We start from the raw sequence: 144,179 nt of genomic DNA, 5'->3' as shown, positions 1-144,179 counted from the left end.
ATGCTTGGATGCCTTTGGTCCTCTTCACCAGGGCAGCACTCGCGGTAGAGTGGGCCTGCAAACGGAGGCTGCAGGCAGCATCAGTAAGTCCAGAGTGGGCAAGTCCAAGGTGGGCTTTATCTCTGGGGGGCCGGGGGACCCGCTGGTACTGTTGGCCCACTTCAGCTTGGGATAGGAATTGCAGGTGTAGTGGAGCTTTGCGTAGGTGTGATCTTGCACTTCCAGAATCTGTCTTCTTTCAGATGCAGGGAAGCAGCTGCGCGGTGGTCCCTGGTTCTTTGTTGAAGGCAGGCAGGCCTCCCAGGCTTTGGAGGCAAAGCAGCTCCAGGACGAGACTACTGTTGGCACACTCTGGAACAGCAGACCAGCTGGCCGGGCTGGCGCTGGGCCAGTTGCTTCTTCCACAGTATGTGCTTTTGCGCCTCTTCATTGTCCTTCATAGGTCGGCAGGAATCTGTGGACCATGTTGGCACCGAAGGCCCACTTCGGCTCGGCTAGGCGGCTCGGGTGCAGTGGTGCTTTCCGGTGTTGGGTTTCTGCGGTCTTGGAGCTTCACAGCTCAGTCTTTGGTACCTGCAAAACGCAGGGGAACAGCTCTGCTGCTTCACAGCTATTCCTCAGTTATTGGAGAAGTGCTGGCAGTCCTCCCAGGCTTTAAAGAATCAGCAGCTTGCAGGGCGAGACGACTGGTGCAATTGTCGAGAATAGCGAACAGTTCAACAGGGCGGGTGCCAAGTCAGTTGCTTCTTTTGCGGCTCTTCAGCCCTCTTTTGGTCAGCAGGATCTGATTTCCTGGTGTCAGGGGTCCCCTAAGAACGGAATTTAGGGGTGTTAGGGAAGTATAGGGTAATTGCGAATCTTGTACTTACTCCTGGGTTCACTACTCCCTCTATATGACCACTTACTTTGGGAACTGGGCATAACCCTGTCCCTGAGATCATGCATTTGTCATCACCAAGATGGTCAATTTTGAAAAGTTGTATGCACTTCAGGTAGCCCAATTCAGGAGTCAAAGAGCTACGGAGGATACTAAAGGTATTGCCGACTGGGAGAATGTTGGACCCGGCCTCGGGGCGTGGTCCTTAACCCTGTGGATTGTGCCCGTTCCCCGCCCCGGCCTTCACGGGCCACCCTTCTGAACTGCACCGAGGCCCTTCATCCTGAGCTGCACGAGGTCTCATACCCCTCGTGGCTCCGCCATCTTGTTGGCACCCACGTGACTCTGTGCACCAGCCAGCGCGACCCCGCTCAACCCGGCCTCGCCCCCAGCGAAGCCCCGACATCGAGGCACCACGAACTGGCCAGGGGGTGCCGCAGGAACCATTCATCGCCCCCGGCGGAGGACAGTATCGATGGGACCCCCAACTGTCCTCCCCTCTCGAGGTGTGATCGCCCTGCAACTCCCTTGGGCCTGGCGCCTCTCCTGCTGGGCGTCTGGCCACCTCCACCCGGCCTCTCCGCCCCCACCGGGCGCCTGGGTCCGGACATCAAAGGGCTCCAGACCTATATCTGGGGCGACCCCGCCACAGATCGGCAGTTGTATCCCGGAGTCGAGAGCCCTGCTGATTGAATCGCGGCTGACCCTACGGGGAAGAACTCTTGTCGGAACCATCACGAGCCCTGCTGACTGCGTCGCGGCTCTTTCTTGAACACTTTGAAGCCACCTGGAACATCGGAGCCCTGCTGACGCTGTCGCGGCCCAACCTCGCTGAAACCTCCCTCGGAGCCCTGCTGACGACGTCGCGGCTCGAGCTGAGCAGAAACCATCTTGAGAGCCCTGCTGATTGGATCGCGGCTCTCCACGAACTGTACGCCAGAGCCCTGCTGACGCCGTCGCGGCTCGACCCCTCCGAGATCCGGAGGTCCTCCAGCTTGAGGATAAGAACTGGGCCCCAGGTACCCTCGTACCGCACTCCTGCCAAAGACTGTCCCGCTACCCCTACCCTTCCAAAGAGACACTGAGACTTTTGGTGGATCCCTCGATCCCTTCGTGTAAATATTGATCTCGTAACCTTTTTATTGCTGATAAAGAATTGCTTGTCTTGAGACAACCTCCTTGAGTCCGGTGTGGTGGTGTTACTGTGCTAGTACGTGATAGGAGAAGGATCTCTCAGGAGACTTCTCGGCAGCGCTCGGCTACTTCGTACAGTGTGAGGGCCCCCCTTGGTGGTCTCGCCGACTCCTCGGGGTCCGCCTTCCAACAGAGAATATTTGCACAGTTTTGGGTAAGAGATCTGGTACTGGGACCTCCTTAACAGGAACCCAGTGCACTTTTGTCGAAATCACATCAAATACCAGGCAAGAAGTGGGGGTGATCATGTCAAAAAGGGCACTTTCCTACAAGCGCTTCACACTCTTTTGTGCTGCTTGCTCTAGAGATAATTGGGTCACTCCATTAATGAGGATTTTGGGCATATTGGACAGGATAAACGCTTCAAGTATATGTAAAACTGATTCAAGTATGCTCAGTCTCTGTTCTGTATCCAACTTTCTTTATGCTTCGTGGCTGACAAGGTCCAAAATACTATTTTCTTAATCCATTGCAAAGTATTAATTGTTTGAATGTATTATAATTCCACCCTTTTTAAGTGATTTTATCTTTAATATTTTTTGACTTTTTTAATGTATTTTAATGAGCTCATATTTATGTTCAAATGGTTTATCTTGATGGATTAGCTTATCCGATCGAACAAGAAAGAAAAGATTAATTCCAGTACTTTTGAGAATTTTTAGGTCAGCCTTGACCGTGCAGTTGCTTGAAAGGACCTATTGTTGCTAATGCTTTGAAATATAGATAGATTGGGCTTTGGCCCCGGCCTAGAGGAGTTCAACGTCCTCACTACATGCGTTTGTTGGGTTTTCATTCTGCCTTTCAGGAATTGCTTTCTTTGGAATGCAAGAGGAACTCATTTACATCTGAAAATTACACTCAATCATAACGTTTGTCACTTTTAATTCTTTATCTCCATTGGGCATTCTGTACAAAAAGCAATACTTTTTTTCCCGAGCGTTGCAAAGATAGTTGAACTGGCTTTAATATGATGAACAGAATGGGTGCATTTGACCAGTGGTCGAAGTGCGTAAAAAAAAAAAAAGGTATGGGAACTGTTACCTTGAGAACAGTGGGGATGGGGCCAGGCAGTGCTAAAAAGAACAAAATATTCTCTATTTTATTGGTCTTCTAATCTACAGGCAATGCAAAATAAAATACAATGCACACGTCTTTAATGAAAAATAAATGCAACTTAAGTTTATCCGTGCTGTAAGTATTTCTCTGATAGAAAAGCTTGGTCTGTTTAATGCGATCACTCCAGATCACTCCAGATGTCTTTGGGTGTTGCGGCCACGGATTTTATTCCTGGTCGGTGTACTATGGAAATAGTGACGTGTATTAGTTGTGCTAAATGGTCCAAGCCTGTGACACAAAGCACCGTGAACACAAGTGTGTTACACACAGTATAATTAGGCTGTCGCACAATGTGCAAAACTGTTATTTAAATGCTTATGCTGCGTTAAAAAGTTTGTTTTTAGCAAGAGAATGACTGTACTTGTGTAAATCTTTTTATATGTTTCCATTAAAAGGACAAATTCCAGATTCTATCAATTCAAATCTTTACTGGCCCCCACGCTACCTTTGCATTTGCCGATTATCCCATTGCACCCCATTACATTTCTTTTAGGTAGCAGGCACGCTGGAGTGAAGGTTTCTTTCTTCAGCTTCCACTCACTTCAAAGTAGAGGAGAACCTTTTCTCCCCTTTCAACCAGTGGGAATAGAAAGGCGGGGCCGGTATCGGCCCCGCCGCGGATATGGCGGGGCACCGACCCCCTCCCCCCCCCCCCCCTCGCCTGTCGGCCCGGTGCGTTTACCGCGTCAGTGTGACACGGTGGGCGCGCCTCGGCCGGGATTGGGTGGCGGCAGGGTACCCTTGGCCCGGAAGCAATTAAAGTGCTTCCGGGTCAAGGGGGCGGCGGGGGGCAGGCCAGTTAGAACTGGCCTGCCCCCAGTGTTAGCATAAAAGGTCGGGGAGCGCGAGACGCGGTCTCTTGGTCCCGCGCTCGCACGCATTCGGATGCAGCCCCTGGGAGGCTGCTAACTATTTGTTTGCTTTTTGTTTCCCTGCAGGTTCGGGGATTCATCGGTTCGTTTCCAGTCGATGTGGAGGAACAGTTTATGCAGCGCCAGTGGCTGACTTCTACGTAGAGTCGTGGGCGAGGCGTTCTCTGGGCAGCGCGAGTACAGCGGAAGCGGGCCTGTGGTCTGTCTACCTGTTCGCGACGGGAGTTGGATGGGAGAGGCTCCGTTGGTTTGGCGCTCGTGCCCGTAAGGTATTATTTGGAAGTGGGGGGCCCGAGTTTCACAGAGTGTGGACCGGAGCGCGTAATTACTATTGTGTGTTTTCATGCTACTGGGACCAGGAGCTAAAGCGGAATGGTAAGTCTTGTGCCTCGGGTTATCGAGGCTCTCACAGGACAAGGGTTTGAGTCCCGCAAACACTGTCAGAGTGTCATAAGTTGGCAAAATTTTGACCTGCGTTTGGAAGCTAAGCAGAGGGGGTTTGTTTGACGGCGCAGTGGAGAGGTTTTTGTAGGTGAAGCAGACAGAGCAGTTTGCTCATTTGACTTGGCTGCGCAAGGCTGAATAGAACAGTTTTTCCCTAATTTATATTGGGTATTGGGACTTGGCTCATCGTTTTGTTGGCCTACATGGAGGGATTACGGTGTTTTCGGTATTAATTAATTGTTTCAACGTTGGCTTGGCACGTCTTGTCCAATCGTGTGTTTTGGCCATGTTTGGTGATTTGCCCTAGTAGAGAGATTAGGCATTTTTAGTTTACGGTTGTTCTGTGGCTTTGGCCATCTAGCAACGTTGTCGGTTAAACTGGTCCTACTGTGATTTGAAAACAGACATGTGAGCCGGGTGTTTCGCACGCATACACACTGTCGTCTTTGTGACGCGCTGAGACTTTCCTTTCAGGTGTTTGTTTCCATGGGTCACGGGGAGCTGCTGGGGGATGCCTTGCAGCAGAGTCATGGCATGAGCCACTAGTGGCACGTCAATACTAGGTGCCTCCATCTTAACTTTTGTAACCGTGGAAGTGTCGAAAGGTTCTCAGATCCTTATGCGCTGAATGCATGTAACGTGTGGAGAAAATGGATTAAGAGGCGCTGCGCATCCATTCTATGACGACAGTTTACAGTAATAAGCATTTTGTTTTTATTGTGAAGTCAGCTCTCAAGTGCGCAACATGTTCACGCTTTGTATTTATTTTGTGCATATACTGGAATGGAGCAATACATCTGAAATTCCTATAGTCCTTGCATTTCAGGGTCTCCTAGAAAGGGTTAGAACACAGTGATTTAACGGTGCGTGCTAGTGTATTAGAGAGAATTTTGAGGCCAACGCGGTAGGCAGCTTGAGCGTGGGTTGTTCAGTGGTAAAGTCACTGTCCCATTGATTCTGGTTCAGGTAGTTCTCTTCGCATGTCCTGGAGCAACAATGTAAGGCTGGTATTTAATTTCATGATGGTAAAATTGGTGCTTCGTGTTTGCCATCCGTGTTGGTGTCGGGGTTACGAGGCATAAGTGGGTCACTGGGGACAATATCACATACAGACAATGTGCCGAGGGGTTTTTCGAACTTCACCTTAGCGTAGCGCAGCTCGCCGTGTGTGGGCCACCATTTAAACTGCATGGCAAGGTGGCAACAATAATAGGCTATGCCCTGCAAAGGACAGAGCATGCAAAGTTGGGGGCGCAAAATGGTAATCATTTTCATCAGCGGCAGCGTTCGACTTTAATCTGGCTTACAGTTAAAAGACAACAGAGCATGCACTAGGCGACAAAGCCCCGTATATATGAATTGCTTCCGGAAAGGGGAGAGGAGGTGGTGTGATGGCTAGAGTTGCCGAGTTTGGGGGTTTTCAAATCCGGGATCGCGCCTCGGGGTAGCGTACATATCTTGTGCGTATTGACAAATCTCCCCATGCGTAACGGGGGCTCTTGCATTACGAGAGTTCGTCAATGAGTCCTTGTGTAATGTAACGGGTGCTCATGTAAAGCTTCCCAATACCTGCGGGGCAATTTTTGCGCTTTAACACATTTGAACTTGAATCCTATCCTTCCATGCCTTACACAAGTTCGCATAGGCTGGAGAAACGGTCAGGGGTTATGTTCCCTTGCGGAGCACAATTATGTTAGTCGGATGTTGAAATGCTGTCGTGCTAACAACCCGCCTCTTTTACATCAACTGTGGCAGAGTGTACCATGTTGTGCTATGTTAGGCAACAGGCGCTAGCATAGGCGGTCTTCATTTAAAGCGAGGGCGATGCTCCTCGAGTATTGCTCATGCTGGCACTCTCCTTTGGGTGAGTCCGATGTTAACATAAGGGATGCGGCCAGTGCTATACAGGGCACTCCCAAGTGTAGTCCCTGTGGTAGGGCAGGTGTTGTGCGGCTAAGGGCCTTTACATTTAATGTCCGATTTCCATAGGGGACGTTTTCTGAGTCCGACTAACAATTGCGGGCGATGCCCATGGCGGAGGTTCCTGGATTGTGTAGGTCTCACCTACAGGTGAGCACAGTTGAGGATGGCGGCTGATGTTGACCGCCGTTTGTTAGTTTACAACATCACCAGGCTTCGGGTCACTGGGGAACACATATGGGTGATATATGCTAGTCAGTAATCAGTCAGCATTTGCTTTTGGGGGCTAATCCAGGCAGTTTGGAGATTCATTAGATGGCGGGAGCTAATGCCTTGGCCTGCAGGTCAAATCCATTAGGTAACATTGTAATAAGCAGCGTTAAGGGGATTAGCTATAGATAAGGGAAAATAAAGTGGGCAGGAATAGGAAATGTAGAATAGGAGTCGGTGTTTTGTTCCTGCAAAGCGGGTCAATATTGCCTAGGACGGCGTCCTAGGGGGGGAGGTACCAGGTCTATTGAGGAATATCGTTAAGAATACAAGAGGTGTGGGCCATGGCATGTAAGCCAAGTACACATGGTGGGCCTGTACCACCAGCATTGCCACCCGCCGGGGTGGCCCACCTTTTTGTTAACACGGTGTGTCAGACATATCATTGTAGGATCTGCTCAAACAGTTGGTAATTTGCCAGGTTGGAGCAAGCCTTCGCTCCGTTACATATGAAGTACCTTTATGGTAGGTGACTGGGTTGCACAGTGTGCTACAATTTTTTAGTTGGCAATTGAGGCTCAGCATGTTAACAAATGTCTTTAAATGATTATGGGGTGCGGCCCACTAGGCACTGGCGGGAGGTCAGGGTCATTTAGGTAAATCTGAACAGGTATAGGTCTTGTCGTCACATCGGCAAGGGTATCCATATGTGCAGTGGGGGGGGGGTGCGTAGGAAGGAGGGGTAAGGAAGCCCTAGGCGCTATGTGCAGGGGAAGTAGCTGCAGGAGGGCGTTCTGTCACACGGCGCCTCTGCGCCGGTCCAATTATACATGTAGGGACTGGAGTCCGATGTCTGCTCAGTGTCTGTACACTGGAGTCCAGGGAACACATTTGTGAACAATGATGTATGGTATCACACGGGATCCCTGCATTTATGGGCTTGTGCACTTGTTATTTGTACGTCGTATGGCAGCACATGGTACCGTATATACGGCGTCATTATAGGCCTGGGGTGTGTCAGGTTGTATATATGCACCATTGCCCGGGCACTCACACAGTGTAATGTAGGTGTGGGGTCACACATTATTGGGGTACAATGGACTGGTAACATAAGCAGGTTCTTCTTGGGTGGTGTGGCGCTGGACCCACTCTCTGGGGCTGGTTCACATCTGGGGTGCTTGGGGGGGCCTATGTTGTCAGACCCACTCAGTATCAACGCACTGCCCTGGCAGTGTCACACCGATAGAGGTGAGAGGTATCGGCAGTATCAACGCATCCTTTTTTGGCGTACAAATGATGGGTCCTGCGGGCTGAAGAATAGTCGCGAGACACGTTTAAAGCCTGTGGGGTGTAGGGATAAAAGGAGGAGAGGAGTACAGTCTCGCTGAGTAGCAAGGCAGTAAAACATTGTTGTTGGGCACCTCTCGGCGTAAGGCACTAATCATTTGTCTTTGATTTTCGTTTATGTATACCTGGATCCACGCCTGGTGCCTGGAAGCGCTACGTACCGCTATGACTACAAAAGGCGGACAATCAAGGGGACCGGTGGATCCGGAACGTGAGGGGCAAGCGGCGCTGTCAAGTTGGATGGGTGATCAACCCAGTGGTTCAAGTGGTGCTAGCCTGGATGGCGCTTCATATGCTTCATAATGGACTGTATAGCTGTCATTCGTTTGTGATTGCCATTCGTGGTAAGTCGGTAGTATGTCTGTCTGGCAGGTGTGTATCTGCAGATCTGCTGATGCATTCTAGTGAGAGGGTATGGTTGTCACCCATTTAATTTTGCCACACGAGTTCTGACGGCAGTGGGCTGCTTTGTAAGTAGATACCTTTACCAATGGTAAAAAACACAAGTATCAGGGGCAGAGGCGACACATAACTCCTGTGTCATGGAACGGTTAACTGCCATTACTGCGCATGTGCACGCAGGCGCCTTTCGATGCGGACATGGAGTAGTGTTTGGATGCTCCGTGTAGGGGGATAGGCAGGCACGGGGCCTATCCCAGAACATTGTGCTTGGATGCAGATAGTTCACGGTTTAGGGGTCCTAAATGGCAGGTTCACTCCCCATGATGAATCCAGCACCGTTGCATTATTGTCCTGCTAATGGGAGTGCCCGGGTGTGGAATTATTCCTCAACGCACCTTGTAATTACATTAGTCACTGGGCGGGTTGGGAGGCTCCTGAGTAGGGGCAGCAGCCAACACCGAACCTAGCTTAGAGCATGTTGGTTCAGTTTCAGTGGTTCATGAGGCCCAGGGGGATGCTCATGGGAATTATCTGGGACCCTGTGGGGCACTATTCTTGGTTGTATCACAAATTGTACAATTACATCGGGAATGAGTACCGGGTTATGTGAGTGGCTGGTCAACCCTGTCAGTTTAGAGCATGGTGCTGATAATGCTAGGGGTTTGGGTTGCAACGTGGTACATCACGATGCGTCAATCAAGACCATTTTGTGGCTCCTTGACAGTATGTCAATTCTGTCAGATTCAGTCAGCTCTGGGATTTGTGTTGCCTTACACTAGGTAGGGGGTTGCGTACCCTACCCCTGGGTAGAACGGGGGGAATACTTTGCATGGGATTGGGAATGTGACATGACTATGCCGAGGTACACTTCGGCATGGAGTGCAGAGATTCCAGTAGGGAGAAGGCTAGCTAGCGTTTTTACACCTGCAGACTAGACAGACAGAGCTGAGAACAGGGTGGTTTTCAAGTATATGTCCTTGGCCTCGGTCAGTTTCGGGGTTTTCTTTAGGACTGATCTTCTGAAGAGATACAGTCCTTCGCCGCAATAGCTCCTATAGTTAGTGGGGGAATGACTTGATAGCACTATGTAGAAGGGTCTTGCGGGAGGAGGTAATCTTCGAGGTTGGCCGGTGAGCACAGGAGTAACAGGGCTGCAGCATAGTCTGGTCACATGGGGTGTCAGGGCGAATTGTGCATTATAGAAGTCGTGGTTCACTCGACTAGGTTAGGTGATGGAATAGTGTGGAAAAATTTTCATAGGTGTGGTCAGGGAATTGAGGCAGGGGCATGACCTTTCTGAGTTGTAGGATTGGGGGGGGCCAGATAGTCGGTCAACTATGCTGGCCTGTGGCGGTAAGGTCATGACTGGTGAGCAGTTAATTTATGGTCCTTAAGGGGCGGCGCCATTCACGGATGGGGTCGCCCAGGAGGAGGGACAAGGGGTCTCTCCTAGAACTCCAGGGGCGGTACATCCGGTTGGATGGATGGGTGCGGGGAAAGAGGGGAGTCACGCTTTCTTTGGGCTGGTTGGCCACCCCGCACTGGTATGGACGTCATTAAATGGCGCAGAGTGCAAGACCCCACAAATTGGAATGGAGTTCAGGGAACGTATGGGGTAACCGGGGGGGGGGGAAAGTACCCTCTCGGTAAGCGGGCCCTCTGCGCATGCGCAACTCCTACGGGAGGGCGTGGTTAATTGATAAGGATCTGACACCGGTTAGCGACCTTGCCGTAGGCCCAAATAGGATACGCAGAAAATAATTAATGTATGATTATGTCCAGATGTTAGATTCGGATAGGAAAACTATGTATTAGTGATAGTTTAAAGTTAGCCATCTGATATCTGTGCATATGAATTGTAATCAAATGTTGTGTTATGTTTCTGTGTATAATTGTGTAAATATTGTTTATTTCAAAATTTTAATTTTGTTTTCATATTTTTAATAAATACGGCCGGGGGTTGTACGACCCCCGCCTCCAAAAAGTAATTACCTTCTCATGTCCCTCATTAGAAATGTGTTTTACGCGCAGGGGGAGGGGGAAATTCGGTAGTCCCAGACCATATTCTACCATTAAGAAACTGTTTTGACCAAAATGGTAAAGCTCGGGAACGCCGTTCCCCTGCCCACTTCGTTACCTGCATTTAAAACATGTAAAGCGCATTTGTGACTGCGTGTGTCTATATGCATTGGCATGCTAACGCTTTACCTCCTGGCTTTCCCAAGTTTTTTAAAATGTTGAAACCCGTACCCGTCGTACCTTACGTTTCTTTGAAAGATTTACCTTTTTCTTTTAACATGTATGAGCTTTTGAACATTTACAAAGTGTAAGAAAGTGAGCACTGCTCAGCGGTGCCGAAATGACCTGGAAATAGCACCCTGTACACCCTCTAGCCAGGCGTGGCCAGGGGCTATATAATAAGGGGATAAGACCGCACAGAATCTCTAGCCTGTACACGGTCTGTAGCTCCATTATTTAGTTCATGACACGGGCCCAGCACACCCACATGAGGGAGCGTTACACTAGCAACAAGGATGGGCCTCTTTGATTCCAACATCTACGCCTGACTAATTTAGCTGCCGATTGTGGCGATCAGCCTTGTGACACTACCGGCCTCACCTGCTCCTGACCCCCGGCCTGCGTGTCTGTGCTGCAGAACCTTCCGTCCCCGTCATTGGTGCAGGCCCCGCTGACACCACTCCAGCTCCGCCTGTGCAGGGAGTCATCGACCGCTTGGTTGGATACATCCCAGCGGACATCACTGGCCCTGCACACCACCTGACTGCTGCTGACAAAAGTGCTCCGAAGTGGTACCCCTCCTATCTCCTGGTCTCTTCACGCTTGACCAAGCACCATGCCTGCTCCAGCCCCCAGCGGATAGCACAGCCTGCCGCTTGCTCCACCCCTGCCCCGTGGCTGAAGTCCTTCTGCTTGCAGAGTCTAGTGCCCTTCCCTGTGTTGCACACAAACAAGCATTGGCTGCTACACAACGTTTGTCGATGGGCCTCACTTCCCTACAGTCAACTAACATTTGTCCATACAAGACTTCTCCCCTCCTCCTTAGCTGTGCCAACTGTGCTTTCAAGACACCGCCGCCATAGCTGATGCCAACAACGTGGCGCCTCCAGCCCAGGCCACACCTCAACACATGCCTGTTGGCACGCTACCCCCCTTCAGCGAACTTGTGGACCCAGCCACTGAGTTGCCTCGCTGGAAGACCTGGATCGGAAGCTTGGACATCTACTTTGTGGGGACTCATGAGACCGAAGGCACCGTCAAGAGATTTCGCCTGCTCCTCGGGTGAAGAGATCTACAAGCTGAGCACCTGCCTAACACAGGTACTGCAACCGACTATGACGCAGCGGTGAGAGCATTTAATGCGCACTTCGACCCCTCAACTTCACCCAGATTATGAACGCTTCAAGCTCTGCCAAGCCTGCCAACATGAAGGGGAGTCTATGGACACGTTCTACACAAGACTACGAGAATTACCCTGTACCTGCTCAGTGGATGACCAACCCAAGGAAGAGTGGGTGCGAGTTACACAAGACTGCAGGAACAAAACACTGAGAGGCCTCATCCTACGGCAACCCAACATCACCGTGGATGATATCCTCATCATGGTCCAGTCCCACGGCCTGTCCACCGTCAGGGTCACGGAAATGGACATAGCCATTAAGCAGCAGCCCTAAAGGAGCCCATCTGTAAGGCAGAATGAGCAGATGCAGTTTGTGCATGGGGCAGGTCAAGCAAGCCCAGAACATCAGTGAACTCCCCCTCTCGGCGGGGTCCTGCTTTGGGTACTAGGGGCAAGAATAATACCCACCCCCAATGAATGCCAAGCACAAGGATGAGCTTGCTCGAAGTGCAGCACTATCGAACCCGATAAGACAATTGTTCCTGGAAGATCCTAAATCCCAGGGCGCTACCAAAATGTCACCTCGGCACCTAATAGAAGACTCATCTCCAGACAATGAGGAGGAAATGTTCCTCATCTCAATCGCAGGTTATCTCCAGTGGAACAGATGACCACAGCCCACACGCACAGTTGATGTTGCAGGATCCAGCATCAAAGCCCTCCTCAACACTGGGGCCTCCGTAAATGTAATGGGGGTCCAGCAGTATTTGCGCCTCCAGCTGAGAATGCCTCTGTCTCCAACAAATACCCAAAACTTTACATACAGAAGCCAGACACCTCTATCCCTAAAAGGGTGGATGACTGTGCACATAAAAGCAGGTGGCCAGGAGATCACAATCTCCTTCCATGTCTTCAACAAGGAATCTGACACCCTTGTTGTAAGTGTTACCTCTGCGGACTTAGGTCTAGGGGTCTTTGTATACACTGTAAAGGCCTTCAAGACATAGGAGATTCTAAGCCAGTTCCCTCATCTATTCTCAGGGCTTGGGTGCCTGAAAGCTCCTCCAATAAAGCTAGACATTTGCAAGTCCATCAAGGCGATAGCCCTCCGGCACCGACGCGTTGCGTTTCACCTAAGACCACTTGTGGAGCAAGAACTCTACAAACTCAAAGCAAGGAGTGATTGAAAGAGTATCTGGTCTGACACCCTGGGTATCCCCCCCATGGTGATCGCTGAGAAACCGAAGCAACCGGGCAAGATAAGACTATGCATCGACATGCATCTCCCCAATCAAGCCAGATGCCAGAGGTAATAACGCCAACGATGGACGACATCATTGCAGACTTAAATGGTTCAAGATGATTCTCCATGCTAAACCTCAGGTACCATCAATTGATGCTAGCGGAAGAGAGTCACTATAGCACCACTTTCCCAATGCACCTAGGACAATGCTGCTACAAGATGCTGAACTTTAGGATCTCATTCAGCAGCGGAGTCTTCCAAGATGCGATTTGGGAGACCCTGTCCAGCTTACAAGGTGTCATGAACATAAGCAAGGACATCCTGATCCACTCTACAACCGCTGAAGAACATCACCGGCACCTCCGAGTGGCCTTGAAACGGCTATCCGACCATGGAGTCACCCTCCATACAGATAAGTGCTCTTTCTTTCAGAACTCAATCAAGTTCTTCGGCTATGTCTTTAACCAGGAAGGGGTCAAGGTGGATCCCCGCAAGTCCCATGCCATTAAACAAGCACAGGCTCCAACTACAGTGTCGGAGGTACGCAGCTTCATGGGAATGGCCACATACTATGGCTGGTTAATCCCGTACCTGGCGACCGTTGCCAATCCACTGCGATCCTTTACCAAGAAAGATGCTCCTTGCAAGTGGGGCAGCAGCAAAGATGCATTCCAGAATGTAAATGAAGCCCTGCTGAGCAAGACAGCCATGGCTTACTTTGACTCTAAGGAGCAGACTGAACTGTTGGTAGATGCCTATCCCGTATGCCTGGGAGCCGTGCATACCCAAGAAGTGGAGAGTAGCGAGTGGTCACCACTTGCATTCGCCAGCAAAGTTCTTACAACGACGGAAGCTTGATACTCCCAAATAGAGCGAGAAGCACTAGCCATTAATTGGGTGTGTGGTCACTTTAGTTTCTGCACTAGCGGACGGCCGTTCTGCATAGTCACCCATCACCGTCCACTCGGCCCCTTATTCTACGGCACATCGCCACACCCTCCCCCGCTGATCGAGCGATGGGCTATTCAGCTGCAACACATGGAAGTAGTCTATCGACAAGGAGCCAAGAACCCTGCCGACTAACAATCCCGTCACCCACCATCGCCCGTGGATGACATCAATAACAAAGTGGAACCCACAGAGGTGTTTGTGAGCATGGTGTACTGAGGGGCAGGCCCCCAGGTTCTCAGCATCCCAGAGATTAGCACGGCGACCAAAGCAGACTCGTCATGGTGAAGATGATGTATGCTCTCCTACGAGGCTCGTGGCAAAACTTCCTACGAGATGCCAACAACTGGCATGGCCCTGAGAAAGAACGCCTGGGGAAGATGTGGAGGATATGTGATGAATTAAGCACCACAGCTGAAGGCCTCATGTTATGGGGTGCATGTATCATAATCCCTGAAAGTCTCCAACTTTGTGTGACAACCCTAGCCCACAGAGGCCATCAACGGACTGTTCGGATGAAATCCCGGATGCGAGAGACAGAGTCTGGTTCACAAGCCTGGAAGCAACCGTAGAAAATTACATGAGTCAATGCCTGTCATGCCAGCTCACAAGTCTCCAAGAGGCCCCGGTGCCAATCATCACGGAAGACCGGTGCACAATCTCATGGTTACAAATAAGCGTTGAATTTGGGGAGTTTCCCGTATTGACGAATGACTGCAGTGATTGTCGACAGCTACTCCATGTATCCCATTGCCGAAGTGGTGGATTCAACAGCCTTCACCAATGTTGCCCCGGTGCTGGAGAAGACGTTTGCCCTGTTTGGTCTCCCACAGGAAGTGAAAACGGACAATGGGCCCCATTCCAGGGGGCGGAGTTCAAGGACTTACTCACAACCTTAGGCATAAAGCACCGCCACATCACTCCACAATGGCCACAAATCAATGGTGAGGCAGAGCACTTTATGTGCACATTGAATAAAACCCTCAGGATCGCCGTAGTGGAAGACTCCAATCCAGAAATCAGCCTACACCAATTTCTGCAAGACTACCGAAGGACACTCCACTGCACCATCCAGTGGCCCCAGATGTTGAATGGACACTGATGAGATGCCATCCCTGTGTCCCACCAATGGGTGCCGGTCTTGTATGAATCAACAAGGGCTCAGGCCAGGCTCACCCGAACTAAGGAGCACGTGAACCTGAAGAGACATGCTAAGTCCTGCCAGGAGATCTCGTGCTAATAAAGGACTGGAGACCAGGGTGGAAGTTCCGGACACCTTTTTAGCGGGGTACATTGACCGTCACCAGCGTGGCTGGCACCGTGGTCACTGCCAGAAATGGCCACGAGGAACATGTCATGGTTCTGGAAGGTGGATGTCCTCAACCAGCATGACCTCCAATCCAAGTACAAGGAGGTCGCTTGGGAGTACCCATGCTCACAATCTGACCTTGGAGATGTTCTCTCAGCCTACCTCACTGCTGGACTGCTGAGTGCAAGAGAAGGCACAGAGGTGAGCCCCCAGCCCGAGCAGGGATCTGGAGGCTTAGATAGCTGCTCCCACCATATGCGCTACAACCTGAGGCCAACTCCACCACCAAGCCAAGGACTCTGAGACTTTGCCTGTCAAGCACAAGCGCCTAGGTCGTGGCCAAGTGGAGGAGGAATGCAATGACCTACGCACCACCGCGTGGGCCCGAGATGACGCAGAAATAGCACCCTGTACATTGTCTGGTAAGGCATGGTCCGCCATTATATAATAAAGGGGCCAAGACTGCATGGGGTCTTTAGTCCGTAGCCTGTACACTGCCTATGTCTCCGTTATTTAGATAAAAACATCCCATACCATGCAAATGATGAAAGGCTGCGATATCCTTTGGTGGGAGGGAAAGGCCAACAGGTTACACTTTGATCTCTTGATAGTGCCCACTTCTGACACACACAGCCATGCAAGGAAAGAAGCAAAGGGAGCTTTTGTAATTTAATCGGTCTTGTATTTGTAAAAGTTAAAGCTATTGGTATTATAAATGACAGTGCTTGTTTTTTTTTGTTTGAAGTGGAGTGATTAAAGAAAAAGTGGATGCTTTAAAGTATGTAAGATGAAGCGTGAAGAAGTGTCTGTAGGCGAAGGACAGACGCCAATAAGCAGATTTTAGAAAAGGAATATTATGTAGGCGGTGTGAGAGGAATTTTGTATGTGTGCATCTGGGTATGTGTAAGCAGGAAGCGCCAAGGGAGTCAAATTGTATGTAGGCCAGTTGTGGGAAAGAAGGGAAGTGGTGTGGTGACTTGGTGGGAGGGTGGTGAGGAGGAATGGAACAAAGGAGAAAGAGAAGATAAAATAAATGAAAAAAAAAACCTGAAGGTAATGAATGAAGAGTTGGGTCGCTCGCGGCATGGACAGAAAAATGTGAGTGTTTGCAATGTTGACAACACAAAATGTGCATCCGTTGAAATATGACGTGTGCTAATTTTACCCCTGATCCTAAGGCTTACTCGTAAGCATTGAAACACCATGGCATGCAGCAGTGTCCCACACACCACCTGTCCAACTCTTTCTCTGCAGGCCGGGGTGGTGTACAGCAGCCGGGTGGACTGAAGAATGCGCAGGTACAAGGGAATGGAGGGAGAGGGAGCATTGCTAAAAACAAAGCCGACTTATAAGCAGATGGTATTGATGTTACGGTTATTATCCCGGTCCTGTGGGTAGTTGGCTATTTTGTCACACTTTGTGAGCGAACAGTAGGAGAAGCCCTTAAAGACTGTATCACATTTGCATGGAGCAGGTGCCCTCCTAGCACGACTGATATAGAAATGTTACAAATTCTAGACGTGCAATGCGGTTGGGGAATGTGAGTGGCTGTCATTCTTTAAGATGAGGAGCGGAGTGCCGTGCTGTTTAAAAAAGCCTACAATAAAAAGATAATAAATTGGAGAGCCGCGCATAAGAAAAGAAAGGCGGCATGGCCATGGTGCGGAGTGGGGAGGGAGCGTTTTAAAAAAAATTAAGCACTTATACTTGATTGTGTGCCATGCTCAGCCAGGAAAACGTGGACTCCTCTTTGTGGAAGCGGGAGAGCAAGTTGTGCCTGCAACAGCAGCTAGCAGAAAGTCATTAACAAAATAGTACCCACAAACTCCAAATTAAACATGCGGCGTAACAACATGTTACGGGCATTCCTTATGGGAGGATACAACAGGAGAAAAGGACGTCGTCCTAAACAAATTAACCAATGAAACCAAAAAATATTTGGAAAAGACAATTAAAGGAACCAATAGAATACAGGGGTGGAGCTGAAAGCCCATATTCTGAATACATCATGTCAAGAAGAGACAGCGCAAGCATTGCCTAGGAGAGACCTAAAAATCTTATCCTCCTCTAAATGCATTCCAAGGAGTGGATGCTTAATTTGACACTATGAATCAAGAGAGTGGCAGCATAGTGTTCCAAGGTTGGTCCGACCATCCTACTGAAAGTGGGGGATTACCGGGAGGGAGAGAGGACTAAAGATCTCCTAGCCCAATGGGTGTGGTGTCCCTGAGGTATATGTTTTTCACAATTTGTTGGCGAAAAGTAGGCCGAAGGAGGTCGTAAAAATTAAAACGGACCGATTGCCCATTCTAATGGTCTGGTACATTTTTTTTATTGCCACTCCTAAAGTTTTTAACTTTGATTTATTCACAAAATATATAAACAAGCGAACAGATCGATTGGGGTGGCACATGGTCAGATTTATCAGTAGGAGCAAAATGTTACATTATTTGAATAAAGTACAATATATAACTGGAAAGAGATATACAGTATCCATAGGGTAAGCAATGATGGATTGATGACACATATACCAGTATGACAAATAGGATTTACGGTGAAAGGTTTGTTATTGTATTAAGATTGCCAATGCAAACTGAAGATAACTTCTTGTATTGCTCATGTGCCAAAGTTGGTTGTTATATAATAGGTAGAAAATACCTGCAGAGAGCTGATAAAGAGCGGAGGTGCTAGGGTAATCAAAGCGACTTATGGAGAAGGTCAATACCAATCCAAAGGTTTGAAGAAATATTAGTGCGTTCCAGTTTTTAACTGAAGCAGCTCTAGATTCTGATGACTTTTTATACAAAACATCTGATGATCATTGCAGATTCAAAATACTAGCCAACCAGCATAATTCTTTGGGTATTACACCAATATTTACAGTAGCAGCAGCACTTTGAAGCGAATTAGGGTATACTGAGGGAGGTGAGATTGTTTTCTGTGATATTGTTTTATTAGGTATCTGTCACGTCATAGAAAACTGATAACGGTGTGGAGCAAAGTACAGGAAAGTGTGCCCAGGAAAGGGGAACCATCTTTACAACGCTGTCTTAACCACACATGCCTTTACCGCAATGCCTTTTCCATGCACGCCTTTACCACAAAAGGTAGGTATATTTAAGATAAGTGTACATGTGTGCGTATATATATATATATAATGTGTGTGTATGTATATATATATATATTCACAGAAAAAAACCATAGGTTTCAGGCACGTTATAGTTAGGAATTAGCATTTAAAAAACCTCAGAAATTCACTGAAAAAACCATAGGTTTCAGGGGTGTTATAGTTAGCTGGACTTTTCACTTGTACAAAACCATTGAAATTCCCCCGTTATAGTTAGTTCAGCTAACTATAACTCGGGCGCCCGCAATGCACTGCTGATGACGTCACATATTACATCACTCATGACATGGTCAGTGACATCACTCATGACATCACTGATGACATCTCTGATGACATCATCCAGTGAATGTGTGTTTTTCTGAAAATTAAATATGTTTTATATATGTATATCTCAAGGTCGATGGAAGAATAAATGGGTATATAAGTGTCTAAATGGATGATTTGTTTTTGAAAAATTGATTGTGTAACTGACTGATTAAGTGTATCATAGTGAATACATGGCTTAGTGAGTAATGTTTAAATATGTAAATATCTGTATCAGTCTCTCACTTTGTGTATAAGTGGCTGCATGGGTTGATGAGTAGCTACATGGGTGTCTATATAGGTTATTAGTTGGTTTTTTGAGTATCAGTCTGAGTGTCTGCATGGTTCGGTGGGGGGTATTACGTAGTGCATAGGTGCATGAATGAGTGACTCACTGTTTGTATGTGTTGAACACAGCATGTGTGCAGGACTGTATGGGTGGATGAGTGTGTGTATGGGTGTGTTAGTGAGTGAATGACTGTCTCAATAGTGTCTTTATGAGTAACTACATATGTTTTAAACTAGTATATGTGACTATTAGTGTATATATGTGAGTATATGTGAGAGTGAGAGATTGAAAGAGTTCCTGTATGAATAAGTATGTGTTTCTATAAGTGATTGTTTAAAAGACTAAGTATGTGTAAGTTTCCGTAGAAGTAAGTATGGTGGTGTGTGTATAACTGTATATGCAAGTAAATGTATGTTTGATTCTTTATTAGCATGAGTGACTATGTGTGTGAGTAACTCTATGGATGAGTGGCATTGTGTAACAGGATGTATAGGTGTATGAGTACATATGATGAGTGAGTACATGTATGAGTGACTGTATAGGACTGTTGGTGAATGAGTGGATGTGTATGTGGATCTTAGAATTACTGAAGAGGTTGTTGTAACTGGTATTGGTATGTCCATTGTTTTGAAAATTTTAGTCTCTATTTTTGAATGTGTGTATCAAAGGTTATATTAGGGTGAGAGGAGGTCTGCCACTCTATCACAAGGATGATGTCATCAGTGATGTCATCAGTGATGTCATTTGAGATGTCATCAGTGATGTCATGAGTGATGTCACTGACCATGTCATGAGTGATGTAATATGTGACGTCATCAGCAGTGCATTGCGGGCGCCCGAGTTATAGTTAGCTGAACTAACTATAACGGGGGAATTTCAATGGTTTTGTACAAGTGAAAAGTCCAGCTAACTATAACACCCCTGAAACCTATGGTTTTTTCAGTGAATTTCTGAGGTTTTTTAAATGCTAATTCCGAACTATAACGTGCCTGAAACCTATGGTTTTTTTCTGTGAATTTCAAAGGTTTTTTAAATGCTAATTTCTAACTATGCCTACAGAGATAGGACATGTGAAGAAAGAAGAAAAAATGCACAGAAAGAAACAAAAGAAGTGCAGAAAGAAGCAACAGAAGTCCTCAAATACGAAGATAAGTGCAGGAAGAAGGATAACGTGCAGAAAGAACAAAAAGAAGAGCAGAAAGAAGCCTTGTTGCAAAATCATCCTGTACCCTCAACTTTTTCAGACGGATACTGGTGGTAACTGAGCCTGACTAACCAGTCCTAGAGCCAGTGCTATGTTAAAAGACACTTAGAATACAGTGAAACCACCTACATACACTAGGGAACATTATGCGTTGGGGTCCCCCTGTGATTAGCATGACCTCCTCTGTAAGCCCCTAGTATATAAGAGGGCATGGGGATTAAAACTACCTCTTATAACTGGCCACAGGGCGTTTTTGCACACGTTAACTCAGGCCCCGTCCCCTCCCTTCACCACTGTGTAAACACGCCCTGTGTCCATTTTTAGTTGGGAGATTAAGTTCATTTGAATCCTGAGGGTCCCTAGGGTCCAACTAGCCCACTAGGTACCTCCAGTAAGTGCCACAGAGCTGCGTTGCAGAGAGGTGTAAAAAGTGGCACGGCCTGGACCACCTCTCTGCAATGCAGCTCAGTGGCGCTTACTGGAAGCACTTGGTGGGCTAGTTAGCCCCCAGGGGCCCTCAGTATTGAAGGGAAATTATATCCCCAATTTAAAACGTGCCATAGTGCGTGTTTGCACACGTCACCTCAGGCCCCGTCCCCTCCCTTCACCACTGTGTAAACGCGCCCTGTGGCTGTTCTAAGTTGAGAGATTAAGTCCCCTTGAATCCTAAGGGTCCCTAGGGTCAAACTAGACCACTAGGTACCTCCAGTAAGCGCCACAGAGCTGCGTTGCAGAGAGGTGTAAAAAGGGGCTTGGCCTCAGAACACCTGGCTGCAGCGCAGCTCCCTGGCGCATACTGGAGATACCTGTTGGGGGCGCGTTTGCAGAGTGCTGCACGGAGGGGGCATGGCCTCCGGCACGATGCCAGTCTTTTATTTATTTTAGTTTTTTAAGAAGGGGGGCTGTTTGGTTCCCCTTCTTATTCTAATTTATTGGCCCTGATGACCCCATCCCCCAGGGCCAGTCTCCTAATTATATTTTTTTGACCCCAATCCCCAGGGCCGGCCACTGTTTTTTATTATTTTTAAAAAATATATATTTATAGACACACCTAGGACATGCTGGACAAACCGTACGTACCTATCACCATGACGATTTGCGTGATATTCATTAAAAGGCGACTATGCATGCAATGAATCCACGTGGAATGTATTTACACCACTAGTGAAGCTCTGACATGTCTGATGCCCTACCGTGCCTAATCCCGGTAGACACCCTTGTCGTTTATTTATACAAACATGGGTAGCTATTGACGGGCACATTTAATACACATGCACACCAAGCCATTCAAAGGGGATTAGACAAAAATTCGACCAAAACTATGCAAGAAACCCCCCTCATGGTTAATAAAACACACATCCACTGCCGGATGTGTAATACTTTTTATTTTACTCTCTGGAAAGGGGACGAACATCACTTGAGAGTCACAGCGCGCTCCTGACAGAGCCCAATGCTGTGTTACACCCACCATTGCCTGCCGTGTGCCACACACCTCTGTGTTGTATTCCACTAGCTAATGCATATGCTATGACACTCTCTAGCCCATGTGCACTGTAACACCACCCCGTGAATATGTCATGCCACACTTGTCTTCGCACGGGTTATATTGCCCCATCTAACGTGCCTTTCTCGATGCCTATGTTATAACGCACAGTGCTATGCCATACATATTACAATCTGGGATCCATATCTTTGTCACAGTGCATATGCAACCTTACACTCCCCAGCACATATTTTATATTACAACTTTAGAGACTAGTTAGGTTACACAACACTGCCCTGTGCATATTACACTCCAAGGCGCATATCGCATAGCACGCGCTAGTGCCTGTGCTATCTCGCACTCTCCAATGAATCTGTCATTGCGCACAATGTATTGCATATTATATTTCACGCCCGGTTCATCTTATATCACACTTTTTGGTGCATAGTTTATACCATACACTATATCTAGTTTTCATTTTCAATCGTGCTCTCAGGACTATGTTCTATATAACACTGTGTTCACCTACCCTTTTCACGGGCATTACATTTTGCGATAGGGGGTGGAGGGTCAGGGGGTGTTTCTGCCAAGTGAGCCCGGAGTCACAGTCACAAACGTCCTCTTCTTCCTGAATAAAAGTGAGATTATGCTGCATACTTGTTAATATTTTAAGTAGTTCGCACAGACACAATGTTTTAAAAACAATAAAGTTCCTAATACCCGCCTTCTCTGAACAGTTAGCTTGCTGCCCCATCCCCTTCCTCCCTATCCTCTGTTGTGTGAATCCATGGACTAGCCTCCTCCCTCCTGCCATGCATGGTCTGATGTGCTGCCACTGCCCTCAGTATGATGTACCAGTCCCCTCCTCCTGCCCTCCATTGCCCAATTCTATGCCCCATCATTGACCTCCTGCTTAAACTCTGTGCTTAGCTTGCTGCCCCTATTCTCCTTCCCCCTGCCCTCCGATGTCTTTGTGCATGCCCCTGCTCCATCCTTTTTGCCCACCATGTCCCATGGACCTGCCACTCCTATCTACTCTGAGTGTTCTGTTGAGCTGCCACTCCCCTCCCACCTGCCTAGCATTGTCAGATGACTGTAACCTGTCCCTGCCACCTCCACCCTGCCTGTCCACATGCCATGCCCCTATCCTCTTCCTCCTGTCCTACATGGTCCATTGTACTGCCACACCCTTCTGCCCTCCCTGGTCTGTTGTGCTGCAGCTGCTCCTCCTGCCTGCCCCGTGTGGTCTGTTGTGAGGTCCCTTCCCCTGAACTTTCTTGTCTGTGCACAGGTCCTGACCCTCCCTTCTATCCTCCATCGTCCTTTGTGCATGCCCCTCCACCCTCCTTCTTGCCCATCATAGCCATTGTGCTGCCACTAACCCTCCCACTTGCCATGCATGGTCTTCTGTGCTGCCATGGCCCCTCCCACCTTCCCTGTGTGGTCAGTTAGCTGCCCCTGACCCCCTCCCACCTTCCCTCCATGGTCTGTGTGTATGCCATCACAGTCTCACTGTTGCTCTTCATGGTGTGTCTTGCTTCTAGTGCCCATCCTGCCTGACCTCCATGGCTATCTTGCTGCTCCTGCCCTGCCCCCTTGCCCCCAGCCCTACTCCCTCCCTCCTGGCTTGTCTGTTCCATTGTAATGCCCCTGATCCGTCCCTCCTGCCCTTTATGGTCTGTTATGCTGCAGCTTTCTCTCCTGTCTGTCCATTATGGTCAGCTAGCTACCATTGCCTCTTGCCCCTCTGTTCTCTGTTGTCCATGTGCATGGTCCTGTCCCCTCCCTCTTGCTTTCTATGGATTGTTGTGCTGCACTCCCGTCCTGCATGCCCTGTGTGGTGTATTGTGCTGCTGCAAACCCTGATGCCTGCCCTGCAGGGTCAGTTTGGTGCACCTCTCCATGTCCCTCCTGTCCTCTGTTATCCAAGTCCATGTCCCTATCCCATTTCCTTCCATGATCCAATGTACCATACTTGCGAACATTTTGAACTTGGTAAGAGGGAGATTTTGAAAAAAAACTTGGGTATTGATTTTCCCCTTTGAGTTACATTGAAAAAGAGGATATTGTAGACAGGCGACAGATCAAATAAAGCCCATTTGAGCTTAAAAACATTGGACGTTTCCTGGCTGAATCGGGTCTGTTGGCATGTATGGTTGTACTACCATTGCCTCTTCCTTCTGCCCACAATGGTCTATTACATTGCCACAGGCTTGAAGGAGGGTAGATTTTGTATCACAGGGGGCCCCTGGCCCGTTCTGTCCACACCTGAAGTATGAGACCCTTGTCCTTGCCCTGCCAGCTGCATTTGTAGGCCGTATTAAATTGACCAGCGGGTCCTGTGTTGCTATATAATTATCCTGAGACATCCTTACCACTCAGCCAGTATAAAACCCCTGTGTAGGCCCTTCTGTTCAATATGTAGGCCTCTTTGTTAAATTGACCATAGCTCTGCAATTTTAGTGTATAGCAGTCTGAAGGCAGGTCTGCGAGGCCTTCTGCTCCAAACCAGTAGCCCCCACCCTACCCGAGTGCTCCGTGCTCGGTATCAAAGTTCAACATCCCCCTGAAGCTGTCGACATACAGTAGGCTGCAGCCTGGATTGGTACTTGCTTCCTGGGCAGGTTTCCCGCTTTTAAGGAAGTGGCAACCGCAGAGCGTCAAGTTAGGAGAACTAAGGAGATTTTATACATGAATATATTGAATTCCCGTACAATACCCATTGTTTTCTGCTTGCTCTATGGAACTTACGATAAGCGATTGGCCTGAGAGACTGACCTTTTCACCCAGTCCATTGTCAGCATTAAGTGGGTAAATGACGAAATGTCTGGTAAAATCTGCAGACGAAGCTTTTGGGTAGCATACGTAGGTAGATGTAGCGTGCAAAGGAGCCCACAAAATGATATAAAAAGGGAGCACCCACAGATATCGACGGACTACCTCGCCGTCTGTATGTAGGTTAACAGGCAGTGCAGGTTTTCCCCAAGAGCTGGGAGCTCTTGTCTTCCTTTGCTTAAAATGTCTTGCTCTGCTTTGCTTGAAGTATCTTATTCTATTTTACCTATATGAAATGTCATGTTATGTTTAACCATTGTTCTCTTTACTTTTGCATTTAAAAGATTTTGTATTGTAATTGCAGGAATGCTTGCTCTAAGAGTAAACGTGAGTGTTCCTAGGTAACATTTTCCTTGGTGTAACTTGTTTCTCATGATGCATTTATAGATGTGTTTTCTCTCTCTCTCTGTCAGTACATTAATTGAGATACAGAGAATATCATGACAGCTGTATGATTATCTGGATTCTGTATTTTGTACTTTATGTCTCTATTCTGCGGTTTCTTTGAAGTTGCATCTTCTCATTAAACTGCCATTGTATTCTGCCTCCAATTCCATGTCTCATATGTCTGTTTTCTTCATTTTTGGAGCAAGCGTTCCTAGGCACCCCGGCTCAAATTAAGGTGCCCCTTTTGTCCCTGACTCACTCTCCTGCTCATTTCTGTGGTGGCTCCCGGGGATCTGGGGACCGCCCCTAGCTTCCTTGACCCGTAATAGATCTTGCCTCCAACAGCCTCTCTTGCAAGTCCTGTATTGTTGGTTTGTTGCCCCTGCCCCCCTTTCCACTGCCCTCCATAGTCTGTTGTGCTTCCACGGCCCTTCCTGCCTGCTCAGTGTGGTTAAATTGTTGCCTTTGCACCCTCCTACCTGCCTTCAATTTTCAGACTCCGTGCCCCTGGCCTCTGCCTCTCAACAGTATCCTATTGAACAACTAGATTGCTAACATTCTATATTTATTACAAAAGTGTGGAACGCCTGACATCATCTTGATGTAATCAAAACTGTAATACCTAGAGCATTTCCTTTAGAAATTACATATATGAGAGGGTCTTATTGGCATCAAAATTATGGTTAGTGCTCTAAAAGGCTAAAATAAGGACATATTTTCTGAGTTTTCAAATAGCGACAAAGCACTTTTAAATTATTTGTTATCTTTATGTTTTTTTATCCAGTTGACCACTTGATTAAATGTTGCACTTAGGGGAGATGATGTGGTGTTACCTCCAGAACTGCAGACTTTGCAACTGGGGAACCAGGTTGAAGTTTCTGCTTCAGCTCGACATTCTGTGATTCTGGTCAAATCACTTAGTCTCCCCATGTCTACAACCAAAATGAATGTGTTCTTGTGTGATGTAACCAATGCTCATGTAAAGCACTCCAATACCTGACAAGTCTGCACTATATAACACTGCAAAAACACAAAATAATAAGTGTTTTGCACACTTCTGTCATTGGGCTATATTTGGGCTACATCTGGGTGATTTTGGGCTACATTTGGGCTCTTTTGTCTCCGGTGGCCATCTTGGGAGATTTATTTGTTATGAAGTTTCCTAATTTCCTCATGTACTGCAGTCTCCTCAGTAGGAAATGCTTTCAGTTTTTTACTTTGATTCCATCATGAAGGTATTCAGATATGCCACACATTTGCCATAAATTCTGAATGTTAGCACTCTAGTTGCTCATTAGATCACTGTAGTAAAACTACTGCACCATGGAAGTCTGCTCCTGGTATTAAAAGTGCATGTTTCAGTCTGCATGTCAGAATTTTTTAATGAAATAGAAGAGGATTTGAGAAGTCACTCAAAATGTGCCCTCATTTTCTTTCTTCAGCATTAATCATAATTTCTATGGCAAAATGAACCTCCTCATTGTGTTCCTTTTTAAATTAAATGTTTTAAGTGTTACCAGTTTATTCCAATCAAGATGGCTTCAGGTGTGCCATACTTTTGTCATAATGAAGACAGTAAGCGCTCTAGTTGTTTTTAAGAACATTCTGGGACATTCTGTCATTGGGCTATACTTGGGCTACATCTGGGTGATATTTGGGCTACATTTGGGCTCTTTTGTCTCTGGTGGCCATCTTGGGAGACTTATTTGTTATGAAGTTTCCTAATTTCCTCATTTACTGCAGTCTCCTCAGTAGGAAATACTTTCAGTTTTTTACTTTGATTCCATCAAGAAGGCATTCAGATGTGTCACACATTTGCCATAAATTCAGAATGTTAGCACTCTTTTTGCTCATTAGATCACTGTAGTAAAGCTACTGCTCACCAGGGAAAACTGCTGCTGGTATTGAAAGTGCATGTTTCAGTCTGCATGTCAGAATTTTTTAATGAAATAGAAGAGGATTTGAGAAGTCACTCAAAATGTGCCCTAATTTTTCTTTCTGCAGCACTAATCATACTTTTTATTGAAAAATGAACCCCCTCATTTTGTTCCTTTTTAAATTAAATGTTTTAAGAGTTACCACTTTAATCCAAGCAAGATGGCTTCAGGTGTGCCATACGTTTATCATAAGTAGGACTGTTAGCGCTCTAGTAGTTCTTTGGAACACTCTGGGAAGCTGCAGTAGAACACAAAGGAATCAACTGACAGTCTCTGCCCTTGTTGGATGTACATGTTTTACTGAGAATGTCAGACTTCATTCTCACATGACTGAGAAAGATAATGTGAATTTACAGAAAATAAGCTCTCAGTTTAGCCTATAGATCACCTTCCAAACCTCTGTGGTAAAAGGATGAGAAAATATTTTTCTCTCAATCATGATATCCCAGCAGAAGGCTTTTTCACATGGTGAAATCACCTTAGAACATACCACAATTCCTAAAATGAGTATGGTACCATCAACAAATGATTTATAATGTAACTAAAGTCTTAAAACCTTCTATTAACTGCAATGCTTTTTAATGAGGTGCTATCATGTATATTGGTCCCAAGATGGCTGCCAACACTTCTTGGATGAAGTGCTGACAGCCAATCAGATCTCAGGCTGAGATGTGTGGTTAGGCTCCGCCCACATATATATATGCTTTTAAATGCTATTTTCTCAGGATCTACTGAACAGATTTACACCAAACCTACAAAAGGCACTTCCTTGACCTGAGGACTACATCTCTGCCAAATTTCAAGTAATTCTGTTCAACCGTTCGGGCTGTAGCTGTGTCTAAAGGTCCTATGGAAAAATGCATGGGAAAAACGCGTTTTGGGACCCCCCTTTTATCTCAGCCCCCGCTTGACGAATCCCCCCGAGACTTTCAGGGTAGGAGCGGAGCGTAGCGCCCCACCTATTTTGAAAAATGCGCGAGGATTCGTCAACCGGCGCCAAAGTTATTCAAAATAGAATGTTGCGGATTTCCTATGGAAACGTGGTCCTAACTATAACTACCTACTGGCGACCGCCAGTAGGTAATATATATATATATATATCCTCCAAACGGCTCACTTTTCGGCAGTCAGTGCTCTGAGATGGTGCGCCGTAATTACATTTGCAGCGGTATTCCTTACGGAAAAATTTCACACGCACTCACGGGTAGATAATTGTGTTGCTCTCGTTTTATTTTGCCGGTAATATTGCTGCTAAATAAAACGAGAGCAACACAATTATCTACCCGTGAGTGCGTGTGAAATTTTTCCGTAAGGAATACCGCTGCAAATATATATATATAAATATATATATAAAACAACAAATTACTGAGATGTCCACAATCGCAACAATTCACAATAAATCTTCTTGGTTGATTCTTTTAAGTTGTGTTTATTCTTTCTTTAACTTAATTCTCCATGTCAATACATTGTAAGTGATCAGACAGAAGCCAACACATGTTTTGCGCTCCACTGCGCTTCTTCAGGGCTGTCACAAACATAGAATACAATAAATTAGAATCTAAGCAAAATCTTAACAGAATCAATCTATTAAACAACAACACACTCCTGAACTAACGAACACGGTTTTTCTACACATGCTGTAAGGCTGCATAGAGTACACTGACATCCTCATTACCACTACACGTCTAAACATATTTCAATTGTGATCCCATCACATAATTTCTGATCAACCTTCACGTCCCCATATTAGCATCTGATGTGTCATGATTCACTTTAGTAAAAAAGCTTTACTCATTTTCGTAAAAACAGAAAACCTGTAGTTTAAAGAAGTCTAAGTTTATCTAATATTATATACGCAACTTTTAATGACCTTCCTAAGGCCCACTAGGTAATATATTCTATAGTATGGTGTTCAATAATAAGTCTGGATCTATTAATTTACCTCCAATTTTGAGTTTTGATAAGTTTATTCCATCACTCCCATTTATGAAATTATTCTCATCTTCCGTTTATTACTATCTGTGGTAAAAGAAAGCACAAAGTTGCCTTGATTTACCTAATTGAAATCGTCTCACCTCCTAACTTTCTTTTAAGGCATGTAGAGTTTCTTCTTTTATATCAATTCCAAGTTAATGTCCTTGTGCATGGTCTATATTCCAGAACCCCCTTGATACGGGTCTAAACATAAAAAAAAGAACAGTCACTAGTTTAAGAATATGCATAATGACTCCAAATTCAGAGTGTAAACTTGCTCTCCACCCCGTTACACTACAAACATACTGGCTCTTTCAGTGTCTCTTAAGGAGTAAAGCCCCCTTCAGACTGACTCCCATTCCAACCTCCCAGGATACGCTATCAATCTAACAGTCTCAATGCTTACCGGCTGCAGGCAGCGAGCCTCTCGACCCTTCTCCTTCACTTCCGGACGCGCACTGGGCCCATCACATCCTTTCTCCTTATATTCTTTTGTTGTACTTAATCACCCACACCTGTGTGCCGCCAGTGTTAACAATTTTCTACTCGAGGCTCATTACCCCAAGATACTCTATACGGCATTGGTTCCCTTTCAAATTCTATTTTGATCTATTGCAATACAGCACACCGACTAAAAACAAAATAAACCACAAATACAAAGCACCGTTTAAACTTCACGGTGAAAAATAAAAATATATTTATACTGTGTCAGGAGTAGAACTCACGACCTTCACAATGGTCATCCCTCTCTTATCATTCAGTGTTGCCGTCCAACCTTAAGAATTGTTATGAAAGTGAACTGATATCCACCACAATCACATTTTCTTTGAAAGAATCATTGTTGCAATGCACTTCCGTGCACTGTTAAACTTCAAAGTGAAAAATAAGAAATAAAAAATAAAAATATATTTATACTGTGTCTATATCAGGATTGGAACTCATTTTGTTTCAAATCTGTTTTTATTGACCTTTAGGTTACATGTACATGAAAGGCAATATACCCGCAGCACCGTCTACGCATGGTATCACGGGATAACAATGTAAACATACTGTTATTACATGAAAGGTGATCATTGCAAGCATACATAGCGTGCCTGGTGCACCAGGGTGTACTTGAGTGCAGTATTCTGCTAATTTCATACATGAGATAGATCACAGTTCGGTGACAGCATGGTTTCATTAGTCCAACGAGTAAAGTCTTTCAGCTGGTTCAGTGTGGACTGCACAACAGGCGTAGTACAATCAAAACAGTTAAAAACACAACAACCATAACACAGACCGGTGCTAGTACCAGCATCCCCACCCCCCACCCCTCCCCTGATCTCCCAGCAACCTGCCACTGCACTTCAGCCTAGTTGTTACTCTCCTATACCGGTATCAATTGCATTCTCCCTTGGCATCAGCTCTAATGTTCATATACATGGAACAGTGCAGCCGCACCCAGACATGGCCTATGGCACCTGCTCTGGATACTCCTCTCTCCCCACTGCTTGTCCTCCTGAGTCTCCTTCCTCAGTTTGCTGAAGTGCCTTTAGTAGTCCCTCCCACTGAACAGCTATGGGCTCCTTCCTCAATCCAAGTGTCTCTTCCCGCCGGATAGCAGTTCCCTATGACCTGGCCCATGCGGTGAGTGAGCGTCTCCATGCTTGCGTCTGAGATGGGTACTGCGCCTTCCACCTCTTGGTGAGAAGTCGCTTGGTGACCACTAACCCCAGATCAAGGAACCAGGCTGTTACTTTTGTGGCTGGGGTTCTACGGAACTGGTGCAGCAAGTAAACCGTCCAGTCAAAGGGTAGGTCTCGGTCTGTGCTGGCGCGCAGTAACTCGCTGATTGTGCACCAATACGTGTGCAGATCAGGATTGGAACTCATGACCTCCTCAACAGTCATCACTCTCTTATCATTCAGTGCTACTGTACATCCTTGAGAATCGTTATGAAAGTGAACTATATCAACCTCAATCCCATTTACTATGAAACAATCATTGTTGCAATGCACTTCAATGCACTAATTCTCGTATAAATTCAGTTTCCAAAGCATTGATTTATTATACATTTAAAGTATAGTTCCTTATAGAGAATTCTTTGTAAACTTGGTTATTACTTTTACAATCATTCTCGACTGGATTGAAACCAGTGACCCTAACCTTGAGTTACCTCTCTCTTAACAGTGTGTCCTGCAGTTCACTTGTGATCACATCAATACTTCCAGTCTGTATAGTTCCTTTCATTTATTAATCAGGCTATTGCTCCTAATTGTAACAGTACACCCAGGTCCCTACTCAAAAGTTAGTCATTATTATAGTCCAATCTTATGAGAAAAAGGCTTGAGAGCTAATAATTGCTGTGATCTTCTCTAAAATGTTTTAGTTTATTTCACTTATTCATTCGTAGCATCCCTAATCTTACTACGAATGATACTCCACAGGTCACTGTGTTGTACCATGTTACGGGGGGAGATAAAGACATGTTACGTAGCGACTAATGTAATTCTACTTTCTCATATCTAGTTTACCTGTTGGTTTTCCCAAAAGCTTGGTGTAACCATATTCCCTCTTACTTACTGCTCACATCATCTAGTCTTAAATTACTGTGTAAAGTTCCCTATCAATGTTCAAACCGTGTTGAACAGTTTGTAATTTATTATTTGAAAAGGTATCTCTCGTGCGTAATTAATTTCAAGGTCACCCCCTCTTCTGTCTAGGGTAACCTGTTCAAGCCCTATAAAACGGATTCCTCCTATGTCTGTCAATTTGTGTGTATCCTTAAAGTGCACAGCCATGGGGATTTCAAATCACATTTTTTGGTAGCACGGAGATGTTCCATCCATCTGGTTTTCAATTTCCGCACAGATGAACCTACGTAGATCTTCCCACATATACATGGCATTGCATAGACACAATTATTCGTGTTACAATTGATGAATGAGCCAATTTTATAAGCCTTATAATGTTTGCTATCATAGAAAACCTGTGTCTTATCTACTACATGTTTACAGCCTATACAATTGTTGCATTTATAAGAACCTGATGGGTAACATGCCTCCTGTCATAATCGCTGTTCTGCTCCCATCACTTGGAACTTCATAATGCACAGTGTCACTAGGACTCAACAAGCTCCTGAGTGAAGGTGCTTTTTTTATATAACATAGTGGGTTTCCTACGCACTATTTTGGCAACATCTTTATCCAAAGTTAACACATCCCACTGTCTACATAGAGTGTTAAACACTCTATTTCCCTCACTATAGGTAGCAATGTATCGTACTGTATCATCTTCACCACTTTTCACCTTACTCGTGTTAACTTTGGGTAAAGATGTTGCCAAAATAGTGCGTAGGAAACTCACTATGGTATATAAAAAAGCACCTACACTCAACACAAGAAAACTCCCAAACTATAGTAAATTTTAATCAATAAAATGACACCAAAATGACAAAATCCAATTAGTAGAACCGGAGGTATCGATTTTTAAAAATCTAAGGTTTAAAATAGTCCTAATAGGGGGTTAAGCAGCAACTACAGTGATCTGTTGGGATGGACTGGGACAAAATCAAAAGTTAAGGGTGACTGTGATGGAGCATGGCTAGGAGACACAGAGACTGTGTTCATCCCAGTTTTACCTTTTGACTTAGTCTCTGGAATGGAAGTACGAAATCCTTAGTAGAGCATGGCAGTAGATGTGGCCAAAGAGGGCTCCTTTTCTGTGAAGTCATGCTGGATTGGACTTGTTGCTGTAAGAAGGTGTGACCTAGATCTGTCAGTGACAGCGGAGACTACCTTTAAAGCTCAGGAAGGGGCTAGGTGCAGCCCCAGGCCATCCTGCTCAAGGGAGCAAAACACCTCTCTTGACCCAAGTTTTTTGTCCACTGACTAGGAGCAGTCCACAAGCTTATACTTTAGGAATAACTGCTTCAGCAAAATGTGTGTGCCAGTTACCAATGTAGGGCAGAAGTGTAATAGATGGCTCAGATATTCTGTTTCATACATGCACAAGCTACAGCGTTGCAGCCCCCTACATTTAAACTTCCAATGTGCTCAAAATTCCCATAGTGGTAAAGCCAGTAATCTCATATAAAGTATTTTTTTCAGAGCAGACCTGCCAAAGGGGGCCTTCAGGTAAGGCTCAAGTGATACTTATGTGATGGAAGTATAGTGTAGTTGATTCGTCAAGGCAAGGAAGAAGATGAATTCTGGAGGTAAAAATGTGTATGGTTCATTACTGTTTTTTTCCATTAACTCTAACCAAATATGTACAATTCCTCATTAGCAATGTCAGCTCAGAATATAGAAAAGTTTGAGGGACCACATTATGAAACAGCGAAATGTAACTTTTAGCCAAGCCACACCAATTCCATAGGTTCCACCTTGCCCAGATCAAAACTTGTATTAAATGTAACGATTCTTCCTTCAATACCAATCTTTCCATGTGATGAGATTGGAAAATGGAGATTCAGAACTAGAATCATTGAAATAGCTTCCTTTGATTCTGGAACTTCTTTCTTCTCAAGAGAACAGTCGCGGACGGCATGGCTCACCGGTTAGGGGGGAAAGTGGTCAGGAGGGAAGGGGGGTTACGCGGGAAGGGTTTAAATAATATAAAACATACCTTTCCCGTGTCCTACGTCTTCACTGCTTGGTTTGCTCCTGCTTGCAGGAACAGGAAGCAGGCAGCATCCCTCCCCTAAGCCAATCACAATGCTGCAATGGCAGCGTTGTGATTGGTCGGGACAGCGCCCAGCCAGGTGCCTATGAGGAGGCCGCTTTCTTCATGTAGACTGCATGCAGCCTACATGGAGAAAAGGCAGAGTGTGGATGACTAGTTTGGTCGGCCCCAGAGGGCGGACCAAACAGTCAGCAGTGGGCAAGCCACTCCTCCACTGCCCTAGAGCAGACCTGCCCGCCCCCAACCAAACCCTTCTGCTTTCTCACAGGGCGAGAAGCAGAAAAATAAAATAGTAGTTGTTAGAAATGGGGGTCTCTAGTTGGCAATGGTTTACAGTTAGGCTTAACTTAGAGGGAGAGTGTAAAGCATTTGTACATAACCAACAGTAATACAGTGTAAGCACTACAAAAGGACACCACACCAGTTTGGAAAAATATCCAATATTTTTATATACTTAAGACAAGACCAAAAACAATATAAATCCACAATACAGTACTTTAGAAATCTTCAGTTCTCAAAATAAACTTGAAATAAAGTTCCTTGAAGTTGATAGCTCAGTCTGGGGCTATCACGGCGTCGTGATCAACAAATTCCAAACAATTCTGGCTGACCGCGGCGTCGCAGGCCAGCTACGGTGTCGGGAAGACCCGCAAAACAGTACCTTTAGAAATGCAGGGCGTCGGCGACCTCTCGTTGAGTTCCACAAGCACTGCATCCACAGGCGTCTGTTCTGAAGGTCGGTGCAGAAGTCATCGGGCCCTTGAAGTCACACGCGTTGCAGATCGAATTCCTCACGGTTGAAGTCGACAGGAATCGGGGCTGCAGTGCGAAGTGCAGCGGTGCGGCGTGTGGTGACCTCAGGTCGCGGTGCAGGCAGCGGCTCGGTGACGGTCGTCCAGCGGCATCAGTGAGAACAGGGCAGCGGTGTGAAGTGATGTGATGCTCAGTGTGGTGCTGGCAGTTCACGATGCAAGCAGCAGCGTCGTTGCCGAAGCGCTGTCGGCGGCTGACAAACTGGAGTCGATGGCCTTGGTAGGCCAAGGCTGCGTTCTGGGATGGGGGCGGTGTGTCGTGTAACTTACGAGCGGTGTCCTCGAACCACGGTGGAAGCAGCAGCATCTATGTCTGCGTGATGCGGCGCCGACGGGGACACCAGGGCGATGATGTGATGCGAGGCAGTGCGGTGCCCACAGGTCGCGGTGCAAGCAGCGGCTCGGCAGGCATCGTCGGTGAGACCAGGATTGCATTGCGGCAGTGCCCTCTGCGGTGCCTTCAGGACACGGAGTCAGCAGCGGCGTTGTAGATGGCGTCGGTTTGCTTTTGCTTCTGTTGCACCGCAAAACACACTTTCCCCAGTGCTGAGAGCAGAAGAACTTGGAGTCTTTGCTGTTCCTGAGACTTCTTGAACAGGGGGCAAGCTCTACCTCAAGCCCTTGGAGAAACTCACAAAAAGAGATTGCAGAAAGTTAAGTCCAGTCCTTTCACTGCCCAAGACCGATGCAGCCACTGCAGGCCAACACAGCAAAGCACACAGCAAAGTGGTAGTTCCTCCTCACAGCTTCTCCAGCTCTTCTTCTTGGCAGTCTTCTTGGTACAAAAGAGTTCTGGGCCCCAATATTTATACCCCAAAATCCTTTGTCCCCTCAGGTACAGAGTGTCTGTGCTTAGTTCAAACCAGTTCTGTCCTCTCTGGCCCAGCTCTCTGGCAGGGGATGGAGACCGCATTGCCCAAGGCAAACAGGGCCTATTCAGGAGCAAGGGAAATCTGCTCTCACCACTCTAAATGCAGACCGGGCCTATTCAGGTGCTAGTGACAACTCCTCCCACTACTCTGAATGCAGCCCAGGTTTATTCAGCCCTGCCCTGACTCACCCAGACTCTGGAGCCACTGCACATCCCCAGCCCCTGTAACTCCACAGCCAGACAGTCAATACACATCCTAGCAGAGGCACACTGGATGGCTAAGAATACCTACTTTCTAAAAGTGGTATTTTCAAACACAGAATATAAAAATCACCCTCACTAAAAGATGCAGTTTAACATTCTGAGTTCAGGCACACTAAACTTTATTTTCCTATCTGGTCCCAATGGGAAGTTATATTTATAAGATGTTATAAATTAACTCCCATGCTTTCCTATGGGCCGGATAGCCTTTCAATAGTGAAAAACAAAATGCACTGTAATTCACTACCAGGACATATCACAAACAGTGCATGTCCTACCTTTTTACATATACTGTACCATGCCCACAAGGGCACTGTGTGCCTCCCTTAGGGGTGATTCACATGTAAGAAAAGGGAAGGTTAGGGCCTGGCAAGTGGGTGCACTTGCCAGGTCGACGTGGCAGTTACAAACTGCGAGCAGACTCTGCAGTGGCAGGTCTGAGTTACCTTTTCAGGGCTACTCATGTGGGTGGCACAATCAGTGCTGCAGGTCCACTAGAAGCATTTGCTTTACAGGCCCTGGCACAATCAGTGCACTTTACTAGGGACTGATTAGTAAATCAAATATGCCAATCATGGAAACACCAATTCATAATAACAATTTTAACAGAGAGCAAATGCACTTTAGCACTGAATAACAGTGGTAAAGTGCCCAGAGTCCTAAAACCAACAACAGCAGGTCATGAAAAAATAGGAGGAAGAAGCAAAAGGTTTGGGGCTAACCCTGCAAAAAGGGCCATTTCCATCAGTAGTTTTACTATTTTATGTGTCTGCTTCTCGCACTGTGAGAAAGCAGTGGGGCGACGCCCCTCCACTCTAGTGGAGAAGCCACCCCTGCAAGAGAAGAATGTCAAATACCACTTTCTTGTCAATGTGAAGGTGGTATGAAATACTAGAGTGCCTTAAAAATGAACCAATTGACTCACCTTTAAGGTTGAAGCAAAAATGAGAATGAAGAGAACTTTGGGCACTCACTGCAATAGGGACAAGGAATCAGAAATTATATTACTAATTATTTTTTTATTTGCTAGTAATGTTTTTAGAAATACGAGAACAACTATTTCAGGGCTCTTCCACTGAATCCCTGGAGTTCTTGGACTATTTTAGGAACCATTGATTAACTGATTGGTATTGGAGGATAAGTAAACATGGCTGCATGAAAAATGAACTGCTATTTTCAGCATAGTGGGTTTACTGCTGCACCCCTCTCTGAGGGTCTAATGAAGATTATCAAATAGATTGTTATCCAAAATGAGCAATTTCAGTTGACTCACTGTTTAGCTGCTGACATTTTTTCCATAAAATACAACACTAACGACAATTGAGAAGTTAGGATCTTCTGGTTCAGCCGTGCTCAATTTGAGCCTTTGGTTTCTAGTGCTCGGCTTTGGCACTTAATTGTCAACTTATGACAGTCTGCCATATGGTGGCACTGTTCATCTTATAGAGACTAGCACAACAACAGCTGGTTAGTAATTCAATATACCTTAACATGGCTATTACCTGCCTTCCAAGCCATTCCTACAGCTTTGGGTGCATAGAATAGTCTGAATTGTCACACTTGTAGGGTTTCATGGTTAGTAGTTGTGTTGGTTCTGTCAAATGCAGCGCTGACAGGAGCAATGGTCCGGCGCAATCTGTAGTTGCATACTGACGAGGGCCTGACACTTATTTTTTCACAAATTAAGCACTGCTCTTTCTTTTCCTTTTAATAAGGCATAGTCTGACTTGTGCAAGCAGTCAGGGGCCACTCCCCGTCTCAGGGATGGGTTGATCAAGTTTGTCCAGTATGGAGCCATAGGGTATCCCAGGCATCGGGTGCAAAGAATGATTGATAGTTTAAGATTGGCTTTAGTTTTCATCACTTCACTCTGAAAGATCTTGTAGAAAGTCCACTATTCTTTGGTAAGTTTTTAGGACACTAACTCAGGAACTGGATCTTTTGTATAGTGAGGGAGAGTTTAGTTTGAATGATTTGATACTTTTTTGGTTTTGAATATTCTTGAGGTGGTCTTAGGCAGGGCAAGGTCAGGAGGTAAATAACCATTTCATGACCATTCCTCTTGCTTTCCAATGTCTGAAAAACAGCTCTTCAGTTGATTCTCTAAAATGTACATTTTTAAGTGAGCATAATTTATGGTGCTTCCTGTTGTGTTTATGTAAGCTTTCCTGAGAACTATCCAGATTAGCACTACATCCAGTCTTCTAAATTAATACCAGCTATGTTACCTTTAGTACAAATGAAATGTTACAATGCAGTCACATTATAGGATTTTCCTTTAACGCACCAGGAATTAAAAAAAAGAAAATGTGTATTCAAGTGTACCTCATGGAAACAATTTAATCATTTTCATTTAGGTACAGAACAAATCAATGAGATTTAGATACAAATTGTTATGTGCCCCTTACTGGAGATTGATTGCATGGCATTATATTTTGTAACGCTAGGACAATTTGCTTCTACATTTTGCTTTTTTTGGGCCAGCATTTATTACAGTTTAGAATATTGTATCACTTTTAAAAACTGACGCACAACTATTAATAAGTATCAATGAAATGTAGAAAGTTTACGCTCCTAAGAAAAAGCCAGGTATGTTCTCTTGGGAAATGACTACTCCTGAAATTCATAGCTCTTTAGAAGGCCACTGTATTGGAAGCAAGCAGAGTGTACAACAATTTACAACCTTCGACTTTCGGCCACACTCTACCCACCTTCACCCACACGGTCTGCTGTAGCCTGGTTCTCATCTGATTGGGGAGTCATCAGGGATGAGGACAGACAAACACCTCTTTATCCTCATCCACCTCTGCCATGCAGCCCCTTGGCTGTCATGTAGCCAACCCAACTCATTTTATGGTTTAAATCGTTTTTATTGAATTTGTTGCAAGCAATAACATTACACCCACCTACAACCACTGGCCGGCGGGGAACAGTGTAGGCAACATTCAAATTTGAAAAGGGAGGGAAAGTCAAGAAAGAGTGAAGGAAAGCAGAGAAGAAACTGAGGAAAGCAAAAGAGAAAAGAGAGGAATCCACCCAGAGCCCAATGTACTACCTGATAGGGATCTAGGATGGAATCTCCTCCAGAGGGGGCAGCAGGTCTGCTGGGAGAGCAGTGGGAAAAATCGCAGGACCCTTAAGTACCGTGGGCAAGTAAGCTCAACAAACTCGGAGGATAGGTATGCCACAGTGGACCCCCAGGTCTTATCAAATTTAGGCAACATACGATTAATCCCTGCGGTGATCCTTTCCATCCCTACCACTTCCCATAGTCTGTGCAGCCAGTCTAATTTAGTTGGGATGTCCTCCGTGCCCCATTTTGCTAGGAGAACCTGCTTAGCTGCCCCCAGAGCTAGAGTGAGCACCCTCCTCCTACAGGACCAGAGAGGGTATGTGAGAAGGTTGGGAAGTCCCAACAGAATGTAGCTAGGGAATCTGGGGAGTTCTGTCTGGTATATGTGGTCAACCAAAGGTAGTATAGAGTCCCAGTAGGCTTGTATCTTAGGGCAGTGCCATAGAATGTGGGATAGTGTGCCCGTCTTTCCGCATTTGCGCCAACAAAGATCACTGCTGCGTGGTTTCCACTGGGCGATACGCGCCGGGGTATAATACCAATAATGCCCAATTTGTAGGAGCATCTCCTTCCCCGAGGTACTGCATGATGAGGCCCGGGCCCTGTGAATGATGTCCACCCACTCATTCAAGGAAAATTCCCGACCCAGCTCAGATTCCCACCTACGCTGTGCTGGGGACTTAGTTTGGTTCTTAGCCTTGTTGAGAAAATTATAGGTATCTGACAGGAGACGTTTATTTGAGGTCTGGGTAACATACCAAAGCTCAAATTTTGTAAGGCGCCGACCTGCATGTACACGGACTTGGGGCTGTATGACTCAGTGGAGCAACGCCAAGTACTGCCAGTACGCCTCCTTGGGGATCCCATAGCCAGTTACCAGTTGGGGAAAGTCTATACTTCCCTGCACATCAGAAAGGTTGCCTAGGCGTTTACAATTTGCGTCTTGCTATTTCAAGTATGCGTTCCCTACGAGAGCCGGGGGAAAGTCTGGGTATCCAATAAAAGGGGAATGGATCACTTGTACCTGCAACCAGGATCCAATGTGTTCTATCCGTCAGTACTCAATCTTGGTACTTGGAGAACCCTCATTCACGTAGGCAGGTCGTATGGCGGTTTATCTTGATTCTCCGCCTTCGTTTAAATACGTGACAGCATTATCATTGGGTCTCTTTTTTATGCTTCCTCCACCTGGAGGGAACCACTGGTTTTCACAGTAGTGATCAGAGATCAATGGTGGGTGAAAAGTGCTCAAGTGAGGTGTGGTGTTAGGAGTGTTTCTCATACTACCTAAGAAGTAACATTTTTATTCTTTCTGGTGTATGGGAAAACTATTAAAAAGATGAAGTTCGTGCAGAGATGGACTGGTTATGAGTCCGCTGCACTGTTAATGTCCAGATCTAATGTCGACATGTTTCAGCCCTTATGATGCCCCTGATGGGTCAATGGGCTTTCTTCAGGACCTAAAATGTGTGAATTGGGTATTGGTCCGGGACCCTGACATCAGCGCCAGTACAAGTTGTGCAACCCTGCAGAGGAGCAGGCACCGCGCTGTCAGCTGCCCCGTAGAAGCCCGAATTGGGACTTCATAAGGTAGTACCAACCTTTTCGGTACTATCGACCTTTATCTCAGAGTATTTACTCATTTACCTTTCAGAATTGGACAATACCCAATTCACACATTTTAATTCAAGCAGGGGAAGAAGACATCACACTACCAACAGAGCTCTGGGAGAAGGACTTGCCAACGTGGGATCTCCAACATTTATGGCAAGTATCTATGATAACATTATGGCATGTTACACAATCTGCACCTCTTAGGAAAAAACATCTTTTTACACTACACAGGGCATACTGGACTCTGGAAAAACTAACAAAGAGAAATAAGCAAGTGGTGAAAAGTTGTCCAAGGTGTGGAGAGACAATAGCAAACAACATCCACATGTTCTGGGAGTGCCCTCAATTACATCAATTCTGGTCAGAGTGGGTAAGGTTATAAATGAAGTAATGGGACAAAACATAGAGGTAAGCGTGGACTTAACTATTTTTGGAGTGATGAATAATAACGGGGGCCCATTACACTTAAATAATAAGCAAAAAGACCTTCTGTTTGTATTAATCTTACTTGCCACACGGGAGGTATGCATAAAATGGATACTAGCAGCTCCCCCCACATTAAATGAATGGTTGACATCGGTGTGCAAGATAAAAAAGTTGGAATTGAGTAGAGAGGGAAGGAAGCAGATGAAATTCTGGGAGTTATGGGATAGGAACAATTCTTAGAGTAGATAAATAGAAAAATGTAAGGTAGGAAGGGAAATCCTATGATTGCTTGCTTTGCAATAACAAATTCCGGATCAGGCACAGTGGTTGTACCACTAGTGATTTTCCCAATGAATTTGGAAATTAAAGACAGTACTCTACCTCAGACCAAGAAGGTTTCCAAAGTTCCAGGAGAGGTGAGAACGATCCTGGTCGGTAAAGTTGCCAGAATAGGATCATTGTCTTCCTATATCTCACCTTTGCATGATATGAGGACAAAAAAAATGATTTAGGGACGGCTAGCTCAAGCAGAGATTTTTACAACTCTGTTTAATTGAGATGATTTATTGTATGTAGTATCATAACTGATTTTAGTATCTACCCAGTAAATAATGTACCTGACGACCTAGTAGATGGCTCAAGTCCTCTCACCTAAAATTGACCACTCAGTCCGTGCCCAAAGTGGGATCGGTGTTGAGCTCACCTACTAACTCAGTGGCACTGCAGACTGGCCCAGCTCAGCTGCCACCCCATTCCTCTTCTCCCGCCCTCCTTCCACCACAGTGGAACCAGGAAAGGAAGCAAGCAGCAACAGAGTACCTGCTATTACCATCCACATAGCAGTTGAGTGGCATAAGCAGCTGCACTGTATAAGCAGCCAATATGTACAATGGTGCAGCCAGGCTGAGGACCTCTGTACCGTTCGAGTATTGGCTTGATTGTGCTATGAGCCAAGGAAGCTGAAACTGGCCTATTGGGAAATGGCTGGTTGACCGTATGTTGATAACAACATAGTAAGATGGGGCGACCTTTTGCCCCAAAACCAATCGCACAGCTACATTACACTTCCGTGGTATACTGTTCAACTTCTACTCCATTGTAAGTCCGTTTTCATCATGTACTCCAACATTTTTAAACCTCTGTTATTGCTCAACTTATACTCTGTTCCACACGCGGGATATAATGCCATTTTCGAAGCTTCTCGTGTGAAAACTGTGCCCATCCGGACCTCTTGTTAAAACACGACAGATGCAAAGGTTCGTCCCAAGCAGTGTTTATTTAAAACCCAATGCATTTCGGGCTACAGGCGCCCTTCGTCAGGGGACACTATAAAATGACAATAAAACATATCACTGTTACCAAACCATTCATTGATTCTACTCAATATACAGTATGTGAAAAACCTATTACTTTTCAACCCATCCTAAGTCCCATGTTGTACTCCTAGACACGCAATATGCATAATGACACTCTATTCACATGATACACCCTACTCTCTGTTCAAAATAATTCCTTTGTTTAGCCCATCATTCCCTCGGTACTCCCCCACTCACTCCTACCCCTTCCTTATAACTGTATTGGGTTAACACACACCTTCATGAATCCCTTTATTTTTCCCCTCTGCATTTACGCAACTCCTCCCACAACAATGGTTTAACACACTTCTGCATAAACCCCTTGCACACTTCTCCCCCTTCTCATTTACAAAAATCTTCCCCCACCATCCATTCAGCGCATTCCCTCATGAGTGCATTTCACCTCTCGCCCTTTGCATTCACTCTACTTCTCCCTCAGTATTGCCGCTTGCAAACAATTTCCGCTATTTTCTTTAACGTATTCATATACTCCCTCTCTTTCAATCATAACTTCCATCCCCTCATCCACAACCTCAAAACCCCCCACTCCATCCTTCTCCATTCACCTCAACTTACAACACTTTCATTCACGTACCTGCCACGAACGTTCAAACTACTCCGTCCTTCTCCATTACAATTAGTGTGTGTTCGCCCCATTGTGTTTCCCCTCTTAAACCATATCCTCCTTGTCTGGTACCTCCTGATTGGTGCATCAATCAACCTTTTCCCGCCATCAAGTCCATTACTAAACTGCTGACTAGGTGTACAGACTACACTACCCATAATGCAGTTCGCTTATGAGGGACTCAAACTTGAATAAACAATCAAATTACTAAAAAACGATTACTGTTATATTGCTAATCTTTTGCTGTGCTAATTGACAAAGAAATGTTTTAAAGTCCATTTTCATCTGTTTTCAAAAAGAAGTAAAATCAGAAATTGTTGCAAATTTCTACACGGACGGAGAAAGAACTTGGTTCGTGAAAACAAGTGGTGTTGAAAACAGATGAAAATGGACTTTAAAACATTTCTTTGTCAATTAGCACAGCAAAAGATTAGCAATATAACAGTAATCGTTTTTTAGTAATTTGATTGTTTATTCAAGTTTGAGTCCCTCATAAGCGAACTGCATTATGGGTAGTGTAGTCTGTACACCTAGTCAGCAGTTTAGTAATGGACTTGATGGCGGGAAAAGGTTGATTGATGCACCAATCAGGAGGTACCAGACAAGGAGGATATGGTTTAAGAGGGGAAACACAATGGGGCGAACACACACTAATTGTAATGGAGAAGGACGGAGTAGTTTGAACGTTCGTGGCAGGTACGTGAATGAAAGTGTTGTAAGTTGAGGTGAATGGAGAAGGATGGAGTGGGGGGTTTTGAGGTTGTGGATGAGGGGATGGAAGTTATGATTGAAAGAGAGGGAGTATATGAATACGTTAAAGAAAATAGCGGAAATTGTTTGCAAGCGGCAATACTGAGGGAGAAGTAGAGTGAATGCAAAGGGCGAGAGGTGAAATGCACTCATGAGGGAATGCGCTGAATGGATGGTGGGGGAAGATTTTTGTAAATGAGAAGGGGGAGAAGTGTGCAAGGGGTTTATGCAGAAGTGTGTTAAACCATTGTTGTGGGAGGAGTTGCGTAAATGCAGAGGGGAAAAATAAAGGGATTCATGAAGGTGTGTGTTAACCCAATACAGTTATAAGGAAGGGGTAGGAGTGAGTGGGGGAGTACCGAGGGAATGATGGGCTAAACAAAGGAATTATTTTGAACAGAGAGTAGGGTGTATCATGTGAATAGAGTGTCATTATGCATATTGCGTGTCTAGGAGTACAACATGGGACTTAGGATGGGTTGAAAAGTAATAGGTTTTTCACATACTGTATATTGAGTAGAATCAATGAATGGTTTGGTAACAGTGATATGTTTTATTGTCATTTTATAGTGGCCCCTGACGAAGGGCGCCTGTAGCCCGAAATGCATTGGGTTTTAAATAAACACTGCTTGGGACGAACCTTTGCATCTGTCGTGTTTTAACAAGAGGTCCGGATGGGCACAGTTTTCACACGAGAAGCTTCGAAAATGGCATTATATCCCGCGTGTGGAACAGAGTATAAGTTGAGCAATAACAGAGGTTTAAAAATGTTGGAGTACATGATGAAAACGGACTTACAATGGAGTAGAAGTTGAACAGTATACCACGGAAGTGTAATGTAGCTGTGCGATTGGTTTTGGGGCAAAAGGTCGCCCCATCTTACTATGTTGTTATCAACTCAGGTGCCGCTCGGGCAAGGCACTTACCAATGTGCACGCATTCTTGGAGAATACCGGGACGAGTTTGGACATAACATGAAAAGAAGGTGTGCACCCCACTCCCATAATTGTGGTTGACTGTATGGCCAGCCTAGCAGTGGCCCTAGGTTAGTTTATGTAACTAACTCTTCTGTTTTAACACATTGAAGACCCCACAAGCGCGGTAGGGAGCACTAAATTCAATTACTTAAGGATTTTATAAAGCGCTATTTGGGATGTAAGAAGCTCATGTATTAATCATGCTCAATTTAACTTGGTATCACCAGGACAGCCCCAAGGGCGGGGCAGCCAGGCTTTCCCTCTCCAGACCCCGCCTTTTTCAGGACTCATGCTCGGAAATTGTATTTGTTGTATAATCAAGCATATGCAATGCAATAGGTCTCGCATTTACGCGAGTTTAAGCTGTTGGCATTGTAAATGACAATGCATTTTATTTATGTTTTGGTTTTTAAAACATAAATAAAAGGCATTCTCAATTACAATGCCAATAGCGGAAACTCGTGTAAATGCAAGACCTGTTGCATTGCAAATGCTTGTTTTATAACTTGTCATTGCATACTGTCTGTTTCATTATCACACAGTGTAGACCCACTTGCGCAAATGTCAATTAATGCCTTCCATTATTGCATTGATCAAGGCAGGATTTCTGTCTGAATATAAGAATGTTCTCATAGTGATAAACGTGCTGAGGCCACTCTCACGCCTGTAGTTATCTCTAGCATTAAAGTTATATTTCTGTTAAATTATTATGCAGTAACTGCACTGGTGCAAGCGCTGCTGCCGCTGTGCATGCAGCGCCTGTATTTATGGATCACAGTAACATTAGAGTTTTATCTGATCTTCATTCATGGTGCTCTTTTTCCTCATGGAAACAAGGCTGTCACGTACATTATGCATTATCTGCATTGCTGATGCAAATGCAGGCTTTCTGTTTGATTACAATACATTGTGCTCGCTGCACCCCCATATGTGCTAATGACACCCATGCCTTCTTGTGAGATTGCATGACCTGTGTTTATTCTGAATATTAATGTTCGATGACACTCTGATTAGTGTTGTCATTTGACATGTATGTACATCACACATGGGCTCTCCACACCCCAGCAGACACTGGCCTCTCCATGCACGCTTTAACTGCTTGCTGGTATTGTGGATATGAGTGCAGGCTTTAAGTTCACAATGTAACATGCTCTCCTGGTACATGCATTATGCATTGATGCACCCAAGCCGCCTCTTGTGTCTGCATTACCTGTATTTATTCTGAATATGAATTTTATATTTCAGTCTGAATATCAGCCATGGCGCCCTCCTCGCTCCTGTGCACAATGATGTCACTAAGCATGCATTACCAGCTGGTAATGCTTTTGCAAGAGCATGCTTTCCTCGCTCCTGTGAATGCAGATGCCACTCATGCCCCCTCCTGTTTGGTCGTAATGCAGCTGATGTGTCTGGGTCGGCATACCTGCACGACCTGCATTTATTCTGAATGTTACCATTTTAATGTTACATTTCTGTGTGGTTCTAGTGCCGTGTGCTCCCCTTACTGTATAAATATTGACATGGGCGTTCCTGCACGACCTGAATTAAATCTGCACTCTTTGTCAAAGAGGGGTGATGAGCACCGCTAACCCCCTCACACAGGAGCAGGGAAGGTGCTAGGGCAGCCTCCTCTCTCAGTCTACAGTGCTCAGGTCTCGTCACATTTCGACAGTGACACGGAACCCGTTTGAATTCGAAAAAAAAGTGAAGACGGTGCATGTGTTATGCGCCCCCCACAAATGCTGCTCTCGCCTCCAGAGCATTTTTCTAAACAACCATCTCATTAGAGGCCTTCTTTTTGTTATGATAGAACCACGTCTGTAAAAAGGCGAACGCCACGCTCACCTTCCTCTCTGGGGCCGAAGATATTATTTCGCTTTTTAGGTCTCGCCTGAGCCAGCGCATGCGTTGCTCTGCCGAGACATTTAGTGAGTGGGCTTTAAAAAGCCGACCACAGCTTTTTGGGTGGCCTAGAGTGTGCGGTTATGTGCACAGTTACGAGCAGAGGCGCCATCTGGCTTTCCTCTCTCGTCATTAAGTGCATTGCTCTCGAGGGCACCCTTACTACCCGTGATCACTTTCACTTTGACGGCCGCGCGGCCACGTCACTTTCACGGCCGCGCGGCCAATGCTTGTTAAAGATAGTGACTGATCGGTGTATGAAGTTCTACCCCCCTTTATTTTATGATATGTTATTATATTTGTTGGTACGATTAAATATTTGAATGTGCTGTTCTTCTAAATTAAACTTGCATAAATTGCAAAAATATTGACCCTCGGTGTCCACCTCAGAAATTATTTTAGCCAAAGCAACATCAATGAAAGGCAGGTGTGTTATTGACGCATTCCAGCCTCTGCCAGCTTCCTGTGCTCGTGGCCGGAGGCCTGTGACTCACCTCGGCTCCCAGTGGTGTGACATTTAGCATGGCCTAGGGTTCACATGTGACAAGTTGTTTACATTGCTTCAAGATGGCGTAATCTCACACTCCTGCTGCACGTGTTGCTTCACAGCTATAAACTCGGGCAGCCGGAAAGCAATACGTGTCCACAGCTTTCCCTGACACAGTGATTGGGAACCTCGCTTGCCAATCATGAAAGGTCAGCCTAGTTAACCTTCCACCCACCAAACAGGTTTTTCTTTTCCCAGGTTCAAACTATTTATAGTTCATTCGGCTTCACAAACCCCATAAAACGTTACCATACCAATCGACCATTCAACATAGAAATTACATTTTTCAAGAAAAGCTAAATAGTATTTCCTTAATTAGATCACTAAAGCACAATATTTAAATGTTAAAATGTGGTTTTGTGCCAGAACCAAAAAAAACAAATTACTGATTTTAAGGTGAGAATATGGACTAAGATGTTTTATAAAGCGTAGTGGTCTCCTTTTAGCTTCTTCAGACCGATAACAGCAAGTAAAAGGAATGCACAAAAAGGCGGGAAGGAGAGTAGAAACTAGTCCGACAGGTATTAGCTCTCAGAAGTTTGTCAATTCCAAACCGTGTGCCGAATGAGTTCGGTTGCCGGCAAATGGGAATAGCTGTTTGCAGAAGTTGCCTGGCTCTGCGCCCTGATTTGTTCATCAGATCTCAAGTTCTGGCTGAGGGTATTCCAAAGTCCAGGCTAACCAGTGATCTGCTTTGGTGTGTTTTGTCCTCTTGAAGGACATTTGGTACCCTGATGGCCTTACATGATGTGGTGACCTCTGGTTTGGGTGCAGCGAGGTGTCAGTCTCTGGAGGCCACGAGGGCCTCTACCCTTTCAAATCTCGTGTGTAAAGCACACGACCTTACTTTCAATTCTGGCATCCAATGGAGGGCAACAGAGGATTTTTGGGATGGGATGATGTGGGCTCGGTTCAGAACTGGGCAGTCAGATTTTGCTTTAACCCTACTGGGGCCAAATCAATGCATTATAACTACGGTTCCTGGTTTTATGGTATTTCATTTTGTTTACATTTATGTCTATATTTATCCTAATTTATTTTTTTGCTCATTTTATGTTTATTGATTCCGTTTTATTTTGTGTAAAATGTATAAATGAAACTTCAATAGGCATATTTTCACATTTATATAACTGATAAATATATATTCACGTTTGAATGTCCAACAGATTTTAGATGTATACAGGATAATACAGTCTTCTCAAAACGTTTGCAGCTTTAGATCTGCTTTTGTTTAAGCTTCATTAGAAAATCTTTTTTCTATATTTTCTTTTTAACTCCACTACCCCAAAATATGCACACCTACAGACCTGGCACTCGTGAGTGACAGTTGTGAGAATCATCCAAAAATACCTATTTTCCATATGTTTCTAGAATTAAAAATACATACAGTTTTCTGTTTGTATTTATCTGTAGAAATCAGTAAAAATAGAAAACTCGGAGCCCTAAATAACCAAGATGGTAAAATAGAAGAAAGTGATTTGAAGGGCAAAATACATCCTGCTTGAGTTAAGAAAGGAGAACCGGGTTGCAAGGATGAACAAGCATTGGCATAGCCAATAGGTCTTGCCTTTGGGACCTTATAAGTATTTAATTATGCAGCACAATAGCCTTGGTGCAACATCAACTGTTGCATGGCTAAACACTTATAATGTCCCAAAGGCGAGACCTATTGGCTATGCCAATGCTTGCTTTTCACGTTAACAATATTTCAAATACAGTATCAGCGAACAGTTCGTTTTTACAGCTTGAAACTAAATCAGAAAATGTGCACGCGTGTTAACCGAGAATAAAAAAACACGCCTGTAAAAGTAATGCAGAAGGTTTATATCTCCCCTCTTCCTCAAAAAAATATTTACGTGACTCGCTGTCATATTCAACAAATGGCCGCCGTTGTCCCAGGTCAATAAAGAATAAAGAACAAGCTGTCACCAATGCGCAAATGCAGCTGCGTGTTTATTTTTGCATCGCGCTTTCACTTTAACAGTAGCAGCTAAAGTGAAAGCACGATACAAAAATAAACACGCGGCTGCCTTTGCGAAAGCCTAATGAAAAAAAAGAAGTGCTTACAGACTAATTGAAGGAGACCGTGTCACGCCGCAAGTAAAAGATCCAGTCCGGATGGGCCGTCCAAAAAGGAGACAGGGTGGTAACAAAGAAGCCTCATTTTCAATCGGAGGACGTTTACCATAAACAATGACGCCAGCCAATCAGAATGATGGGCGGGGCTTAAACTCCACTTCTGAAATCTCCCGATTACAAGAAGCCTCGCAGAGCCAACAGCGCATGCGGGCTGCAACGCATATCTGCGAGACCTAAAAAGCAGACCTGGCCAGTTCAATTATGATGAGGAGGCACCTTCTTCACACCACTATATGACTCCGAAGGGTGGAGCTGCCTTCTGGAGCTAAACTCTTTTCACAGAAAACATTTTTTCTGCATTAAATGAGGTGCCTGTGCCTTCTAAGTAAACCAGAGTGGGGCCCTGCATAAAGAGAGTGACCCTAGGCCCTGCATAAAGAGAGTGACCCGAGGCCATGCATAAAGAGAGTGACCAGAGGCCATGCATAACGAGAGTGACCAGAGGCCATGCATAAAGTGAGTGACTTGAGGCCATGCATAAAGAGAGTGAACAGAGGCCATGCATAAAGTGAGTGACCTGAGGCCATGCTTAAAGTGAGTGACCTGAGGCACTGCTTAAAGTGAGTGACCTGAGGCACTGCTTAAAGTGAGTGACCTGAGGCCATGCATAAAGTGAGTGACCTGAGGCCATGCATAAAAGTAGTGACCTGAGGCCATGCATAAAGTGAGTGACCTGAGGCCACGCATAAAGTGGGTGACCCGAGGCACTGCTTAAAGTGAGTGACCTGAGGCATTGCTTAAAGTGAGTGACCATGAATCCACAAAAGGTTCTGACAGACCTGGGTACTTCTCTGCTCCACATGTCCAGATTACCAGGTTACACTGACAAAATAGATTTCAGATATGTAAACTTCCTGTCCATGGAACAGAGATGACACTCTCCTTCTGCACCAGACAAATAAGAAAACAAGGAGGACAAAAGAAGACAGATATGTTTTGCCAAACCACAAAATCATTCTGTCCTAAACAAAGTCCATTTGTGCACTTTCACATTCCTGAGAGATAGAAAATGCTTCCTAAACTTGTCATCTGGGCCTCTAACTAGCTGTGTGCTTTCACACCATGTTGTGACAAACTGAGGTAAATGATACTTGACTTCTACTGAGAATTAACTATGTTTAGACAGTAATATTTTAGTACAATCTCTTGTTACGGGCAAAACTTGGCAGTATCGCTGGGCCCAACCAGAAAGCGACAACTCATTCCAGGATATTGTGTAACAACATTGCACAAATCTACTTTGCTTCACAAGCCTGCTGGTATCTGTCAGCAGGCAGTGATGGTGTCAGTGAGACCAGTGCGGCGAAGTGAAGCGAGGTGGTGCGGAGTGCGGTGTGGAGTGTGGTGCCCACAGGTCACGGTGCAAGCAGCGGCTTGGTGGAGGTGGCGCCGGTCGTCAGTGTCGGTGAGACCAGGGGTGCGGTGCGAGATGCGGCGGTGCCTTCAGGACACGGAGCCAACATACAGAGTCGAGTCGGTGACGGAGTTGGTTGCTTTTCCCTTCTCTGTGGCAACTGAAACAACGGTTCCAGAAGCGGTACTCCGAGGATTTGAAGTCTGTGTAGTCCCTGAGACTTCAGAACAGGAGGTAAGCTCTACTTCAAGACCTTGGAGATACTCAGCACAAGTAAGGAAAGTTCAGCCCAGTCTTTTCCCTGCCCAAGGGAGAAGCAGCAACTGCAGGCCAACCCAGCAAAGCAACAACACAGCAAAGGGGCAGTACTCCTCCTGGCAGTTCTTCTATCTCTTCTTCTTGGCAGGTTCCTTGATTCCAGCAAGTTCTAAAGTTCTGGTGTTTGGGCCCCCATATTTATACTCAGTTTCTCTTTGTTCTCTCGTGCAGTGAAACTCTGTGCTCAGTCCAAACCAGTTCTGTCCTCTCTGGCCCAGCTTCCCAACAGGAGGTGAAGACCGCATTGTGTAAGGCAGACCAGGCCCATTCAGGTGCAAGGAAATCTCCTCCCACTACTCTAAATGCAGACCAGGCCTGTTCAGCCTAGCCTGACTCACCTAGGAAATGTAGGACACACCTCAACCCCCCCTCCCCCCTCCCAGTGGCTGTCAACAGTGAATGCACATCCCCAGTCCCTGCCACTCCAAAGCCAGACAGTCAATCCACAAAACCAGCCGAGGCACACAGGATGGCTAAGCAAGAAAATACCTACTTTCTAAAACTGGTATTTTCAAACACAGAACCTGAAAATCATCTTTACTAGAAGATGCATTTTTAGATTCTAAGTCCAGGCATACCAAACTCCATTTCCCTATCTGGTCCCAATGGGAAGATATGCTTATAAGATGTTATAAGCAACCTCCCATTCTATCTTATGGGACAGGTAGCCTTGCAGTGGTGAAAAACGAAATACACTTTAATTCCCCACTACCACATGTCACACACACCATTACATGTCCTACCTTTAAAATACACAGCACCCTGCCCACAGAGGTACCTTGGGCCTACCTTAGGGGTGACTCAATTGTAAGAAAAGGGAAGATTAGGGCCTGGCAAGTGGGTGCACTTGCCAGGTCGACATGTCAGTTACAAACTGCGTGCTGACACTGCAGTGACAGGTCTGAGACCCCTTTTCAGGGCTGCTTGGGTGGGTAGCACAATCAGTGCTCCAGGCCCACTAGCAGCATTCGTTTTACCGGCCCTGGCACTCTCAGTGCACTTTACTAGGGACTTACTACTAAACCAAATATGCCAATCATGGAAACAATCCATACCACAGTTTACAACGGGAGCACTTGTACTCTAACACTGAACAGCAGTGAGACAGTGCGCAGAGACATAAAACCAGCAAAAACAGAGTCAAAACCAGGAGGCCAGAAAGCAAAATGCCTGGGGAAACACACCAAAAGATGCCAGGTCTAACAGTCCCCAAAAATAAGTGCTGGTGGCCTCCACCAGCAAACACTGGCTTAAGTTAAGCACTGGCCCAGTTTCACGAATAAGCTATTTTTAGCGCATTGATTTCACTGGTTATGCTCAGATTGTACTAGTTAGTGATAATATGTGATGTCAACATTAAGTTGGTCTCACACACGCATCCCTCCTCCTTCCAATCGCTCCTGTCCCCTTGACCATTGACCTCTGACATTCTGTCTGCTCAATCTCTTGGAACTGTTATGTCTTCCCATCACCTTTAATGTGTTATGAAAAAAGATAGCAGAAAACAAAGCAGTGTCTGTGGGTGAAATGACTTAGCACTCTAATTACGAGCTTGAGTTGAATTCTGATCGCTGTGCAAACCGAAGTTTGCAGAGTCATTGGAATTGGGAGATTTGTGATGATTGCATTGACACCATTTAAGGGTTGGCAGGGGTTGCAGGTGCAATCCCTGGCATACCCCTTGCAACACCTGGCACTGCCTTTATGACATCTGGCCTCAGAGGTGAAAGAAGCAGTGCCAAAAAACTTAGCGGTGGCTCACCCTTCAGGGCGTCAGGCTCTACCCTCCTTTTATACTACTAGTGAATTACGGTTTCTTATTAAGTATTAGGAGCTCGAACGGGACCATCACTGGAAGCTGCTATAAGTACATTAAAATGCTTTTAAATATATGTTGTGTGTGTGACTGTATGAGAGTGGCTGTGTGTATGTGTACGTGTGTGTGTTTCTTTGCATATGTGAGCATACATGTGTGAGTGTGCATGTGTGAGTGAAATTGAGTGAGTGAACATGAGTCACAAGCAGTGAATGAGAATGAGTGGGACTGATTGACACTGAGTATGAGTGAGTCAGTGAGTGAGAGTGAGAGCATGAGAGAGTGTCTGCATGTGAGTAAAAGTGAGTGAGTGAGAATGACTGTAAGCATACACGCGAAGGAGTTTTAGAGAGTGTGAAAGTGATTGATTTTAAGTCGGTGTAAGTGAGAGTGAGGATGAGTGAGTCTGAATGAGAATACGTTAAAATGAGTGAGTGAGGGTAAGAGTGAATGTAATAAAGTGAGTGTGAATGAATGAGTGAGTCAGTGAGTGAGAATAAGTGAATAGGATCTTGAATAAGTGAATGATAGAGTAATGGCAAGAGAGTGAGAATGAATGTGTGGGAGTAACAATGAGTGTGAGTGAGTGAATATGAGTGAGCATGAGTGCGAATGTGGTGCTATGCTTGCAGGTCTGCTGTTTGCCCTGGCATACTCAAAATAACACTTGGCTTACAGAGGCACCCATAGCACAATACTGGCACGCTGGAGCCAATAGTTATCATTACAGGCACTTTTGACAAAATTCTGGCACTGGCATACTAGATGTAATACTTGGCATATGGTACCCTTTTGGCAAAAAGCTGGCAATGGTATACTGGGCCAGCATGTGTGAGAAATACTGGCACACTGAAGTTAATTCTTGGCATAGGGGAACTAGGGGAATATTCTGTTGCTGGGATACTGGAGAAAAGTAGTGGCATAGGGCACTTGTCCCAAAATGTTGATACTGGCACATTAAAGGTAATTCTTGACATATGGGAGGACAACCATGGTATATGGGTGGTGTTGGGGCAACCATGCCAAAATGCAGGCCCTGACATCCTCGAGGTGCTTTGTGACATATCGGTCACCCATGGCATATGGAAGGCAGTAATGACAAAATTCCAGCGCTAGCATATCGTATGTAATTTTTGGACGAAGGGGGTACCCATGCCATCTGTCACATGGAGAACATTTTTGACACACGTGGGCATCCATAGTACATTTTGCAAACAACAGGGTCAACTCCTGGAGAGTGTCAGGTTTTATTGGCTTGGAACACAATGAAAGGACTTTAATAGTTAATGAATGTCTCTTCAGAGTCAACATTTTTTGTTGCAAATTTAGGTGAACGTTGGGCTGTCAAATGCATTATATGACACCATTTAAAAAAAATATTTTCTTCAGGGGGCAGGGGAGAACCGCTGCTTCCCGATACTCGCCATAGAAGAGGTGGGACTCACTTGCATCGTTTGCTTGCTATGATTCGGGGCAAGTATTATGCCTCACCATTTTCAAGAATTACTAGCCCCCACCCCTACTGGAAGTACAAAAGGTAAACAGTTTCTTGAAGAGTGCTGTTTGGTTTCTGCAGCTTCCAGTGGGGGGACCCGGAAATTATGCTTTAGATTTTGTAACATAAATAAATTCAGTAGTGCAATGCACACTCTCCTGATTAAAAAAAGAACAAAGAAGAACACATTTTAAGCAGTTTTTGCCATGTTTCTTTATCGTAAATACATGAAAAAATAATTGTTTGCATAAAGCATTCTAATCTATACTTCACACTAGTGATAGTGCCTTGCAAATGATCATAAATGAAAATGTATCAAGAAAAATGAATAATTTAATCCAATAACAGAGTTCATTTTCAACATATTGTCTATATCAGTGAATACATGTGGATATAGCTACTTTTGGCTTTCTTTAATCTAATTTCCTCATCTCCCTATAATTCATCAATACATTTCTCATTACAGCAAACATTAGGAGAAAAATTAAGTTCTGACTGTAAGTATCCAGTGCTGGTCTGTGTTATGTGACCCAATATCCTCTTGGGATGAACACATACGTTTTCATGTAATGCAAAGATAAGTGAATGATTGTCCCCGAGCATATCATGTCAGCACCCTAATCTAGGTGGTATAAAAAATAAACATGTTTGTGTTGTTTTGTTGTGTTAAACATGCAGCTATTGTAGAACTTCAGCAAAGTTAGTTATTGTGATGTCAGCAGTATTACTGTCATGTGACGTCACTTACCGGTAATATTCAGGGCCAAGGGTTACATATGATGTAATTTGATGTGACATAATTAAGGTGAAAGGGTGTTTGATGTCAAATTCCCTACCCCTGGCATTTTGATGAACTGACCTTCAAGGATAATTATCATTCCCCGCTGTTTCCTCCAAAAGATTTAAGTAGAAATGGTCAGACTGACCTATAGGGCAAAAAATACACTCTCTCTCTCATCTGTGTTTTGAAAGTCCTCAAAAATGATGGTTATTTTACAAAATGTTGTGTTTCTCTCACTTAACACTCCTACCAATTCGCATTCCTCTCCCTTTCCACTTCCCCTTAAGCCCCTGTCATGCGCCCTGCTTGTCGCATAATGTATTTTAACATTATATGCAAGCGTGATTGTTGGGAAACATTAAGCTCACCCCCCCATGATCTTTCTGACCAAGCTACGCCAGCCCTGTCAAGTACCACCCATCAGGCGTTAGACTAATTTAGTACTCTGCATCACCGCATTAAAATGCTGTCACGCATTACTAGCGTGTGATCACCTGCACATGCACTGAACTAGTCTGACCGCGGCACGGTCCCTACTTAAATGCTGCTGCCAGCAAGAACTCATGAATGCAGTGACTGAGGCTGACTCGAGTGTCCTTATCTCAGGCTCTTCTTGCCGCGGTGGGGCTGGGCTCAACTGACTGCAATGCCACTGACTATGGTGATACGTTTCTTACTTTAGGATAATGGTATTGACTGGGTTTGGTCAATTCCTTACACTATTCTACACAATTTGGAATCATGGCCTAAAATTTTCCAATTACCTGTGTTTAGAGGCAGCACTTTCAAGGAAGCTTCAATGTATACTCCAGCTAGGGTTGCCACCTGGCCTCTTTTTTACCGGCACCACTGGCCTTTTTATGTCACAGCCGGTAAAATAATAAGGAAAATCAACTTAATCCAGTTGTTTTAGCTCTTAGTCTTATCTGTATACACTTCAAACAGCAAATATAAACAGCCCAGCCAAGTATCACGCATCAGGCGTTAGACTAACACATTTTAGTGCGGTGGTCCGCATCACTGCACTGAAATGCGAAGTCACGCAAAATAGCGCTTCGTCAGCGGCGCTGTAATCATGATGCACCTTAGTGACTATTGAAACTCAAGCTTGTTTCTTCATCTGGAGAGGGCGAGTCTTCATCTATTAGTTCCTACAGTGTGAAAGAAAGAAATTCACGCAACGCACCACGCCGTGCCACACCATAGCATGATTAAGGACATCATGTTTGTGACGCTGCGGTAAAGACACAGATCCTTCACACCGAGTTTAAAACTTCTCCTCTGGTAAGATTCATTTTACCTGCTCGTGTGTGCGTGTGATTTTCATAGAACATAGAAACATAGAAACTTTATCAAGGCCAAGGCCAGCGTATTCTCACACTTCCCGTACTTTCTCTCGATCGGGGGGTCAATTCCCAGACAATGCGATCGAAGAGACCCCGGAGCGCTAATCTGACTGCCTTCTGCACTGAGGCACCTACCTTCCTAACGCCAAATCATGACTCAATTACCCGGTCTGTGCATAGAAGGCTTTCTTATGCCAAAGAAGCTCAAAACTAGCGCCGCCAACCCTGCTTGCTGATACTGTTCCCGGGTCACATCAGGTCCCACATGGACACACTGTTGCGGAGGAGCCATGTCCGGTCGGCGCCTATGCTGTGGCAGGATGTTACATTTTCTGCCTGTCAGCTGGGCTCCAGGGCACCCATGAATTCCCCTTCTGCATGCAGTTAAAGTAGAAAGCCGGTGCTCGACATCGATCACCTGCTCACCTCCTCCTGACCTCGACATGATGGAATGTATGACGATATAAAGCGATCATTTAGATCGCGGTACATTACATTGCGGTTTTTACAACGCAAGTCGTTACAATGACTTGCGCTGGAGGGTGCTGGACTTAGGAATAGTATGATTTACTATTCCAACTCCAGTCTACGTAACAGTAGGGAAAGTGTTGGAATAGTAAATGACACTATTCCGTAGTCTAGAGCGCCATCCAGCGCAAGTCGTTGTAACGACTTGCATTGTAATGACAGCGAAGTAAATGTATTGTGGTGTTTTGACCGCATTGTAAAGGTCGTTTTCCGACATGATGTGCTATTGCTGTGCCCAGTCCAGCAGAGCCCCGCCTGCCCCAGACTCACCATGCCAGCGTGAGTCTCATAGTGGGAGAAGATGGCACAGGCTGACACATCGCAGCAGGGCTCGCTGTCTGACTCTCTGCAGAAGAAGAGACAGGCTAGCAATCCACGCGGTGCCAGGCCAGCAGCTCCTCTCGGTGGATCGTTCTGACAGCTGTAAAGAGATTCAGGTAAGTCAGATATTAATTTAATAATCTCCTGCTGCTGACATTTAAAATGTTTCTTACGAAAATGATTAGGAGGCTCCAGCACGGCATAGGGCCTTGCAAATGGACACACTAGAGTTGTCTGTCTGTGCTGAAAATGTGTTGCGTTTTGCAAAGTGTTTAACATCCTTGCTTGACAGTGACATTACGAAGCAGCACCCTTTATTTTCTCAGCACAGTTAGACTTGCTAAGTCAGAGATAAGTCATGTGATTATTGTTCCCGCTGAAGAGAGGTCGGAGTTTTCTCCACTGGCAGTTTTCACTCTCACCATTAAGTAGCGTGGAGGGTTAATATGCCTCTTTTTAAAAAAGTCTACCAGCATATTGTATTGTACTGTATTGTATGTGGATAGCTCAGTGATTTGCTGTTTTTGTCACAGAGATCCCTTTGTTACATGTGGGCTGGCTGCACCTGAAGCTGAGGTTGGGGTGGAGGGTGCTGCTTTTTTTTTAGAAATGAAATAATAGCTTCAAAAGCACCTGCTGCAGTTTGACCTCCTTGTAGCTCACATGAGTTTGATTTCTGATATTTGTCTATTTCCATTGACTTCATTCCATGATTTTGGTCGCAAGAAAGTGCCACTCTAAGTGTTACACATCTAGTCGTTGCCTGACTATCGTAAATCCACTGAATCTATGAAAATGTCACACATAAGCAATATGAAACATTAGCAGCTATACTCAAATGGGTGTAATTTCTAATATTTATATGATTCCCTCGTCTTGATTGCTTAATTTTGTTAGCGAGAAAGTGTCACTTATAGGCGTTGAATTGTCACTCACAATTACAATAAAAATATGAAAATGTCACACGTAGCAATCTGAAACGTTGACAGCTATGAAAAAAACAGAAAGCCCTTTTAAATGTGTTCTAGAGCTGCGTGAGACCACGACTAATAATTAAAATAAATAAAGGCAGAATTACACCCCCCACCCCTCCACCCCTCTCAAGCAAGGAACATATGCTCCTCTGAAATCCCCTTTTGCAGTGCGACAGGACAAACACAATTTTGGCGCGCAAAACGTTTCCTCTTATGCAAAACGTTTCCTCTTATTAATCAAACCTTCTCATGCCTAGGCATGCCGCAGTAACACAAAAATCCACAAGAGAGCAGTGTTGCACCAAAATTAAATCAGGGACCTATATTATGAGGGAAACTGTCCGTCCTTTTGCTTGAACCTAAAGGGGCATATCAGCAACAACCGGTGATAATTATCGCTCAGCGCTCTTAGCGTGAGGATAATTATCGCCGGGTAACGTGGATTTTTATTGCTGAGATAGCGTGCTATTAGCAACGCTTATCTCCTCAGCGATAAAAATCCTGCCTAATGTGAGATTATCGCTGGAAACCCAGCGATAATCGCACACAATGTGGCGTTAGCTTGCTGATAGAGACTCACAAACTTAGCCATGATATACACCCTCCATAGGATATCATGGCTAAGTCAGTCCTGAAGCAGGCGTAAGGAAAGTAGCGATTACAGAGGTTATCGCTACTTTTCCTGCCGCTATGCTTCATAGCGTGGGGCTTGATGATAGGAGAAATGTCGCTTAGCGACATTTCTCCTGTCATGTTAGGTCAGGAACGCCCACTTTGCATCTCATTAGAGATGCAAAGCTGGGCGTTATGAATCCCCACGCTAAAGTATGGTTTCACGTGTTAGCGTGGCCTTGGTAAGTAGGCGATAAAATTATCGCCGCTTTTCGGCCGAAAACGGCCGCAAAAGCGGCGATACATTTTTTATCGTCAGCTTGTAAATATGCCCCAAAGTTCGGAGGGAAGACGTTGGGTTGTACTCTACTTCCAGAGGCAAATTACCTCAGAAGCGGCCTATTGCTGTTTAACTATTACCTCATTAGGGATTCCCCTTGTTTATTCATCATTGTTGTAGCTCCTGGCTGCTTTATTCTTCTTTCATTGATATGCGTGTTTCTTCAACCTAATGCTTATTTCATGTAATAAGCATTAGGAACTATGGAAGGATGCGGCATAACGGCCGGAGCTGCACTCTCTGTAGCTGGGGTTCGAGACGCGTCGTCGGCTCAATATCTTGAGATTCTGTACACATTACCAAATCTCCCAACGACTACCAAAAATGAACCTGTAATGTAAACTGATGCTCATGTAAAGCCTCCAATACATTCGGATCGAATTGGCGCTATATAAAACTGTAAAAGAAAAAAAAGTGACGTACCAGGAATTTCGTGAGATTATACTGATGTGAATGAATTTTTGCCCAAGCTTGCTTAGCCCTGGAATGAGATTAGGTTTAGCTATTTTGATTCACCCAGAGAATAAAGGTTTGAGGACATGTTTGCTCCAATGTCGAGGCTACCAGTTGGCTCCCATCAGGCATGTGACAAAAACAAATGAGGTATTTAGGAATATCAATATTTTCCACAAGATGTGAGGCGCAAGAGACATCTGTAGCCAAGGGGGGGGGGGGCAATAAAGGAGGGGACAAGACAAAGCTCCTGGGATGATTCAGCAAAGTGCAAAAATATAGGTTTGTCACCTGTGTTATATTGCTGCTGTCAGCCTTGATCTTGTAAAGGAAAGGACCGCCATTTTGGATAAGAAGGAAGGCTGGACTGAACATAGTCCTCACAGTCTTAGTGTGAGGCTTCCATTTCATTGCTGCTGTATCTCCTGAGGCATGTTGAGTGGGTTGCCGACCATTCCTTCACCTGAGATGTCCAAACCAGCCTTAGGGTGCAGCGCTTCTGGCAAATGATCCTTCCAGGGCAATATCAAGAGATAGGTGTGTACGTGCAGAGACTAAAGGATACACCTTCCACACTGAGAAAGCGGGGCAAGTAGGAGAAAACATGGTAGAAGCAGATTCCAAGCCAAATTCGGGATTGTAGGTCATGATGACATATGTGTAAAACCTTAACAGTGGACTTCCATCTAATCCAAGAATGGATCAAGAGAATAGAATAATAATATATGAAAAAGGTTACTAGACAAGATGATAGGTACTTAAACAGACTGAAGAGGCTGTATATGCAAACTGAGGATGCCAGTTCCAAAATAAAAGCAGTTTCTTTTCTCTCCAGTCATGTTACCTTGAAGAACATTTATATAATATTGATAAGCCACAACAGAAATTGTCTTCCGGGCCACTTAGATATGCTAGTTCTATCTAGCTTGACCCTTCCTTCCACTACCTACTTTCGTATCTCGTGTGCACAATAACGAGACCGACAGAGGCAGATCTTGTTAATGCTTCTTTATTTCTCCCTTACCCGCTACCTCTCCTCCTCCTTCCGGTCCCTCCCTTCCGCTTCCTCTCATGCCTGGCCCTAACGTCACGCGCCAGGTCAGGCATGACGACTTTACATCTCCCCCTTTTTTTTTAAAGTTTCAATGCCTACATGCTCAGAGTTCTTCGATAATCCGGGTAGGTTTCCTGATACTCCTCTGTGGTCGGCGTGAGGGGCGTCCCTCTCCTGACTCTCTCGGACTCGCTGTGATTTCAGGTTCTTCTCGGTCTTCAGCTTCTCGGCTCCATTCATCTGTGTCACATTCTGGTTCCGCTGTGTGGGTGTATACTGCAGGGTTGCATTTCTTGAAGTGCGACACGTTTCATGTGGTTCTCTTGGTCTCAGATACAGCTGTGATCATGGTTCCTTTCCGGCTCGTCACTTGTAATGGTTGGGCGCAGTAGCGACTGTCAGTCTTTGCCTTTTGTTCTTGCCTGACTAGCACCCAGTCTCCTTCTTGAATGTCAGACACCTTGGCGTCTCGACGACTGTCTGCGTACTCTTTCATTTTCGCCTTCTTGACTCTGTCAAGGCCCACTAGTTTCTCGTGATCCAAGGTCAGGGATCTGGAATGTAGAGCGGTGTCCACAGCTGGTATTTTGGTACGCAGAGTTCTTCCAAGCATCAAAGTAGCTGGACACTTGTTAGTGGTGTGGTGTGGTGTGGTTCTGTATGCTCGTAGTACCTCGTTGAGCGCCGGTTGAATGTCGCGTTGGGTCAGTTCGACTTGTTGTATGGTTTTCTTTATAGTGGCCATGAACCTTTTGACCATCCCATTGGCTTGAGGCCACTTGGGAGTGATCTTTCTGTGTCTGAAGTTAAGTTGTCTTGTGAACTCTGCAAACTCATGTCCATTGAATGGTGGGCCATTGTCTGTCTTCACTACTGTGGGGATTCCACACGCAGCAAATGCTTCGTTGATGGCGGGTATGACAGCATTTGCTCTTGTGGATGAGACTTGTTGCGCAATGGCGAACCTAGAGTACTCATCCATGATGACAATAATATACTTCCCGGACTTCAATGGAGCAAAGAAGTTGATGGCCACTTGTTGCCATACACCGTCTGGGAGGTCGAACATTTGAAGCGGGAGTGTTGTTCTTCTCGTCCTACTAGTTGACATTGAGGGCAATCTTGGAGTGTGGTTTCTACCATTTGGTCAAGAGATGGGAACCAGACCCGCTCCCATAGTGCTTTCTTCGTTACCACTAAGCCTCTGTGTCCTTCATGCGCTAGGTTTACAGTTCCTTGCCTCAGTTGTTGGGGAATGACAATTCGCCGATCTCTTAATAGCAGTCCACTAGTGCTGATTGTGAGATCATCTTTGACATGTCGAAATGATGGGAGTTCTTGCCTGTTGACAGTCTTGTCACTTGGTGTCTCCTCCAGGTGTCTCCACGAGTTCGTGCGGATGCGGTGTATTATGTTCTGGAGCGTGGCGCCCTTAGCAGTGGCTTCTATGATGTCTTCTAGTGGGACTGTGGGTGGCCTTGCTTGATCAATGAAAAAATTGAGGTATTCTTCTGCCAGTGAGCACCTTGTCCGTGTTGAAGTCCGGGGGTGTCGCGATATGTAGTCTGCTGGGTTCTCCGCCTTCCCCGGTTTGTGAACAATGGCGTACGTATATTTTTGGAGGTGAATACCCCATTGTTCGATCCGTGGTGGCATCTTTGCTCGAGGATTTCCAAAGATTGTTATGAGGGCCTGGTGGTCAGTGATTTGTGTGAAGTGTATCCCATAGATGAAGAGATGGAAGGGCTCACACGCCCACACAACTGCCAGACTCTCTTTTTTAGGCTATGAGTAGGCTTTCTCTGTGTCAGTGAGGCTGCGACTAGTGTACGCTACGATGTGTCGCTGTTCTCCTTCATCATCGTATTGGGCTAAGATAGCTCCAAGTTCTACAGGACTTGCATCAACTGTGATTTCTGTCTTCTTGCGGAGGTTGAAATAAGCTAGGTTGATGGCAGAACTCACTGCTGTTTTGATTTGACTCAATGCTTGCTCGCACTTAGCGGACCAATGAAAGATTTGGCCTTGTTTTGTGAGTTCTCGCAGGGGATAACTGATGGTGGCATTGTCCTTGATGTGACGGGCACAGTAACTAGCCCTACCTATGAAGGATCGTATATCGCTGACATCACGGGGGCATGGCGTGTCAGATAGTGCTGATACTTTTTCAGGATCGGGTCGCATTCCGTCACTGAAGAAAATGTGACCGTGGAATTTTAATGTAGACTTGTGAAACTCGCACTTGTCTCAGTTGAGCGTGAGGTTGGCATTTAGAAGAGCATGACACACGCGATCAAGAGCCTTGTCGTGTTCCTTGCGAGTTTCACTGAACACCAGGATCTTGTCACTGTAGTTGAATGAGTTTGGAATGTGCTGGATGACTCACCGCACCGCCTCTTGAAATATTTCCGCTGCTGAGGAAATTCCGAAGTTGAGGCGCTTGTACCTGAAGAGCCCTTGGTGCGTGGTGAAAGACTTCTCGTGGAGCTCAAGCTGATGATACCCTTTGTTTAGGTTTAATTTTGGAAAGACTTTTGCTCCATTTAGGCGAGTGATCATGTCGCTGATGTGGGGTCCCGGATGCCTCTCACGCTCAATGGCTGTGTTTGGAGCTCGCATATCCACGCAGAGACTCACTTTGTTCGCTACTCCCCATTTGGGTACTACTACCACTGGTGATACCCACGGGGTGGGTCCGGTTGACCTCTCTACGATGTCTACTCTCAGTAGATCCTGAAGCTCTTCATCCACCGCTTGCTGGAGGTGAAAAGGTGCTTTCTGGTGATGTTGGGCCAGAGGTGTCACTTGTTCGTCAAATAATTCCTTATTTCGGTTTAACAAACCATAAAAGAAGCAACTATACAAATCGTGAGTGTGTCATTTTGGGTTGAGCGGGTATTTCAGAAAGCAAATGTACAAATGGGAATGAAAACGCTCAAGTTGACATAATAAAATGACATTGGTATCAAATGAGTAAAACAATTCCACACAATTCATGACTTTGGTCTCTCTAACATGATAATGGAAATAAAGTGTAAGTGCATCATCGAGATTTGTGCAAATCAGTTTCCGGTTGATAGCCCGCACATTAAGCAGAAAAAGAAGGGGGGAATTGCCCCTAGTTTAAGAACAAAGCTCTGGCACTGGTCACAAAACAGAATAAAATACAGCAATAAAAACAATTATTAAGAGTTACAAAAATAGCAGCGTTAACTAGTCGGTGCAATCTAGATTGATCAGCACAATCTATTTTAGCTGTTCATACCGGTCGGCCCTTGTAGCTGTGCCCTCCTACTAATCGCCCAAAAATGGCCCAGGCATTTTGCAGTGGTACAAGCAAAAAGGGGTCTAGCATCTGATTTTTGTATCCGTAGGGCATCTTTAGAGCTTCAAGCCCCTAATTGTCTGCACACAAGAGCTAGCCATTTGCTTCTTGGCTTAGAGTATGCTTCACAGGCAAAAAGTACATGCCCGATAGATTCATGTGGACATGGGCAAGAAGGACAGCCCTTGGGTTTAAGTTTGTTGTTCTGCCTGGAATTGGTAAAGGCATTGACAGGTAGGCTGCCATGTCTAAACTGTGTATACAGCTTCCTATCGCTGGCACCTTAATGATGTCGAAGTAGCTTTCTAGATGACAATTCGATTTCAGATCGGTGAAAGCATCTGCTAGGCTGCTATGTTGACTTTTCCGAAGGTTGTTCTCTTCGACCCAAGCCCAATACAGATACTTTACTTGACTTCTTGTATATGAAAGTGGATGGCCGATAGGGTGGGTTGGCAAGCCAATACTAAACCGAAGGGCATTTACTTGTTTAATCCAGCCGATTTTGTTAGCGGTGTCCAAGTAGGAGATCTCGCAGAAAGCAGCTACATAGTGTGCCAGGTCAGGAGTGAAGGCCAATCTATGCCAAAACAACAGTAGGTAGAGCCTCGCTAGATCGTTGATGGACTTAACACCCAAATCAAGCTTGAGAGGGAGGAGGGGGGGCTTGGGGGGAGGGATATCAGGCTCCTGAGAAACTTGTTTTCCACAGCTATGAGCTCATTGGAGGGTGCTATGCCCCACAGCGCCGCTCCATAAAGGGCACTAGTCACGGCCTTACAGTTGTACAGTTTAAGGGCAGTGGCTATGGGCTTGGTGTATGACAAACAATGCTCCCTCTTCAAAGCCCCAGTAAGCTGGGTAAATTTCAAGGAGACCTTCTCTAAGTGTCTCTTCCAAGCCATTCCCTCCGATAATTTTATACCCAAGTAATCGAAGGAGCTAATCCTTTCAAGCGCGACGCTGTCCAGAAGTATGTTTCCCTTCAAAGATTTGTGCGGGTTGATCATCATTAGCTTGGTTTTAGTGGTGTTTATGGCCAAGCCCCTCTCATCGCAAAATGCCTTAAAATGGTTTAGAAGCCTTTGGAGACCCATGGGAGTTTTGGAAATTAGTAGGGTATCGTCGGCAAATAACAGTGTAGCAATTTTTTGGTTCGCTAGAGATGGTGCGTCCGAAGGTTGGGAGCACAAAAAGTCTGCTACCTGGTTGACGTACAGGGGAAAAGGGTTGGGGCCAATACACATCCCTGGCGGACCCCCCGTTGGATCGTGATTGGCTCAGTAAGTTGTCCCTGGTTTCCCCACCTCACCCGGGCATAGTTGCCATCATGCAGCCTAACTAATATTTCCAGGATCTCCAAAGGCATTCCCATACCCCTAAGTATCCGCCATAGTAGGTCCCTGGGCACAAGATCGAATGCAGTTTTTAAATCAATGAAGGCGCGGTATAAGTTTCTCTTGCCCAGGACAACAACCTTCCAATATAGCATGACTAAACGAAATTCTTGATCCATTGTGCCGGTCTTCCGCCGGAATCCTGCTTGGAGTGGAGAGAGGATGATGTTCTCATCCATCCAGTCCTGGATTTTGGCCAGGACGGAGCGGCAGAAGACCTTTTGGGCGTAATCGATCAAGCTGATCGGGCGATAGTTGGAGGGCATCGACCTGTCCCCTTTCTTAAAGATGGGTACTACTTCCGCCCCTTTCCACGAATCGGGGATCCTCCACCCACCAGCTATATCGTTGGCCAACATTGTAAACTAATTAGCCCAATTTTCCCTATCTCCTCGAAAAAGGTCACCTGGGATACCATCCGGGCCGGGGGCCTTCACAGGTACAACTGCGTCCAGTGAGGACAAGATTTCCTATCTAGAAAATGAAAGGGTATGCACTGGGTAACCTATCTCCTGGAACAACTGGTTTATATTATAAGTTCCAATGAGAGAATAGAGGTCACTAAAATGTTTGTGCCATTCTACAGCTGGAATATTGTTGGTCAAGGGGGGGGGCGATCTTTCAAAATTTGCCCTTGGTCAAAAGGGTCCAAAACTTCCTACTATCTGGGTGACGGGTGGCCTCTCCAAGATCTTCCCACCTCCTTTCTTCCCATTCTCTCTTCGCTTTGACCTGTGCTTGTTTGTATTCCTTCCTGGCTTCGTGAATACTTAATACGTCCCTATTTCTAATAACTATGGACAAACTCCCTCTTGCCACTCTACATTCCCTATTAAACCATAAATTAGTGCCTAATGGTCTACCCTGCTTTGGTCCGATCTTGTGGCCATGGGCAAGAAAGAAACTGGTCAGGTGGTCAAAAAAGTCTTTATGTGAGCTGCTGCAAGGAAATATTTTGGAAGGTTCGTCGGATTCAGCACCCAAGGTCTCTAGGTGCTTTTCTAGGTCGTTTGTAATCGATCTCACCTTAGTTTCATCTGCCATAAAAGCAGGCCATTTGAGCCGACGTTTGTTATTGGAAGGGATTACCACCTTAGTACTTAACAGAATCATTCCGGCCTTCACCCTCTCGCCCCATGGACTTTTGACAGTCAAACTAAGGGAATTATGGTCACTGTCACAGGACGGGATGATAACCATGACCTGTATCAAAGGCTATAATGCAAGGTCTACTAGGAGATAATCAATCCTACTCGCCCCCTTTGGTCCACTAAAAGTCATCCGTCCTCCTTTGTCGGAACTCGTTCTCCCATTTGCTGCTCTTAGCCTATGTTCTAAAGTGATGGCATTCAGCTGTAGTGCTGCTTTCGACCATTTTTTTTATAGGGGTAAGCTCCAAAGGTGGCACCATCCATGCTTTATCCTCCTCACTCACATCATGGGACTCTACCCAGTCTAATGTTCCAAATGTCACATTAAAATCGCCACCGACTATTAAGGAGTGATCATCCTGTCTAACTTCCAATAACGGGTCCAGGACATGCAAGGTTGGCTACCTCCTCTGGTACTTCTGGCATACACGTTGAGGATATATATTTTTGAAAAAGGGGGACCCCTACAATATAATGTGCTTGCTAATCGTAGGGAAAACTATGTAAATAAAAAGAACAATAGCAAGCTTTTCAATTAAAAAAAGCTAAATATTCTAGGAAAATTCCATACATATGGTAACAACCTATTTGGTAACCATAAACAATTAACACTTCTTGATGAAGAGTGTCATTTTCATTTGTTTATTAATTTATTATTTTTCTTACTTATTCAAATTGGATACACATATATCAAAACAATAAATAGAGAAATAGATTTATCTTTCATGTACATAAAATTCGGAAAAATTTCTTCAAAATCAAGAGATATTTGATTATTTTGCAGTAAATACTTGACGACTTTGACGGTGGTAAGCGGTAGAAAATACCACTACGCGTGTTTCGGCTATACCGCCTTCATCAGGAAAACCGTCTATACCAAAGGAACATTAATTCATACCATTCACCATATCTTGATAATTTGGAAGTGTACAAGACTGTAGTATAGAATTTCCGCTATCGCCTGGAAAATTAAGGGCAACGATTGTTTGTTATAGATAGCTTCTCGCACTTCAAAAAGAAAATGGTTGCACGATCCTTGTATATTGAATATCCAGATTATACACTCCCTGCAATTAGATGATAACGCTATAGACGAAGGATATTTCCGCAACAGCGTGGCATGGATATCAGGCCGATATATTAAAAAAAATTATTATCAGGGGTTACGCTCGCTTCAGCTCCGGGGTCGCTGTGCAAACGCGGAATCAGCCAATCAAAATGCGGCATGGATAAAAGGCCGATATGTTAGAAATTTCTTTAAGCGAACGTATCTTAGACAGATAGAACGGACCGCTCCTCTTCGTAGGGGTCAAACACGTTGAGGATGTCAATGGACTTGCCCTTGTCATTGTTTAGCCTTACCCCTAAAATGTCAGGGCTATTAGTGTCCAATTCCTTAGCACCGCAATTAAGTGAAATGTTGATTAAAATAAGCAACCCATCTGATGACCGGCCATGTTTGGATGGAATGGTCTACGAAAAGTCATAAACCCAGGTATAAATGTGGGGGTCAAACTCCATGTTTCCTGAAGTAAGCAAATCTCATGGTGATAAGTTCAATCCAGTGCGGGTGGTCGATTTTCCCCGTTATGCCCGCCACATTCCAAGACATTATCTTCAACATCCTACCAGAAGGTATTGGAAAGTAAATCTGGGAAGACAGTGAGGTCTGCGGGGGAATTTATCTTTGTTGAGGAGTAGCCATGTGTACCTGGAATATTAGCCTGCGCACGGTCACTTGATGCAGAGACTGGAGCAATATCTAAAACTGGTTGTGCATTGCAGAGCGTGCTCTCTAGCTCTGAAAATGAATCCTCTCGGTGCATATAGGCTGTGAAAGGAATGTACTTATGAATTATACTAGGAGTACAATTAGGATCCTTTACCACAGGTGCAAGAAGTCAATCATTCTGGGAGAGTGATGAAATGGGTGAACCCCCATGAAGCTGGGGTAAAGTATTGCGTTGTTCCAGTGCATAAGGGATAATTCACTCGTTCATTTATATGCAGTCGGACTTTGAAGTTCGCTAGTTTTCCTAGTCCAGAAACTTGCTAATGATATCAGGCGTGTCATCCACTTTGTATAGGATTTCCACTAGCTTCAAGTGCTCTGCTGTGGGTAAGCTGAGACGACAGATGCCTCAGGGCCTTCTATGATGTGGATTTACGCACAAACTCTCCTGTCTTCATATGTCAGAGATGTACGGAATTGTCCCAGACACAGCAGTGGTTCTTTGGACATCCATGTATAGACACGCACAGCGGCCGGCTGTAGTTTAGGTTTCGGATTCATCCTCTTGTACACAGTTGTGCATATGTAATTGAGTGACGCTCCAGTGTCTAAAACAAACTTCGCGGGGTGATTTCCCATATGAATATGTAGCCTGGGGTATTTTTTTAATCGGTCAGGGTCCACTACCATGCATACATACTCATCAATGTCTTGAGATATGGGAGTGAGGGCTGACAATTCCCTTGATGACGATTGTCGAGACCGATAAGAGAGATGTGACTGAGTACTGGATCTTGATGAGCTGGTTCATCGGTCCCTTCTCTCTCTCGTACCGCTCTTGCGTGATGACGAGGCCCAGGGTTTTGTTTGGTTGGCATGGACTCCTTGCGATAGGTCTGACACACTGTTTCAAAATGATTGTCCTTCCCACAGCGCTGGCACTTTTGTCCCATGGCCGGGCATGGGCCTGTGTGAGGATAATCTTAGCCGCAATGATAGCACTGCAGTGGTTGTTTCCGAGTGTTACTGTTCTTGTTTCTGCTGCGATTTTGGCTCGTGGGTTTCGAGGGTTTCCTATGATCCGACTGGCGCCGAGGGTCTGCCAGAGAGTGCAGTCGAAAGGCTTGCTCACGTTTCTCCATCTTGCCTGGTTCCATCTTTTTTGCATGCTCTTCAGCTTGATTGTTTATTCGCGTGAGCTCTTCGATGTCGTCCAGTGAGTGGTGTTTCTTCAGCAGGCGACGGCGCAGGGATTCAGACTGGCACCCTTCTATGATCCGTAGGCGAAGCGCATCTTCAGTGGTGAAGTTATCAAATTCACAGTATCGGGCTAGGCATGTAAGGCGAGTAATGAAATCACCCATCGCTTTATCTTTTTCTAGGGATGCTAAGTTGAAGGTGTAACGTTCATAATCCATATTTCGCTTGGGGAGGAATTTTCTGTTTAGTGCCTCCCTTACATCTAAATGGGAGGCAGATGTGGCCGGTGGTAGTTACTTGATAATTTGTCCGACATCTTTGCCCACCAGATTACTCAAAGCAATAAGTTGCTGGTTGGGGTCATTAACCCACGATCCTTTCATGAAGTCCTCAAAGTCTTCCAGCCAACTTTGCCATCTATGGCCCATGCTATTTCCAGATGTTAGCATCAGGGGTTCTGGAGGGTGCAGGAACAATACCCCCAGCAGCACTGGACAGGGCTGTGCGATTTGTGTGGGACCTGGTTGCGCATTCTGCGAGGAGTCTGGGGGCGTAGACATGACAACGTGAAGGCAATCCTGTTTGCTCTTCTCAACTCTGCAGCATGTTTGAGCGGCATCTGGTGATGCACAGGTGCAGCGGTCAGCAGTGGCACACAGGAGTACTGTCACATTCCTCCCCTGTGGTCGAAGTAGTGTTGTTTTCTGCTCCGCCTGACTTTAAGATGGCCACCGGAATGGTGACAGAGTCTTCCCAATGTTGTGTGCCTGATCTCAATATGGCCTCCAGTTGGGACAGGCGTGTGTGGGCCACAGGCACGTGGTGGGGAGACTTAACCCAACTCTAAAGTTCTGGTGTTGGCACAAGTTTGGAATGGTTGACAGTGCTGGCGGCAGCGACATACAGCAGGCACTTGATTCTGACGCGGTCCGCTGCACAGCAGGCGTTCACGTCATCGATAGAGGCACTCGGCCTCACTGCAGGTGACGTGGCGCATCGTCTGGGTGCGTGCAGCCTGGGGGGTTCTTCCTCATCCCACCCTCTTCGCCAGTTTTGTATCTTGTGTGCACAATAACGAGACCGACAGCAGCAGATCTTGTTAATGCGTCTTTATTCATCACTTACCCTCTACCTCTCCCCCGCCCTTCCGCTTCCTCTCATGCCTGGCCCTGATGTCACGCGTCAGGTCAGGCATGACGACATTACACCTACCTTTTTGTATGCCTCTCCTTTGACTTTGGAGAAAGATTTATGGCTTCCGTCGCAAACACTATGCAGAAAACAGTTTGCACAAATTCATTGGGTGAGCTGTAGTGACAGCACTAACTTTTGTAACGCCCTCCCAAGGCAACATCATAGAACATTACATGATTACAGTAAAATGACATGAAACAGCCATTGGCCAAGATGATATCAGAGGGAGTGACTTCAATAAAGAGTGTGACAAATCCTACAGTAAGTGTTTAAATGATAGGATAACTACAAAACATAATTGGAGCAGTTAAAAACGCGTTGTCATCTGGGGTGTTTCCTTCACATAACACATCTTAAAGTGCCCGTAAGCAGGCGTGTTACTCACTATGTTTGTGTGCTGCAAGTCATTCTGGTGCTGCAACCATATGCCAGTAATTTTAGAGTTCTGCCACCATTTGTCAATGATTGGTCAATATGCGTGGGTCCTCTGTTTGACATCTGAGTGTTAACATATGCCAGGGTACTATTCGGTGTGCCTGTGTGCTGGCAACATGTGCAAGAAGATTTCTCATTAAAGGAAGGGGCCTCATTTACAAAAAAATGATGCAGCACTGCGACACAAGCCATTTTGCTGCGCCGAGCCACGTCATTTTAAAAGCACAGTGATATGCCATATTAAAAACAATATAACGCATCCATGTGCTTTCCCCTGCGCTGGCACCCAATTGACTGCCATGCCCCAGTGCGGCCACCTTTCCGTCATGTTGCAAGTGTCACTGCATTGCGGGGATGATTGTTTTTGTGCAGGAAGGGACACACTCCTTCACAAAAACAATCCCCTGAGTAATTTTCCTCTTTCTGTGCGTAGAAAGCGGACAAAATGAGGAGAGGCATAGGATTCTGACGCATTCTGAGCTTTACAAAACTTTGTAAATCTGGGAACTTGTCAAGTTCCATGGATGTTGTGTGGGAACACCCACAGCAACACTCATGGAACTCTCCTTTCATGCAGAGCAATGGGTGAAAGGGGCCTATATTTACAAGGCCATGAAAAGTCACGCAGGGGGACTTTATGTGACCTTGTAAATATGGGCAGGCACATGTGCCGCTGGTGTGCCAAAAAAAAAGTGACGTACCAGCGGCACAATGGCCTTCTAAATGAGGCCCACGGTGCTTAGTCCATTGACGGCATACTGTGCTTCTTTCCTAAAAGCACTGTTCTTTGTACTATGCGTTGCCGTTATGTGCCATAATTTTATTGCCAAACGTGCTGCCATCATGAGCCGGAACTACTGCCATTATACATCCGGGTTCTGCTCAGCTTTGTGCCTCCAACAAAATGAAAATATTTCTTCTAAATACCCTAGCCATGCTTACCTTCCTGAGCTGCAGCCTAGATTTCAACTAGGCCAGCGAGGCCTTGGGTGCTTGCAAGTTCCAGGAGCATGGGGAAGAGATAGAGCGATGACACACCGCTTACCCTGCCCACTTTTTTGCAGGGCCACTGTGCCACAGATCGAATTTCATGCATCTGAACAGATTCCCCATTTATGCTCCCCTTCTCTGCCGTGAGCCACAAATAGCCTGTTTAGGGGCTTTGGGAGGGAGAAGTGGATTGAATTGGGGCTTCCTAAGGAGAGACACCCTTAACTGCCAAAAGGGACAGGGTAGTATACAAGGTAAGCAATCAAATTCCCTTCTGTGCACCATTTATGTGTGACACTCTCGTTGTTCTTCTGAAGCAAATGGACAAGCACTTTTTGACAAAAATGTGCATAAAATAATCTCTGTCACACTATATACTCATTTGAAAACTATATTTTATTTTATTCTTAACCATAATGTTCATAAATGTTCTACATGTATAAAATCCCAGTTTAAAACACAAGTATACCATGTTCAACATTTCTCTTGCACTTAAAGACCTTTTTTTCTAAAAACGTCCTATGATTCATCAAGCCACAATGATTTAAAATTAAATATACATAAATAAACTCACATCACTACATAAAGCCATTTTTTTCTAAAATATAGAATTCGCAAACTCACATCACTACAGAAAGCAATTTTGTTTAATAAAAACACTTATTAAAACTGTTCTTCCGAATGAGCACTTTCTTGCTTTTTACCCACTGCGGGGCAGGAATTGCCACTTTTGTAAGCCAAAGTTCTTGTCAGCAATGGCAGGATGCCGGGACAGAAATAACAAGAGTTACAGTTCCTAACCCATATTTCTGCTTTTTTAAGGCCCTCCACGCACTTTCTGGAGTTGTGCTACCTTAAAGACACCATAGATAGCAACCTTATGGTGCCATCATAAGGGGCTACAGTATGGCTTCAAATTGAAATAAATGATAAAAAAAAAGTTGCCAGTAGGGTTTCAGGGACTGGATGCTGTGAAAGTCTTTCTAGTTTCTTTCTTGAGTACCCAAACAAAGGACAACTCCTCCCAGTAGCCACGGTGAAATAGGGGAAGGATTACTCCTTATATATGGATTAGGCATTGTTAGAACTGGATAGGTACCTTAGGCCAAATAGGAACCCTTGCTTCTAAGTCAGGGAAAGGAAGAACACCTTCTCAGATAGCCCCTGCTCACCTCATCGGTAGCTTGGCACGAGCAGCCAGGCTTATCTGCAAGGCAAAATGTGAAAAGTATTTGCAACCACGCTCTCAGTGACCCAATGATGACACCACAAAAGGACTCCACACGAGTTTTTAAAAAAACCAAGTATATGTTTATATAAAAAGATATACGATGAGACCACACGATAAAAATCCAACATATGCGTATATGTAATATTCCTTCTAGCCGGTTATTAGGCCAGCCAGCCCTTGTAGGTTCTGGCAGTATTAATGAGCAATTCTAGATGATCTAATGCAGTCCTAATGCAATGCTATGCAGTTCGTAATGCAAGAATCAGGCACTTCGCAATGTAAAAATAATGCAGTTTGTTATGCAACAATCAAGGAGTTCTCAATGCCAAAATAATGCAATGCGTAACTCAACAATCAGGCAGTTCGTTATACAAACTAATGCAATGCGTAATGCAACAATAAGGTGGTTCGTTATGCAAAAATAATGCAATGCGTAATGCAACAATCAGGCAGTTCGTAATGCAGAAATAATGCAATGCGTAATGCAAGAATCAGGCAGTTTGTTATGCAAAAATAATGCAATGCGTAATGCAACAATCAGGTAGTTCATAATGCAGAAATAATGCAGTGCGTAATGCACTCCGGCACCGATCACGGTGCTTTAGATGGTCTCTCTGCCACTCGTACTGACTCACAGTCAGCTTCCGCCAACATATGCCCCCAACACGGGTATGGTGAAACCAAAGTGCAGCTCCACACTCCGGCCTCAGTACTGCCACTCCTCGGCAAGTACCGGACGCGATACGAGCTTGAGCAGAGGCTCGCGCTGCAAGAATGGGAGAGGCCGAGAGCGTCTCTCTCCGAGCCTGCACCCTGCCCGAGGCGGCGACCCACATTACCTGGTGGGGTGCAACCTCGCTCTCCTCTCCTGTTCTCGCGACTTGGGCCTCCAATGCGATTTGGTTGATTCCGGGCAGTGGAACTCGGGCCCTCCCCTGACGGGGTTGGTTCAAGGTCCCGCTTCTGGCAACGGCGGGCTCGAGCTGGCAGCACAGCTTCTCTGGGGATGCCGGTCCGGGACGATGGCGATAACGAAGATCTCAGGCTGCAACAGGGCACACGCACACAACGTCCCTGAGACTAACTTGAGCTTCGGGTGTGCACGATCACAGGGCAATTCTCACGAAGGTCTCAGGCTGCTCGAAGCACACGCACTCAGCGTCGCTGAGACTCACTTGGACTCCGGGTGTGCAACATCATAGGGCAATCCTCACAAAGGTCTCAGGCTGCACAAAGCACACGCACACAGCGTCGCTGAGACTCACTTGGACTCCGGGTGCACTCGATCACAGGACAATCCTCACGAAGGGCTCAGGCTGCACTAAGCACATGCACACAGCGTCGCTGAGACTTGCTTGGACTCCAGGTGCCCACGATCACAGGGCAATTCTTACGAGGGTCTCAGGCAACAAAAAGCACACGGACACAGCGTTGCTGAGACACACTTGGACTCCGAGTGTGCATGATCACAGGGCAATCCTCACGAAGGTCTCAGGCTGCACAAAGCACAAGCACACAGCGTCGCTGAGACTCACTTGGACTCCAGGTGCACACAATCACAGGGCAATTCTTACGAGGTTCTCCGGCTCCAAAAAGCACACGCATACAGTGTCGCTGAGACACGTCTGGAAACTTTTGTGTTCCTGAGTTTCCACAACAGGGAGCTAGCTCTCCTCGGGCCCTTGGGAATAAGTTACTTCAGGATACAGCACACAGCAAAGTCATTTCAAGCAGGGGGACACAGCACACAGCACACAGCAAAGTCCCTTTAGCCTCTCTTTGGTTAAATCAGCAAACTGCAGGCCAGCCCCAGAACACACAGCAAAGGTCAGTCCTTTGCTTCAGTCTCTTCAGCTGTTTCTTCCTTGGCAGAGGTTCCTCTTGACCACGAGGTAGTTTCAATCCTTTTCAGTCTTGATCAGTTCCAACATTCAGGGGTTTCAGCTCTCACAGTAATACCCCTAAATGTCTTTGAAGTCTTTGTGTTCAGGGGGGAACTTACCCATGTTCAAACCAGTTCTGGGTTTCTCCCTGCCAGTGACAACTTCTTCCTTTGATAGTGGGGGTCTGGATCCTTAATCACTCAGCAGGAGATGGAGCCATTGTTTTATGGCGGCAGCCTAGGTCTCTTCACCTCCAGGGGCTTCTCCTCCCCACTACACTCCAGATGCAGGTCAGCCTGTTGCTGTTTCACCTCCTCCCCTGGGTCAAAACATTTCTCAGAGCCTATCACATTCAAATCCAGACAGTCTATCCACAACTAGGCAGTGACACACAGAAAAGTTAGAGCACAAAAACCCAGCCACTTCTAAAACAGTGGTTTCTAAACACGCAATTCAAAAACCACCTTCACAAAAAGATGGGTTATTAAATTGTGAGTTCAGGCACACTAAACTTCACCTCTCCATCTTAAGCCTTTGGAAAGATAGGCTGGAAACATATTGCACATCCTTCCCCATTCTATCCTATGGGCAAGATGGCCTTTCAACAGTGGAAAACGAAATAGAGAGTATTTCACTGTTCGGACATGGTACACACCTCAGTACCTGTCCTACCTTTCACATACACTGCACTCTGCCCAGGGGGTACCTTGGACCCACCATAGGGGTGTCTTATGTGCATAGAAAGGGAAGGGTCAGGCAAGGCAAGTGGGTGCACTTGTCAGGACAACATGGCAGTTTAACAAACTGCATGCAGTCACTGCAGTGGCAGGCCTGAGTTCTCTCTTTAGGGCTACTTGTGTGTTTGGCACAATTAGTGCTGCAGGCCCACTAGTAGCATTTGCATTACTAGCCCTGGCACACATAGCACACTTTACTAGGGACTTTACCAGTAAGGCAAGCATACCAATCATGAACAACCAGTTACCATTATACTTTACACATGGAGCACTTGCACCTTGACACTGATCAGCAGTGGCAAAGTGCCCAAAGCATCTAAGTTGGCAACACCATGTCAGAAAAAAGGTCTGGAGGAAAGCAAAAAGTTTAGGGAACTTTAGCCAAAAAGGGCCAAGTCCAACAGACATTAAATGCCATTACAGAAAAAGAGGTTGACACCATTTTGGATTGGGATTTCAAGCAACAAAGAATGGGAAGGCCAACATCATGGATGGGATTACACCATTTACCAGTGAGGCACTGTAGCGGCTTGTAGGCACTGAAGGTGGAGGGTGGGGTTAGGGGGTGGCAGGGGGAATGAAGGCGGGACAAAAAAATAGGGAAAAACACCTTTCCACGTTTTTTCTCTGCTTCTCTGGAAGTCCTGGAACCAGGAAGCACCCAGGCTTCCCACAGCCAATCACTATTCTGCAATGCAGCGTTGTGATTGGCACCCCTAAGCCAATCAAAATGCTGCAATGCAGCGTTGTGATTGGTCTGAGCGCAGTGGATTGGTGCTCAGATAAGGACTGGGGGCCTTTGCATGTCACCCCGCCAGGCAGTGTAATGCAGCCTGGTGGGGAACATACAAAGTGCGCATGATTGTTTGGCTGGGCCAACACGGCCGGCCAAGCAGTCCTGTACACTTGGAGTGTGCAAGCCACTCCTCCCCCTGTGCCTCCAGCCCTGCTCCGCCCAAACCCGGCCCCGAACCTGAGAAAATTAAAATAATAATAATTATGTTATTATCATTATGTTTCTCCTGCTCAAAGAGCAGTGGGGGATGACTCTCCTCCGACTTAGTGGAGGAGCCACCCCTGCACCAGTGGCGTAACAAAGGTCCCCGGGTGCGGGGGGGGGGGGGAGTCCCGAGGGGTTCCTCCATGTAGTTTTCAGGGGGGGAGGGGCTCAAGTTTCGCTAGGCTAGTGGTGAAGGTCAGAATGTCCTTAGTGTGTTTAATAAAATTGTAAAATTACAATTGAATACAGCTGAATGTCGTAACGTGTGTTATTTGTTGAGCTACAGCACTTCAATATTTTGGCACAGACCACTTCACTAAAGGCCAGCTATTATGTGTTTTTTAAGTGTCCCACAAACTCAAGATACAACAAAATTATGTTGTTAGGGTGTTCTAAAAATCAACAGCGAGTCCTCTCAAAATAGTTAAATTACCATTGTTTTCAAATGTTTTGTTTAGCCCCTTCGACGCTCATGACGGAACGGTTCCGTCATGAGCGTCGGTTGAGCTGTGCTCATGACGGAACCGTTCCGTCATGACCACGCCCGCGCAAGCAGCAGTCAGCACCGCGGGGGAATCCGCCCCGCATGGAAGGGGTTAAACACATGAGAGCTAACAGCTTGGTGTCCATCGACTAACTCCTAACATTAGATCATTTGTTTGGGGAAAACGTATTTATTGGATATAGTCCGTAGATTTTAGGGTCACCTTTGGTAATAACAGAAGTAAAATAACCTGGGTGCCAATAATATTACTGCTGGCTATCAGTCGACTAGCAGCTGATCCTAGCATTGGTGGTAAGTAATGTGGTCTAATGTGAGAAATGGTTTTTTCACCCTTATTGGCCGTTCTATCACCCCATACCTTCTGTTTTGCACAGAACAAGTGCATTTTTTGTTCAGAGCTCCTATAGTTAGCCATTACATTGTCCGTCTGTCCCTGTCGCCTAAGTCTTCACTGCCTAAAAGGTCTTCTCCCATCATCACCTTTGGAAATTTGGAAACAAGCATTAGCTGCTTCCCTTTTGTCAGACATTCTGGGTAACCCTCCAATGCTTCCTCACACTGCGTGGATCAATAAAGTGCCTCCCAGGACGACTGAACTCAATACATAGCCTCTTTAAATTACCAATCTCTTCCTCTCTCTAGCCGGAAACTATTATCTTACAATTTTACAATTTTCTTTTAACTCTGCCATGTCGGTACGTCAGGTGCATGCTCGGAAGGACATACATATGCATATATTACCATACAAAGACATTCATTTCTCATTATCACAAAGCAGTATAACAATCTTCTAATTCTTCTGTACTTTTACATAGAACATTTTAATAAACAAATGTGTTACCCATTTAAAATGCCACATCCTGTAACAACCTTAGACGGATGAAACTCGGAATTATGTTTCCTTGCTTTTGTCCAGCAATTTACAGCTCACACAGCTCTCAGCAGTGCACACTCAACTCAATGAGCTACCGTACTGTTTTAGTTTAGTGTTTACAAAAATTCAGACAAGATTTGGACAACAGGAATAGAAGGGAAACCAGCAGGGGTGGCTCCTCCACAAGGGCAGGGGAGCATCGCCCCACTGCCTTCTCGCAGTGCGAGAAAGCTAAAACATAGAATGGTAATTACTTTTGGTAGCTGTCCATGCAGAGCAGAAGTGGTTTGCCCACTCCTGAGTACGCAGGACAGTTTGATCGGCCCTCTTGGGCCGCCCAAACCAGTCTTGCATACTCTGCACTTCTCATGCAGGCTGCATTGCAGCCTACATGGAGAACATGCAATCCCCTACAGCCCCTGGCTGTGCGGCGTCCCGACCAGTCACAACGCTCCACTGGAGCGTTGTGATTGGCTTAGGGGAGGGGAGGGAGGCTGCATGCATTCTGTTCCTGCCAGAGACAGGAAAGCAGGAGCAGACCGAGCAGTGAAGACGCAGGACCCGGGCTGGCAGAAGGTAGGTTTTAATTTTTCTTTATTATTGAACACCCCCCTCCCTGCGTGACCCCCCTTTCCCTCGGACCCCTCACCCCTCCACCCTGCCCCCCCCACCTGTGAGCCATGCTGACCGCTTCTGGAAACCAGGTTGAAATTTTGGGACTACTTCCTCTGTCAAAAATGTGGGAGTTCTCTCTTTAGATCAGAGTCCCCCTGTACATGTGATAAAGAATCTTGGAATCAAATTTAATTTAGACCTATCAGTGTCTAAACAGATTTGCTAAATGACTAAGAGCTGTTTTTTTCAATTAAAAATGCTAAAATGGGTTAGGTTTCTGTTCACCATTCAGCAAAGACTACAGATTTTCAATGTTTTTGTGACTATGAGGTTTGAAGCCGTATATCTGGGGATCCTGCAAAAGCATCTAATAAACGTGACTCATAATAAACATTAAAAAACACAAGTCCTTGTCAAAGTGCCTAAATAAACATCATTGGCTTCAGGTTTTTCAGAGGGTTTACTTTAAATACAAATGCTTAGTCCATAAAGCATTATATGGCGTTAGACATACCGCTCTTACCCACAAATCTAGGTTCTAAATCCCAAAGTGCAGTCTGCGCCCAGAAAAAGATTGGTTATTCACCGTTCCCAAGATTCAGAGAACTTTATGGGGAAAGATGTTTTTCAGTGGCTGCAGCAATGCTGTAGAAGTGACTTACACTGAATCTGAGAAGAGAACACTCTTTGCTGAGATTTAGACTAGAGAGCTACTAAACACTTGGCTTTCCCACTACAAGGCTCCTGTGATTTTATATGACTGGTTAGTGATTTGCAGAAATGGTCTTTGAAAAATGAGCGCTGTAATACCTACCTGGCTATAGCGCTTTAGCGATGCCCAAATATAAATAAATGCATGCAGAAAATTGCACCTCTATTCACAAAACATTGAACGCAAAAAATAATCCCATATAAGGATGTGGGGTATGGTGCTGCGTTATACAGAACGTTGGACCCTGCTGCCATAATTTGCTTGGGAGATGCGTATGCTACTCACAGCAAACTGGGGCTTAACAAAGGCCCCTGCAGCCCTCGGGGTTGGGGGCAGGCTTACCCATACTGGAGGTGGCCCCCTCATGCCCCTAATGAAGTGTGTGTGAGGGGTCCCTGTCAGCATATCTTGCAGGGAGGGGCCCTCACGTTTTGTTACGCCACTGCCCTGCCCGAGCCCCATGTTGGCCATCCATGCTTCTGCAATTCACCAGCTGATTCCTTCGCCGGGCACTGCACACAATACACGGATCAACCATTCTGGCGACCATACTTGGTCAAAGACGTTCACTGGTTGGGCAGAATTAAAGATGACGTCACCGCGTTGCAAGTGCCAGGACCTAAAATGTGTTATCTTCTGTTTGATCGATGCGAGGTCAAGTGAGTATACTGCAACCTCTGGTGTGGTCCTCAGATGTAACAAGTGTTGGAGGGCCGACAAGAAAAATTGTTATTTTTGCCGGGACTCTCTGAAACTAATTCAGGTTACACGCTTTATGCCTCAAGTCTTAACAGTTGCACCCTTTACTACACCATACACTATTTCCTGAAAGAGGTTCTCCTTATTTGACATAAGAACAAATAATCAATTTCGGACTTGTAGTGTTCTTACGGTAAGTGTTCTTTTGTATCTGTTTAAATGTACAGAATTTTGGGATGATGAGTTTGAGCGGGGAAGACGATAGGCAGAGCGGTGGTAGTTGCTGTCAGGCTGCGTTGCTGTTTAGTCGCAATAAAGGTGCTTGATTGCATTTTGTGCATGTGAGTCTCACTGCACTTATCTGTCCTCACTGCCTTACTTGAATCCTTCAGCTTTTCCAATTATACTGATATGTCTTCTCTCTGCTGAAATTCCTTTTACTTCATCCAACAGATTTATTTTCTCCTAACACATTGGCTATAGCTCTTTCAATATGCCTGGAATCCTACTTACTTTTCTATCAGCCTCAGTAGGGCTTCATTGGATTTTTAAGTAATCTTTGATGTTCTATTTCTAGAACTTTCTAGGGAATTATTAATATGCTTCTTACATGGGAAGCTTTCCAAAGCATCCTTCAAAATTATTTTATGTAGATTATCATAATTCATATCTAGTTCTGATTCCTCAAAGGGCCATTATCCATTCTATAGTAAGTTTGAACAACTGATACTGGTTTCCAGGGTCGCATGTGCTGCCCTGTATCACCACTGGATTTCAAAACCGCTACCATAGCTGAAGAAAATGCCTTTTCTTTTTTAATATTATATCTACAGAAACATCCATTTCATTTTCACATAAACCTGGCTCTGTGGTGTAGTACGGCAAAGCACCTCAGGTCAATTACATTTTCAATTTATATTGGCATTCGTCCAATTCGTTGTGGGCTTCTTGTACCCATGTTGAAATCAAATACAGAAAAGGGAAAGTAGGAACATCTGACAACAAGTATTGGTGCAATCAAAGTAAAGTTAGTGGCTTGCTCCTACAGGGTCTTTAAGTACGTTTGCTCATGACTGTTATTTTTCTTTTTTTCTTTAAAAAAACTATATTGGCATTTTCTTGATTGCAGTACAGATACAGTGGAGGTTTCCAAGAAGCAAAAGCATGTCCATATTTACATTTTCATTCTCATTGAACGGCAATAGTATGTACAACAGTGATATATAACCCAATATAGATGTAAACTCAGTTCCCTTTTATCTCAAGCTCTTCCCTCCCACCTCCCCCCACCTAGCTATCCTGTGGCCGCGGGGCCCCCTGCAAGTCCTCTATCAGGAGACCATAGTGATTTATCTACGGTTTCCATATTTGCTGGAACTTTTTGGGACAGCCACTAGCCATATACGTCATTTTCTCCCCTGACATATACATGTCCATACCCTTCCTCCACTCATCTACTGTGGGCCTTTGTGCCGTTCCCCATTTGCGTGCCAAGTCACGTTTGGCCACCACTAGTCCTAAGTTAAGTAGTGTCAGCTTTGTTTTGGGAAGATCAACTTCTGTGTGAATGCCCAGCAAAACAAACTTGGGGTTCAGGGGTATCTTGTCCCCAGTATATCCTCTATTTCAGTCAGTAGGGCTCCCCAGTATTCCTGCATGTGCTGACTTTCCCAAATCGTATGGAAGAAAGTACCATATTCCGTGTTACATCTAAGGCAGTTGGGTGCATCAGCTCCCCTATGTGATGCAGCCGTGCTCTGTCATAGTAAATCCTATGTAGGTACTTAAACTGAATAAGCCTAAGGCGGGACTTAATGGCTACCTCCCGTGGGTGCATCAATGCAATTTCCCAGTCTAGATCGTCGAACTCGCCTAGATCTGCTTCCCATTTTGCCCTCAATTTCAAGAGGGAGTCCGGTTTATTGTTTATTATGGTCTGATATGTCCAGGAGACTGCGTTTTCTTTATTTTTGCCCATTAGGAGCCGTCCTTCTAAAGGGGCATACACAGGGAGATTGGCTGTATCTATACCCTGCGCTCCCCAGGCATGCGCCAGCTGTAAATATTTACAGTATTGCGTCTGATGCAAGTCATACTCTTTCTGGAAGAAAGAAAACACTGCAAGCTCAGTGCGGTCTAGTATGTCTTTGATTTGGGAGATCCTCAACAGGTTCCACCCCCGGAACCCATTCAGCTTTGTGAATTCTTTAAGCCGCCCCCTACCCAAAGAGAAGTTTCCCTCGTAACCCGGTCATTCCACTTCATTTGCCTTTCCGCTTTCCTCTACGCTGTTATTACCACTCGTGAGGCCGTTAAAAGTTGCGCGACTCCCTTCCCTCCATAGAGGCAGTGTGTGTGCGGGCGCCTTTCAAATTGCGTGCGTTCCAGTGCGTATGTGGGATGATCGCCCGGCATATGTGCCCAGTCATTTATCACGATCAAGTGAGCAGTTAGTATGCCTTAATATTTGGTAGGGATATGCCTCCATTATATTGATTGCGCTGCAGCGTTCAAAGTGCCACTCTGGGGGGTTTCCCACCCCACAGGAACATCCTCAGTGTGTCATCAATCTTTACAAATGCCTCTTCCGGTACCGGCTGATATGTGTTTTGAAGGAGGTATAAAAAGTTTGGGAGTATCATCATTTTGTAAAGCGCGGCTCTGTCTAATAACGTTAGTGGCAATGTCTTCCATCTTTCTACATCAGTGCTAAAATCTTTGAGAACTCTATAGAGGTTGCGAGTTAGAACTTCTGTTTTATAGGTGGTAGCGTATATTCCCAGATATTTTATTCCATCAGTCGCTACATGAAACCGGCTCATGTGTCCAAATGGTCCCCCACCCTGTCCTGCTGGATAAAGGCAGGACTTCTCCCAGTTGATTTTATACCCTGCGTGCGTGACATAGCACTCAAAACTATCCAGAATACTTGGCAGCGTCTCTCTGGGGTATGTGACATACAGGAGGATGTCATCTGTATATAGTGATATGCGCTCATCCAAGGACCCATCCTCTTCCCTCCGGAAACCTGTTATGTCTGTATGCTCCCGGATGATACATGCAAGAGGTTCCAATACCAAAGCGAAGAGGAGAGGGGACAGAGGGCATCCGTGCTCTATTAGAAATTCCCCTGAAACTACTCCGTTTACCCATACCCTGGCCAGGGATTGTTCATATAGAATAGTTATCCACCGCCTAAATAAAGGGCCGAATCCTAATTTTTGTAGGGTGAACATAACAAAAGGCCAATGGACGGTGTCAAATGCTTTCTCAGCATCGAGTTACAATATGAGGTGGGGATCGGTTCTGATGCTCGCTACCTCCAGCCAATTGTGTAGTCTCCGTAGGTGTAGCCTTGTGGACCTCCCTGGCATAAAGCCTGATTGATCTCGATGAATGAGGCTGGATATGACTCCAGTAAGCCTACTGGCTAACATTCTGGCTAAAATTTTTGCTTCTATATTGATGAGAGAGATGGGTCGATATGAGCTGCACTTTTGAGGTGGCCTGTCTTTCTTGGGTATTACCACTATTGTGGCGGTTCGAAGATCTTTTTGGAGGCTACCTACCGTCTGCGCTTCTAAAAACAGATTGAGTAGATGAGGGCTGAATAGTGCCGCGTTTTGTTTAAAGAGTTCGGGTGGTAGTCCATTCGGACCTGGAGCTTTCCTGGTTTTCAACTGACTAATGGCTTCCCCAATCTCCTTGAGCGTGATCTTTTTCTCTAGTGTCTGGGCGTCTCCCATTGCTAGTTTGTGGATCTCTATTTTCTCAAGGTAGCACTCTATTTGCGGCGTTTCCACCAAGGGACTTTTTGCATAAAAGGCCTCATAGTACCCAGCGAAGGCATCGGCTATCCCCATGGGCGTCGTGTGAATCTGGCCGTCGTCTGTATCTATCTGAGCCACCCATCTGGTATCCAGTTCTTTCTTACTGAGCCAAGCAAGCAGCCGGCCCGTTTTGTCTCCGGCGTCATAAAGGCGCCGGTACATGGCTTGTATCGCATGTTGTACGTCTTTCTTGGCCAAGGTGGAATATTCCTGTTGGAGTTTTTGCATTCTCCTAAACAGGGAGGGGTCTTCTCTCATGAGGGCTAGCGTTTCGATCCGAAGGAGCTTGGATTTAAGCTCTGCAATCTCCTCAGTTTCTTTCAGTTTTTTATAGGCTATTATGTTCTTGGCTCTATCCCATAAGACAGGTTTGTATGCTTCCCACAAGGTGATAGCGGATTCTACGGACCCCACATTTTCTTGAAGAGTGAAGTTCTCTGTCCACCCTAATTTCCTTGGCCACCTTAGGGTCCTTAAGTTTTAAGTTCCCATGCATTGAGTTTCCACCCCCGGTAGAACGTTTGGTATTTATACTCACTGTGAGCCAAAGAGGTGAGTTGTCTGAGAGACCTCTTGCTAGATATTCTATTTTTTGGACCCCTGTTACTTCCCCTGTTGGGGCTAGAATATAGTCTATCCTAGAAAAGACTTTGTGAGCACCTGAGTAGAAGGAGTAGACTTTAGTCTGGGATGCTGTCTACGCCAAATATCTGTTAATGCTAGCGTGTCTGTGAAGCGTTTGAGTTGCGTCTCTTTAGGACCTCCCGTTGAGATCGTCGTACGGTCAGACAGAGGGTCTATCACATTATTAAAGTCTTCCCCAATAAGGTGGATGCCAGAACCCGCCTCCAGGAGAATGTCTGAAAGTTTCGTTAGTGTCTGCTTTTGTAGTCTGGGGGGGGCGCATGTACGCTTATAAAAGTGACGTCCCTTCTATTCCAAATACCTTTGACCTCCACATACTGCCCATGTGCACTCAGTTTTGAACGGCGGACATTTCCCAATTAGGAGGGCTACTCCTCTCGCCCCGGGGGAGAATCCCACATGGGCTAGTGTCCTGTACGCCCCTCTACTAAGAAACCGACATTGTGTACCCTTCAAGTGTGTTTCTTGCAAAAATATTATGTCGGGCTCAGTCTCTTAATATACGACGACACCAGGCCTCTTTTAACTTGATTCCCCATCCCATTTACGTTCCAGGAAAGGACTGAGTATGAGTCGTTGCTAAATGTTGCCATGGTGCAATTGCGGGTTGTTTTCCTCACTGCCGAAACTGCCTCCCAGGCCTGCACGTCTCCGTATCTGTTGTCTCAAAAAAATTCCACCTATTCTAACCTGATTACTAACTGTGTTCAAACCCTCACCCCCCACCCTTGGGTCAACATGACCATCTGTGTCGTGTTCGGATTAGAGAGTTCTGTCGCCCACCCTCCCAAAATCCCTCCCTTAGATGTGTCCCTAGTCTCCCAGCTTTCTCGTTGCTGTCTTATGTGATTAAACTAAGCTCTCGCTAGACTAGTGTCTCTGGCTACCTGTGTGCACAGTTGAAGGAGATGTGGGGAAGAAATCCTATGAAAACAGTCAACGCAATAGTCCAAACCTGAAATATAGAACTGAAAAAAATAAGGGGGGGAAGGAGACGGAAAATTAAGTACACCAGGAAAAGCACACGGAGGGGGAAGAGAAGTCCCCCCGTAAGCTTACTGTCCTGTGGCCCTCCGGTGGCCCGGTACTGCTCGTCATTCTTCAGTATCTGTTTGTCGAGTCTGAGTTTGTGGCAATCACAGGATCGTCGTCTATAGGTTCCTCGAGGAGATTGATGTTCTGTATCAAGGGTCGGAAGAAATGTCTTGGTCTGTGCGTTCTGTGGAGTGCTGCCTCCTAGTCTCTATGTCTCGGGATTCCCCACTGGGCCTGTCTGTCAGGTGCGTACTCTCTGAATCCGAGGCCTGGGGCGTCGATTTAGCCGGTTTCCTACTACGGTATGGCGTTACTCTAGTTTTCTCTCCCAACGTGGTTGTGCTATTTCTCCATTTTAATCTTTGTGATCTCTGTCTACTGCTGAGTGCTGGAGGCCCTCTTTTGGGGAGTGTTACTGAGCCCCCCTGTGTCTTTTTTGGAGGGTGCTCTTCCAACCACTGCCAGACCTCTTCTGGGGTGTGGAAGAACAGTGTTTTAGACTGCTAGATCACTTTGAGTTTGGCGGGGAAGAGCAACATATACATGATTTGTAGATTCCGCAGCTTTTCTTTCACTTAGTCAAATGTCTTGCGTTGTTTTTGCACATCTCTTGAGTAATCTGGAAACACCATATTTTCCGTATTTCTCCTTTGCTTCTCATTTCTCGAAGGATGAGGTCCCAACCCTGGTAGTTGAGCAAACGCGCAATCAACGGGCGTGGTGGGGCCCCTAGCGGTTTTGCTCCTGATATTCAATGTGCTTGTTCGATCACAAAGCAAGATGAGAATAGTGCATCAGGGAGTGAGTCCATCAGCCATCTGTGTAGAAAGGCACCAGAATCTGATCCCTCCATGGGTTCTGGAAAAACCTAGAAAGCGTAGGTTGTTTCTTGGAGCGCGATTATCTGCATCGTCGATCCTCCATGCCACATCTTTTATGGCCGCCGTCAAGGCCGTGACTTCCCTCCTGAGAGTGTGTGAAGTATCCTCTACTTACGATATGCGTTGTTCAGCTTGCATGACTTTTTCAGAGACGTTTCGAAGGTCTTGGCGCAGTAAGCTAACATCTTTTTATCTCATCTATCTTGCCTTCCAGCGCCTCTCTTGAGGTTTGGATGGCCTGAAGGATGACATTGTTGTCCGGTACGTCTGCTGGCGCCATGACAGGAGCCTCCGTGGTGGTTAGGACCTTGGCAAATTTGTCCATCTTCCCTTGTTTCTGTGTTTTTGGGTTTTTAGCCATGTGAGGTTGTTTATTTAGGCTCCTGAGATTATATGAATGAGAGGAGGAGTAGGGGGGCCTGTTACCGCCCAACCTCAGCGTCTTAGTGTCCCAGTAGAAGAAGCTTAGGTCTTGTATAGAGTCGCTACTATACTTAGGGGTCACCAACACGGCAGCTCCAGCCTCCAGTCACCCAAGGCGGTCGGGGTCCGGTGCTCTTGTGGAGGTCCAAACCCCCTCCGCTCACCACCTCGGCACAGAACGTGTCCTCGGGTCTCTTTGCGCCTTCACTCTCTTCGGGAGTCCCGGTCCTGAGGTCGCGTGTACAGTAAGTCTCCGTGTAGGTGTCTCCGCCTTGACCACAGGCAAGGTATCGATCTTGTCACTGTGTGCTCATCCGGATGTGTGTGTCTTCGGATCGTGAGAGTCCAGTGTGTCCCATTTGGAATTGGGTCTGTGACACTGTGATGCCCGCCAGAGGGGGTGCGGCCTGTTCTGTAGTGAAACTGTGTCTACCGGGGCGCAGTCTGCCAACTTTCCTGTATATTCTTTTGTGCCTGTGCGGCCCTGTCCTAACTTTCAGACGAGTTGTGATGGGGGGGGGGCAAACACACAAGCCCAGAGGGTGCAGGTTTCCTTGCCCTTTGTTCCACTTGAGGGGTCAGATTGCCTAGGCTTAATGTGGCGCGGCCCCCCTTGTGTCCCATCAGCACCTTCAGCGTCTCCCCTCTGAGCCCGCCACCTCTCACTGACCAGGTCGCATGGGGCCTGGCCTCCTGCTCGGTTCTGTGGGTCCATGCAGGGCAGGGTTATCGCGGTTCTCTGGTCCTGTTGCAGTTAGCCCTCCGTGTCCTCAATCAGTGCCCTGGCAGGCCGAGAACATTCTCATCAGCATCCGATGATTCCCATGCTGCCGCCCTTCTTAAGGCTCCCCAGGAAGTCCCGATGCACCACACCAGACACTTTAGCAATGTAGGCCCCTCACTTGTCCCAGCGGTCACCGGCCCCTCTGGTGAAGGCGCCAATGGCCGGGAGTGCTTCTGCAGGTGCCTGCTCCATGCGATCCTTTTTCCCCATGCGCCCTTCGGGCAGTGGTCCTCTCCTGATCTCGCAAGGGGTTTTGGATGGTCCTGGCAGTCGCCGCAGGACCGGCTCGCCCACCCAGAGTTGTGCGGAGGGGGGGGCGGGGCACGGGGTTCGACCTCTTACCGGGTTCGGTGGGTCTACGTGCAGCAATCTTGTCACGGGCCTCCTTCACCGCCACGGGTGTCACTACACACCCTTATTTTGCGGCTGCCCGCGGCCCCTCAGGGGGCCACCCTAAATGGGCGGCCCCCTTTAGTCCCATTTGGGCATTTCCCCACCCCTACTAATAATGGGGGACTCTAGGAGGAGTCCCCTTACCAGACGCGTCACTTCCGGCACATAGAGGAGGGGGAGGTATTTATGCCTCCCCCGGCCATCTTGGCGTCCTCTTTGCGCCGGACTAGCCGTTGGTCGTGTGTCGCCCCATCGCCTCAGCAGTGTAGTTTCAGTGAGTGCCTAAGATCCCCCCCCCATGCCCGAGCACCCCATCTGGTGCAACACTGCGGGGCGGCCCAGCATAGGCTGGTTGGCTGCCGGGGGGGTTGCGGTTGTTCCCCATTTGGGGTGGGCGGCGAGAGCTGCTTGCGCGGGCACAAACAAACAATGAGGGCGGGGAGAGGAGGTGGTCTGTCAGGCAAACTGCCGATTTCGGGGGGGAGGCCAGGGTTCGAGCCTTTGGGGTCACGTTCACCCTGTGAGCCTGGGCAAATCACGTAATCTCCCCGAATGTGTCGGCATACCAGTCTTGTACCGGGCTCGCCTTTGGGATGTCCTGGGGCCGGTAATTGCAACACCCTTCCCGGTCGCGGCGGCCCCGGCTCCCTTTGTACCCCACCCCCCCCTCCCCTCCTTGCAAGGAAGATTCGGGGCACGGCATCCTAGCGGGCCCGCGGGCTCGGAGGTCCGACCCGGAGCGGGGGGGGGGGGGAGGCTTGGCCGCTGTCTCGATGCTGCTTGCCCGGGCTGGACTCGCCCCCACCGCATCACCCGGGCAGGCCACCTGCCAGCCTCATCCCGGCCTGTATGGGCACTGATGCTTGTCCAGTGTTGATGAACAACACGCTCCTCATTCCTGTTCCCTGTTTGTCAGTTTCTGAGTTGGCTGGAAGTGAGGACAAGACCGTGGACGAAAACCACCAGAATAGGTGTGGCACTGGCGCTGTGGACAGCGGCTTGGCGCGTCTGTGGGGCCCGGGGTCGGCTGGGGGCAGCCTCCGCACTGACTGCCTGCCCCCCCCGCACCCACCTTTCAAGTGTCTTGGCGCTCTGCAAGCCATTCCCGGGACAATTTACAGGGGAAAGTATTTGAGGTTGGTGGGTGGCTGAGTCCGCCGCGGTGGCCGCTGCTCTTGCCTGCTGCGGCGGATTATCCACGTCCCAACCGGCACCGCCCTCGCGAGGGTGGCGCCGCCCACCTGGGGGTGACTCTGCTCCGGTAGACATTGTCCGCTTTCGCGCCTACTGCTGGCGATATGTGCGGGCCTGCGGCGCGTCCGAGGCGGAAGCTGGCAGGCCACATGATTCGGTTTATAAAAACAAATAAATAAATAAAACAAACACTAAAGGTGTGATCATGACCCCCCGAGGCGCAGCGAGCACTGGGGGCCTGTGTGGGGCCACTCCGCACGTGGTCCGCCTGCTGTATCAGATACCAGGGACCTAGCGCTCCTGGGGGTAGCGCGTCCGGGTCCACCCATAAACAAAAGAGAGGCTAAGCTCAGCTCATGGGGCATGGAGAAGGTTGTTTAATCACTAATTATGTGTCGGTGAGCTCATTTGTTAAGGCTATGCTGCCTCCAGTGCGCGCCCGGGGGCTTAATGTGTGTTTTAACAATGCCGGTTTTCTTTTACAGGAGGTATGCAGGCCATGTGGGGGCGGGAGTCTGTTCGACCACTTTTGCATCTCTGAATTGTGTTCCTTTTTGGCGTGTTGAGGCTTCCGGCTGTGCGATGTTGGGCTTGGGGGGCGTTGTCGCGCTGTGTGATGCCGCTGGTGCGCGGTGTGCCGGGCAAGTCGATTGCTCGGGTTGTGCTGCGGAGGTTGGCGGAGGATTTTGGGGGGGTGTCAAGGGGTTTTGAGCACCAACAAGGTCACGTGGGTGACAGGTTCAAAGGCCCTCGGAACGGGGGCTTGCGGAACTGCGCTGCATGTCTCCAGCGCCATGCTCCTTAGGGTGTTAGATAAAGGAAAATATAACACCGCAACTCTTGGCCTCAAACAGGTTGTCGCTGGGCCAGTCCCAGCAGAAACAGTTAGGGCTGTGCTCTGGATGACCCCTCCCCCCCGCTTTGAGTCCTGTCTCTCTTGTTGGCACAGTTTATAGGGCTTGCGCGTTGTCTGATTGAAATCATAGCCATGGTACTTGTAACTGCCCTGTTGCCGGTGATGCGTGGGTGCAAGGTGGGTTGAACAAACTATACTCGAGTGGAACACTGTGCAGATTCTTTTGCAATAGTTCACACGCATTCATGCCCACTCCGATATATTACAATATTAATTATTCAAGACTGGCCGTTATGCCGGTTTCCGCTGCTTCTGCATACGCGCGGCATTGGGGCAAGACATGCCCCCGGGGGCCTAGTGAGGTCCCTTGCCCCTGAACTTATGTTTCAACATGTTTGCTGTGGTGCTGAATTGTCCTCATTTCGCCCCGTCAGCGGCCAGCGGAAAGGTCGTTGGCCCGGCCCTATTTGTGGCTTCTCCATTGCTGGGGACTTCCTGGGTATGGCACGGAAGGATAATGCTACGTTGCCGGTGTCTGGGTTAGGCATACTGTGCCTCTGAGGCCCGGGATGGCTCGTTTTGGGCTGACTGGCAGTTCAGCATGAGGGGCAGCAGCCTATATGTGAGCTGGGAGTTGTTTTGCAGTGTGTTTTGTAGAACAAAGACCGTTTTATATTAAAGCAAACCTGGCCCTTTCAAAAAGAACTATATCAACCTAGTGGAAACGGTATTACCATTTCAATGGTGCTGCGCGTCTCTCTAGGCAAGGCACGGCACGGCACCACGCGTATGGATTTGGTGCTACATCGGGCCTGCTCGCATGAAGTAATTAATGGGGTTACATCGATGGCGGGCAATGCATTTCACAGTGTACTAAGTATGATTCATTTTGTCAAGGTTGTCAGGGAGAGTGCATGCACAAGGAAGGGTATCCCGCTCAGTTAACAAAGGCAGAGGCGGCCAGCCGCCACGGCGCCGACCGTGGCGACAGTGTCGATGGCAGCGTCAGTGGTAGTCTGGTGGTACGCTGGTTGTTGTCAGCGTTGGTGTTATTAAGGTTGTATGCTTGTGGTCAGAGACAGCCACATTTCAGATCACAGGTTGTAGTGCTGATTGTATACCTTTCCGCTCAGTCACGTTGTATTGTGGACATCAAATAAGCTTGGGCAGCAAGGCGGCTCCTGTTTCTTAACGCCGCGCCTTTTCAACGGTGGTGTGCATTTGTTTCTGTTCATGAATCCTAACATGATAAGCTTACAGAGACAGCGGCATGGCGCCCCGTCGTCATCGCCGCCTCCCACATGTTGTCATATGTCTACTTACAGGTAGTATGGCGGCGCTTGGTTGAAATGGTCACAGGCAAGCAAATGGCTATTATGCGGGGCTTTGCCTCCTTGGGGCAGATTTCTATTGCAAGCTCTTATTTGTGCCCTATAAGTCCGGTAGTTAAAGCTGCAGAAGCAGGATTAAGATGGCCACATGTTAACTTTTATCCTCCACGGGGTGTGCTCGTTCGCAGTAATGCGGCCGCCTCGCACGTGATGTGCAGTTGTGGTGATGCTAACGCAGTGCTTGGCATCAACTCAAGCGAAGACCTATGACTTCGGGGTCCATTGTTCAACTTGCGCTAATCGCACAGGTCCCCCCCCCCCCCCCCCGGTTGAGGTTGTGCCGCGCCTAGCCCGGCGGTGGCCCTGTAGCACCGGTGCCAGGTGAGCTGTAAAGGAAGGGAAATCCTATAAGAGTCAGGTTCTCTGTGGATTTCCCTTCCCTTTTGTAACCCAGGAGCAGCAAGATTGTCTGGTGTCGCGCACTTCAAGTGAAAGTTTCAATTGCAAATGCGCCTCATGTTGAAGCCTTTATTTTAATCGATTTAGCATGTAGTCGCAGAAAACACGGAGCCCACCACGGGCCAGCTGTATGACTTTAGGTCACTAGAGGACATTGCTTCCCTGCACCATATAAGTACCCTCCGGTGTTCCCCATTCAATGGGATTGTCCTGTAGTGCGTTGAACGGCGCACCTTGGGCCTCGCTTTTAGTACCATGCTTGCACGTGTATAAGGGCACCGCTCCGGTTCTGAGGTCATTGGTGATGCTGGCTATGCCCTCGCCTGGGGGGCCTGCTTGTCTGCCCTGAAGGGGCAACGTTCCGAGTGGTGGGCTTGGCGCGCCTGCTGCCTTGTGCTTGGTATATATATTTTGGTTAGCTTGTCGATGGGTGCAGGACAGGTATGATACCCTGGTTCCTGACATGCTCGCCGCCTATGAGCTGGTTTGTGGCAGGGAGTGGCTGTAGCGTGTTATTTGTCAGCTGGGGCTGTTACATAATTTCACAGCATTATGGTCTACTGTGCCAGCTAGTCACAATCAGGTAAGGTTTTGATCGTTGCCCTCTGGGTAAATGGCTTTCTGGAATCAAGCAGGCTGGCTCGTAAATGGTAATGGAGAAAGGTTAGTGCGCAGTGCAGACTAAGCACAGGGTGGGACGGATGCCAACGTGAGTCAATTTGTCTCCCTATAGCGGAGACCGTACCCCCCGGAATATTATTGAGTTCGGCTTTTGTAGAGGCCCCTGGCAGTGCCTTTGGGGTAGGCTGCCCTGCCTCTGCGTGCTTGAGGCATGCATGACTGAGTGCGATGCAGCGGGGAAGCAGAAAAGAGTGGCACACTTGTTTTCCTCGGCATTCTTATTCATATGCCTCAGTAGCGAGAATGATCATGCCTACAGTGACAAGGAAATCATTTATGACTCTTAAAGAGCAGTCTGTTGAATGGGTTACCACGTTTCTTAACGCAGCGTGAGGGCACCCAGGAGTTGTCATAGCCTGTATTTCAAGAACGGACATCTAGAACACTCACCTGTCTGTAACACAAGTCTGGCATTGTTTGGTTCTCTGTTTGGGAAGGTCTTGCCACACTCTGTGGGGATTATACAGCCTTTGGCCAGGCTGTATGCACTTATGCCTCAGGTTTTAGAGGAGGCAGTCTTTTAGTGCAGCCCCTGCTGTACAGCTGCTGGCATTCTAGCGCCGCTAGACAATTTGAGGGTCTTATCTGAGATGTCCAGGGGGCATCATACCTTGGCTCTCTGCTCATCCCGGCAGAGTTTGGTCTGTCGTGTGAATGGACTTTGCGTTTTGATGCTGGTTTTATGCCTGGCCGTGAGGCTTGTCCTGTGCTGCAGGCTGCTATACTTGGAGTGGGAGGATGTGTTTGATGACCAGAACGCCGACCGAGGGTTATAGACTATTGGAAACTGTCCAATAAATCTACTTTTGCTGGTTCTTCGGGACAGAGGAGGTAAATCTTAGTCTTTTTCCACTGGCACATTGCTTAGCTACTGCAGTAGTGACGGCCTTAGTGTCAGTGACGCTTGTTTGTTTTGGGCTTTTCCCCAGTCACCACCGGCATTTCTACTGGCTGGTCTGCATGATGCGTCCGGCCGCTGCTAGGCACACAAGGTGGTAATTGTAATCGCAGAAGGGTCTGTGTGTCCTGGCGTTATGTGATATGTGTTGCCTCAGTTGGGCATGAGGTACTTATGATATGCCCCCCTGCTAAAAGTGTGAGTAGGGTACACTGCTGATTGAGTGGATGCATAAGGTGTTATGCTAAGTACAGCTGCTACCAGCAAATACAGGTTGTGTTAACTGAGCTGTAGGACGGCGGCCCGATTGACCCAGTAAGTTAGGTGGTCCCTGTGATGTCATGATGAGGTTGGTAGAACAGGGTAATAGGGGCAGATGGACCTAAGTTTCTCTTGGATAGACGATACGATGGGTAATTGAAATAACCTGGTATGGAGTCTCTTCTGTAGGCTGCATAGTGTGTCACTGTGGGAGTGCAGTTGGCACATTACATTTGCACTGCCTTTAGGATAAGCCGAAATCGCTGCCGAACCACCTAGGGGGTGGGCAGGTGTCGGCTTAAGTGTGTACTCCCTTATCCTGACTAGAGAGGTGGGTTCCGCCAGGCTTAGGTGCATACCCCAACCAACCAGAAACTCCATTTACATCTTGGGTAGAGAATGCATAGGAGTTGTTTGCAGTCCATTCACAGCCGCCCCACAGGGAGAATGTTTTAGGCCACTAGGTTTGTGGAAGGCTCTGGTTTGGGAGCCTGGTGAAGAGCTAAGGTCAGGCTAGTATGTCTCGGTCTTTCGCCGCACTGTTGAGTTCCAGCCATGAGAGGATTGTATCAGGGAGAGCTGGGTGTGGGTCAGGAAGCGCCAGGCATCAGTAGCACTGAGCGGCTTACAGACAGATGTGGTACCCTATCCAAAGGGCATCGGGTGGATTAGAGCCCTACTCCGAGCTACCGCCTTAAGTGCTTGGAGGTCTGTTTGGCACCGCCTTTCAATGGAAAAAATTGTCTAGCGGGCTGAGCTGAGCGTTTTGCAGGCATAAGTAACCGTATCAGCTACCAGTCCAAGCATGCTTCTGTCACTAATTTACTCAGATAACTGGGACAGGAAGTAAGGCGGGCTGGATAACTTTCTTCTACCTGCATTGGCACATCTTGTCAGGAGTAATTGTCAAAGGGATTGCACTTCAGCCGGGTAAAGTTGGCACCCATCCACACCAAGCAGATTATTTAAGATCACCCTGGGCCGCATTTACACAGCCCAGTATTAGGCCAGTGTGGTTGTCAGTGCCATTAATTACTACATTGAACTAAACAGGATGTGTGACCGTGGGTTACAACAGCAGAAGTTTGGGGATAGCTAGACTCCACCCATTGTCTTGGTGTGGGTTTAATTAGTTGGAGTTGGCACTCTTGTTTGAACAGGGGTTCGAGGCTACATGAGGGCATCACCGCGTCGCAGACCGAACACGGGCATTGTGTGTTTCCCAGGGGGCAGCAATTGAAGGCAAGGCTCTTTCCAAATCTGGCACCAGAACACAAGGTAGTCAGGGCCAACTTGTCCGTTGGGTGACTTGTGCAGGCACCTGTGTAACCATCACTCCACGAAGGGGTGAGTTGTCTCAAATAGAGGGCACAATGCATATATTGTTTCAAACCAGATTCAACACCATTAATGTGTTCACCAGGGTCTAGCAATCAAAGAAGGCTGTGAAATGACCTGGCCAACGGTGCAGATTAAGTGCACTCTAGAACCAAGGTTAGGTGACACAGGAGTGTGAACCAAGATACACAGGTGGCGTAATGGCAACGCAGGATTTTCAGATTATGCTGTGTAGGAGGTTCCGTATCACCAACCAGCAGGGTGCCATGTGACATAAACCAGTAAATATGTGTAAGAAGGATATAGATGCCGGTCAGGAGAGGTTTGTCTAAGGTAGTACGTATTGCCAGGCATGGTTAACAACCCATCCACACCAGTTGGATAGTCACCAACTGACACTGGGAACCTCAGATCCTAATAGGCTCATTGGTAAGATACACACGATTCTGTGGTCTCGTGGGGTATGTTAGTCCCACCCTGAAGTGTAGAATGCAATAGAACTGCACATGCCACTATTGTGGGGGTGACAGATGCAGCAATTTGATCCCTGCCAAAGCAAACCAAGGTTCTTATGGCCAGACGCACAACATACAACCGTTCACCCGTGCCTCACTGAAAGTAGTCTGTTAGCAGAGGTATAGAATGGGACGGCTTGCGCCAGGGTGCGAATATTGCATGGGCAACACAGCAGATAGGCTGGTGCCAGACGAGGGTGCTTGCGGGCTGGGAGGCCAGGCAATGTAGCAGAGCCAATCCTAAGGACCCCTCACCCCCACGAACTGCCTGCGAATGCGAGTTCAGTGGGTTTCGCAATGTCGTAGGTATTTTCCCGCCTATACAAGGGCAGAAGGGTACATTGCAGGAAACTGCATAAATAGAGTGGGGGCAAGACCTATAGAGCATCAGGGAACTCAGCTGGTTAGCAGGTACATTGGCATCTGTGATAGAGCGTTAGTTAAGCAAGTCTAGTAGTAGGCGTAAGTTCTCTCCAAATTGTTGTTGTTGTGAATGCAATAGTGTGCGCTAGGCGGAAAACAGTCTTGTTCGCCATGGATTATTAATAGAGAAGGTCTGTGCACATGTCGGGTCAACCTCAACTAAGTAGGTGCACTCTGCTCCCAGGTCGGGTTACGGGTCGCTTCAGTGATGCACAAAATGCCCCGTCCACATAGCCAAGTATATAGGCTGGTTGTGGAAGCGGTCCTATAAACAAGTGTGCTGCGGTTCCATTGAACCAGGTGAAAGGGTGCACAAAAGGCTAGAAGAGCTGCAACTACAGGGTTCAGGAGGTGGGAGCCACTTCAGCTTGAAGGAAGATAGCGATGTTTAAGAGTAGAGCCCCCTCCTGGGAGGCCATCACATCCTTGCACGGCATGCGAGGCACTGGTCCATTCCCAGAGAAGCATAAACCGCTCCATGCGCAAGTTCGCAGAGCAAGGGGCTTTGGCTTCATCAGGCATGAGCCATGCCGGGCGAACACCAAAGGTTATTTTGACAAAGTTGGGGTGCACTTGGCACAGGTGGGCTTGGATCTGTTCCTACTGGACATGAAGATGAACCGTGAAGTTGCAGGTTGCAGTGAGAAAGGAACTGTTTTGGTGGGGGGGGGGCTCTTTAGGCGACGGTGGCCGCCTCCAGAGCTGTGGCGGAGTTACAGGGCGATCTGGAAGCATATGGGTACAAAAAGGTTACCTCTGCAAGAGCACAATAGGGGTGCCAGAGCCAAATCACAGGAACCTTGTGTGGAGGGTCCTGGAACAACTACGTCGGCGCCCTGTTAGTCCTTCGTGCTGTTGTGGGCCTGAACAACCGGGGGTTTGCCTTGCTACGCTCCGCCCTGAAAGGGGCGTGAGTAATAAGGGACCAATGTGTCACGTGATCCAGTAAGGGGATCACCCCCCATAAGGGTAGCGCTGATTGGTTTCTCCACAGTGCTTGGCTCATCAGGTGGGCAGGGCAGCATAGGTTGGTACAGCTGCCTGCCCTTGGATCGCCCGTAAAATAACCCACCATATTGCATACTTTTGTATGGAATAAACCTGCAGCAATATTTTTCCCTAACAAAAGTTGTGTTGTGTATTTATTTATGCATGCATACTCTGTTGTGGTAAGGGTGGGGTGTGGTGCCATAATGGGACTATGTGGCTGCCCGCGGCCCCCGCAGTGGGCCACCCTAAACGGGCGGCCCCCTTTAGTCCCATTTGGGCATTTCCCCACCCCCACTAATAATGGGGGTCTCTAGGAGGAGTCCCCTTACCAGATGTGTCACTTCCGGCACATAGAGGAGGGGGAGGTATTTATGCCTCCCCCGGACATCTTGGCATCCTCTTTGCGCCGGACACGCCGTCTCCCACCCTACCGCTTACCCGGTGTGGGGTTGGCAGGCGAAGTACATAGGATGTTGTAATATTTTCTTTGTCGTTGCAGGCGGAGTTACAGGATCCTCGTGTGGATGGTCCTGGAACAACTGAAAGGGGCGTGAGTAATAAGGGACCAATGTGTCACGTGATCCAGTAAGGGGATCACCCGTGATCCAGTAAGGGGATCACCCCCCATAAGGGTAGCGCTGATTGGTTTCTCCACAGTGCTTGGCTCATCAGGCGGGCAGGGCAGCATAGGTTGGTACAGCTGCCTGCCCTTGGATCGCCCGTAAAATAACCCACCATATTGCATACTTTTGTATGGAATAAACCTGCAGCAATATTTTTCCCAAACAAAAGTTGTGTTGTGTATTTATTTATGCATGCATACTCTGTTGTGGTAAGGGTGGGGTGTGGTGCCATAATGGGACTAAAGGCGCCAGCATGTCAGGAGTACCTCCGCAGAGATCCACCCCTCCCTGCTCATCCATCCCAATCCCCGGGAACGCCCCAGCCACGAAAGTGCTTTGCTGCCGCAATCTGTCCCCGGCCCCACTGATAAAGGTTCCAGCGGTCGGGTGTGTGTCCACGGGTGTCCGCTCCGTGGGATATGGCTCCCCGGGTGCAGCGCCCCTCCTTTGAGCCATAGAAGCTGTCAGGACAATCCCGAGGGTCTCTGTCATGTCGCAGCCTCTGTCCAGCACACCGGAGGCAGGGAGGGAGGAGTGGTTGGAGGGCCCCGCCGGTGTCCCGTATCCACCGCCTCTGCCCGCGGCGAATTGCATTTGCTGAAAGTCCCATCGTGCGGGTATATTCCAGCCTTGGGGGCTAGATCACCGCCGCTGCCGCCATTTTGCCTGTGGTGCAGTCATTCTCCTTCGCCTCCCTTCCTCCCGATCTCAGCCAGTCACAGATGGTATGGATTCTTCCTCACACGTGCGCTGCTCCCTTTCACTCAGCCCATGTATTTAGGGGTCAGGATAACTGTTTCGAGCCAAGCATTACTGCAGGATCATTTGCGGGCTCACGGAGCTCTGGTCGGACACATCTAGTTCGCCATGCTGCTCTGGGATTAGCTGACTGATATTTTTCTTGACCAGTCTGTTTCTCATCAACCGTGATAACTCCCTTGTTAGTGTCTGATATGTAAAAGGGGCCTTTTGAGTTCATATCATTGAGGTACCTGAGTCAAGTTGATTACTTACTTGCTATGTCACTTAAGTACCCAGTCTGATCCAGCAGGAAGTAAGAGACTCTTTCATCGTCATTTTAGAACAAGAGCAGAGCTTCCCCAGGCTGTCTGCTCATACTGATTTGTGCTTACACATTATTTGCCAAGGTGCTCACCATTATATGCACCTGCCCACCAAAGCTCAATAGCCTAAGGCCTGTGATTACATAATGCAAATGTTACTTGCTTTTATTGCACTTATAGAAATAGTACATGACAATGTGCAGCTTATGTTTTATTTAATGTGGTAGTTTGCTTTCAGGTCATATTCATCTACGATGCAGTGTTTTTAACTGAGGGGTTTCCCATATGGACAATTATAGGTAAGAACTACCAGAAGATACTTCTCACACATCACAAAAGACGGGTTGACTTTCTCACAATAGGCAGCGCAACAGCACAAATACACTTTTTCATCTGACTTCGACTGAGAGGTGAATTTGCAGCTTGCAGAGAGCATGCTCTACCACCATCTAGGATATTGACTGACCACTAGCTTGGCTCTCCCAGGCAGAGGCTGGCCTCTCGCTACCTCATGCAGCCTGCCTACACCAAACAGGTGTGTGGTAAGGAATTATATAGAAAAACCTGTCACCTATGTGTACATTACTTAATGTCTGATTAGTTTTACTCACCACAGTTCTTGTGGCATTGCTGCTACAATTTTGCATATGTTCTGCACTGGCTTGGCTTCTAATGAAAAAACCCATACAATGTTAGTCCTTTTTTGTGTCTGGTCGCTTTCAGGAAAGGATGAGGGAAACCACAAAAGTATCTGTATCTATGGCAGGTAAAATTAATTCCCAATGTGGATCCATTTCAGGCAAGTTTGGGAGAGGTCATTGGGACACTGGCTGTCTGGTTTTCCTGCTCCAGATGGTATGCTGGTATACCTGTACTGCCTGTGGGCCAAGGTAAATATACCGGATGTGATTAGGGTTAGCCTGACATGCAACATGGTGCCTTACTAGGCCCTAATAAATTGAGTACTGTAGGGCATACATACAAAAATAATATAAATTGAGTACCGTAGAGCGCACATACAAAAGAATATAAATTGAGTACTGTAGAGCACACATACAAAAATAATATAAATTGAGTACCGTAGAGCGCACATACAAAAATAATATAAATTGAGTACTGTAGAGCGCACATACAAAAATAATGTAAATTGAGTAACGAAGGGCACACATACAAAAAGAATATAAATTGAGTAACGAAGGGCACACATACAAAAATAATATTAATTGAGTAACGAAGTGCGCACATACAAAAATAATGTAAATTGAGTACCATAGAGCGCACATACACAAATGATATAAATTGAGTACCGGACAGCGCACATACAAAAATAATATAAATTGAGTTCCATAGAGCGCAAATACAAAAATAATATAAATTGAGTACCGTAGAGCACACAAACAAAAATAACTGAAATTCCTCCTTTGCATCAGACAGGACTCTCCTGTTCTGTTGAACAGTTTGTTAGGCTTGCCTACTAAAAGGAAACCCTATAATTTGGTTGAGCTTTGAAACATATTCTGAATCTGTCATAAAATGATGATGCTGATATACTGATAATTAACTATTTATTGTCACAAGGGTTCCCAGCCAAAGGAGGTCCAGCTTATCCAATACGATGGAGATATTTTACTCACAGGTAGAATTTGCCCCAGTTGAAATACATACTTAGCACTTTATCAGACATAAACACTTAAAAGCTCCTGCCTGGTACATGCCCTATGAACAGTATGTCCTACAGACTGTGGGGGAATGGGAATACCATAGTTTCACGTCCATCCCCTGCAGCTGCAATGAATCTCACTCAATACATCTTTGTGTTCAGGAAATTACATCCTTGCGAATGTTCCATAAATCCAAAGAGCCTTTTCTGGTGGGCGTTCGCCTACATAGTTGGCAGTAAGTTAGGGAACACCTTACCATTAGAATTTATGTGCATACAAAACCACCTGACCTTTAAGAATGCTTCAAAGAGTTCTCTGCTCTGTTACTTTCAAACAGTCAAAGTGTGTTTCATTTTTTTGAGTCATCGTTTCTGGGTCAGATTTGGTTGTTTTCTCTTTAGCTCCATGAAGCCATGGAGTTATATACACTGGCTTTATAAATAATGAAGTCAATAATGAAATCCAATCAAATGAACTTAGTTATGTCAGCATTTAAAGCAAGTTAGAGTCAACCCCCTTCCTGATGGGCTAGAAAGACCATCGAACAACCCAATGTCACCATTACTTATAACTATAAAAAGCTGTGTGTCATCTGCATCAGCACCTTCTATTTTACTGTGTCCAGCTCATGGAGAGGTTGCTTGTATATGACGAAGAACACGAGATAAACCGCAGGCAATTCTCAATGGCATGTAGGGTAGATGTCACATTGAACCTGTGAAGTTATATGATCGCTCCATGAGCTAAATGAAACAATATGCATGTGTGCAACCTCATGCAATCATCCCAGCAGGATATCACAATTGCTTGTACCAAAGTCGGCAGATAGGTCCAATAGCAGAAGCTGTAGGACTGAACTTTGGTCTGCTGGCCATAACAATTGTTCTCCTACAGTGTCACACACTGTGTATGCTCCGCAAGATCTTTAGATGAATCCCTGTCGCAACCAGGAAGATGGTCACCCAGGCCCTTATCGCCAGCCGACCTGACTACGGTAACGCATTCTATGCTAGAACCACCAAACAGCTCCTGAACCGCCTCTAGTCCATCCAGAACTCGACGGCAAGACTCGTTCTCGACGTTCCCAGAAGAACCAGTATCACCCCCACTTCAGTGTCCTCCACTGGCTGCCCGTACAGGAAAGATGCCTCACACATGCCTACAGAGCCCTCTCCAAGTCCGGACCCATCTACATTAAAAACCGACTGACATTCCACATACCAACCAGAGAGCTCCGATCCTCTTCCCTCGCCCTGGCCCACATCCCCGCATCCTTCGCAGCCACTGCAGCAGCTGCTTCTTCTCCTACCTTGCCGCAAAGTCCATGAATGACCTCCCCCCCCACCTATGCACCGCCCCAACTTTGAAGGACCTCAGGAAACAGTTTAAGACCTGGTTCTTCAACTGCCACCACTCTCCTACCGAGGCTCACAGAGCCCCAGCGCCTGGAGTCCCCTAGGGGTGACAAATATCGCTTTACAAGACACTCTTATTGATTGTCCCTGTGCAGTCTGATAATCGGCTGCTTTTTGCCCAATACACTATTGGATTCCAAACACTCGATAAGTTGTAGAATAACCAAGTTATCAATTATTTTTGCAAAAATAAAGGCCAACATGTAGAATGACACAGGATCTATAGGATCCTGGGTTGGCTCATGCTCTAGAAGCGCATTGTCAGCCAAAGGCGGATTGCTTTTTTTTGGCAATGATCATCAAAAGAGCATGGAAACAGTCCGTGGCCACAAGAATAGGACAAGGGCCACTAGTGCTTTGCGTGGCACTTGTGCTGTTGATAATGTTGATGGTAGACTATTTCATCTAGCAGAAAGAGTGTTAGACAATCAGTAGGGGAGGTTTCCTTTTCAAGTTTGCAGGACCTTCTTAGCTTGAGCAATGGGCATAACTTCGGTCATTGCATGGATGCCAGGGTTGTCCCTGCCTTTATTGATCTTGTTTCTTAAGCTTTTTGGTTTTCATTTTTTATTGTAATGGGAGCATCTTGAGATCCATCAAACTGAGGTGTACTTATATTGACCTGTTTTACTTTGTTGCTCTTTTGTAGAATACCCTATGTGGGTTTCACCTGCACAGCTCTTGCACTGTAGTTGTGAAATCTATTGTATCAAATATATCTTAAAAGAGGCTTACATCCCACCTTCCCTTCTTATTGGTCTGTGTGCTTGTCATTTTTCTTTTCCTTCTTTCAATTGGCTGTAGGCATTCTTTTACTGTGTTCCGTGTGTGTTTTTCTCTTATCAGGCTTCGGTGACCCATGTACTCTTTCTTATCCACCGCTTGTTACTTTGATGGGTGGAAGTTCTTCAATATGATTACTGCACAGCGTTTACTCTTTAGCTTTTATTATCTTCCCCTAGCTGAGCGCATTCCTGGATAAATGCATTAAAAGCATGCTTTTAAATACATTTTCTTTGCTTTGTTGGATGACAGCATCAATGTAATGCATCTTTTATCACAGCATTTTGTTGCCTTTGTCCGATTACCATTGCAGGCATTTAAAGCGTGATTTCACATAGTTGTAGCACACTCCTTTCGGCAATGTTTGTTAGCTTTTTTTGCAAGCTGGGTACGATTTATTTATTAGTGGGGTGCACGGACTCATTTTAAGCATTTTTTTGACTTTCTATGGGAACGATTGCACTCATTAAAAGCGTGATTTCACACAATTGTTTTGTTGATTCCTCCAATGCCTGTTTATAAAAACAAATCCTTCAGTTTGAGCACTGCCCATCGCTGTCAACCACACATGCAACTCACCAGTGCAGACTCCTTATACTGACCACCAGTGCTAGTGTTTTTCACTTCTCACCAGGGTTGCCTATTTGTACTGCTCACCACTGCCATTTCCTCACAATGCCCACGCTGCCATATCCGTGACTGTCTACTTGTGCCTTACGCATCACACGGTCCCTCAGGGGCCATCAATATTCTACTGCCAGTCAGTGCACACTCCTCACACTGGTAAATAGTGATAGCGGGTCACATTTCTCACCAACTAGTGCCTGCTCTCCACAGTGCCCCAGTACCAGCTTCTCGCGCTGCCCGCAAAATCCATGCCAGCTTCTTTTTCTGTTACAACTGCGTGTATCTCATGCTTATCACACTTTCAACAACTCTTCACTGCCCACGAGCACCAGCTCTGAACACTGCTCACCTCTCACAAGTGCTTACTCCAAAGGCCAGGATCAAACCTGCTTTAGAAGCTGATGTGGGAGTTTAGACTCCTAAACCATTCAGTTAGTGGCCTCCCTGTTGACGTGGCAGCCATCATAGAGCAGCTCTTAAGGCTCAACATTATTTTATTCACATTTTTATATGCACTTCCGTTCTAAATCGTATGGGTCAATATATGACAATAGGATGTTTTGAGGTAAGGGCACTTATATTATTGACAGGCTGAGAGCTTACCCTCAGAGGCTTGTTGCTAGTTGTAAAATGTTTATGGGCTCGAAGGAAGACACTATTGGCTATCTATAATTTTGGAAACTTCTAAGTTATAATTAGTGTGTGTGAGAAGTAACCTCTGAAGGCCACAGCGTTGGGAACTGTCTTGGGAACTGCCTGCTGCACTTCTGTGTGTGGCCATTATGATGCTTCCTGCATCGCCTAAGGCTTGATGTTTATTCATCAATATTTTTTTAGGGGTGCTCATCGGTTCACGGTGTACTGGTTAACAATACAACATTTAAAGAAATGTTTACAGTGCAAAATAATCAGTAATAAAAAGCAATATATGTTGCCTTTCCTAATGAAACAAAAAGACATTTCAGTGTGGTTCTTTCACTGAAAGAACACAACTGATCAAATGCTCAATGAAAACTTTCACAGTTATTCTTCGTTACTTAATCTCGAACCGAGACACTATTTAACAAGCATTTGCAATGCAATAGGTCTCGCATTTACGCGAGTTTGAACTATTGACATTGTAAATGACAATGCCTTTAATTTATGTTTTGGTTTTTAAAACATAAATAAAAGGCATTGTCATTTACAATGGTAAACAACCAAAATATAGAATCCAAAATATAGACAGGACCGAATATCGACTCTAAAATATAGATAGCACAGAATATCGAATTACCAAAATATAGATAGGACAGAATATCAAAATTGGGGTATGAAATATCGATTTCCATAATATCGAATTTAAAAATATAGATTTCCATAATATCAAATTATTTTTTAGTGTTATGTATGGTAGTATATGTGTTAAAATTATGTATTATTTTTGTAATGTATGTTTAATTTTTTTAAAGTAATGACTGTTATGTAATTTAATTTTTGCGTAATTTAATTCCGTAGCGGGTGGGAAGTAATTTAATTATAGTAAATTAAATATTAATTTTTATTTATATGTATTGATAATTAATTGATTGATTATGATTAATTGGTAATTAATTTTTATTCATTGGTAATTAATTGGTCTTTATTGATTAATTGATAATTATGCTAATTGTATTTTTTATTATTAGGAGCGGGTTGTGGGTTTATACGGGAAATGGGTGGGAAGTAATTTAATTGTAATAAAGTAGATATTAATTTTTATTTATGTGTACTGATAATTGATTGATAAGTAATTATTAATTAATTTTTATTGGTAATTAATTTTTTTCAATGGTAATTAATTTTTAGTAATCACTGGAGTGGGAATAGTAATTTTTACCCCTATGCTATCCAACACTTTCCCTACTGTTGCACTCACTGGAGTGGGAATAGTAATTTTTACCTTCTCGCTATCCAACGCTTTTCCTACTGTTGCACTCTCTGGAATGGGAATAGTAATTTTTACCCTCCCGCTATCCAACGCTTTCCCTACTGTTGCACTCTTTGGAGTGGGAATAGTAATTTTTACCCTCCCGCTATCCAGCGCTTTCCCTACTGTTGCACTCACTGGAGTGGGAATATTAATTTTTACCCCTACGCTATCCAACGTTTTCCCTACTGTTGCACTCACTGGAGTGGGAATAGTAATGTTTACCCCTACGCTATCCAACGCTTTCCCTACTGTTGCACTCACTGGAGTGGGAATAGTAATTTTTACCTTCCCGCTATCCAACGCTTTTCCTACTGTTGCCCTCTCTGGAGTGGGAATAGTCATTTTTACCCTCCCGCTATCCAACGCTTTCCCTACTGTTGCACTCACTGGAGTGGGAATAGTAATTTTTACCTTCCCGCTAGCCAACGCTTTCCCTACTGTTGGCCTCTCTGGAGTGGGAATAGTAGTTTTTACCCTCCTGCTATCCAACGCTTTCCCTACTGTTGCACTCTTTGGAGTGGGAATAGTAATTTTTACCCCCTACGCTATCCAACATTTTCCCTACTGTTGCACTCACTGAAGTGGGAATAGTAATTTTTACGCTCTCACTATCCAACTTAGGTGCCGATTCCGATCCGTTAAAAATATTCCCCGTACGAATCGTATCCGGATTTTTTTCCGTACGAATCGTACAAGTCCCGTACAAATGGCAAGTATGATTCGTATGTAAAAAAATCCATATGAATCGCATAGGGAAAATTCCCCGACACGTCCTCGGGTTGGAAAAGTGTCCGACACGTCCCCGGACAGTTTTACGTACGAATCGGGAAACTGAAGTCCGAGCGCGCAAGTACGATCCGTCCCGTCCGTCCGAATGCACAACCGTATGGAAAAAACACCGTACAGGGAGAACTCCCATAGCAACCATGGAGACGTCCAAACATGTGCCCGCATACGCGCCGAACACCCCCCCAGCCCACCCCCCCACATACGCGCCGTACCCCAGCACCCCCCATGTCTGTGCCGTACCCCCACCCCGTAGGTACGGAGCGTACCCCCACCCCACCCCCGTAGGTACGGAGCGTACCACCACCCCGTAGGTACGGAGCGTACCCCCACCACATAGGTACGGAGCGTACCCCCACCCCACCCCCGTAGGTACGGAGCGTACCCCCACCCCCGTAGGTACGGTGAGGACCCCCAGCACACCTACGGGGGTGGGGGTATGCTCCATACCTACGGGGTGGGGGTACGCACCGTCCATAGGGGGGTGGGGGTATGCACCGTCCATACGGGGGGGCTGGGGGTACGGCGCATACATACGGGGGGGCTGGGTGTACGGCGCGTACATACGGGGGCTGGGGGTACTGCGCATACATACGGGGGCTGAGGGTATGTGCTGGGGGACGGTGCTTACATACGGGGGCTTGGGGGTATGCACCGTCCATACGGAGGTGGGGGTACACACCGTACCCCCAGCACCCCGTATGTATGCGCCGTACCCCCAGCCCCCCCCTATGTACGCGCCGTACCCTCGGTTCACGTATGTATGGCATGTACCCCCAGGCCCCTACACCCTGCCCGTGCCTGTACGCACCCTACCCCAGGCCCCTACACCAGCACCCTCACCCAGCCTTGCACATGTACGAGTCGTACCAGGCCATATCAAATGTGAGCACTGTACAATAACATGGCTGATGTACGCACCTCACAGACGCGAAAAACACACGTACTGAACCAGGACACTGCAAAACACCACAAGGAGAGTCAAGTCGAATCGCACAACACCACAAAACACGTCCAACAAGCCCAAATACATCCAATACACTGACCTGCAACAGCCAAACAGGTAAACAGAGGCCCAAAACACAACCACTCCTTATAACACACCCACCCAAAGTTCAAACACAGCCACACCCACAAATGGACCAATAAAAAGGGCCCACACACACAAACCATGAGCCTTTGCAACATACCCACTGCTGCCAGACCCCACAGACAACCCACAGCACCATACTTGAACCTTTACTACACCTTACACTTGCACACCTTCACACAACCACCTTCACAAACACCCCCTCATCACATTCACACACACACCTTCACAACCACACACACACACCCACAACCATCCACACCCCACACCATGTCCACAGACAGGAATCCAAAGTTCACAACAGCGGAGCTGGAGATCCTTGTCAACGAAATCATCAGAGTCGAGCCACAGCTCTTTGGAACATTGGTCAGACAGACCAGCGTAGCAGCTAAATCAGCCATGTGGCAGAGGATCATCGAGAGGGTGAATGCTGTTGCGCCCATCAGAAGGACCAGGCATGAATGCCAAGCCAGGTGGTACGATCTGCGGAGGATGGTCCGCCGCAAAATGACAGACGAATACAACCAGGGGAACATCACTGGAGGTGGCCCGCCCCGCAGATCGGTACACTCCCATCCCTGGGAGGAGAAGGTGATGCGCACGCTGCCGCCGGTGGGAGTACACGGAGTAGAAGGAGTCGCCGAGCCTGGTGAGTACACAAACAACTCACCCCACATGGGGGGAACTGCATCAACAACCCAACTCACAATAATGCACGCAACTACCCCAAAGCCATCACCGGACACAACCACACTCCAAAAACAAGCACATGCCCCTAGCGGCTCCATGCCCCATGCACCAAGCAAGGCCATGCCAAGTCACAGGCCACACAAACACCAACACAAGACAGGATGTCAGTGATGCCGGGAGGGTGGGCCTCCAAAATCACATTGTGCAACTCAGAAGCAGGCACCAATGCCCTCAGCCCATATGGCCTAGGGCAGAGCTATACAAACAGTGTGTCCCAACACTGTACTGTGTCGCCAGCAAATGGCGGCCGCGTTGCAGGATGACATGGGTATGAAGGCCCAATTTGCACATAACAGCAGCTAATGAAGAGGCATCACTGTGAAAGAGTGTCAGCACACACCGCCGCAGCAGCGCAGACTCAGAGACACTCTGCCCAATGGGGGCCGGGAGATTCGAAACAAAGCCACATGAACAAGCCAATGGCCTTTGAAAGACCTGCAAAGTGTGTGTGCCCAGGAAGCTGGGCTGAGGTGACAGAGGGTGACAGACAGACGGAGGGAGAGAGAGGGAGGGAGACAGAGGGCGACAGAGGGAGACAGACAGAGGGAGGGAGAGGGAGAGAGAGGGAGGGAGACAGAGGGCGACAGAGGGAGACAGACAGAGGGAGGAGGGTGACAGAGGGAGGAAGAGAGGGAGACAGAGGGAGACAAAATCACCCATGTCCGCTCATCAGCAGGTGGACTGTGTGCATGTTGACAAGGTCTGGCAGTGCGTGAAACACCCCTTATTTGTTTGGAAAGCACTGGGCCATGTGTCAAAATGTGCACGAGTAGATCCTTGCTGCAGACACAAACCTAACCTTACACCCAGTATACCCACTCACTGTGCTTGTTAGAACCCAGTCACAAATGCATAAGTTACCTACCTGCATTCTCCAATAGATATGAAAAAGCACCATTTGGCCACGTACAGTGCAACACGTAAGCCGGTTCTGCAGCGCTCGCTACACACGCTCGCTACACTGCTCACTGCGTTCAAAAATGATGCAACGACAAAGAGTGTGTCACACATAGGAAAAGTGTTGAAAGCTGTGGCCAAGGGACATACCCATGCACCATGCACAATGCACAGGGACTTGCCAAGTACAGACAAGGTAGATGACACTTGGCCCTGCTGTAGACAGCACAAGGCAATCCTGTGACCACTGTACACTAAAACACCAACTCCACATGCCACCTACCTACCACAGGAACTCACATTCACTGTCATGCCAGCATGCACCATGAGGGGATAGACACATCACCTGGTAGACCCAATGACAAATCACACCACACCCAACAGCATGCCCGATCACACACACACCCCCCCTTACACAAGCACACACCCCCGGGGCAGCCAACGCAAATTGGCACTCCCACAATGGATATGTGACACAACAAGACCAATCCATAGCCAAATAAGCATTCCAACACTCATTAGACAGGCCAAATAACCAGGAGTACATATCAATCTGTCCCCCGCAACATACCCATCCACAAGTGCACTGTAAGAGGAATGCTAGACATATCCAACTACCCAGAGGAACTGTGCCAACTTGAATATGTATGAAACATGGATGACGCATGAAACACCATTAACATTGTCTCTCTCTCACACACAGGGCAACGTCGTCGATCTCCCCCCAACACTGGGGGGGAAGAATCACAGGACCAGGCTCGGCGTGACGATGATCCCACCTGCAGCGACGACTCTCACCACACCGTGGATGACCCCGACCAACCTGGCCCCTCTGGTGTCCAAGCACCTGCAGCACCTGCGGCAGGTACAACTGTGCCAACCACCACCCTCATTCCTGCCACATCCCAGGATACACACAGGAGCCCTGCTCGCACACAACAACGCAGCCAGTCTGACCAGGAGGGACAAGGTACTCCGGGCACCCAGGAGGAGGCAGGCGACCCCGCAAATGCCATCCCTCAGGGGTCCCGGAGACCCGATGTGCCCACAACGGCAGGCCAGGCTCAAGTGGGCAGGGGTGGTGGGAGTGGAGGACGGCGGAGGCGCGAACCTGACCAGACAGCTGAGGAACCCGTTATGTCACACGTCCGCAACATCCTGGACACATACCGGCGTGACACCAGGGGCATCAGCCAGGTAGTGGAGACCCTAAATGAGATTAAGAACATGCAGGCCGAGCAATATGCCAGTCAACAGCAACACCAAGGACGGATAGAGGCAAGACAGGCTGAGCTCGTGGCGGTGCTAACGGACATGAGCCGTTCACTCCGTCGGATTGCCGAAAACATGGGCAACCCTCCCTGTGCCACCAGGCGAAGATCAACACCAGCCACAGGGAGGGATCAGGAGGAGGAGGATTCGTCCGACGGAGCATCACAGACATTGTCACGGCCTGCTTCTGAGGGTCCCCCGAGGAAGGTGGGTCGTCCACGCAAAAGACCGTGAGAGTCAGCGGACCATCACCATCTCCCAGGCTATCTGGCCTGGCACCTGGCCCTCTGGCGCAACAGCAGCACCTCATCCAATGACATTCTCTGCCACATGGACTTGCTGGTCACTGTCTGACCAATGTTGACAAAGACTGTGGCATGGACTCTGATGACTTCCAATGGCAAGGATCCCAACTCCCCCTGTGAACTTTGGATTACAGACACCCGGTGAGCACCTCTTTACATCCCCCCAAACACGTACCCCACCACTAATAAAAATCATAAAAATCACGAGATGATGCCGTCATTTTGCATTATTCCATAACATGTGTGTGTTGGAAAGTCAACCCATGCCTGAGTTTTGAAGTAACTCCAACCATGCATACCCTGGGGTCTGAGTCTGGCACAGGACACACATGGGTCACAATGTATCATCCAATACAGACATGGAGCACCATACTCACCCGTGATGGGCCCAACCAGCTGAGGGGGTGCCTGCACAACTGTGCGGACAGACCTATTTAGAAGAGCAACAGTCATGCACAGAGGTCAGGGATCATGTGGAGTGTCCTGGGGTGGGAGTCCCAGGTATGTGTAGCCAGGTGGGAGAACTATGTCCTGCATGTTGGAGTCAGGTGGATGTGGAGAATGGTGGCCAGGCCAAGGTTGGATGCATGGAGATGGCACAATGGGGTCTTGGATGACAGTGCCACAAGGTTGTGGTCGTGGGCTGCATCCTGAGTGTGGGCGTGGATTGTGAAGGTCATCCTGCAGCTGACAGTGATCCATTGCAGCTATCTCTGTTGGACGGTGATGTGGCTGGGTTGCCGGATGTTGAAGCAGAGCTGTGCAGATGCACCCTGGATGTGGACATGGGAGTTGTAGCGTACTTCTCCATAGAGTGCAGGCTAGGATTAGACACGGATGTTGTAGTTGACCTGGGGGATGGTCTGTCTTGCCTTGAGGTGGATCGAACTGTGGATCTTGTGCATAATGCAGAGTGTGCTGAAGCCTGAGGTACAGATGCTGGTGATCAGCATAGCACATGTGAGCAAGCAATCCATGATGCACACCAGCTCGTGTGCGTGGACACTGTGTGCCTGTGCAGGGCCCTTGCGGGTGGGACACAAGCAGTTGACCCAGCTGTAAGGGGACAATCCGCAGATGAACACCTCAGTCGTGTACAAGTCCAGCATCAGGTGGCCGATGTTCAGCCATCTGCCAATGGATACCATGCATTATTCAATATGAGAACTGGCAAGGACTGCGTCTTTGGGGAGGGTGAGGAGCACCTGGCTGGCAATGGGACACCAGATGATGATGAGATGCAGTGCATATGTCATGGTGTAGAGGGGGATCCTGGACACATTGTAGACTCACACGCTGAGACATGATACCTGTGCCATGTGTCCTACAACGACACCATACTACATGCAGAGGCCTGGAGTACCACTCCCATGGCCTTGTTGGGGTACAGAGCCGGTGGGGAGAAGGAGGGACATGACATGGTTGGTGTGACAGGGCCTGGAAGGCGTGCCAGCGCTGTGTAGGCAGTCGGAGTTGCACACTCATTATGCAAAGGTGTAGTGTGGGCGATGAGTGCATGCCTGAGTGCATGCAACAGATGTATTGGATGGACATTGCTTGGTGGGTGGCCTCAACATCATGGTGTAGCGTGATGTGGCACATGCAAGGACATGAGGCACGTGCAATGTGCACGTAGCATGTGCAGACGGTCCAGCCTTTCCCACCGCAACTGTGTCACACACAAGCAGATTACACCAAAATGAATGGGTGGAGGGAGGAAGGGGGGTGCGTCTTAGAGGCGTGTGTGTGAGGGCAAATATAGAAACTCTGTGTGCCCTTGCTGCAGGGCCTGCAGCAGCAGGCGCCATGTCCTGAAAACCATGCCACAAGTTGCACACAAACACAAGCATGTCAGAAACGACTACTGCAAAAGGTGTATGAGAAGGAAGGAGTGTCTGATTCAACATGGCACACACAATGGATGCACATGCAGCAAAGTGGCCGTTGTGGGGACTGAGATGCCAAAATACCTACACAGCCATGTACATCATGCACAATACATATCATAATCCCTGACAAACAGCTTGCATCTTGCTACTCTACACATAGACTCATATGCACAATCTGTGCTGTGACAACTATGCCAGACATGCCGCATGCACAGTGGCAAGAGACCTGCATTGACAGAGATGAGGCACCTTGGAAGCTGAGGGACACCTTTAATAGTCATGTTTGCCGGAAGGCAAATGCATCTATATTAAGAGATGCAAAGGTCATGTGGATGAACATGTGGAACCTATACTGGCACCCCCTTTGCACCACAGATGCAGGAAATCCATAGAACTGGCACACAAGTGACGGGTTTGAGGCAAACACCCCGTGCTGCTCACGGAGAGGCTGCTATTCACCATTGAGCCTCTAATGGGGATGTCCCACACTATGTCAACCCGGTGCATCCCGTATGTTTCCGAGGACATTGATGCCTTCATCCCAATCCACAATCACATTACAGATGACTGTCACCAAGTGTGACTATCAATTCAGGTGAATGCAGCTCCATGTAATGTGCCCCATGGTGATTCTACATGTATGCAAAGTAACCAAACATGAACAGGAGCAGTGCACACACATTCTAAACAAATAGCACACCCAAAAAGCCGTGGTGCATCCCTTACCCTAAGGTGAATTTTCGACATGTCCGTGCATGTTACGCTGATTCAGCACACGTTGCTGTATTCATGAGGAATAGCAGGAGCACAACAATGCCACCAGCAGACAGCATGCGCAAATACCTGGGGATGAGAGACACACAAGAAGTGAGCCAAAAGAAGGACATCCGCATGCATGGGCATGTACTCGACACGTCTAAGGTTGTCAACATGCTAGGTGAAAATAGTGTCTCAGGAAAGACATTCTTTTATTACACCATCACTCAAGTGACACATCCAAACACACCTCTGACTCACTTGCCATACATGCAGATGGACCCACACATTGCAACACATGCCACACAAGGCTCAATGCGTGCACACTCAGACACTGCAACTCACCACTAAGCAAAGAAGTTGCGTATGAGCCGACTCCGGATGTCCTCTTCTTCCTCCTCCTCCTCAACATCACTTGCCTTGTCACCAAGCCCCTCGTCCTCCACGGGTGGATGTTCCTGCTCATCCGGATCCAGGATGAGTGGCACAGCTTTCTCCACTGCCATGTTGTGCAGCATGCAGCACACGAGGAAGATTTTGCAGACCTTCACCGGTGCATATGGGAGTGCGCCGCCGGTCTTGTGGAGGCACCGGAATCGGCTCTTCAGGAGGCCAAAGGTCCTCTCTATCACTCGCCTGGTCTGCCCATGGGCGTTGTTGTACCGGTGATCGGCATGTGAAGTGAGGAATCCCCTTTCCTTCCAGAGACGCCCAAAGTTGAACGCTACACCAAAGGCATATTGGCTGTCGGTGTACACGTTCACTCTCTTCCCTTTTGACAAGACACATGCTCTTGTTAAAGCTATCAATGCTGCTGCTTGAGCTGAATTATGCCTAATACGTGCAGCTTCCACCACTGTGTGCAAAGTAGTCACAGCATAGGCTGAAACTGTATCTCCATTAGGCATTTTAAAACAAGAACCATCTACCCATAGAGTTCCATCCGGATTCTCTAACGGTGCGTATTTCAGGTCAATTCTTCCTTTCGACTCTTCTTCAATACGAAAGAAACAATCATGTTGCTCCTCAACACTTTTCTCATCTGGAAGGGGTATCAGAGTTGCTGGATTTAGGGTATTACATCGTTTGATGTGCACGTGACTAGCCAACAGCATCAGCTCGTATCCAGTTAGACGAGCGCTCGTAAGATGCTGCGTTTTCGTTCTATTTAGGAAGGTATCCACTGCATGTGGTACCACGACAATGAGAGTGTTATCCAACACTACTCCAGCAGACTGTCGGATAGAAATTGCTGCTGCTGCTGTCGCTTTGAGGCAACTGGGCAATGCTTTAGCTACTGGGTCTAACGCAGCCGAAAAATAGGCACATGGCCGCTGTTTGTCTCCAAATCGTTGCGCTAAAACTGACAATGCGCAACCTTCTCTCTCGTGAACATAGAGCGTAAAGGGCTTACTATAATCAGGAGTACCCAATACAGGAGTGGAACACAGAGCAGTACGTAAATCGGTAAAACTCTTTTGGCACTCAGCAGTCCATGGAAGGGGCTGAGGCGTATCTTTTATAGTGAGGGCCAACAAAGGTTTGGCTATCAGAGAGAAGTTAGGGATCCATTGCCTACAATAAGAGGTGATACCCAGAAAGGCACGTACCTCCCTTTGTGTGGATGGCACAGACATTTGCGTAATTGCCTGAATTCGTTCTGGCGTTAATCGTCGTCCCTCCTTTGATAGGAGATGACCCAAGTAGGTAACCTCTCTACGAACATATTGTAGTTTAGAGGGTGAAACCTTATGGTTCAGATCAAACGAATGGCGTAACAATGCAACAGTGACATTTTTGCAAATCTCTTCTGAATCAGCAGCTATTAATAAGTCATCCATATACTGGATAAGAGGAGCACCAGACGGCAAATGAAAAGTATCAAGATAACTTTTTAAAGCTTGACTGTAAATAGAGGGACTTTCACAATAACCTTGAGGTGCGCGCTTAAACCGGAAGCTTCGGCCTCCAAGAGAGAAGCCAAAAATATCCCTACTCTCTTCTTCAATGGGAATACTAAAGAAGGCATTCTTTAGATCGATAACAGAGAACCAGGTCGCTATAGAAGGTATCATCGTCAATAAAGCAGTGATATCTGATACTACGGGAAACTGCGGCACAACAATTTTGTTTACCTCCTGAAGCCTCGAAACGAGTGAAGAAGTCAGAGACACTCTCATCTTTCTTTTGCTTGCATGCTGCTAATTTATCCCAGTTAACTCTCAAGGCAGGCATCATAGTTTTCATTAATGTAATGATTCTACCAGGGAGTTCCGAAATCAAAGCTTCAGGTTTTGCACCACCAACTTGGTCTCTGTCTGTGGTAGTTATAACGTCCCAAGTGGCACCTAATTCCTGTACGTGATTCTCTTTACGAATCTTAGCCCATATTGTCTGTGGAACTACATTTCCCATTAACATGTCGATATCAGCTAAATTCATGATGCAAGCATCAACTGTCTGCGATAATTCTTTGTAATAACCTGCAGGGTTCTTACGAGGATCTGGTAGAGTCTGCTTAAGGGCCAAGACTTCAGATCGTTTCCATGGAACATGTACCCATATACGCTGAAAATGAGCAGGAATAAGTGGATTAGCACCTACTGCTGCAACTTCTTCCTTCCATACTGGAGGAACCTCTCTCATGGGATAGTTTTTCAATGTCAATCTAACCAACGGATCAGAATCAAGAAAAGCCTGAGAGAACAATAAGGATCTATAAGAAATAAGTGCCCTTCGAGCTTTCTCAATCTTGGAACCCACAATAAGACCTTTATCGAAATCAGCCTGAACATCTAACAGATCTTGTGGGATCAAACTTGAATCCACATCTTCCCATTCTTTAATGAGAGTATCGCACATTGCATTAAAAACATATCTCTGCGTAGGCGCATTCCATTGTGAGAAGGTGGGCATAATATCAGGCACACTATATTGAGGACCTTCTTGATCCATTTACGTGCGAGAGAGTCTAACCTTTCTCGTTCTTCAAAATCTGGGAACTGACTAGGAGACTGTCTGCGAACAAAAGCCGGAGACACACTTAAAGCTCCAAAGAAAGGAGATAGAATACCAGTGACAGTGTCTGTGAGACGCTTACGCACAGACGGAGAATTAGACATAAGAATTGGAGACAAAGTATTAGGAGAACTGACAGGAGGAGAATCGATAATTACAGGAGGAGCAGAAGGCAAAGGAGATCTAAGATCAGGAGGTGAAGGCAAAGAAGTTGAAGTTAATGGTAACACCGGCAGATGCGGTAATACTGGAGGAGGCAAATGTGGAAGAGCCGGAACAGGCGGAGGTACCGCTGGCGGCTGGACAGGCTGTAATAATTGGGGTGCATTAGCACTTTGTGCATAGGGCGGAGGCAACCTCAATAAATGGGACATTAGGGGATCTTCTTCTATATCTTTCTTATTTTCAGAGGGGGAAACAGGCAACACCGGATAGCATTTATCTATCGCCATGCGATGCTGTCTCTCTGAAATTTCAGTTACTTTATCAATTTCATCATCTTTGAACTGTTGAGCAGCCTGTATAATCGTCATACCCTGTGCTTTTCTATCTCGTTTTGCTTGCTTAATTTCTTTCTGTTTGGCTTCCTTACGCCAAAGGCGAAGAGAGTCAAACATTGCCGGCCGGGCTTTTCTTTTGAATAGGGCTGCTTCCAAATAATCTAGCACATCAGAATCAAAGCTACCATTTTCTGGCCATTTTAGAACACCATCTTTCTTCGTGTATCGGGTCCATGCCTCGTTAAAGGAAATGGGGCCAATACCATGTTTCGAATAGAGCTCATATGTGGGAGTTCCAACCGAAGGAATCGGACAAGAGTCCTCAAGTCGGGAATCCCTATTACAACCAAAGCAACCAAATTTTCCAAACTTAGTCAGACCAGGCATCTCGTGATTTTTCCTGTCTGTTCACAAACTTCAAGGGAGTAAAACTCAGTTTACGCAGCACAAATGCACTTACCCTCGGTTTCGATTATTGCAATATTCGAAGACTAAGAACTACAAATACTAAGAAAACAAAGGACAAAAATTGTGGGCGCGACGCACGAAAATACTTAAATAAGGACGTCTTCTTACACCAGCAGAGGCCTGTCTATCGTCTCGCCTTACCATACATCATCAAAGAAAGGGCCAAGGCAGGGTGGCAGTCAGGGCAGCAGTTGTTAGTAGCCGTCAGGAAGGAGTAACCGCGCTGCAAAAGACCTTCGGACCACTTTCGACATACAGGGGTCGTTTGATGTGGCTCGCAAACCCTCCGGAATTTTCTTGCGGGGTTCCTCACGACCTTCTGGCAGAACCGGTACCACTGAAGCCGCCCCACGTTGGGCGCCAGTTGAAGAACCAGAACCTTTTGGGCCTGGCGGTGCAGGGTACGCCTTAATCTCCTGGGTTTCTCCTGCTCAGCTACACAGAGACACGGGACACTCTGTAGGCGTTAGAAGATCAGATTTATTAGCTGCAGCTAGTACAGTTGTCCCAGAAGTACACAAGGTAGGTTCTCAGGAGACTGCCACTTCACTCTGTGGCGCACAATCTTTTATAGCATGTAAAAAATATGCATTAACCAACTACACACCCAGAGTACATAAGAAAGAGCCAGTAAGAAAGGTTCGACAACAGGACAGAACCAATAGGAGAGGTTTGAAAACAAAAGTGTCAGATGACTCGAAGAAACCTCTCCTCCAACTGTGTTTGTCACCCCTCCCTCAAACTAATTCATTAACGGATTTGTAACTAACTTGCAGGTGGCGAGATACGTTTGTGTGTGTTGGAGGACAGTTGTGAAACGAGAGAATGCTAGCAGAGGACAGTGAAGGCCAGACGATAAGATAAAGTCGGAAAAGAATAGTGTGAACCAACAGATAGTTGAGACGGGGATTAGGAAAACCAGACAGGGATTAGTGTACTCGGCCAGACCTAACACAGCTTTGCAAATAGAGGCAAAAGGACAATTTTTGATACGAAGAGCAGAAAAAGCAGAATAGACTTTGTTCGCCATGCTGCCTGAGTGAGGGCAATATAAAATGGTGGCGGAGCACAAAATGGCGGGTCGATTCGATCGCGATCAGAAATCGAAGTTCCTCAATGTGTGGCACATAGTGCACCATCACACATGACATGTGTACACAGCTCATCACACATCTATTGGGTTCAAACATGAGGAGATTTGTGCCACATCACAGCCTGACACACCTAGGCCCGAGACATGTAGGACTGCACTGACAATGACTTGATGTCCAGCCTTGGCCAAGTATGACAGCTCAATTCCTTTGTGTGTGCCGCCTGTCACCAGTGTAAGGTGTGAAACGCACCGTACACACGCTCTGAGGGCGTGTGTAGGGTCCGCATCACTATGGTTGTGTTGCCGTAGGCGTACGCCATAGGGATACGGTCCGTACACGCGTGTGTAGGGTCCGCATCACTATGGTTGTGTTGCCGTAGGCGTACACCATAGGGATACGGTCCGTATACGCGTGTGCAGGGTCCGTATCACTATGGTTGTGTTGCCGTAGGCGTACGCCATAGGGATACGGTCCGTACACGTGTGTGTAGGGTCCGCATCACTATGGTTGTGTTGCCGTAGGCGCACGCCATAGGGATACGGTCCGTACACGCGTGTGTAGGGTCCGTATCACTATGGTTGTGTTGCCGTAGGCGTATGCCATAGGGATACGGTCCGTACACGCGTGTGTAGGGTCCGTATCACTATGGTTGTGTTGCCGTAGGCGTACGCCATAGGGATACGGTCCGTACACGCGTGTGTAGGGTTCGTATCACTATGGTTGTGTTGCCGTAGGCATACGCCATAGGGATACGGACCCTACACACGCGTGTACGGACTGTATCTCTATGGCGTACGCCTACGGCAGCACAACCATAGTGATACGGACCCTACACACGTGTGTACGGACCGTATCCCTATGGCGTACGCCTACGGCAACACAACCATAGTGATACGGACCCTACACACGCGTGTACGGACCGTATCACTGGTGTAGCGGTGCCCTAGGGGCGTGGAACACACTGTACCTGTGTGTGTATAGTGAAATTACATAGGGGACACATGAGGGACAAGCATAAGGGCCTAAATGCATGCTGGTTGTCATGGAGACCGAGTTTCAAGTTCAAATTTTTTCATCAGGTGGCCAGCAAGAGTCGGTTGGAGACAATATACTATGTTGCAAAGTGGTTGTTGACTTGACATCATGCTCAATTTTTAAACCATAAAAGCATGTTATTTCCATGTTTCATCTAGGTAGTGTCGCACTAATATCATAACCCTTATTGTTTTGATTTCTACTAAATAGTGCCCCATATCATTCGGTGTTAATTTTAAGCCTTAAAACATCATGGAAGGTCTGAAAACCTTTGGCTTTACGGATGCAGATTTTGCAGCGCTAGTGGGACAATTAGCAGGCACTGCTGAAAATACTGGCACTTTTGCCAAAGACAGCAGTGAATGGAACAAACTTACCAATCTTAAAAAGAAAGCTAAAAGAATGGAATCCCACGCCCACTACATGCTAGAATACTTGAAAGCAGGGGTCATACCCTCAGGTCTTAGGGTCAGGAACATCCCTGCACTTTTTGTACAAGTACGCCAGTTCCTGGAGCGGTGGTCGCACATCGCGAACCGCTGCTCCAGGGACTGGATGATACTGTTTATTGAAACTGTTAAGGAAATGATAACAGTCCTTAATCAAGAAATCATGGAACTTGAAGAGAAACTCAAAAGCAATACGAGTGTAGAAGAAGGAAAAAACAAGCTTATGAATATAAACCAAGAACTTCAAGACTTCGAAGACTACCTCCTAAAGAAAAAAACAGAAAAAATAAAAAAAGATATAAGGTGGTTCTCTCAAGAAAAAATGTATCCCTATCTACAGACTAACTTCTTCCAACAAGAAGAATCGGAAACAGGACAGACGAATATGTACCCCCAAAAGAGACAGAAAGTAGTCACATTCTCAGACACCAATTCATCACATTCTGATCATGATAGTCCATATCCTAATGATGAGTATGAGTACAATTCCAGAAACTACAGAGGATCCACACACAACCATCAACAGTTTGGTCACTCCTCTTTTTTAGAACAAGGCAGGGGCAGGGGCAGGGGACGGATGAGATTCCAGAGGCAAGGCAGGAACAACTATCACCAGACAGAGCAAGCACATCGACAGCCATATATGCGAACGAGAAATCAGCAATATTGGAAGTCTTAGACAATCTGGCAGAGAGAGAAAGTATACCCATTTTCAACCTCTCTAAACACCAACTCACAACTGCAGAAAGTACGCTCCTCAGCAAGGGCCTGTCCTTTGTCCCTAGCACCCCCCCGGACATTTTTACTTTGAATAAAGATTTGTTCTCCTTTTTTAGGAAAATCCGCTAACAAAAATATATGTCGGACCTAGTTCCAATGGAAGAGGAAGAAAACTACTCAGGATGCAAACCCCCGTCTAGTTTTACACCCACCTTGGAGATGGTAGGACCTGAAGTTGCCATTTTTGAAAAAACAGTAATTAAAGAACTAGAAAGAGTCACCAAATATGTTCGCAAACCTACACCCAACCTCACCAAGTTGGAAATCACAGCCCTTAAAGATCTAGGCAAAAACAATTCCATCATAATAAAACCTAGTGACAAAGCAGGAGGAATTGTCATCATGGATAGTGCTTCCTGCTCACAGAAAGTAGAAAACATGCTCGAAATACCAGAACACTCCCAACCAGATCTGTTTTAAAAGAACTTCAGACCAAAATAGAAACCAGTACATCAAAAGCCTTTATGGATGGCTACATTTATCAAAAAGAACTGACGTTCTTGAACAAAAATAATGTGGTCACGCCAACACTTTACGGTGTTCCAAAAACCCATAAAGACATACTGGATCCTCCGCTGCCTCCCATCATCTCCTCCATTAACTCATACACAGAACCTCTCTCACAGTATGTAGATTCCTTCTTGTGTCCTCTTACCAAATTATATCGGTCATACATCAAGGATACAGGACATATGATCTCCACTGTGGAACATATGCCCTTCAACAAAGAGAGTCAACTTTTGGTCACCTTAGACATAGAGTCTCTCTATACAAACATACCCCAGGATCGAGCTCTAGAAGCAGTGGCAGCTCTCCTTACAAGAACACAGGGTGAGAGACCCAATACTTTTATCTTGGAATGTTTAGACATAGTACTCCATCATAACTACTTTGAATTCAAAGACAAACTGTATAAACAAGTACAAGGTACTAGCATGGGTGCTTCATGTGCACCGAGTGTAGCCAATATCTACATGGGGGAGTTTGAACTAATACATATTTACAACGAAATAGCCCCGTTCTATGAAAATATCAACACCTGGCATAGGTTCATAGACGATATATTTTTTGTCTGGACAGTAACTGTAGATGACCTTAAACAATTCATTGAATGGTTAAACCATAGTGAATATAATTTAAAATTCACTGTACAATACTCATCAGAAAAGGTGGAATTCTTGGATATTTGGATACAAGGTGGCAATGGAAGTATAGAAGTGAGTCTCTATCGCAAACCCACTGCAAAGAATACCATCTTACAACATGCTAGCTTCCACCCTTCCTGCCAAAAAGATTCTTTCTCCTTTGGGGAATTTCTAAGAATCAGACGAAATTGTACAAACATACATGACTATAAAACACATGCGGAAGATCTAAAAAAAAGACTGCTACTTAGAGGCTACCCCAAACGCCTCATCAAGCAATCTATGAGAAAAGCAAAGTATTACAACCGTGACAGCCTCATTTTAGGCCAAGAAAAAAAGCCCATGGAACGACTGGTTTGTGTGGTGAACCATACAAACTAAAACCAGAAAGTCCAGCAAATCTTAAACAAAAACTGGAAAATTCTTAACACCAATGAAAGTAGTAAATCTCTTGCAAAACCCATAGTGGCTTTCAGAAGAAATGCCAATCTACGAGACAAATTAGTACACAGCAGAATGAAATATACCAGCATTTCAACTGTGCAAAGTACCATTGACAGATAACCGCAGATCCTAGGAAACCATAGATGTGGCACATGCCATGCGTGTCCAACAGCCATTACAACGGCAACATGGACATATGGCACAAGAGGGGGTAGGTTGAAAAGCCACACTAACTGCAGAAGTAAAAACATAATATACCTTATCCTCTGCCCATGTGGTTTAGGCTACATTGGCGAAACTGGCCGGGAATTTAGGACTAGGCTCTCTGAGCATAAATCGGCCATCAGAACTCGAAAAGAACAAGCCCCTATGGTCAAACATTTCCTTGACCATAATCATGGAGAACATGATCTGCAATGGCTTATCCTGGAAAAGATAGTCTCGAGAGAAGGACAAGACATTACTAAAGTCCGAAAAAACAGAGAGGCCTTCTGGATCTTCCACTGTGATACGGTGCGAAGGGGCCTGAATGAGGAGATAACATGGATTATCACCTAACTACATTATCTGAGCTAGTCCCCCGCACCTACACACTCTAGGTTGTAATCGATTCAGATACAACCTATATACCTAGGTGTTTTGATCTTCTATCTTGTTTGTAAAATCTAAACATAGACTTACAAAAACTTCCATTGTTTTATGGGGCTCTACCCTAAATCACTACAACTAGGCGCACACATACCATTCGCATGTGACATTGGTCTTGTTTGCAGGTCCAAAGTATTCAGACACTTGTGCATAAACACCTTTTCAAACTTTAGTTCTAAATTTTGCAACATAGATTTTATCTTACTTAGGACTCAGAAGGATTACTTTCCTGTCTAAGATGGCAACCATATATATGAGGCATTAATACACATTGATCAGCAGTTTATTATATCCAGGCTGACCCTTCGCCCTGACTAACTTTTGAAGTTTCCTGCAAATGTTGTTTGCAGATTTCAAGTATTAGATACCTGTGTACATACACCTATTTAAACTTTAGTTCCACACATCGGCAACAAAACCCTCATTTCACCCAGGATTCAGAAGGACTATATCCCTTTCTAAGATGGCGACCTAATATATGAGATATTTGAATATTGAATTTGAATTTGAATATGGATTTCTAAAGCGCATAGCTGCCCTTGGGCGTCCCAGCGCTGATACTGTCTAAAAACACCAGTAGGACCGGAAGGGGGAGAGGGTTATACTGGAAATAGCCAGGTTTTGAGCTGCCTACGGAAGGCAAGCAGGTTGGATTCTGACCTTATGGAGAGTGGTAGGGAGTTCCACAGTTTGGCAGCATTGTAAGAGAACAGTCTCCCTCCTGAGCAGGATTTCTTCACTCTGGGGATGGCTGTAAGATGGAGAGAGTCCGATCTGAGTTGACGGTTTGCTCGGTATGGATTTAAATGGATTTCAGGATAGGGGGGCCTTTGCCTTGCAGTATTTTGTGAGAGATGCATAAGGCTTTGAAGGATATTCTTTCCCTTACTGGGAGCCAATGTAGGCTTTTAATGGCCGGTTTGGCTGAGCATCTCGTTTTTGTTCGGGTCAGTATTCTTGCTGCTGCGTTTTGGGCGCACTGCAGTCTGTTGATGACATAGGCAGGGGCTCCCAGGTAGAGGGCATTGCCATAGTCCAACCTGGCGTTCACCAGGCCTTGCATGAACAGTTTCCTGGACTGGAAGGGAATAAGGTGAAGGATCTTCCCTGCTGTTTTTATTAGACCGAAGCAAATGCCTGTCGTTTTCCTCGCCTGTGTTTTAAAGTTGAGGTCTTGGTCCAGCCATATGCCCAGACTCTTGACTTCGGGTTTAGGGGAGGGTGGCGAACCCATGCAGGGGGGCCATAAAAGAGTTTGGGGGCGTTTGAGTGGATTACCAAGGAGGAGGATCTCTGATTTTTCTCCGTTAAGTTTTAAGCGGGATTCGCACATCCAGTGATAGATGTCTTCTAGGCAAGCTGCCAGGTTGTCCAGGCTTTTACTTGACTGGTTGATGGACACCACCAGTTGGGTGTCGTCGGCGTACATGACCATTTTGATGCCAAATGGGGCGGTAATGTCCTCCAACGGGGACATATACACATTAAAAAGTGTGGGGCTGAGGGAGGATCCCTGGGGGACCCCACACTGAAGCGGGGTGGCTCTAGATGTGGCTAAGCCATCGGTTACCTGATAGCTTCTGCCTTCCAGGAATGATTTAATCCAGGAGAGGGCGGTCCCTGTTACTCCTGTCAGTTTAAGCAGGTGGATTAGTATGTCGTGATCCACAGTGTCGAAGGCTGCGCTTAGATCGAGGAGGATCACTGCCACTGATCCTCCTGCGTCTAAGATAGATCTTGCCTCTTCGACCCCCGCTAGAAGTGCAGTGTCTGTTCCCTGCCTCGGTCTGAACCCCGTTTGGGATTGTCTTAGGAGCTCATTGGTTTCCAGAAACAAGGATAGTTGCTGGTTTACCATTCGCTCGGCCACTTTGCTTATGGCCGGGAGTAGGATAATGGGTCTGTAGTTGGAGAGGTCGGAGGGGTCGAGATGTGTTTTTTTGAGGAGCGCCTTTACCATGGCTTTTTTCCAGTTGGTTGGGACCATGCCTAGTCTGATGGAATCATTGATTAAGCGGGTAAACGGCTCAGCTATAATCAGTGTGACTAGCTTGAGTTGACTCATCGGGGCAGGGTCTAATGGAGAGCCACTCTTAACCGCTTGTATAGTAGATATGAATTGTTCCGTGGATATCTGTGCAAAAGCGTCAAGACGTGGGGTGTCTGGGTCGGGGAGGGGGGTCTCAGGGGGTTGAGGTGTAGGGGGCGGTGGGAGGGAGTTGAGGATTTTACTGATTTTGGTAGCGAAGAACTCCGCTAGTTGGTTGCATCTATTGCCCGATGGGTCTGGTGTGGGAGGGGGCTCGGGGGTTTTGGTGAGGAGACGTACAATACGGTACGTTTCTTTGGCCGAATTGGCTGCGTTCTGTATTTTTTCCTCGTAGAAACTTGCTTGTGCGTTTTTTATACATGCTTTGTATTGTTTTATAGCAGATTTGTATGCGGACTTGCTGTCCGTCGTATAATTCTTTCTCCATTGTCGTTCTAATTTTTTGCACTTTTTCCTGATAAGGCGTAGCTCTGGAGTAAACCAAGGGGATTTGAGAGTTCTTTTCCTGGTCGGTAGGTTTTTTTCGGACAGGATGGTATCGAGAGATTGCTTGATCCAATCCTGTAATTGAGTGGCTGCTCTAGAAGGGTCTGGGTCCAACATGGGTTCAGTAGAAGCCAGTAATTGAGCCCAGGCGTGGGGGTCCAGTTTGTGCCATGGCCGGGATGGGGGTTGGGGAGGGTGTTTCTCCCTTGTTGCGAGGGCCAGTTGTAGTTTGAAGGGGATTGAAAAATGATCTGACCAAGGAATGGGTAAAGGGGTGGTCACCGTGAGTCTCGCGAGGTTCGTAAAGATAGGGTCTAAAAGGTGGCCCTTCTCATGTGTGGGCAAGACATTTTTAAGATGAAGATCCAGGGAGGCAAGGTCGTTTTTTAGCTCAGCGGCGATTGTGTTTGTAGGGTCGTCAAAGTGGAGATTTAAGTCACCTAAGATTGTAAAGTTAGGGGTGAGACAAGCTAAGGTAGAGGTGGCTTCCACTAGCGAGTTGCAGAAGAGTCCATGTTTGCCCGGTGGGCGATATAAAAGTATACCCGAAAGGGTAGTGACTGGTGGAAAGTGAATTGAGAACAGGATATTTTCGCAGTTGGCTACAGGGCTGTCCTTGAACTGACAGGATAGGTGATCACGGTAGATAATAGCGATCCCTCCCCCCGTTCCGGAGGGTCTATCCGCGTGTTTAATAAGGTAGCCTGCTGGGAGTGCTTGAATAATATCCGGGTCGGAGTTATGGTTGATCCAAGTTTCGGTAAGGAAAAGGATATCAATCTCCGAATCCTGAAGCAGAATGTGAATTTGTGATAGATGTTTCGGGAGGGATCTGCAATTAAGCAAGGCCATGTTTAGATAATGGAGCGTCGGAGTGACTTGCGTGGTGAGTTTGTAGGTGCAGTTCCTGCAGCATGACTGGCCATCGGGGGGGGGGGAGATGCTGTGGGTGCAAAGAGGTGCGAGGTGTTTCCTGAAGTTAAGTAAGTTTTCCATCGTGTACCTAAGGGGAGCCTGGGGTGCAGGGACATGGTTATGTGGCCCTTGGCCCGGTCTGGCGCGGACGGGCGCAGACGGGCTTGCCTTAGGCGCGCCTTCGGCGCCCAAACGGCGCTCCCGCTGCGCTCGTCCGCTGCGCTTCCGGTGGCAGCACATGTTATAGGTGTTGGAAGGGGCGTGGCCTGAAAGGGGGCGTGTCCTCTGTCCTCGCCGGGGTGGCGTTTCTAGAGGGAATTCCTCTTGGGCTCCGAGTCAGCGATAAGATCCGCTGCCCGCTCAGCTCCTCGATCGAGTGAGTGCCCAAGTGCTTGCGATCCTCTAGCGCGGTGCTTTGCTTTTTTTTAAAAACACAGTGAAACAAGTGACAGTTATACAATTTTAAAAAATGGCGAGGGGTGTGCTCCCGGCTTCCGCCTCAGGAGTTCAGCAGTATCTGGCCTGGCCCTTGTGTGGTCAGCGCTTTTGTACTCGTGCCGAGGGGCGTGGCCTGAAAGGGGGCGTGTCCTCTGTCCTCGCCGGGGTGGCGTTTCTAGAGGGAATTCCTCTTGGGCTCCGAGTCAGCGATAAGATCCGCTGCCCGCTCAGCTCCTCGATCGAGTGAGTGCCCAAGTGCTTGCGATCCTCTAGCGCGGTGCTTTGCTTTTTTAAAAAAAACACAGTGAAACAAGTGACAGTTATACAATTTTAAAAAAATGGCGAGGGGTGTGCTCCCGGCTTCCGCCTCAGGAGTTCAGCAGTATCTGGCCTGGCGCTTGTGTGGTCAGCGCTTTTGTACTCGTGCCGAGGGGCGTGGCCTGAAAGGGGGCGTGTCCTCTGTCCTCGCTGGGGTGGCGTTTCTAGAGGGAATTCCTCTTGGGCTCCGAGTCAGCGATAAGATCCGCTGCCCGCTCAGCTCCTCGATCGAGTGAGTGCCCAAGTGCTTGCGATCCTCTAGCGCGGTGCTTTGCTTTTTTTAAAAAACACAGTGAAACAAGTGACAGTTATACAACTTTAAAAAATGGCGAGGGGTGTGCTCCCGGCTTCCGCCTCAGGAGTTCAGCAGTATCTGGCCTGGCGCTTGTGTGGTCAGCGCTTTTGTACTCGTGCCGAGGGGCGTGGCCTGAAAGGGGGCGTGTCCTCTGTCCTCGCCGGGGTGGCGTTTCTAGAGGGAATTCCTCTTGGGCTCCGAGTCAGCGATAAGATCCGCTGCCCGCTCAGCTCCTCGATTGAGTGAGTGCCCAAGTACTTGCGATCCTCTAGCGCGGTGCTTTGCTTTTTTTTAAAAAACACAGTGAAACAAGTGACAGTTATACAATTTTAAAAAATGGCGAGGGGTGTGCTCCCGGCTTCCACCTCAGGAGTTCAGCAGTATCTGGCCTGGCGCTTGTGTGGTCAGCGCTTTTGTACTCGTGCCGAGGGGCGTGGCCTGAAAGGGGGCGTGTCCTCTGTCCTCGCCGGGGTGGCGTTTCTAGAGGGAATTCCTCTTGGGCTCCGAGTCAGCGATAAGATCCGCTGCCCGCTCAGCTCCTCGATCGAGTGAGTGCCCAAGTGCTTGCGATCCTCTAGCGCGGTGCTTTGCTTTTTTTAAAAAACACAGTGAAACAAGTGACAGTTATACAATTTAAAAAAATGGCGAGGGGTGTGCTCCCGGCTTCCGCCTCAGGAGTTCAGCAGTATCTGGCCTGTCGCTTGTGTGGTCAGCGCTTTTGTACTCGTGCCGAGGGGCGTGGCCTGAAAGGGGGCGTGTCCTCTGTCCTCGCTGGGGTGGCGTTTCTAGAGGGAATTCCTCTTGGGCTCCGAGTCAGCGATAAGATCCGCTGCCCGCTCAGCTCCTCGATCGAGTGAGTGCCCAAGTGCTTGCGATCCTCTAGCGCGGTGCTTTGCTTTTTTTAAAAAAACACAGTGAAACAAGTGACAGTTATACAATTTTAAAAAAATGGCGAGGGGTGTGCTCCCGGCTTCCGCCTCAGGAGTTCAGCAGTATATTAAAACACATTGATCAGTAACTTACTATATCCAGGCCGATCCATCTCCCTGGTTAACTGTTGAAATTCTCTGTAGAAGTAAAGGAGAAAACCACTTGTAAACAGCCCTTTACCGCATTTCATACGGGAATGACATTTTAAATATCAAAAATTAGATATTAGTACACCATTTAAACATGGTGCTGAATTTCGCCCATAGTTACGTCAAGTCCGGTCATTACCGGACTTTAATTTCCTCATATCATGAGACTAATACTACATCTATACTACAAATCATCTAGAATGTTTTTGATACACATGTGTATTTAACTTAATATCGTTTTAGAATGGCATAACCCCTTTACAAGATGGCGTCCAAATACACAGAGATGATTAACTATCATAACGCACTGACCCGTAATCTCGCGATAGCACGCACTAGTTAAAAAACATCAGATTCACTTCCCTTTCTGTCGGCTGTCCGCTGTTGATGATTTCCGGCTGAGACTTTACGCAAACAGGTATGAACTAATTAGTCTGTAGGGAAATTTTGGGCGACTTAGCTAAACGTTATAGATCAGGCCTCTCCCTCTCTCATAGTCACGTTGAAATTTATAATCATTTGGTTCCTAGCAATGAAAATATTTTTATAAATGACTTCTCATTTGGATAGTAGACCCTATCAAACCAGTGGCCCCGACGTGCCGCCTCTCGACACTCAGAAACGTAGCCTCTTGTTATAAGCCATATATGGGACCTCATATGTCCCGCTACTTGAAGCAAGCACATAATATCCACGATTTGCCCATATTTGTAATACGGAAAATCACGCTAGAGAAAACCGGCAATAATCTTTGTCGATTTCACAACTTGTAACTATCTATGCAACAGCCATTCCAACCTAGGAACGGTTGTACCATTAATACATATACCTTCTCTTTCCTTATAGTTATGCCGAGACGGAATACTTTCATTAATAACAAATAAATAGAAATCTCCTCAGGAATACAGAGAGATTCGGACTATCCCCTGGTCCCATTTCTATGAAGTATCTCAAGTTTTGAAAAAGTATACAAGCTCGTGGGGTAGTACTTTGAACCTATTCCTTATACTAATCCTATATAAAAAGAACAGGGTTCAGTTTCGTATAAGTAAAATAAAGTTCTTTCTTTCCTCATGCAGCAATATTTCAGTCGTTAACTTAAAACACGGCGATATAAAATCATGAACCTTGGACTGCAATGCACCATCCAAAGCTCAGCTGCTAGAGGTATATATATCTTTTTGGCCTCGTTCATTAAATGTAGCCATGTAACCTCCACTAGTATCAGTTTGAATAACCAACCTACCTTTTCACCTAGAAACTTACGCTGCCATACAGCATTAGACAGATGACTTCCACAGCGTGCACTTAGCACACCGCTTTGTGTCCTATAAGGTATATGCCCCCCATACTACCATCTAGATACTGCATGCTTGGAATTGGTACTATATTCTTTGGGCTTATCTATGGCATCTTTTTTCTTTATTTCTAGAACACCAAAGAACTTCACAATAGTCGGACTTTATCTCACACTCTATCTTTCCAGGCACAACCTAATTGGTTTGCGGACACACAGCTATGATGCATGATGAGCACTCAAGGTTATATAGCAACGCATTCAGGAAATTATCTCCTTTTGAAACTAATAGCATTCCCTTGCTTTTGCCAATGTCATTTCCTTTTGTCTTATTTGCAGACACCTATTGTACATAGTCCATCTTTTAAATATATGCAGTTGGTCCTGAAGAAGGTGGTCCTCCACTGAAACGCGCGTTGACCGCGACTTCGTTTCTAACACTGGGATATTAAAGACTGACAACTTTTGTATTGTTAATCTGAAAAAACCTGACCATTCTAAGGGTCCTATTTCTCCATCCCTTTCTTACCTTTCCAATTTTCTTTCAAAATTATTTTCTTTTTTCGTTTTTTCCTTGTATGAATGTAAGTATGAATGGATACTAAATGGTTTTTTATTGTCTAGGTTGTCTAGGATGTCTCCCGTTATACTAAATATGTATAGCTTTGCATCAAAACGACAATAAATGTTTATGTCTATTTGAAATTATGTGGAAATTGTAAAACGCATAAAGAAAAAAGAAATAAAAATGACTTTTTGTATTAAAATCTCAATGGTTTGATAGTGACTTTATGAAAACAATGTTATAATGTGATATAAAAATTGGCATATCATTAGGGTAATGCAGAATCTGAATAGATCAACTAATTAAGTATATAGGCCGGTTTAGAGGTTTTTATTCTGCTTTTTGTATTTGCTTTCTCCCTCCTCTAGGGCCTCAAATTACTTAGGGAGATCCTTAGTTTATACTCAATTTTTAAACCATGCAAAGCCCCTCACTGGGGTAGGTTTAACCCCTTCGATGCTGCGCAGATTCCGCCGCTGTGCTGGCGGAATCTTGCGCGGGCGGGGTCATGACGGAATGGTTCCATCATGAGCACAGCTCAACCGTGGGTCATGACGGAACCATTCCGTCATGAGCACCGAAGGGGTTAAAGGGATTGGAGGAAACATAGGATGCAAATGAGATTGACCAATCACTCTGTACTCCTGTAAATGAAACAGGCCAGCAAGGCAAATATAAGGCAGCCAGGTCCCATGAGAGAGCACTTGCCTGCACAACCTTTCATTCCACACCACTGCTGCTGCTCGTGATTCCTCTGGCACCATGTCCAGGTCTGTGGAGAGGGTCAAGCCATTCACCCTGGAGGAGAATGTGGCATTGCTGGATGTCATCCTCCCACAGTACCCCAGCCTGTATGGGAGACCAGGGGAGCAGGTGAGTGCTGACTCCACTAGCTTAGACTGTGCCCCTTTTTTGTGACTGTCACTTCTGGCATTGTGTCCAGGTGTGACAGACATGCAATGTTGTTTAGAGTGGGTCCCAGGGGGGGGAATGCCTCATGTCTCCCATGCAGAGCATGCTGTAGTGCATGTCTGCACTCCTCACTTGCATAGTGCTTACTGTGACAATCACTGCATGGTGCATGCCACATTCAGCCTGGCTACTCCACTTGGGAATGTTGTTTCTACAGTCCTGATGTGATTCTGTGGTCCCCCCAGTGTGACAGGTGACTGTACCCACAGATGTGTGTGAGTTGAGTGTACCTGTGGTGAGAGTGTCCAAATGATGTGTTCGTCCCCTGGACATTGGTGTGTGTGTAAGTCCCCTGTCATGTGGGTGAGTGTCTATGTGGAGTGTTGCAGCCCAGATGCATGAGGGATGCATATACCCTACCCATCTGATGTGAGCAGGGAGCAGTGCTGTGTGTCTGACGTGCTGGGCTAGCCCAACACCTGTGACACCCCCCAGTCAAGTGGCACATGTGCAGAGTGAGGTTTGTACCCGCAGTTGCCAATGGCAGGTGATTGTCCTGTGCCTGTGTGTGTCTGTGTACACTGCTGAGGTTTCGTCAGTGGCCGGGGGCATGTGACTGCTGTGAGGTGCTGTACATGATCCTGGTGTAGCTTGTGATGCACAGTGTGAGCCATGATCATTGATTGTGTCGCACCCCTCATTCCACCGGTGTACTTTCAATGCCACATAGTGCATTTTGCCTTCCCAGAGGATAATGTCCCTATGACAAAGGTGCAATGAGTTGGCTGCATACTACGCCCTGTTCACACCTGCCAAATTGTTAAAATGTGTGTCTCTGTGACATGTAGCAGGTGTATTGATGTTGTCTCACTTTGTCATCCTCACAGGTAGGCGCCTATGCCAAGGGGGAGATCTGGAAGGCGGCCGTCAGGGCCGTGAGGTCGGTGGAGGGTCGGAAGCGGCGCCTGCCCCAGGTGAGGAAACGCTGGCAGGATATCCTGTGCTGGACCAGGAGGATCGCCCGGGTCCTGCTGGGGGACTCACCAGAAGGGAAGAAGAACCGTGGGCGCCGGCGCCTGACCCACATCATGAAGCGTGTGCTGGCGGTGGTCTTCCCTGACTTGGATAGGCGCTTACTGGAGAAGCAGCAGCAGGAAGGGGGTATTGTGTGTTTGTTGTGTGTCACCAGCTTTTGGAAGTGCGCAGTCGCATGGATACACTGCCAGGGTTTATATGTGCAGTGCATATCCTGTTCCACAAAGTCAACCCGTGCTGTTCTTCCTCCCTTCCCCTCCTTGACATGTGTTCCCGGGTCAGTGGGTAGTCACTCTTGCACAAGGTTATCTAGGCTGGCAGTTAATCCAAGTGCCCAATGCTTGCAACATCATGTGTGGGGGTGGTGTGTTACATGTGTTGTGAGCTTGCCTGTGCCCTGGCCAGTTCAGTCATTGTGGGGTCCATGTTAGTTGGCACTGCTGCTGAGTCCCGACATAGGAGTGTGTCTTAAAAGTGTACTTACTGCCTTACAGCATGCATGACCAATGTTGTGCACTCAGACATGATGTGCATGAGTGTGAGATATGCATAGTGCAGGGACGGTCGCTTCTGTTGCAGTCATATCCATACAGGACCATGGAGGAGTGGGGCCACTACAGTCCCCTGGGGCACCTTTTCCTAGGTATCATGTGTGTCATCCAACAATGTGGACATTCTCTGTGTCTTCAGCATAGGTTGGGCTCTGTGGCATTGTACCCTGGCCTAATTTGTATTTACGTAAAGTGTGCTACATGTGTCCACTGTACAGGGTGACCCAATTTGGCTTGTGCATACTCACAGTGGCCAGTGCCTGTGTGTCTTGGTACAACTATCTGATGATGGTTGTTTGTCAATTATATGTGTGGACAGGCGCACGAGGGGTACTTTGTGTACACTCAGGATTTATTGAAGGGCATGTTTGTAATCCCCGAGTAGGAGGTGTAAGTACTTCCTCTGTCTCAATCACATTGTCTCAGGTAGGGGGGGTTTGTGCAGGAAAGGCCAACATGTCCAAACCTTATGTCTCCTTGCCAGGTCTGGCCTGTGTGTGATGATTGTCTGAACATACACTCAACATGCAGTGACCTAGTCATGTTGGGCATGGTTTAATGTATTTGCTAAGCAGCATGTGCCAAAAGTTAGGAGACATGGTTCCTGCTCATCCCTTTTTTGGCAACGGTGTGTGGTCCAGATGCTGTGCTCGACTGTCCCCAGAGACTGGCTCCTCTGTCTAATTTGATATCAAGTTATTTGCTGTTGTGTCATGTTCTCCATTGTTTCCCAGTGGCATGGTGGGTCAACCAACTGTGTGGTGCAGGGCCTACATATGTGCGTAGTATTGTAGATGTTTCTCATGTTGTTTTTCATGCTATGCACTGTGACCTATGTAGTTTTGAATCATGTGTCATATGTATACAGGTGTCTGATTATTCCTTCACCTTGCCCACAGCATCGTTGGGGGAAACCGAGGGAGACACTGGCACGGACCTTGAGGAGGGATCCAGCACCGGTGCCACCAGTGCTGGCGAGTCTGGCGCAGCGAGTGGCACGGAGGCCGAGGGGAGTGAGGCGGAGGACCTGTCCAGTCCCACCACCGACTATGACGCTGACGGGTCCGAGGCTGAGCTCCCAGAGGGGGTGGAGGCTGCTCCCAGAGCTGAAAGCAGCACTCCATCTCTCACCGCCCCCTCCATTCCCATCACCGGCCTCCCACTTGCTCGGGTCCCTTCCGTTCGTGCTAGGCGCCAACATGTCTCCTTCCTGCCAGGCACTGCACCCCCTGCCCCTGTCTCCCCTGCTGCCGTCAATGCCGAGTCTGTGGACATTCTGCGGCAGTTGCAGGTTGGTCAGACATCGCAGCTTAATGTCCTCCATGGCCACACCAGACTGCTGACACAGATGGTGTCGTACATGGAGGGCATGTCAGCAGCGATGTCTGACCAATGGAGGTTGCTGAGGTCCATAGACTCGTCACTGACTGCAGCAGTGGGTCTCCTGCAGCGCTCTGTCCCCCCCTACCACTGCACCATCCACACTTCCCACTCCCATGCCTGTCCCAAGCACACCCAGACGTCCCCATGCACGCACCCCACCAGACACAGGCAGCACACCACCAGGGAAGGGCAAGCGCACACCTCCTGTCACGCACACACAGGGGGAAGTAGGCACACCCACTGGGTCAGGGGGCAAACAGCAGACACGCAGCCACAGTGGGAGTCCGCAGTCCTCAGGACCCACTTCCTCCAAAACCACTCCCCTTAGCTCTCCTACCCAACAGTTGGACAAAGAGTCATTCACTGCCAGTGTGTCCCTCAGCCCCAGTGTGGCACCAGCCCGCAAGCGGTGGAGGCAGTGCCCGGCCAGGGTAGTTGAGTCCCCCCCTGTCCACACCCTCCCCCAGTAGCGCTGCAACCCATCCCTCCGACCCCCCCCTTCCTTGGGGCCTGTGGTTCATTCGGGTGCAGGAGAGACGCTGGGAGAGTTGCAACCCTGTGCAGCGCCCTGCTAACCACCACCTTTGGCGCTGCCCCACCCCCTGTGGTGGAGTCGTCCGTCCCTGCACCCACAACACCTACCCTTGCCCCTCCTGTCCCTGCGGTGCCTGGTCCTTCCCCCCCCACATGATGCCCCCCCTTCTGTGGATGATATGGAAGAGTGAACTGTGCAGGCAAGCTAGGGGAGACGCGTCCCCAAGTGTCCCCCACCAGGACTTCGCACATGGCCTGGCCTATGGGCCCTGTATATAGTGGACATTTCTTTAGCTATCATTTTTTATGATGAATAAAGCATTTTGGTTTTCATTTGCACACGAATGCTTTTCTGGTCTTGCTGTTGGTGGTACTGCTCCATGATTTGGGGTGGTGATAATGTGTTAGGTGTCTGGGAAATGTTGTAGTGTGCTGCTCATGGGGTGGACCCTGGTATCTGTGTGCCATCACAAGGTATCTGCAAATAATCTTTGGTCATGTAAGCTCTTACTGTATGGTGACATTGTCCCAAGGTGTGTTCCTTCCTCTGTGGACCCTGACATCTTCCCTGCAGGGTGTTTCCCAATTGTTGTGCTGAGCTCTGCCTACATTTCCTGGGTGTGTGACGGATCCCTTCAACTTTGGCCATGCATGCTCAGCAATGTCTCCACCTGCATCATTTGTGGCATCCTTGGTGGTCACTGTACTTGTGTATGGAGTATATTGACATGACTTCATGTGGACATGTTCCCTTTTCCGCACTATGCATGTGTGTACTCCCAGCCTCGCACACATGTGTTACGTGTTCTGCAGGGTCTTTGGGCACCTGTCTGACAATTGTGGGCATTGTATCTGTGGGTACTCCACCCTTTTCCTTCCATGGGAGGCACCAACTTGTTGGCTGCCCCAGCACCTGTACATTCCTATCAGTCCTGGAATGTGCGTGACGGTGTGTGTTCCCTTTGGGTCTCTTAGTTTAGTAGGGTGGCACATGAAAATACAGTCTTGTTGCATGCTCTCAGTGTGTGTATTGTGCTGCCAGGGGTGGGTAAGCATGTGTCACTTGTCATCACACCCACATGTGGTGTGTCATGCAGTGGGGGATGGACATCGACCCTCATGGGAGTAGGACACTGCTGTCAGTGATGTGTTGGCATGCCACTCTCAATATAGTCGCACTTTGTGTATGCCTTCATGCACCCATGGAGTTTTGCTACTTGTAGGATGGTGTACACACCACCATGTCTCTGTCCACTGCTGGGAGGACTCTGCACCCACCCCTCCTGTGTCTGGGCACTGCTGGGAGGACTCTGCACCCACCCCTCCTGTGTCTGGGCACTGCTGGGAGGACTCTGCAGCCACCCCTCCTGTGTCTGGGCACTGCTGGGAGGACTCTGCAGCCACCCCTCCTATGTCTGGGCACTGCTGGGAGGACTCTGCACCCACCCCTCCTGTGTCTGGGCACTGCTGGGAGGACTCTGCACCCACCCCTCCTGTGTCTGGGCACTGCTGGGAGGACTCTGCAGCCACCCCTCCTGTGTCTGGGCACTGCTGGGAGGACTCTGCAGCCACCCCTCCTGTGTCTGGGCACTGCTAGGAGGACTCTGCAGCCACCCCTCCTATGTCTGGGCACTGCTGGGAGGACTCTGCACCCACCCCTCCTGTGTCTGGGCACTGCTGGGAGGACTCTGCAGCCACCCCTCCTGTGTCTGGGCACTGCTGGGAGGACTCTGCAGCCACCCCTCCTGTGTCTGGGCACTGCTGGGAGGACTCTGCACCCACCCCTCCTATGTCTGGGCACTGCTGGGAGGACTCTGCACCCACCCCTCTTGTGTCTGGGCACTGCTGGGAGGACTCTGCAGCCACCCCTCCTGTATCTGGGCACTGCTGGGAGGACTCTGCACCCACCCCTCCTGTGTCTGGGCACTGCTGGGAGTGATAGGCACCCACCCCTCCTATGTCTGGGCACTGCTGGGAGGACTCTGCACCCACCCCTCCTGTGTCTGGGCACTGCTGGGAGTCATAGGCACCCACCCCTCCTATGTCTGGGCACTGCTGGGAGGACTCTGCACCCACCCCTCCTGTGTCTGGGCACTGCTGGGAGGACTCTGCACCCATCCCTCCTGTGTCTGGGCACTGCTGGGAGGACTCTGCAGCCACCCCTCCTGTGTCTGGGCACTGCTGGGAGGACTCTGCACCCACTCCTCTTGTGTCTGGGCAATGCTGGGAGGACTCTGCAGCCACCCCTCCTGTGTCTGGGCACTGCTGGGGCTGAAGGCCACACACCCCTATGTGTCTGTCCACTGGCGTGGTAGGACCCGTACCCACGCTCTTAAGGCGTGGGTACGGGCCGTACCCCTACGGCACCCCAACAATGGCGGTACGGCCCGTACCCACGTCCCACAGGCATGGGTACGGGCCGTACCGCCATTGTTGGGGTGACGTAGGGGTGGGCGTGGTACGACCCGTACCCATGCCTTTGGGACGTTGGTACGGGCCGTACCGCCATTGTTGGGGTGCCATAGGGGTACGGCCCGTACCCACGCCTTAAGAGCGTGGTTACGGGTCGTACCACGCCCACCCCTACGTCACCCCAACAATGGCGGTATGGCCCGTACCCACGCTCTTAAGGCGTGGGTACGGGCCGTACCCCTACGGCACCCCAACAATGGCGATACGGCCCGTACCCACGTCCCACAGGCATGGGTACGGGCCGTACCGCAATTGTTGGGGTGCCATAGGGGTGGGCGTGGTACGACCCGTACCCATGCCTTTGGGACGTGGTTACGGGCCGTACCGCCATTGTTGGGTGCCGTAGGGGTACGGCCCGTACCTACGCCTTAAGAGCGTGGGTATGGGCCGTACCGCCATTGTTGGGGTGACGTAGGGGTGGGCGTGGTACGACCCGTACCCACGCTCTTAAAGCGTGGGTACGGGCCGTACCCCTACGGCACCCCAACAATGGCGGTACGGCCCGTACCCACGTCCCACAGGCATGGGTACGGGCCGTACCGCCATTGTTGGTGTGACGTAGGGGTGGGCGTGGTACGACCCGTACCCACGCTCTTAAGGCGTGGGTACGGTGCGTACCACAATTGTTGTGTTGCCGGTTCGCGTCCATGTCAACTTCCGTTGTGGCGGACGCAGGCCTTGGTGGAGACGCCCCCGCCCCCCGAAGTGACCATGCCCTGGGGGTCAGGTATGTACAGGGCATGTATGATTTTGTACTTGGGTGGGGGTTATGTTTCCTGCCCCTGCCCCCCCTTTGCCCCTGGGTGTTGGTCTGACCTTCTGCGGCGTCTGCGTCGGTTCCTGTACACCAGGTGGACTGCTATGAGGGCCGGGATGACACGTAGGTTGGGGTCCATGGCTGTCCGACACGTACAGGTGCTCCTTCTGCGCGTCGTCCTGATTTACCAGCAGTTTTTGGCTGCCGTAAAATATAATCTGTGCGGAGTGACGTGGGCACGGCTCGTACTTGCTGGTTCGTGAAACGCTGCCTGACTCTGTCCGGACGTCACGTCCGCGGTGTCCCGGATCCGATTTGTATGTTATTTTTTGCCGGTCGGTGTTTTTTACGATTCGTACGGAAATGGTGTTTCTGTATGAATCGTACTTGCGGGTTTGTATGGTGTTTTTCCCGGGTACGGGTCGGACGGAGAAAACGCTCCGTCCGACGATTCGTACCCGGTTTTTCCAGGATCGGAATCGACACCAAAATCTCTACTTCTTTTTACATTACATTTATTATTTTTCCATTTCAAGCTTTTTTATATTATTTTAAGTATTTTTTATTGAATTGTTTTTAATATTTAATGAATTTGATATTATTTTTAATACATTTAAAAAATTCGATATTTTAGCTAACTATATTTTAACATTCTATATTTTGGAATCGATATTTTAGTACTTACCTGTTTGTAGATAGGGATTCAATATTCTGTACTTCTATATTTTGGAGTCGATATTTTGGGCATTCTATATTATATCCCTCGATATTTAGTCACTGAACCATTTACAATACCAATAGCTTAAACTCGTGTAAATGCGAGACCTATTGCATTGCAAATGCTTGTTTTCGTGGGTTTTCGTTTTCACTTTCCCGCAAGAGTTCTCCAACTTTTCTTTCTCTCGCTCACCAGGCCTTTCTGCCCTCTCTTTTATCCACCTACCCTCCCTCCCCCTCAATCACATCTTCTCGCGTTCAATGTCTGTCGCCTCTATCGCTTGCGTTCTACTTTCTGCTGCCCCTGCCACCCTGCTTACTCCCCACTGCCTCCCACCCCGCGCACATTCTCCTCTTGTACTCTTGTCACTCGCTGTCCTTTCTCCATCTCCATCCTTCCCTTGTAGCTCCTGTGCTCCCTCTCTCACGTGCCATTTCTACCCACACAGATTGCGTCGAAGCGCTGAGAGTTGCGGGTGGAAGGAGGGCCAAAGAGGAGAAAGAATTGTGTAAGTACGAGAGAAAAGTGGGAGCATATCAAGCCATTTGGTTGTTGGTATAGCGCTTAGGCCACCCTGCTCTGCCTCTGGGTGCTAAGAAGGAAGAGAAAGGGGACGGAAGGAACGCTAAAGGGTGCGAACGGAACAGAGTCGGTGGTGACAGAGGAAACTGGTTCAGATGTTGGGGACAATTAAGAAGCGTCCCCTCTGTCTCCTTGTCCTGTACTTACACACGTCTCCAACTTTAACTCCTTCTGTCACTTCTGTCTCTCCTCGCATCTCCACGGGGGCCAGTTGAACCCTGCTGGCCAATCAAGGCTCAGCCGCGTCCCTCGCGCCCCCTCCAACCAATGGCGGCCCAGCTCTGGGCACCTGACTCATACCAGCTGTGAGGAGGATTCCTGGCCGCTGCCGGGTCGAACAGTGACCTGTACCTGTCCGTAACCCGCGCGAGTCTCAGACTGATCCAGGACGATAATTGATTAAAAAATACAGACACTAATTAGATCTGCCCATTATTATGACCTACACGTGACATCCTGGAATTCTGAAGCCCAGTGACTTCATGTTCACGACACTTCTATTAAGGTACTGTCTTCCGTTGCTTGAGGTGTACATTTCCTCACTTTACTCTTCCACTAGTCGGTGTGACGCTTGAAAGAGTATTAATGTACCGGTAATTTATTTGCATGAAAGATTTATATGATGGGCGCTGAGCTCCTCATTCCGTTTCCTGCACTTCGACATAACCGGCTGTGTTCGTGCAGCAGCCCTGTGGAGCAATGCTGGGAGAAAGTGAGAGCAGATACAAACTTACTTCACACAGGTGCTGAGACGGGTCTCTATAGGGCTCTCCATTTATGCCCTCAAGATGAAAAAAAAACCTTACCACTGCAGCAATACCACCCTTCACTGCCTTCAACGAGACCCGTTATAATTCTTTCACAGTCTCATCATTCCAGAACTGAAGCATTTTCAATGTTATGTACAACGAAGCCAAAGTTGTTGCTTATTTATCCTGTGCAGCTAACAACAACTGACAAAGCTAATAGCCCTGGCTTGTTGTAGGTGTAATGTTACTTGTATTATATATCTGGCTGCAATGACAGAAGCAGCAAATTTTACAGCGGATCACTATGATAAGCATATAGGGGCAGATTTACAAGCCCCTTGCGACTTTTTTTGCCGCCGTTGCGTCACTTTTGTGACGCAGTGGCGGTGTAAACAATGCGCCACTATGCATCATATTTACAACGTGACGCAGCTAGTGAGATGCGTCACGTTGTAAAGCGTTGCAAGGAAGCCCCGTAAAAGTGACGCAGTGATATTTCACTGAGTCACTTTTACATTCCCGCTGCGTCAAAACCTTATGCCTGCTTGTAGCAGGCGTAAGGAGTGACACAGGACAGCAAGTATAGGGCGCCCCTGAGCAGTGCTGGAGTTGTGTAGGGCTTGCGACACAACTCTAGCACTCCATCATCTTTACGCTTTCAGATGCGTCACGCATCTGTCTCTCCTTGCGCCACAGTGCGCCTCATTGTAAATGCGGCGCATCCATAGTGACGCAAGGGGTTTCTACCGTCACGCAGAATAACTTGCGCATCCCTGCTGATAATGCAGGGATGCTCCAGTTATTGTAAATCTGCCCCATAATTTTTAGCTTATGTGTTTTAAGCTGCGCTCTTAATTACATCGGCCACTCCCCTTTGAGAGACCCCCTAGTTTTTTCATCCCACTTAAAGCCTGGGTACGTCTGTCATGTCACCTGGTCTTTGTAGAGCGCTGTATGGGACTTCAGTGCCCTACCTTGTTTGGGAGCGCTTGGAGGGCACAGGGTGCATGAGTGGTTGAAGGGAGTGTGGGAGGAATCGTCGGGTGTCGTGCACGAGTGGTGATGTGGTGAAGTTATGGCAGCCTCCAAGCCTGCTCAGGTAGTATTTCTACTACATCTGAAGGCGCTGTGTGACGTTGATATATAAACAAAAACAATGGTTCTGTCGGGTGTCTGAAAAATGTCTTATAGAAGGAACTATTACTTTAAATATTGTTATGCACACTTCATAATTACTATTTGCAAGGAAACAATGGAACACATAATAAGCAACAAAGACACTGATTATGGAGTATTATGGCGTTTTATATAAATTAATGCATTTATATATACTCGCTGGTCTTTGAACAAGGCTGTCAACACAAGGTGAATTATAAGGTGATGTGTACTAAAAGTGAAATTTTTGCTCAGTGGTAAGAGATAGTGCATGTAATTTGTACAAGGTGATTACAAATACAGTATATACAAGGAAAGGCGTTGTTAGCGGCCAGACTAATATCGCAGATACAATGAATATGGAGCTTGTATAAATTAGATCGATCACTCATTGCACCCAGAGACTTGATATATCTGGTCCATAAGAGAGCGTCGACGTTTCAACCCAAACAAGGCTTAGTTAAGAAGTCAAGGCGGGTCTTCATCAGGACAAAGGAGGGGGGGAAAGGAGAGGGGAGGGGATGACAGCCCTAAGAAAATCAATCGTTGTTGGAAGGAAGTCAAGGAGCAAACCGACCAGTAGGAACAATCCAGAGAATTAAATAAGTCAGACGGTCAAAAAGTCGGTCATCGGAATCCATTCAATTAACTGCATTCAGCCGATATCTTGTTGCTGGTGTGTGCGATCTGAAAAAGGGGCGGATGATGCGGTCACGATATATTTGGGCAACAATCATGAATTGTCCCGTACAGGCTCATCGGCCGATGTCCTGTTGTTGGTGTGTGCGATCTCAGGAGATGCGATGATTTCTTCAAAAAGCTCCGACGTGATGGTGCGGACTGCAGAGCCAGGCAAGCGTCCTGGAGCCGCACGCTAACAAATGACAAACAAGCTGTGTGACGTAGAAGCAGTGAGACGTCTGCGGATGCATTTGTCTCATGGGACATGGTTGGGTGAGATACACGGGGTTAGAGGTGAGCTCTGCCTACTGTGACTTACAACGCGTCCGTGCTGTAGTACCCTTCTCTGCACTGCTCCGACCACCTACCTGGGAGGAAGCTGGGCGCTGGACGGTTCTACCAGACGACTAGTAATGCTGGCTTGTAAGTGGACAGTAACTGCCCCTAAAGAAAGAAGCTCTCCCCAAAATGCACTGAGGGAAATATTTTTAAGCACTATGATGTCATGGGTTTTATCACAATAAAAAACGGATGCATACGCAGTGCCTAGAGGGGTTTTTAAAGCTGCTCAAGAGGAGACATTAATGTACGACGACAGCAGCATGCACAGAGAGGACATAATCAGTAACATACTGCATCTATTTTAGAGTTAGCCTTGTACCTGAGAAATGCCACAGTCCCCGTGCCCCCGCTGTCATCTCAAAAGCACAGACAGGCCTATAGTCACAGCCCATGACACAGACAGGCCTACCTCCTCAGCCCTTTTCTCTTCCTTCTTTCCCTTCCCCTTCTCAGCTTCTGGCATGGGACAAACCTTTTAGCCATTTTTGCAAGTTACTGGTTTGGATGCCGTTCTTGGCATTTTTAAAGCAAAAACCGAACATCCTATAATGCACATGCTGTTGGCTTAAAAATCCATTGCTGTCTGTGTCACACATCTGATTTGTAGTCTGTAATTCTTCATCTGTGTCTGTGGAGGCGGCTGTCATTGTTGTCCCTTTTCTATGTACAGCTGTCAAATAGTTATACTTTAATGTCGACGGTTACTGCAAACTGTAGTCCTACTTCTATGTCTATGAGCTGTCCCGTTCTTTTTTGTTTTGAGAATCTGGTCACTATGTCTAGAGTGCCTGTGTCCAACTGAACACTGCTGGTACTCTTCCAATAAAAGTATTGTACCAGTGCGGCAAAGTGCAGGTAATTTATTTTTCTAATTTAAGAAGTGCAGGTACTCAGTTCCAAACAGTACCTACCTATTTAAAGCACCGGTAATTCCTAACTCTAGCACTGAGTGACCTTTCAACTCAGGCAACCATTTCTTTCTAGTTGGAGTGGAGTCACATGGTTTGAACAGATTTCTTAGGGGGGCATGTGAAGGCAGAGTTCCAACTCTTGGGGACATCCCTGTAATGTGGGGACCGAGAGGAAGCGGGGAATGGCTCGTCTGAAAGCCGAGAGTACCAGAGTTTGCAAACAAGCTCTGGGGACCTTCAGGTGTTTTAGGCGACAGCAAAAAACTATATGGCCTGATCCTAAATATTCTATCAATATGCATCTATTATTTACCCGAATTCAGAGAAAATGTTTCAGACACCGATTCAAAAGATGCTAGTCATAAAAAGAGTATGTTTCTTTAAATGGCTTGCTAGTCACAGTGTACATTAATATACAACTAACATGCACTGTGATTATTATGATAAATAATTCATATTGAATCGTATAATCTTCTGTTTAACACGCTTTCCGGGTACACGGCGGTGAGGAAGCACGGTTTACATTTTAAATAAATATGGAGCAGGTTTAACGCGGGGGTAGCAATTTTATTTGCATATTTCCATTCTTTGGTTTACACAAAATATTACCGTGACTGTCTCTTTCTCACACTTTCCTCGGATGCCGGAATAAATCTCAGGCGTCGAGCAGCTCTGATGGGCTGTGGATTTATGGGGCACCGGGCCTCAGCTCTGATGGAACAGAAACCTTTCATTTCCCGCCCGCTTTTCGTTTTCCATTTCATGTCATCAAAAATATTGGAAATGAAAACTAACGAATGATCCCCCCGTGGAAGGCTCTGCAGTGAGGGAGATCAATCAGATGCCCGCTATGCAAATAGCCCTGACTACAAACCATGCTGCACTTCAAAATGGAGCTGAGCAGAATATAAAATGGTGTGAAGATGTATTGTGACATAACAGGACACAGCCTCCACAGGGGGTCAGTGGGAGGGTCTGTGTGGGGCTGGAGGTCCTTTTTGGTACCCCATGGTAAATAGGCCTTTAAGTGGGATGAAAAAACTGAGGGGTCTCTCAAAGCGGCGTGGCCAATGCAACTAAGGGCGTGGCTTAAAAACACGTAAGATAAAAATCTGTGCTCAGCATAGTGTGACGCCCGACTTGTATTTTGCTGTTTTTGTCATTGCATCTAGATATATGATACAAGTAACATCATACCTCCAACAAGTCAGGACTATTAGCTTTGTCAATGGTTGTTAGGTGCATAAGATAAATAAGCAGCAACTATGGCGTGTATATAATATTGAAGAAGCTTCCATTTAAAGCCCCGGTGAAACCACGACAATGTTGCTGCTCCAGAAATTCAAAAAGAGAAGGGAAATCCAGGGAGAAAATGACTCTCTTTGAAGGATTTGCCTTCCCCTGCAATGCTGACCTGGCATGACGTCATGCCGTAACATCTCCACTAGTGAGAAGTGAGCTGTGTTGGCCTGTGCACATCGAGGTGCCTGCTGTCACTGCAGACTGGAAAAAACCGACCGCCTGTGCCAGGGCACAAAACAGAGCCCGATAGAGACCTGTTTCGATGCTCCCTTTAAAAAACTGCCGGTGCTCAGCACCGGTGAGACCCGGCCCACTTAAAGCCCTGCTCTCTCAACTCATGGGAGAAACCCTATATCTGCCCCTGTGGATTTCAGCACATCCGCCTCCACTCGCCCCCGGA

Source organism: Triturus cristatus, chromosome 6 (assembly GCF_964204655.1).
Source record: "Triturus cristatus chromosome 6, aTriCri1.1, whole genome shotgun sequence".
NCBI classification, from domain to species: Eukaryota; Metazoa; Chordata; class Amphibia; order Caudata; family Salamandridae; genus Triturus; species Triturus cristatus.
Note: the sequence above shows the minus strand (reverse complement) of the source record.